The 144,179-nt window shown below is 38.2% G+C and overlaps 3 protein-coding genes across 4 annotated transcripts; 1 reads left to right on the top strand and 2 right to left on the bottom strand.

Moving 5' to 3' along the window:
- Positions 1-18,957: 18,957 nt before the first annotated feature.
- Positions 18,958-27,642, bottom strand: LOC127431876 (zinc-binding protein A33-like). Its single transcript, XM_051682497.1, has 6 exons — positions 25,190-27,642; positions 23,885-23,952; positions 23,311-23,572; positions 22,909-23,056; positions 22,142-22,168; positions 18,958-19,529 (listed from the first exon to the last, which is right to left on the bottom strand). Exons 1-6 carry the CDS (start codon positions 25,787-25,789, stop codon positions 18,958-18,960), a joined length of 1,677 nt encoding a protein of 558 aa, XP_051538457.1. The 5' UTR covers positions 25,790-27,642.
- Positions 27,643-79,639: 51,997 nt separating this feature from the next.
- Positions 79,640-128,326, bottom strand: LOC127431850 (amyloid beta A4 precursor protein-binding family B member 1-interacting protein-like). Of its 2 annotated transcripts, none has more exons than XM_051682459.1 (14): positions 128,167-128,326; positions 109,062-109,121; positions 108,104-108,197; positions 106,542-106,792; positions 104,602-104,679; positions 102,781-102,940; positions 100,394-100,515; positions 99,874-99,948; positions 99,488-99,631; positions 91,780-91,890; positions 87,520-87,618; positions 87,131-87,263; positions 86,964-87,010; positions 79,640-80,813 (listed from the first exon to the last, which is right to left on the bottom strand). In XM_051682459.1, exons 2-14 carry the CDS (start codon positions 109,119-109,121, stop codon positions 80,259-80,261), a joined length of 1,929 nt encoding a protein of 642 aa, XP_051538419.1. In that variant the 5' UTR covers positions 128,167-128,326; the 3' UTR covers positions 79,640-80,258. The 2 variants fall into 2 exon arrangements, with proteins under 2 accessions (XP_051538419.1, XP_051538420.1); XM_051682460.1 differs by lacking the exon at positions 128,167-128,326 and adding an exon at positions 109,226-111,737.
- Positions 128,327-134,275: 5,949 nt separating this feature from the next.
- On the top strand, positions 134,276-143,976 carry LOC127431846 (uncharacterized). The gene is made up of 5 exons (XM_051682449.1): positions 134,276-134,348; positions 134,614-135,212; positions 140,113-140,660; positions 141,148-141,214; positions 141,307-143,976. Exons 2-5 carry the CDS (start codon positions 134,633-134,635, stop codon positions 142,827-142,829), a joined length of 2,718 nt encoding a protein of 905 aa, XP_051538409.1. The 5' UTR covers positions 134,276-134,348; positions 134,614-134,632; the 3' UTR covers positions 142,830-143,976.
- The last annotated feature ends 203 nt before the right edge of the window (positions 143,977-144,179 follow it).

Raw genomic sequence — 144,179 nt, 5'->3', positions numbered from 1 at the left:
TTTGTTTTTCTGTTTCAAAAGTTTCTTTTTCTTTGCAATTCTTCCCATAAAGCCTGCACCCCTGAGTCTTCTGTTTACTGTTGTACATTGTGCCATGGGAGCGTGGTCATGTGTCGGTCGTAATTGTCTCTAATTATAGTGATGGTGGAGGGAGTCCTGAAAAGGCACACCAGAGCATCAGTGGGAGAGAGAGACCAGAGCCTGTTCCTGTAGTTGTGTTTGTTACTATTGACCTGTTTGTGTGTTTGGCCACCAAGAGCCCTTTTTGTTTTAGTTTCTGTGTGACACTGAAAGAGAGAATAAATATTCACCCCAACTATTTGCTGTCTCCTGACTCCTCCATCGCCCACGAACTCAATCTTATCACATACATGAAACTGGTGTTGAGCGGGTAGAATTCAATGAAGCTGTCAGCTAAGGACATGTGAGGTGTCTATTTCTCAAACTAGAGACTCTGATGTACTTATCCTCTTGTTTAGTTGTACATCTGGTCTTCCACATCTCTTTCTGTCCTTGTTAGAACCAGTTGTCCTTTGTCTTTGAAGACTGTAGTGTACACCTTTGTATGAAATCTTCAGTTTTTTGGCAATTTCAGCCTTCATTCCTCAAAACAATGATTGACTGATGAGTTTCTAGAGAAAGCCGTTTCTTTTTTGCCATTTTTGACCTAATATTGACCTTAAGACATGCCAGTCTATTGTGTACTGTGGCAACTCAAAAACACACACAACGACAATGTTAAGCTTCATTTAATGAACCAAATAGCTTTCAACTGTGTTTGATATAATGGCAAGTGATTTTCTAGTATTTAAATCATCCACAGAATTATCATTTCCACTGTGTGCAGTCTCCTGAGTTAAAATAATATCACCTCAGTGAATTTAGTAAATAAAGAATTATTCAGCTTAATGGCAAAATTCTGTATAAATATAGAGTACATTATAAAATATATCAGTATGTTTTGGCTCACTATATGTTATTTTGTTATTTTAATCAAGTAATGATTTGTCAAAAAGTAATGTAATACATTCAGCATAAAAAAAATAAAAAAAAAAAAAAAAAGAGTGAAGGAAGCAGTAAACTCCCAGCTCATACGTCTTCCCCGCAGTGGATTATGGGCAATTAACCATCGTTGAGTATACATCAAATGTACACTCTAAATTAGAGTGCATTGTGGGTAAGAATGAGTGAACAAAAGTAGGGAATGAGTGGCTCACTCAGAATTTAGACACTCTTACAAAATGGCGTACACCTGAAACAGTGGACTATATAGTGGATAGAGGGTGGTTTCAGACACAGCGAGGGTTCCGTGACAGGGGTTGAAATGTTTCCAAACCTCTCTTCTTATTGACAAATTCATCCAGATCTGACAAGAGCCCTTAAAAGGGTAGTTCACCCCAAAATGCAAATTCTCTCATCATTTACTCACCCTTGTGCCAGATGTGTGACTTTCTTTCATCTGCTGAACTCAAATGAAGATTTATAGAAGAATTTCTCAGCTCTTTTGGGCCATACAATGCAAGTGAATGGGTGCCAACATTACATAAATCAGCATAAAATTAATCCATAAGACTCCAGTGGTTAAATCTATATCTTCAGAAGTGATATGATATGTGTGGATGAGAAACGGATCACTTTCACATTCTTCTTCTTGTGTTTTTGGTGATTCACAAAAAACATTCTCTGCATATCGGCCCCTGCTGGGCAGGGCGAAGAATGTCTAGCAAAAAATGACAAATATTGATCTGTTTTTCACCCACACCTATCAAATCACTTCTGAAGATATGGATTTAACTACTGGAGTCTTATGGATTACTTTGATGATTCCTTTATGCTTTTTGGAGCATCACAATTTTGGCACCCATTCACTTGCATTGTACTGACCAAAATTGCTGAGAAATTCTTCTAAAAATCATAATTTGTGTTCTGCAGAAGAAGTCATACATATCTGGGATGGCATGAGGGTGAGTAAATTATGAGAATTTTCATCTTTGGTTGAACTATCCCTTTAAGGGCTCTTGTCAGATCTTGATGAATTTGTCAATAAGAAGAGAGGTTTTGAAACCTTTCTAGGAATTATTACAGTGAAAATGTGAACAGTGTCCCATAGGGACATTATATAATGCTGAAATATAAACCAAAGCAAGATCATGTATTATTAATTCCTACTTTCGCTATTTCATAGCTTTTTTTTGTTAGTTGTTAGTTCAGTGTAGTATACATTTTCAGTGTTGAAAGAATTTAGATAATTAGTTCTGTACACAGTACCGTCGCTCCCTAAATGCAGAGTATGCAGCTTGCGTAGGGCACCACACGCAGAAATACTGTCTGTTCGCGTTCCAGTTGTCAATTACACATTTAGTAGAGCAAAAGGCATTTACATGGATGTTTACATGGATTTATTCAGTTAATCAGCCCGAAGTAGCTGTGATAGTTTCCAGTACACCTGCGAGGGTGCAAGGTAAATGCATAAATACTGCTCATGACATGCGGGATGCGGGACAAAGCGCACTGATATATTGCAGCACTGATTTAAAAATGTACACTTTAAAACTGATGTCATAAGAGCCCATATTTACAGAATCACCCTGAAATTGACCATCACCATGACACAGAAAAGCCCACGTTATCATTAGAGCCATAACTTACCTCAGACTCAGTGCTGCCTTAAGCTGGAGCTGCAGTTTTAATCTTGAAATATCCTCTTGTCTTGGTGTTAGTGAAGGCATTATATGACAATACTATTCTTTATTTTACTGTGCGGAGCGAAGAAAGTGTTTCACTTTGAAGTGCATGATGCTGCAGCAGTGACGGACTCGGCTTGAGTGACAGTCTGTGACAGTGCGCGCAGCTGTGTGAACTTCCGCTGTCGTAAAAGTCCCATTCAGTAATCTTGCAATAAATTATGCATTAATTAAAATTAAACCCAGTAATGTAACGACAGGACACCGCCCATTGTAACGAAATAAAAGTACATTTTTTTCATTAGAAATTTACTTAAGTGAGAGTAAAAAGTACCCAGTTTTAAACCAACTCTAAAAGTAATTTTTTTTTCCAAAAAGTTACTCAAGTAAATGTAACGTAGTAAATGTAGCACGTTACTACCCACCGCTGTTGATAGCGCAAGAGGGTTTGAGTTAGAGACTCCAAATTTGCCACGAGAAATAGTCAGACTGTCCTCTGTCAGTGTGCCAAATTTCACAACTTTTCACCACACGGATCTAAAGACTTCAATTGATATAAAGGCACTAAAAAATAAATAAATAAAAAATAAAAAATGCATGTTGTCACATGATATGGGGCAAGTTTTCACATTGGAAACCTGCTGTTTATAAATAGAGATTCCAGAGGTACTGTATATATAGCTTTTTTGAAAAATATAATTACTAAAGTAAAAAAATATTGTTATAAAATATTCCAAAGCAAATTTTGATTTAAAGTATTTAATGCGTACTACTGTGTAATAATACAGTAAAGTTAAAGTTGAAAGTTTATTTAAAGATAAAGGTTATTTAATGACTTATCAGCATAATTTAAACAGCAGTCCAAAATTATTACAGTATGAATCTCAACACAATTCATGAAACAGCAAAAATGGTCGAGTTGACAGGCAAAAATATTAACCCATTGTTTTGCTTGATGTAAAAAAATGTAATAATGAATTGTATAAAATTACACAAATTTGCACATATTGCTACCTTCATTATATAGTTGACTCTCGCCCGAATATATGCCAGTGTGGTTTTGCTGTGTTCACGCGTTTACCCAAGAGCTATAAAAAAAATATGATGATATTGTAATTTTAGTTTGGAGGACAGAATCCACAAAAATGATTTTATCTTAAGAAAGTTTTGTGCTAGGTGTTTGATATCAAAACCCACAGAAACACACATATGTGTAATTGGACTTTTTAAAACCTTATAGTTCTTGTGACAACTTCCCCATGTGACAAGCCCTAGTCTCCAACTTATAGTATAAATGCTGTAATACTTGCTCCTCTAACCTTGTAAATTGCTGATTTGAAGGTTTCTGCTCTTCAACAATTTGTCTTTCTCACCAGTCCTCCATCAGATTTATCTGTAACTGTCTTCATCTTGTTCTGTAAAAGAAAGTGGGAGTAGCAGTTGTTTTGGTGCATGAAAGACTACCAGTCATTTTAAACGTAATGTAGTAGTTTTAATATACCACCTTCTTTTTTAGTGTTTGTCCCTGGAGGTCAGCATTAAGGCGATGCTGTAGTAACAATTAGTCTCTAGTTTGAGTCCTAGAACAGTCTCTGCATATGAGGCCTGAACAGCAGTCAAGTCCCGAGATGTGTCTTCTAACTTTCCATCAGTGTTCAAGAAGCGCATCACTTCTTGAGTCTCACGTTGCATTCTGAAGGCCTAAGAGAACAGGAATGGAGGGAGAAACAAAAAGATTGAATGGCAAAATGTAATTTAAATAATTGTTTGCTTGTCTCAGTATCTAAAAACTAAATTACTAAACATTCAGTCATCATTTATTTACTCAACCTCATGTCATTCCAAAACCTTATACTTAATTTTCTTCCATTAAACACAAAAGGAGAAATTTTGATGAATGTTCACGTAGCTCTTTTCCATAGTTTACCAAGACAATAGCTGTCAGTGGACAGCTTGTTGTGTGGGCTATTCATACGATAGTTTTGTGTGAGGAACAGACCCAAATTTAAGTCATCATCCACTGATAATCTTCCCATCTGCTGTAGCTCTCAAATCTCATTCCAGTTTGCATATTTAAAAATTGCACAATGATACTTAAGGCCAGGTTTGATTGATGGCAAACAGCATCTTATGTGTGCCATAACCAAATGTAAATATGTCAACTGGAGAATGAGATTTGTGGGCTACAGCGAAGAGGACGATTTTAAATTAATAAAGATTAGGGATGGGATGATCAAAATGAAATATGTTGCAAACCAAAAAAAATGGCAAACCATATCGTGGCATAACTCTATATTTTTACATTTGCAACATTTTCTGTCTATGGGATCACAAATGAAATGACCTGTCAAACATCATAATCTCTCTATCACTTGATTTTTACCACTACTGTGCTTTTTTCTACACTGTTTACAGGGTTCACACAAGGTCCTTAAAGTGCTTGAATTTAGCTTTTAGAAATGTTAATATTTGAATACCTGGAAAATCTCCTTGTTTTGATGAAAAGTGCTTGAAATTAAAAACTAATCGTTTCCTCTATGTAATGTGTGTCCATCAAAGATGAGGCGACTCCACTTTCATTGAATAATGTGTCTTAATATCCTTTCTGTTCTCTACAGTCAGATAAAAATAGTAAAAATATAAATTTCTCTCACACAGCATGGATGCGCTAAAGAAACGGAGAGATTCTCGTTGATTTTTGCTGAACTGGAACATTGTGACGCTCTTTTTGAATCCTTAAAGTGACAGTAACCTTTTTAGCATTTCTTATACAAATAAATGTAAACTCATTACTTGTAAATTGCATACATTATTTCAAACAGTGATAGCTCATATCATTATACTGTACAGGTGCATCTCAAATTAGAATGTCGTGGAAAAGTTCATTTCAGTAATTCAACTCAAATTGTGAAACTCGTGTATTAAATAAATTCAATGCACACAGACTGAAGTAGTTTAAGTCTTTGGTTCTTTTAATTGTGATGATTTTGGCTCACATTTAACAAAAACCCACCAATTCACTATCTCAAAAAATTAGAATACATCATAAGACCAATAAAAAAAAAACATTTTTAGTGAATTGTTGGCCTTCTGGAAAGTATGTTCATTTACTGTATATGTACTCAATACTTGGTAGGGGCTCCTTTTGCTTTAATTACTGCCTCAATTCGGCATGGAGGTGATCAGTTTGTGGCACTGCTGAGGTGGTATGGAAGCCCAGGTTTCTTTGACAGTGGCCTTCAGCTCATCTGCATTTTTTGGTCTCTTGTTTCTCATTTTCCTCTTGACAATACCCCATAGATTCTCTATGGGGTTCAGGTCTGGTGAGTTTGCTGGCCAGTCAAGCACACCAACACCATGGTCATTTAACCAACTTTTGGTGCTTTTGGCAGTGTGGGCAGGTGCCAAATCCTGCTGGAAAATGAAATCAGCATCTTTAAAAAGCTGGTCAGCAGAAGGAAGCATGAAGTGCTCCAAAATTTCTTGGTAAACGGGTGCAGTGACTTTGGTTTTCAAAAAACACAATGGACCAACACCAGCAGATGACATTGCACCCCAAATCATCACAGACTGTGGAAACTTAACACTGGACTTCAAGCAACTTGGGCTATGAGCTTCTCCACCCTTCCTCCAGACTCTAGGACCTTGGTTTCCATATGAAATACAAATCTTGCTCTCATCTGAAAAGAGGACTTTGAACCACTGGGCAACAGTCCAGTTCTTCTCCTTAGCCCAGGTAAGACGCCTCTGACATTGTCTGTGGTTCAGGAGTGGCTTAACAAGAGGAATACGACAACTGTAGCCAAATTCCTTGACATGTCTGTGTGTGGTGGCTCTTGATGCCTTGACCCCAGCCTCAGTCCATTCCTTGTGAAGTTCACCCAAATTCTTGAATCGATTTTGCTTGACAATCCTCATAAGGCTGCGGTTCTCTCGGTTGGTTGTGCATCTTTTTCTTCCACACTTTTTCCTTCACTCAACTTTGTTAACATGCTTGGATACAGCACTCTGTGAACAGCCAGCTTCTTTGGCAATGAATGTTTGTGGCTTACATAATTGTCTTCTGGACAACTGTCAGATCAGCAGTCTTCCCCATGATTGTGTAGCCTAGTGAACCAAACTGAGAGACCATTTTGAAGGCTCAGGAAACCTTTGCAGGTGTTTTGAGTTGATTAGCTGATTGGCATGTCACCATATTCTAATTTGAGATAGTGAATTGGTGGGTTTTTGTTAAATGTGAGCCAAAATCATCACAATTAAAAGAACCAAAGACTTAAACTACTTCAGTCTGTGTGCATTGAATTTATTTAATACACGAGTTTCACAATTTGAGTTGAATTACTGAAATAAATGAACTTTTCCACGACATTCTAATTTATTGAGATGCACCTGTATATACAATTTCATGATATGATAATGTAGATTTTTTTTTTTTTACAAAGTTACATTTTGATTATAATAATCATACACTTTCACATACTTTTTCAGAACAGGTTCTGTTCGTTTCTATTCCTTGTTCTGCACCTGATCAGCCTGAACGTACCCCACTATTTTTGAAAGCTTGTGATCTTTTGTTATAGAGAAAGGTATATGAGCAACTCTCATTAAACTTTGAGCATTTATATAGTGTATTAAAGAACTATATTTTGATGAGAAATGAGCATTTTGCTCATTTCAGAAAATAATTTGTAATATTTTGTCATTTAAGTGTTAATTTGAAATTGGATTAAAATCGTGAACCTCATATTGTATTGTTACATCCCACATGAGTCGAAAGGTAAAAGCAGATGCAACACAGATAAAAAGAGCATTAGTCTGAGCCCTGCCACAGCACCACAAGCAAGCAGATTACTGTCAAGGTCATTATTTATAGCTCATGAAACAAAGACAAGGTATTGTAAATAAACAAAGACTAAAAAGGGAAGCAATGGCTTCAGGAGAGAGCAAAGCCAAAATAACAAACAAAAAGCAAACTAAAGTAAACCTCTTACTAAACTACCAAAGAAAAGAAAAACACAATTATACCCTAGCTCTCTTCCTGGCCCCAAAACAGGAGAAAACAGAGTTCAACAAAAATGGCACCCACCTCCCTACAGCTTCCAAATAAACATCAAATAAGCAACCAATAAAAGGTAACTTATAAACTTGATTTTAACAATAACAGCAATAACACGAAGACAAACTTACAAATATATAATGATAACCTCCACACAAATTGCAAGGGTAAATGTTGGAGATACAAAAATCAAATAGGGATAATAATACAATACCACAGAGTAGAAAGTTAAGCAGTCATCACATTCAACAACAAGATTATAAACTACTACTGCTGCTGCAACAAACTGGGCAGGCCAAAGACACTGGGCAGGCCAAAGCTCTTGTGGGACTGTTTCCGCATGTCTCTGCTTTTATGCTGCCTCACGCTGGACTGGTAAGCAGGCACAGCTGAAGGCAATCAGCTACCTGCTAGATAGATTGAGGAGGAGCCAAAGGGAAAACAGAGGAAGAAACACAGAAAAAAAACACATTAAAGAAAGCACAGTTCTTATGATGGACCAACCATAAAGAATACGTCTCTGGACGTAACACCCCCACCCGTAGTTACAAACTATGAACTTGCCAAAAAATCCTAGTTTGTAAAAAAAAAAAAAAAAAAAAAAACATTTTTACACAAGTGGGTTAGAGTCATCACTATGGGCTCTTGACAAAGCATCTGCTACTACACTGTCCACTCCTTTTTTATACCTTATATCAAGAACAAACTCTTACAGAATCAGTGACCATCTCATTTGTCTCTGGTTTGAGTTTGCCATACAGGACAGGAAGTCTTGAGGGTTGTGGTCAATTGTATACAATAATAGGAGCCATATTATCGTTACACAGGTAGACCTCAATTTTGCAGTGCCAACAACAAGGCTAGGGCTTCTTTTTCGATGGTACTATAATTTATTTGACACCTGGTGAACTTCTTTGAAAAGTAGCATACTGGGCGTCAAAGGAACTTGCCAGTATCTTTTTAATAGATCTAACTTGGTAACAAAACTAGCTGATCCCACCCAGTCAACACAGTCCTCAATTCGGGGAAGAGGAAAGGAATCAGGCTTAGTTATAGCATTCACCTTACGGAAATCAGTACAAAATCGCCACGAGCCATCAAGTTTAGGTACAAGCAAGCACGGTGAGCTCCACGGACTCTGACTTGACACTGCAAAGCCGTGACTCAACAAGTACTCTGCCATGATTTTCGTAACCTGACGCTTATGGGGATTTACATGGTATGGATGCTATTTGATAGGCTTGCATTCACCAGCATCAATGTCATGAGTGACCACAGTAGTTTGTGATGGTACATCATTAAACAGCATACAATATTCTTCAATTAATTTGACCACACAATCACACTGGACTGCAGGCAAATAAGATAGATGTGACTCTAAGATTAGACAAGGTGGCAGAGTTGGACAGCGTACCACATGAAGCAATGGCATCCTTACTCCAAAGACCATCTAACTCAGGAGAGTACACAGAAGACAAGGTAACAGCATTGTTAGCAGCAATAGGAAGAGGGTCAACAGGATCAAGTTGAGACTTAACACTGTCTCTACTAATGTAAGCCTTAAGCATGTTGATGTGACACACACACGAGACTTATGCTTACGATCAGGAGTAGAAACTGCATAATTAGTATCGTTCAGCTTTTTCTTGATCTCATAAGTTCCAGAAAAGCTTGCCTGCATGGGTGAACCAGAGACAGAAAGTAGTACCAAGACCTTATCACCAAACTGGAAATTACGCTGAAGACTACCCTTGTCATAGCGAAGCTTCATTTTGGATTGGGCTTAAACAAGATGAACTCGAGCTAACTCCCACGCTTTGTGAAGATGCCCTTGCACAGTACTCACATAGTCTAACACAGATTTACGAGGGGGTTCCTTAGGTAGGAACTGCTCACTTAGGAGTTTTAGCGGGCCGCGAACCGAATGACCAAAAACCAGCTCAGCAGGGCTAAATCCTAGAGATTTTTGCACGGTTCCTCTCACTGCAAACATCAGAAATGGCAAACCTTCCACCCAGTCTTTACCAGTCTCAGAAATTAGACCCCTGGTCACTTTGAATGACTCTCGGTAAGCCAAAAACTGAACAGAACTTAATAAGTTCACGGGCTATCGTTTTAGCTTGAATAGATCGTAAAGGAACAGCTTCAGGGTACCGACTACTAGCACACATAATCTTTCAAATGTATTGGTGCCCAGTTTTAGCTTTAGGCAATGGGCCTACACAGTCAATAATGAGCCTCTCAAATGGTTCTCCAAAAACTGGAATGGGCTGTAGTGGGGCAAGTGGAATTATTTGATTGGGCTTTCCACCTAACTGACAGAAGTGACATGAACGTACAAACCTAGACACAGCGGTTTTCATTCCCGGCCAAAAGAAGTGTCTGGCAATTCGATGATACGTCTTGTACACCCAAATGTCCTGAACACACATGTCCGTGAGCCAATTTCATAATCTGATTACGGTAAGCATCAGGTAATACAAATTGAAACACAGTTAAAAATTCTGCATCTGCGGCACGTGGTCTCCACCAACGCAGGAGAACATCATCATCCCAAAAATATCCCACCATCATTTGAGGGATTAGAGACTTGTCTACAGTACCACCAATACATGTAGCAAGGGACAAATTGGAATGTTGTGCAGCAGCTAACTGTATTCTATTGACTTTTAAAGAGAGTTTACCTTTACTGCTCGTGCCATTTGATTCTGACAATACAGGACTGATGTAAAGTTCACTCTCTACAGTCTGTGGGGAAAACAGAAAGGAATCAGAAAGATCAATCACATTTTCAAATTTCTGTGATTGAGCACGAGTTACAGCACACGCTGGGAAAGTAGCAGAAAACTGCATGACGAAATCATTTTGAGCAGACCAATCAGGTTCTTCAGACACAATTGGAGAAGGAAAGACTTTGCCACCCGCTAAATCATTTCTTAAAATCATGCTTACCCCTTCAACAGGCAGTTGCGAACACACGCCAATGTTCGAGACCCGAAACAAGATCAGACTTTAGATGAATTCTATGCAGCGGAATTGAGACACTGCCCAATTCGATCCCGCGGACTGGTGTGTTAGAACCAGTGTACGAGTCAGCAGAGAACGGAAGCGCGCTGTCCAAAATTAGAGACTGCGCTGCTCCAGTATCTCTAAGCATTAGGATTGACTTAAAGTCAGAGTCCTTGGAGAGAGCTACCGAGCTTCTCATTACAAACGGACTGAAAGTACTCGGACCAGATTTTAAACTTACGGCATTACTCTCAGGAACAGCATTAACAAACGATTAGACTTAACAGCAGAGTTTTTCTGTTTCCAAACTTTACAATTTGAAATGAAATGCCCTGGATCAAGACAATAAAAACATACCCACTTATCCTCGTTTTTCTTTGATCCTTGTTAGCCATTGACAAATTCTTAGCTGTTTTCTCTTCTGATGAGGAAGATTTAACAGAACACACAGAAGGGAAGCCAGTTCTGTGTGTAAGCACATACTCGTCTGCCAAAACTGCTGCCTCAGCAAGTTTACTTTTTGTTTATTTAAATGAACTATGACACCTTCAGGAATACAACTTTTTAAATCCTCCAGCAACAAAAGTTCCTGAAGTTCTTCAAAAGCTGTAACCCTGCTTGCGAAGCACCACTTCTCAAACAGTACCTGCTTTATTCTCGCGAACTCTGTGTAAGTTTGGCTAGATAACTTCGAACATAACCTAAACTTTTGCCTATACGCTTCAGGGACCAATTCGTATGCATGGAGCACCGCAGACTTAACAGTGTCATAATCTAACGAGCTCTCAACTGACAACACCGCACACGCCTCTTGAGCTTTGCCAGTAATATTGCTCTGCACCAAAAGAGCCCACAAATCCCTTGGCTAGTTTAATCTTTTGGCAATATGCTCAAATGCAATAAAGTACGCGTCCACTTCACCTTCACGAAAGGGGACCAATTTTACATACTTCCCCACATCAAAAACTGTCTCTACCGTTGCAAGAACACTGGAAGAGGGAGGACGAGACCTAAGCAATGGAACCGGCCTACTATTAAATGTCTGGACTTCGAGGTCCAGCTTTCAGAGCTTAATATCTCGATCCGCCTCAATTTCCAGAGCTCTCAATTTTAACAGCTGAGTTTCATGCTTCTGTTTCTTAAGTTCGAGATCTAATTCTTTTAGATGAAGTGCAGTCAAAGGATCATAAATCAAATCACCTATTTTATTAGAAACAGAAATTGATTCTTCCGACGCAACTTCCCCACCCATGTTAGAATCTGCTGGCAAAAAACCTGCTTCAACAAGCTTCTGGTACAACTCATCTTTGATACATTGTTACGTATTGAATATGCCTCTGGACGTAACAGTATATCGAACCGAATCATAAGATAACCATATCGTCCCATCTCTAATAAATATGTGTAATTTTTGGAACACTGAACTGTCGTCATAAGGAAAAAAGCTGTGTAAAGACTTTGCAAAAATTATAATTTTATGTTCTATGGATAATTGAAATATACATAAAACATACTTAATTTAATTGTGGTCATTGGTTCAATACAATGAAAATGTATTTCCTTGATATGAAATTAAAATGTATGCTTTCCTGAAATACTTAGTGTAGGGAAAGCCTAAATTAATTGAGTTAACTGCACTGAAATTTGATTCTTTCCATAAAACTCAATTGAATCTAGCAGTTCCACAATCGGCCATTATACTGATAATCCCTCAGTATTTACTTTATGAGAAAAACAATACATACTGATTTTTCAGTTGTAATGAACCCAACCTCCAACCTAACCATGAACTCCACTCTTCTCCACAATGGTAACCTCCAAAAAAATTTAACATGACTGAAACTCATCTAAATTTCAACATAAAAAGAACATTAAAGAGCCCATATTATGACAATTTACAGGTTCATGATTTTATTTTGGGGGTCTACTAGAATAGGTTTACATGCTTTAATGTTCAAAAAACAAATTTTTCTCATACTGTACATTTCTGCTAAACCTATTTTCATCCTGTGGCTCAAACGCTCTGATTTAGGTCCTGTCTCTTTAAAGCCCCCTTTACCCGAAAAGCCCAGTCTGCTCTGATTGGTCAGCTGGCCTTGTCTGTTGTGATTGGTCAACCACCTAGAGCTTGTCGGAAATGTAACACCTCTTACCATAACCCAGTTGCAGGCTTCCTTAAAGGAATAGTTCGCCTAAAAATGAAAATTTGCTGATAATTGACTTACCCTCAGGCCATCCAAAATGTATCTGAGTTTCTTTTTTCATCAAAACAGAATTTAAGATTTTTAGGATCTCATTTCAGGCTTCCTCCTTTAAAGTGCACCTATTATGGTTTTTAAACGTGCCTAATTTTGTTTTAAAGGTCTCCTACAATACACATGCATCCAAGGTAAAAAAAAAAAAAAAAAAAAACACTTTAATTTGCTCATAATTTAAATTGCAGCATTATCTTTTTTCCCAGTGTCAAAAATGACTTCTTCAATGATCCGTTCTAAAGGATTCATTCTAAACTCCTCCTTTCAGAGAGGCTACTCTGCTCTGATTGGTCAGATGTCCCAGTCTGTTGTGATTAGTCTACCGCTTACAGCGCGTGTCGGAAAGGAAACGGCCACTACCATATCCGAGTTTCAGCTCCATCTGAAAAAAATTCTGTTTTGTCTTAACAATTTGAGCACAAGTATGATAGTGATACATTGGAAGATCAACCCGAACCACCATCGCAAGCATGACAAGAACAGGACATTTCTCAGTGGTAAGTTTAGATGTAGTTTGACAATAATGTGAGTTAGCCAGTTAGCAGAGGCTAACAGGCTAACAGCATGTATTGGCTGTACCCGTAAACAGACCAGAGGCTTTTTGTTACCAAATTATGTAGGTTAGTACAGGAAGTAAGTTTGGAATTACTAATGACTTGTTTCAGGTGTTCAGAATCAGTTCTTAATAACAAATGGAGTAAATAACTCCATTTGTCGTGCACTTTGATTTTTGAAACTTTGCAGACTTTTTTAGTCGCAAACAACTATATAACACACTACATGAAAGGTAATATTTGAAAAACCATAATATGTGCTCTTTAAACAATGCAAGTGAATGTACTTCATTTTTTTGACATTCCAAAATGCATATTTAGGGTGCATCAAAATAATCCACATTACTCCAGTTGACAAATAAAGTTCTTCTGAACCCAAACGATTGATTATTTTTAGAAGCAAAACAATACTTATATACTTTTTAACTACAAATGTTCGCTTCCGTACATCTCTGTGACGTGCACTCATGACAGGGATGATGTAAGCTCGTTGATAAGGTCACGCGTCACATGGAGGAGGCGGCAGTAAGCGCGTCATTGTTTACAAGAGAAGGAGCACTGTACAAAAGATTAATTGTCTTTGCTGTAGATTTGTATTTGTGTAAGTGTATTGTTCAGAATGGTTGTTTGGTGTGTGTATCCTGGATGCTTCAACCTTCAGAAACCCCAAAGAAAATGCCGTGTGGATAATTTTGATGCACCATAAATATGTATTTTGGACTGTCAAAAAATGGAGTACATTCACTTGCATTGTTTAGAGGAGGAGGCCTGAAATGAAATCCTAAAAATCTGAAATTCTGTTTTGATGAAGAAAGAAACTCAGATACATATCGGATGGCCTGAGGTGAGTAAATTATCAGCAAATTTAAATTTTTTGGGTGAACTATTCCTTTAATGTGTTGCTTAAAGTGCAAGTAAAAATAAGACATTTCTTGTCGTGTGGCTCCCTCTGGTGGACAAACAGTAAAACAGCCTGTTTTTCTCTATATTTCTAACTGCTTAAAAATCCAGTTGTAAACATGGCTATTTCTTCTGTAATAGCTCTGCCAAATTGATGTCATTTTGCAAGTGACCTCAGAATGTTCTTTTTTGCGGCTTTGAGTTGAACCCTGCTAGTGTATTGTAATTTCCATAATCCTCTGCTATTCCCAATATGAGTTATAAGGTGCTGAAAACTGATTGGCCTTTGGCGGCCATTTTTGTTAATTTGTCAAATTGATTTTTTAAGAATATTTTACCATTTGAACCAAAGAAGATGCTTATTTAATTTGAACTTTGTCGCTCAAAATGCTGCAAAGTTATGACAGTTTTTTAGTTGTAGCGCCCCCTAACTTCAACAACGTCGATCATTGGGTGTTGTATGCACTCATATGATATGATTCTGAGGTTAACCTGTGTAATGTAACTGGTTGTAGTTATAGTAGGGTGACCATATTCTGGTTTTCCAAAAAGAGGACATCTCTATTTTTTTTTTTTTTTGTTGGGGTGGGGTGGAATAATAGGGTTCAAAACAGTGTTACTATGAATGCAAACTTTAATACAGTGAACACTCTATTAGCATAACATATATATATATATATATATAAATAAATAAACTTTTCCAACATTCTTTTGAATGTCCATGTATTAAAATAAAATATTTGTTGCCATGAGTGTACCTTCATTTACTATTACTATTATTTTGAATGGCCATGGAAAATGAAGCAATGTGATAACAATTTTACCTGGTCGCAAAAAGTAATCCATTAATTTACCTAATGAACTTTCACCTTTTGCTGACCCTTTATGCTTCCAGAGCTAATGTGTGCTTCTAAATCACTTGCACCTTTATTAGCAACTGACACATAAGTGCCAGATTTACATGTCATACATTCTCCTTCCCACGGATCTCGACCTGGACAAAAGCATGGGAATTTTTTGTGTAAATGTTCTGTAAATTTGCACTTTCGTTTGGGCATTGTTTCCACTCAGCTGTCATTTGCTGCTACTGTCAAGCAACTGTTTGATGCTGAACACAACAGGGCTTCGCGCGTTCGCGGAGAGATTGACAGGCAGGAATTTAGCCAATAGTTGCTGCAATCCTCTTATAATCGACCAATTGGTGTGCGAGAATGCGGGACTTACAAAGAGGGGTTAAAGTAATGCAAATATGCGCGCACACACATTTAAGTATTAGACCAGATGCACATCAAAATGCAACTAAAGCCGAATCCTGGACATTTTCGCAAATTTAGAAATCCCGGCCCGACGCTTTTTTAAGGTCCGAAAAAGAGGACATGTCCAGGAAAAAGAGGACGTACACTACCTTTCAAAAGTTTGGGGTCACTTGACTGAAATGTTTCTCATGATCTTAAAAATCTTTTGGTCTGAAGGCGTATGCTTAAATGTTTGAAATTAGTTTTGTAGACAAAAATATAATTGTGCCAACATATTTCATTACAAAACTAAAATTTTATTAAAAAAAATAAATAAAAAACAGTTTTTGAAATTGATGACTTGGACTAAATAATAAAGAAAAGCAGCCAATAAGTGCCCAACATAGATGGGAACTCCTTCAATACTGTTTAAAAAGCATCCCAGGGTGATACCTCAAGAAGTTGGTTGAGAAAATGTCAAGAGTACATGTCTGCAAATTCTAGGCAAAGGGTGACTACTTTGAAGATGCTCAAATATAACACAGTTTTGATTTATTTTGGATTTGTTTAGTCACAACATAATTCCTATATTTCCATATCTATTATTCCATAGTTTTGATGACTTTACTATTATTCTAAAATGTGAAAAAATAAATAAATAATGAGTAAGTGACCCTAAACTTTTGAATGGTAGTGTATGGTCACCCTAAGTTATAGTAACCTATCTCATAGTCTGATTTGATTGTCATTGTAGTAAAGAAAGAAAAAAAAGGAAAAAACAGGAGGACTGTGGAGTAAATCAGATTACGAGACTGGGATGAAAGGAAGATTTAAATGAAAATTTTATGCATTTTGGCTGTTCGTTTACACGACAACACCGTTTTGGGGCCTGAAAACGCAAACTTTTGAAAACGGGTTTCAAAGTGCAAGTTTTTAAAAACGATGCCATTATAGTCTCCATGTAAACATACAAAAACGTGAATTTGTGAAAACTATGACGTCATGCGCACGCGTATTACGTGTTCAGTCTATAGGCATGCACGCGAGTACTTCAAAACAACGCACGAGACATTCAAAATTACAATGGCGGACTACAGGACTGTGTTTGTGCTGCTCAAGACTGAGTTTATTGACACTTCTCCAGCAAAGTGTAGATTTACTGCATCACTACTACGACCAGCGATCGCCACCTGCATTGTTTGTATTCACCAATCTGTGGAAGAATGCTTAAGTGCGCAGGCGCGTAGTGTTTCTTTACAAAGTGACATCGCCATCTACTGGCCTGGCATGCATAATACAGCCTTTTTAGTCGTTTTCGCGGATCCGTGTGAACGGGGATCGTTTTAACAACGTTGTCGTCTGTACGCAAAACTTTTCAAAAACGCAAAGGGAAAACTTTTCCATATTTAGTACATCGTTGTCATGTAAACGTACCCTTAGTGTGTGTGTGTGTGGGTGGTGGGGGTGCCATTCAATAAATAAAGTAAATAATCAATCAATCAATCAGTTCCATATAAAGTTTTTAATATTCTGCAAAAAGTTTAAAAGTGTATGAATAACACAAGTACAATTGTGTGTGTGGCACTAGCAGTAAAAATTAAAATTTTATTAAAAAGTATCTATCTATGAAAAATCTGGGATAATGTACGCTGTGTTTTTTATATATAGTATTATTAAGACACTGGTGTTACACTTCCATTTTATCAATCAACAATTAAGAAGCATATTTTCTCTAATTAACACTTCATTACTCTGTTGTTTCTTTCATTTGACATGATTTGAAATTGTTTTTCCAGTGTTGGTAAAGCTACTTTAAAACTGTAGCTTCTCAAGCTACAAGCTACCCATAAATTAGAGTAGTTCAACTAATTTTTAAGAAGTAGTTAGCTACACTACAAACTACTAACAAAAAGCAGCTCACTACTTTGAAGCTATTTGAAGAAGAAAATATTTTAAATATGCAACAACTGGATGATATTAATTCTACAATCAGGAGTTCTAATGGCAAAATTCAGTAATATCACCTGGTAGATATACTTTGAATTAGGGTGACATTCCCTTCCATAGGGAGGCCAGCAGGGGGTCCTAATGCCCCAGTATAGTGACAGGGACACTATACTGTAAAAAGGCACTGTCCTTCGGATGAGACCTTAAACCGTGGTCCTGACTCTCTGTGGTCATTAAAAATCCTAGAGCACTTCTCAAAAAGAGTAGGGGTGTAACCCCGGTGTCCTGGCTAAATTCCCCCCATTGGCCCATCTCAGTCATGGCCTCCTAATAATCCCCATCCACTAATTGGCTCTATAACTCTACTCTCTCCTCTCCACTAATAGCTGGTGTGTGGTGAGTGTACTGATGCACTATGGCTGCCATCGCATCATCCAGGTGGATGCTGCACACTGCTGATGGTTGAGGAGATTCCCCTGTTCACTGTGTAAAGCGCTTTGAGTATAGTGTCAGAAAAGTGCTATATAAATGTAATGTTCATTCATTCATTCATTCATTCATAAATTAAACATGGTTTTCTTAAAGAATCCATAACCATGGTATTTGTAGTAAAACCACAGTTACCACAAAATTAACCATGGTTATGGTAACTACAATATTTTGTTTTTAAATTAAATCTATGGTTAATTTTCACAAGGGTCAAACAAATAGGGTGGCTAACCCTAACCCTATCTAAATATATACGAATAAAAATAGAAAACACCTTGTTTCATATAACTGTATCGAAATATAGGAATAAACAGCAGCAATTAACTAAATATTTCCCTTCGATAAATAAATAGGCAAAGTCCCTTTAAGGCTGTGTGGTGCTCAGGTAAATCATTTATGTGAACTAGTTCATGTACATGAACCGTCCAGAAGAACCAACTCGCTAAAATGAACCAGTGTTCCCAACGCTAAATATAAGGGAATCATTTATTTTAACCAGTTCATTACTTGAACTGTCTGAAAGAACCGATTCAATTAAATGATTCAGTTTTCCCAGTGCTACATGAGTAGAGAGAGAGAGAGAGAGAGAGAGGACGGTTCAGGTAAGTGTGTTTTATTACTCCCTCGGCTCCATTGCTGCATTCACAATACATTTTGTGATGCTACAGCGCTACTCGTTGAAAAATGTAGCTCATTACTGGAAATACTTCACTATAGTGAAAATAGCTCAGCTACTGACACACTACTGAAAAGTGTAGTTAAGTGTAGCGTTGCTACTTTTAGTTAACTACTCCCCAACACTGCTGTTTTATCATTCCTTTGCCTTCTTCATATTGTGACAGTATCATTAGTTGCCCCATTGGCTAGATAAACAGGTTGTATAACCAATGGGGCTTTGTTATTTCCTGCATCATTCATGTCTGGGTTGAGGTAGGCCAGTAAGTTCTCTTTAAAGCTGTGTCCAGTGAAGGAACAGATATAAGCACAAGCACTGGGATCATAAAACGACACCCATCCTTCTTCATAATCCACATATATCCCTATTCTCTGTGGCTGTGTTTGCAGTGGCAGAAAAACTGACTGGTCACAGGCCCTGTACTCACTGCCTCCTCTCAGACACACCACCCAGTACCCGTCCTCTGGGCTCAGAGTCACCAAACCCTTACGGTTCACTGACTGTTTGGCCACACCCAGATCCCATGCTGTTTTACTGGCCACGCCCACTTCCCAATAGCTCCTTTCTCTTGAGACAGGCTCTCTAGACAGGACGCAGGGTGCCGTGTCGAAACGTTGAATGTTGTTTGGGATGTTACGCTCCACGTTGCCATCGCTCACACACTTCCTGTCTGCAGACACCACCAGCCAGGGGTTTGCCGTGTCAGGGTCAAGGGTCATATCCACTGTAAGAAAGCATATAAAGTCCATCAAGTCCAAGATAATTGTGAGAGAATGCAAAGCTATTGCAAGGGAACGCAAAACTATTTCATAAAACAAATTCCTTCCCTGTCCTATTAGTGTACCACTGTTCTGTTAGCTGCCCTTTTTTCTTTTCCTTGTTTGTTTTTCAGCTGGGACTTGAAAGATTCAAGTAAAGATTCAAGATTGTTCAAAGTAAATATTGAAGATCAATCAAAAATTTAAATGAAGATTTCACTGGTTCTAGAGATAAGGGACAACAGATTTTTTATTTTTTTATAATAAATGTATTTGAAATGGATATATTTGTAGACTAAGTTCTCAGCTAACGAACCATGTTGGGGAACAGGTTTTTATAACAATGCTTGTTTTTCTGAAAATTGACATTTATTCACATTTGTACACTGGATCCATTTAGTTTTTTTCCTCAGTTGAAGCTGTCTCTATTATTCCACAAGCCTAACCCTAACAGAAATGATCACAATGGGGTGAAGGTGTTGACATGTTGAAGCTGTGACCTTATTTAAAGACTTAAATATTGTTTGTTTGAAATGTATAAAAATATATAGTAAAATATCCAGACCATGTGTCTTACCGTTGCATCTACCATCAGCAGGAAGTGGGAAAGGGATAGTTAAAGTTATAGCTGACCATGGCATTGTCTGATTTATTCAGGATTATAAAAATCCTTAGATCCCTACCTTTCATTTGAAATTTATATTTACGAATTTGTTTGCAGTTTTAAACACTTTGTTTGGCAGTTTAATATTGTGACCTCCAGAGGCGAACCTAGAGGATGTGGGGGCGCCTGGTAAAATAATGCATGGGGCCTTACTGACAGATTTTTAAGTTGCTATTATGCCTTCATGTACATAGTATATATGATCAAATACAGATACAGTATATGATTTTCAATCTTTTACAAACCTATTTATCAAAATTAAAATATGCCTCTAATTTTGATCAACTAAAGGATAGCCATTACATTATATTATATTATATAATATGATATTAGGCTAAGTTATATTTCGCAATAGTAAAATATTTCTTACCTAAATTATTTACTTTCACACTTTATTTTAAGGCTCTCCCATTAAACTCACGAGCCCTTGTTTCTCATTAAGGAAGAGATTGTGTTGAAAATATATTTCTTCATTCTTTCGTCTTCATGAAAATAGAGTGAGCAGGTTTCTCCTCTGTGTCACTGTGTGTCATCAATGCTGCGTGTATGAACCCGCGACGACCAAATTACACTATAATTACAACAACATTTGCGATTACATGATCGTTCAATTAAAGTGAAACCGGAGTGCTTTTCGTTCACTATCAAAATCCACATTTATATTTTCACGGGAGTTTGGTGCGAACCTCCGCAGACATTGGTGTATCAGAGCGGATAAGAAGCGTTTAATCTTCACACGCTCGTCTTGTAGTGTTCACATGCAATAACATTGGAAAATGAGACATACAAACGAGTCGTTTATGGTATATGGCTTAAAATTACCGTATTTGGACAGTAAAATTAGACCAAATAACTGCAATCAGATGATTATTTAATAATCGTGACAGACCTGTTATCATTAAAAATTTTTTAGTACATATTGAAATGAACATTAACCAATGTTAATAAATGCTGTAAAAGTATATTGTCATTGTTAGTTAATGTTAACTAAATTAGTATTTCGCAGAAGGCAGCGCAAGACACAGTACAGGAACTTGCTAAGCATAGGTGGCGGTGTTGTGCCCATCATTCCCGGTACCACCTGTTGTGTTTCAGCCCACGTTGAAAACTGCTTTACACTCCTCAAAAAGCTAACCCCGTCCCTAGCTTACAAATGTCTTGCAAATAATGAAGTGAAATAAAACTGAAATTGGACAAGAAGTCGTGAGTTTGTCTTTAACCATCCTTAATTAATTCATCATTATCTCCATCACTTACCACTGTCCTGTTTCCTCTTTTCCTCATCTTCTTGTTTTTTCTTGCACTTCTGGCTGTGAGACAGATATGTCCTCTTCATTTTCAGGATTTTTGTAATGCATGTTTGTCAGGATAGCATGAGAGCGCCGGCGTAACTTACCTGTAAATTTTGAGTCACGCAAATTCAAACGAGATGGGGCCCTGCAGTTGCTGAGCTGTTGCTGCGCATTATTATGAGATGATAATTCCTGGTGATTTACGTGATCAGCCCTCAGGGGCCCCCTCAAAATGCGGGGCCCCAGGAAATTGCTTGCCTTGCTGTCCTTTAGGTTACTAAGTTACATGTGCTTCCAAGTATAAAGCATGCTTTGAAAAAAATTATCTAATACAATTTCTATAAAAATATAAATAATAAATGCCCTGAGTATACACATTGTCTTTAGATTTAACTTTTACAATATTTTTATTATTATTAATTTCTTGATTTTTAACATAAAGAGGACTTTTGTATGTAGGACATGTTTTGTCCCTTTTCTCAAGAATCAGTGATTTACAGATTTTCACATAAGAACAACAAAATTAAAATGTGTTGAATTAAATGTTCAATAAATACAGTATATTTTATAGTCAGAGTCTATGGAAAGACTACACATTTCACAGAATTGTAGGTAACAAAACCTGCATATTGGGATACTGCATCAAGTTCTGTGAGAAAAGAAAGAAAAGTTGTCTTTGTAATCAGAATATGAACATTTAAGTTTTATTAATATCAAGAATTAATTAATATCAAGCATCATTAAACAAAAGCATTATTTTAATAATAACGTGAAGAATTAATTTAATTGAATTGTCATTCTCATAGAATCACGTTACTATACCTACATTTGTCCTAAATTATTTTTATGTGGCTTGTTGTACGTATCGTGGCAGCTTCCTGGTGAAATGAACACTAGAAGTGCTAGAGAAACAATTACTTTTATTCACTTTCACACAAATCCAGAATAAAACAGCAGATTACCAATTCATAAACACTTTTCACCCTGTTCCTCACACCTTATTCATTGCTTGTTCATTTTGTTATCAAATTGTGCAGTAGCTCAACTGATAGAGCGTTGTAAAGGACCGGGGTATGAGTCCTGAAGAGTATGCGAGTCAACATATGAGCTGTAAGTGTCATAGAAGCACCACAAAATGACGTAGTTGCGTTTTTCGTCTCACATTTGCTTTTATGAAACTTTATGTTAGCATTAGGTTTAAGGTTTAGGGTAGGGAGGTAGGTTTTGTTGATATAAAAATTGTTAAAATTAAAAAAAAAAAAAAAAATCGCTTTTAGCGCCACACAGTGGACATTTCACATCGGAACTGCCACAATACGTGTAAGGAACCAAGTACTATCATTTTGAAAAAAAATTTCATATAAAAAAAGATGACAAAGCAGCAGTAACCTCTCTGTGTGGCAGTGTATATTTGAGTCCTCAGTAGTTGTTCTGTAGCCATCAATGTTTCTCTCAGTAACTCCAGACCCTGAGCAGTATGCACACTGACCTGAGACCAGCTCTTACACTGAGGCACCACATATGAGTTAGGGTAGACCTGGCGAGAGTCATATACAAATTGTAGGCTACAATAATAGTTATTAACATTGAGTAACAGCCTTCAGTATTTCAATCTATTTCACTAAACATGTAAACAGAATATCTTCTTAATTTATTTGAATCATGAAATATGCATAGTGAAATCGATACAGTACATTTATCTTTGTTGTGATTGCATGCTAACAAGAATAAAAGTATAAGCAACCTGCACATAATGAGCTTGAAAAAAATGTTTAAGCACAGGAGAGTCACCTGTATGAGGTTGAAGTGATCTTCAGAGTGTGAAAGCTTTTCCAGCTCCAAGTTTTTAGCATTTAGTTTCATGATCTCCACCTCCAGTTCTTTAATGAGTGTCTCCACGTGTCTCTCTGCAGTTTTCTGCTTGTGTTTCATGTTTCTGAGCCGTTCAGACTGGCTCCTCTCTATAAACTGCTGCAGTGCAGTGAAGACCTCCACACTGTGTGCCATCTCTCTGTCAGAGTTCTCCTTACACACAGATAACACATGATGGTGAAAGTTATGAAGAACTGCATTTCTCTACAAACACTAAACTGTAGGTGGCATTTTGGACCATTTTAACATCATATTTCACCTTCAATAGACATACTTTGGGCTGTGCAAAAAGGTGACTGAAATATTTCTAAATTAATTTATAATAGATACTAGTAATTGAACCATATTTCCTCTGCAGTTGTGAATAGCTTCATGTGTAAGTTGCTTTGGATCAGTAAGTATCTGCTCAATAATAATAATAATAATAATAATAAGTAAATGTAAAATACAGTTTGCAGGCTCTTACTTTGCTTAGTTTTATACAGCGTTTGGCTCCTCAACTTTATTCCATCTCTCCTTAATCATCCGCTTCAAATCAGACTGTGTCTTCAATAACTGAGTCTATGAAACAAACAGAGGAAAAATGAGGAGGAGAGAGAAAAGGTAAAAAGGGCAGTTAACAGAACAAAGAGGACAGTGAAGGAATGTATTTTCTGAAATAGTTTTGCATCTCTCACAATTATACATTTTTTTGTTCCCTCACAATATTTTTTATCTATCCCTTACAAAAAAGTAACCAAGGTTTTACTACAGAAACCAAAGCTGAACTATAATATTTGCAGTAAAACCATAGTAACCACAAAATTTACCATAGTTTCACTACAGTAACCATATTTTAAACATGATATTTAAAAAATCATGGTTAACCCTTATGAAAATTAAATATGGTTTTACTACGGTAACCATAGATTAACCATGGTATTTTCAATAAAACTACAGTAATCATAAATTTCACCATAGTTTTACTGTAATAATCATATTTTAACCATGATATTCATAGTGAAATACAGGAAAATGAAAACTACGGTACTGAAATTAATATTTTGTTGTTAGTATGATTTTACTACAAAAAACATAGTTCAGCTATGGTTCCTGTAGTAAAACCATGGTTAATCGTTATGAAAATAAACACTATTTTACTAAAGTAACCATAGTTAATCATGGTATTTGCAGTAAAACTGTAGTAACCACAAGATTAACCATGGTTACTACAGACATGGTTAGTACAATATTATTAATGTAAAACCATAGTTCATTTATTGGAACCTGAATTAATTGTGAGGAAATGCAAAACTTTTTTTGTAAGGTTATGCAAAACTAATTAAGAAAATAAAGTCCCTCCCTTTCCTCTACAGGGCTCTGTATATTGACATTTGTTTATGCTGTTTTTAAAATAGTTTTTCTATGTAAACATATGCTAGATAGACATCTTTGAACATTGTGCCTGGATGTGGTTGCTTCAACAGTTGCGTTTTATGACACTATCGGTGAGGTTTAATGTTTAGGGTAGGGAGGTGGTTTTCTTCATTTAAAACTCAATAGAGCATTAAACTTAAAAATCTGTTTGGGAGAACATTTAACTTACCTTTAATGCCACACAGTGGACATTTCACCTCAGAGTGCCGCAATACGTGTAATGAACAACATAATACCATTTAGCAAAAATATTGCCACATTCAGCTGTAAATTTTGGTCTGTTCCTAACACAAATCTGTGTTCATTTTTGTGTGTACCTGCATATTTTGAAATTCATGCTTTAATTAACAGTTTTGACATTTCATAACAGCTTTGGGCAAACCTTTCTCTCTGCCCATTCTCTCTCCACAGGTATAGTGTGGTGTGTGTGGTGTTCTGCATTCGTGCACAGCACACACACACATGTTTGTTCGTATCTGCAGTAAAGCTCCAACGGTCTTTCATGTTTACTGCAAATTCTCTCGTCCATTCTGTGCTGTGGCTGCACCAGTGCATGTGTGGAGAACCTGGGGGTGTGCAAATTCACATGTTCCTCACAGTACGATGCTACACACGCCAGGCATGATTTTACTGCAGGTGAGGCTTTCTTTAATGGACACATATCACATAAAATGTTGCCCGAGGTCACCGGGCGATGCTCCGATACCCTCTGACCCCTCTGCCTGCGGATCTGCTCTGTCATCTCACAGGCAAAATTATTTTCACACAGCTCCGGAGATTCCTGGAAAACTGTTGAGCATTTTGGGCAGTGCGAGGAGCCAGATGCTGTCCACTGAGCAAGAATACATGACAGACAAAACGTATGACCACACGGGAGGGAAACAGGATGGGTGAACACATCCAGACACACTGAACACTGGAACAACTCAGACAGGAGGGGAGTGGAGGATGACATCACTGAGGAAAAACACAGTGACATCATGAATTAATAGATGACATCATGGCAACCAGGACTAATAAAAGAAAAGAGAAATGCATACATGCATGAGGTGGAAAATGTTAAATAAAACTGCCGATATAACACCTAACAGTAATTCTTCACATTAACGTCCTGTTTGTTAGAGGTTTATACAGGGATTCAATAATGACTTTGAGTCATTTACAAATGCATTATAAATCACTGACATGCGGTTACAGCAACATAATTAAAAAGAGTCTTGCGAAATAGTGAGCATTTTAACTTGCATTAATAAATACATTTAGATTAATCAAATACATAAAATGGCATAATTAATGATTTATGTCACAATGCAGCAAAAAACACTATTATAGTGAGATGAAAAAGAGGGATTGTCTTTTTTTTTTTTTTTTTTAAATGCATCACTGTAATGTCTTGACTCACTTGTGTTGTCACATTCCTTGTCAAATTGATGTCAAAAGAATGGTGCTTCTTACCTAGTCCTAGTTACCTAAAGTCCTCTTCAAAAAACACGTTAAAGCTCTTCATGCTCATTTACAGCATATATCATAAAATATGCCTGATGACCATTAAACCGTTCTGGAGTTATTATACATAGGTTTCTAATGTTGACAACTCCTTAATAAATGCTTCATAGCTGTCCATGTACATCCATGGTACATTTTCATAAGTTACTAATGTTGAATAAGTGTTATTAAGCATCTATATTGTGAGGTAAAATGGCTTACTATTTGGAGTTGAAATGAAACTCTTCATTTTTATTCATGTTGTTATAACTGCGTATCAAAGCAATTTATAATGCATTTGTAAATGGCTTATTAGTCATCAATGAACCTCTTTATAAACCCTAAACAAACCCTAAAAAAAAAGTGTTATCCTCCTAATTAGCAAGGACTACACCTAATAGCATTGGTTCAGAATTCAGTTTCTGAGCCTTAATCAAACAAACAAACAAACAAAAAAACAATAATTTAATTTTAACAAGATCTTTCACAATTTCAGTCTAAACAGTTTGAGCTGCATATTTCAATGTTTAGACTAACATTATTACTGACCTCCAGAAAGAACATAACATTCTAAAAGAAATTACCCCTAAATTACCCTTTTAAAAGGGGTATTTTTGTATATTTTTTGTTTACTCATTTTCCAGTTGCATACAAAAAAAAAAACAAAAACAAAGTACACATACAAAGAATTGTCTGCATGAATACACAAAACAAACCGCATAAAAAGCCTTTGAGTCTGGTTCATGATTTGGGTGTGTGTGTGCTGTCTTTTTTCATTGTTTATATCATAATGTACTTATAATGGAAAAAGTATTTTAAAATGTCTAAAGTTTCCAGTTGCTGTCATTATTGTGTCATGTTCACAGTTTGGTCTTGTTGCCTTATCACTAAACATTCACCTAGAGTTCAAAGTCTAGTAGTCAGGTGTGCTATTCTCAGCTTGTGTAGTGAACCAAGAAAGTACAAAAGTACTGCAGAGGAAGTCCCCACACACACAATATTTATAACATGATCAATGGAAACATGTAAATTCTTCACACTGATTCTTGGTGAAAATACTTTCTGTGCTCTCACACGTAATCCATTTTGATCTACCCTTCTCAGTAGCTTCAATGGAAACCACAGGTTAAGAGACAAAACAGCGCTGAAATGGGGAGGGGCTGAATCAGGTCTATGCATTCAATTTTCAGAGAGTGTAGTCCATTCAATGAGCAAAATGATGCAAGCAGAGGTCAGTGTGTAGCTCTCTGGTTTACTGATGGTCAACTCTTTTACTGATGATACACAAATCCTTTATTATTCACAGATCACTGTTTTCAAATCACTGTTCGTGTATCTCCGTAAGAGCTGTATGACACACACACACACACACACACACACACACACAAAAACATACAATAAAGAATTCAATAAAGCACAATAAGTACAAATTAATGTATGTATATATATATATATATATATATATATATATATATATATATATATATATATATATATACAGGTGCATCTCAATAAATTAGAATGTCGTGGAAAAGTTCATTTATTTCAGTAATTCAACTCAAATTGTGAAACTCGTGTATTAAATAAATTCAATGCACACAGACTGAAGTAGTTTAAGTCTTTGGTTCTTTTAACTGTGATGATTTTGGCTCACATTTAACAAAAACCCACCAATTCACTATCTCAAAAAATTAGAATACATCATAAGACCAATAAAAAAAACATTTTTAGTGAATTGTTGGCCTTCTGGAAAGTATGTTCATTTACTGTATATGTACTCAATACTTGGTAGGGGCTACTTTTTTCTTTAATTACTGCCTCAATTCGGCGTGGCATGGAGGTGATCAGTTTGTGGCACTGCTGAGGTGGTATGAAAGCCCAGGTTTCTTTGACAGTGGCCTTCAGCTCATCTGCATTTTTTGGTCTCTTGTTTCTCATTTTCCTCTTGACAATACCCCATAGATTCTCTATGGGGTTCAGGTCTGGTGAGTTTGCTGGCCAGTCAAGCACACCAACACCATGGTCATTTAACCAACTTTTGGTGCTTTTGGCAGTGTGGGCAGGTGCCAAATCCTGCTGGAAAATGAAATCAGCATCTTTAAAAAGCTGGTCAGCAGAAGGAAGCATGAAGTGCTCCAAAATTTCTTGGTAAAAGGGTGCAGTGACTTTGGTTTTCAAAAAACACAATGGACCAACACCAGCAGATGACATTGCACCCCAAATCATCACAGACTGTGGAAAATTAACACTGGACTTCAAGCAACTTGGGCTATGAGCTTCTCCACCCTTCCTCCAGACTCTAGGACCTTGGTTTCCAAATGAAATACAAAACTTGCTCTCATCTGAAAAGAGGACTTTGGACCACTGGGCAACAGTCCAGTTCTTCTTCTCCTTAGCCCAGGTAAGACGCCTCTGACGTTGTCTGTGGTTCAGGAGTGGCTTAACAAGAGGAATACGACAACTGTAGCCAAATTCCTTGACATGCCTTGACCCCAGCCACAGTCCATTCCTTGTGAAGTTCACCCAAATTCTTGAATCGATTTTGCTTGACAATCCTCATAAGGCTGCGGTTCTCTTGGTTGGTTGTGCATCTTTTTCTTCAACACTTTTTCCTTCCACTCAACTTTGTTAACATGCTTGGATACAGCACTCTGTGAACAGCCAGCTTCTTTGGCAATGAATGTTTGTGGCTTACCCTCCTTGTGAAGGGTGTCAATGATTGTCTTCTGGACAACTGTCAGATCAGCAGTCTTCCCCATGATTGTGTAGCCTAGTGAACCAAACTGAGAGACCATTTTGAAGGCTCAGGAAACCTTTGCAGTTGTTTTGAGTTGATTAGCTGATTGGCATGTCAAAATATTCTAATTTTTTGAGATAGTTATTGGTGGGTTTTTGTTAAATGTGAGCCAAAATCATCACAATTAAAAGAACCAAAGACTTAAACTACTTCAGTCTGTGTGCATTGAATTTATTTAATACACGAGTTTCACAATTTGAGTTGAACTACTGAAATAAATGAACTTTTCCACGACATTCTAATTTATTGAGATGCACCTGTATATATATATATTTAAAAAAAAACAGAATTACATTTAGCACAAAACAATTTCACTGTTGTAAAATGAAATGTCTATTGAATACTTTTTTCCACAAGGTGGCTAGTTTTAACACTTTTAACGACATTAACCGGTGAGATTCGATACACTCTGTTCCATAACTGTTCTAGGAGGACAGTATGTCAAAGAATTCAAAATGCTCGGGCTCTGGAGTCATTAAAAGACACTTACGTGCTCAAGCTGACGTCCCTGAGCAGGTCGTGAGCCTGGGAGTCGATTTAGTCGGGGAAGTGCAAGAAATGAACATGAACATGTTGGCAATGCTGACAAAGGTCATTGCTGACTTGGAGGATCTTGCTGTTATACGTCGATCGATAACTGCCATGGAGGCGACGTTCACTGAGGTGGTTACAAGAGTTGGGGATGTCGAGAAACGGATCGATTATCTGGAGTCATCGGAGAGGGAATTATCTACTAACAACCAAGGTGGATTTGGAGCATGTCTGGGAGAAGTTGGAGGACATGGAGAACCATAGCCAGTGGAATAATGTCCGTATCGTCGGAATTCCAGAGGGCGAAGAGGGACAGGATATGGTGAAATTCCTGGATTGGCTCCTTCCGAATCTGCTCGACATAGCAGGCCATAAGCTGAAAATTGAGTGAGCTCACAGGGTTCCTGTTTGGCGATCTGTGGAGGGAGGCAGGCCCCGATCAATTCTGGCCAAATTTCTGAGATCATCCGATAAACATCTTATGTTACGTGAGGCGAGGAGTAAAGGAAGGCTTTATTGGAAAAACCACAGCATTTTCTTATTCCCAAACTTTGCAAATTCAACGAGAGAAACGTTATCGATTCAAGGAATTCAAGAAACTTTTATATCAACGGAAGGTCGCTTTTGCACTTATATTCCTCTGGCCAAATTGAGAATAGATGCTAAGGATGGCCGTAAAACATTCACACGCCCACATCAAGTGATGTCCTTCATAAAGTGTTTGAAAAAATGTTGCAGTCGAGTGGACTGGTTCACTGAACATTCACTTGACTATTTTGAGAAACTTAGTGTTTTTTTGTTGTTGTGCTGGTTCCTCCTAGTGGCTGGAGTTTATTTTGTAGGGTAACACATTTTCAGGACAGTTCTATAGATGAATCTACACACTCTTTGTACTTATTCCTCCTTTTGGCTGGAGTTTGTTTTGTGGAGTATTTCTTGCAAAGACATTGGAGTGATTAAGTCATTTGTTTGCACTCACATTGCAGCCGAGTGGACCGGCTCACTGAACAATCGTTTGACTGTTTGACGAATCTGCACGCTTTTTTTGTGCTGGTTCCACCTAGTGGCTGGAGTTTATTTTGTAGAGTAACACAACTTCAGGACAGTTTTATGGATGAATCTACACGCTCTTTGTGCTGGAGTTTGTTTTATAGATTATCTTTTGCCTTGTAATTCCGTCTCACAAAATTTGTACAGAAACACCGGACTTGAGTAATCCGATGGCAAAGTTGTCGCGGGGGTTCTCGTAGGCATGTATGGACTGTTTGAGTTCGGAGGGAAGGATGCCAGTTGATACTGTCATGCATGGGGTTAATGTGCACATTTGTCTTTTTTCTGTTTGTTTGGTTCTGGGGTATGTTCGGGTTCTAATGGTTGCACTAATGTTAGAATGTGGTCTTTATAATCTTGTTTTTGACACACAACCTATTTTTTCTTATATGTCAAAATGTCAAATGTTAATATAAGTGGATTGCCTCTCTCCACGTGGAATGTTAATGGGTTGGGGCACCCCATAAAAAGAAGGAAGGTTCTCTTCTTAAGCGTAAGAAATATGATATAGTGTTTCTTCAAGAAACGCACCTTTCTTAAAGTTATGAAGTTAAACTCGTCAGGTTCTCTTCTTAAGCGTAAGAAATATGATATAGTGTTTCTTCAAGAAACGCACCTTTCTTAAAGTTATAGGGTGGGCATGTTTTTTATAGTGCTGGCTCGAGTAAGAGCAAGGGAGTCATTAAACTGATAAGTAAACATCTACAATTCAAATGTCTCAAACAGAGTAAAGATAAATTAGGAAGAGTCATTATGGTTTTAGCTGAAATTCAGGGACAAAGTCTTATTCTGGCTAATATTTATGCACCTATTGTTGATGATATGGGCTTATTTATAGATCTTGAAGGGATGTTGCTAGCCCCTCATGATATAATATTGGGTGGAGACTTTAATCTTTTGATGGACTCAGTCCTTGATCATAGTGAAGCAAAAGTGTGCAAGCCCCCTAGAGCAACATTGATGCTTCACAGGATGTGTAAAAATCTTAGTCTTACATATATTTGGAGACTTTTGAACCCATCTGGTGGGGACTGTACATTTTTTTCATCAGTCCATAAGATTTACTCTAGAATAGTCCCTCATTTAATCTGTTGTTGATTGCTCAATTGGAAACATTTTAGTCTCCGATCATGCCCTGGTGTGTTTAGAGGATGTGAGACAACTCAACAGCAGGAAGGAAGTAGACACAGGGAAGCAGGGTTTCTTCTGGCACAGGTAAGATTTTTATTCGGCCACTTCAAGGTTTTTCAAGTTCACAAACTCGTCAGATTCACAGCAGGTAGTCAAACAAACACATCAGCTTCACAGGAACATAATAACCTCAACACATCAGCTTCACACACATAACAGATTAAACTGCTTCAGCTTCGGGCACACCATGGCCTTTCTTGTGCCAGACACTCTCACTCTGCTGCTGGTGGCGTGGCTGGTTATATGCCGTTCTCCTCATGCTCATTGGAATTAGAGACAGGTGTTAAACATAATTTAGCTCAGGTGCAAGCACACTTACCACTTTCTCTCTCTCTGGACGGACGCTTGACCATTCCCCCACTGCCACAGAGGTGTTGCCACATATGGAGAAAAAGAAGTCATATAGTTGCCGCTTTAATGTATCCCTTTTGCAAAATCCTGAATTCCAACAAATGCTAAAGGCTGAAATCAATGTCTATATTGAGAGCAACTGGTCCTCATTATACTCTGTGGGTGTGGCTTGGGAGGCACTTAAGGCAGTTCTTAGAGGCCGGATCATACAGTATGCTGCATTCACCAAAAAATCCAAAGCACAAGAACTTGTGGAAATGGAAGGGAATATTAAAAGTGCCAAGGCAGAGCTGAAGCACCGAATGTCGTCTAATGGCCTCAGAGAATTGACCCAATTGAGACACAGATGTAATACTATTTTGTCACGGAAGGTGGAGTTTTGGCTATTCAGGGAAAGACACTCATACTTTGAGTCGGGGGAAAAGGCAGGAAAACTTCTGGCTAGATATATAAAACAGAGAGAGTCTTTTTCTACCATTCCCTCAGTGAAATCTGCTGGTGGTGAAATATTTACCTCGGCCATTGATATTAACAATGCTTTTAAAGAATACTATCTTGATCTTTATAGTTCCACATCTTTGTCTACTGAAGAGGATATTAGAAACTTTGTGGAACCATTAGAACTTCCTAAACTGACGGCTGAGCAACAAAATTTTCTTGTTTCTGAGATAAACTTGGAGGAGCATGGCGAGGTAATTAAGGCCTTGCCTACAGGCAAGACTCCAGGGCCAGACGGCTTTGCCGCTGAATTTTTTAGATCTTATGCTACAGAACTGGCTCCACTTTTGCTAGAAGTTTATACAGAATCATTAAAGAATGGAAAGCTTTTGCCAACCATGACACAAGTCTGGATCAGTCTGATTCTTAAAAAGCACAAAGATCCAAGCGCGAGTCTAAAATACTGTCAAAATTTTTGACTAACCGATAAAGTTATGACATCTCTTATACATATAGATCAGGTGGGGTTTATTTGGGGCCGTAACTCTTCTGATAACATTAATGTCATGTGGTCAGTGGTGAATGATCAGCCTCCGGTCGCTGCCATCTCGCTTGATGCCGAAAAGGCATTTGATATGGTAGAATGGGATTATCTTTATAGGATTTTGGAAATGTATGGGTTCGGGAATACTTTTATTGGGTGGATTAAGTTACTTTATAGACACCTGGTAGTGGCGGTTCAAATTAATAGATTAATTTCAGATTACTTTACTCTGGTTAGGGGCACCCGGCAGGGTTGCCCTCTTTCCCCTTATTGTTCTGTCTTGCCCTGGAACCATTAGCAGCCATGATAAGAAAGGAGGATGATTTTCCAGGGGTGGTGGCAAGAGTTGTGGCACATAAGCTTTTGCTTTACACAGATTATATTTTATTATTTGTCTCTGACCCTACTAGATATATGCCTTGCCTCTACAGAATTATTCATTCCTTTTCTAAGTTCTCAGAATACAAAGTGAATTGGTCTAAATCTGAAGCTTTGGCTCTGACAGCATACTGCCCAGTAACGGCTTTTCAAATGGGCCTTCCAGTGGCCCAAACACAGCATTAAGTATTTGGGTATTTTATTCCCAGCAAATTTGTATGATTTAGTTAGAGTTAATTTTGACCCTTTAATAAAAAGGTTTTCGAGAGATGTGAGCAGGTGGGCTTCATTACATTTATCTATGACTGGGAAGGTTAATGTTATTAAAATGAATTGTATTCCAAAATTCAACTCCCTGCTACAATCTCTCCCTATAGATGTCCCCCTCTCTTATTTCAAGCAATTTGTAAGCAAAACGAAGTCTTTCATTTGGAATGGTAAATGTCCCAGATTACACTTCAATAAGTTACATAAGCCGATTGACAAAGGTGGGCTAGCCCTACCCAAGATTTTGTTTATTATTATGCATTCGGTCTCAGATATTTGGTTCATTGGTCACATCCACCTGAGAGAGCCCCTGCCTGGTTTTGTATTGAACAGGAAGTTCTTGCCCCTATTTTGCCATCGCAAAGCCGTTCTATCAAACTAACCGGAGAAGTTAAGTTGCACCCCATTATCTTGCTTTTGCACGCGATATGGACAAAAGTGTCCAGAGTGTTTAATTCAGACATTTATTTAAATGTAGCTTCAAGCATATGGCTGAACCTAAAATTACGCATTAATAAGTCCCCTTTCTATTAGTCAGAGTGGATTGTGAGGGGGTTAATACACTCGGTGACCTATATGAGAGTGGAGTGTTGAGATTTTTTGAAAATATGGTTCAAAATTTTGGGATTCCCAGGTCTCAATTCTTCAGGTACTTACAGCTGCGTCACCTGCTTTGTACTATTTTTGGGAGTAGTATACACCCCCCAGAGTGGCAGATACTCTGGGAGTGGTGATTACCGCTTTTGGAAAAGGTCATGAGGCATCAGTGTATTACTCCCTGCTAATTCAGAGTCTGGGGGATGGAGCATCAACTTCTCTCAAGAGATTATGGGAGAAAGATTTAAACTTGGTATTGGAGGAGGGAGTGTGTTCTAAAAAAATATCAAGTCTACATCTAGAGATGCAAGGGTGCGCCTTATGCAATTTAAGATTTTACATTGATTTTATTGGACCCCCTCTAGATTCTATAGGCTTGGTCTTACAGACAGACCCACCTGCTGGTGATGCTGATCAGAAGATGGGGACACAACCCATGTTTTTTGGTGTGTTAAGATCCAAGAATTTTGGTTGAGGGTTCAGAGTTTTATATGTGACGTATTGGGCACTCAAATTTCATTTTGCCCCAGACTCTGTATTTTAGGCGATAGGGTGGTCATTAATATAGGGGATAAATCGGGGAGGATCAGTGGAGAGAGAAGTGCAATTTTAAATGTGTGTGATTATTTTATATATGTATATATATATATATATATATATATATATATATATATACACACACACATTTAAAATTGCACTTCTCTCTCCACTGATCCTCCCCGATTTATCCCCTATATTAATGACTGCCCCATCGCCTAAATATATATATATATATATATATATATATATATATATATATATATATATATATATATATATATATATATATATATATATATATATATATATATATATATAATATATCATTTTATTTTTTTTGTCTGTAACTAAAGTTGTGACCACAGGAATATTTGTTGAGGGTCAGGGTGGGACTGGGATGGGGGAAAGGAAATAACGGGGGTTATAGTTGATTCTATGAATATATGTTTTGCTTTTCTGTTTCAAATGTGTGAATTAATAAAAAGTGTCAATCGGAAAAAAAGAACATGCAAAATCGCTCAAAATAAAAATATACAACAACAAAGAAGAACGAAATTACCAAGAATAATTACTAGGTCATTTACACTCCCACCAAATCATGATTGCATTTCAACCATATACTTTGGCACAAATGATTTCCTTTATAGAAATTACCTTGACCATGAAAAGAAACATTAAAGAACAAGATAACATTCAATTTCTGAAATCATGACCCTGTATTCACTCTGTTGTATCATGAGAAGAAGAGAAAGATACAAGGACATCCTAACTGGTCTCCATCAGCAAGTCTAACTTTTGAACTGGACGTTCAATCACAGAGGGCTTATTAAGACGCTCACCCTTTACATTAAGCTTCGACTCTCCTTACAAGACTATCCTTACTAGCAGTTGTATCCATCACTCTACCAAGTCTCCATTCATTTCTTGGTCATCATCCTTTATCATTACTCTGTCACCCACTTGTAGGTTTCTCTTTGTGATATGCCATTTTTTTCTTGCAGCTACATTAGCTAAATATTCTTTGCACCTGCAACTCCAGAATTGCTTCGCCAGGTACTGCACATGTTGCCATCATTTTCTTGCATATACATCCTCTTTGACAAAGTTCCCTGGTGGAGGCAAAGCCACAGTGGACTTCAACATCAGCAAATGATTTGGGGTAAGTGGCTCTAATCTCTTGGGATCAGTTAATGTGTCAACTGTAAGTGGTCTACTATTCACTATTGCCATTGCTTCATACTATAGGAAAGTCCGTAGGGAATAGTCAACCAATCTCCCTGGATGAAGTGCAAAAGTGTAGAGTTTAAAACAGCCCTTACTGTTCTGATCTGATGTTCCCACACTCCACCAGCATGACTTGTATGTGGTGCATTCATGATGAAGTCACACTGCTTCTTTGACAAGAAGGTAGTCACTCTTTCTGTTTCATTTTCCTTGAGTGCTTCTTTCAAATTGTTTTTTGCTCCTACAAAATTGCTTCCTTGATCAGATTTAATCTGACACACAGTACCTCATATAGCAATAAAACATTTATGAAGGAGTTTATAGACATGTCAGTGAGCAGCTCAATGTGGATTGCCCAAGAACAAAAGCAAGTGAAAAGAAGGCCGTTTTCACTTGCAAGAAGACTCATCCACGTGAAACTGATGATACATTTTTTCCACATCATACATAAGCGCAATGGGGTGTTGTTGGAATTGAATTAAGATACCATTTAGATTGTTTATCAAGTCAGGGCCTTGAAGTAGATGATCATTTAATGAGTAACCTTCATACCTTGCAGAGCAATCAAAGACAACCATGGCAAGTACCATGTTTCTCATTTTTTCCATCGCCATGGACTTCACTCATGAACTCATTATAATGCTTCCTGTACATCTCATCCTTTGACATCTTTCTTTTGAGATGGTTGAGTCTAGCCATGGCACGTTGTATGTTGTTTGGTAGAGTTGGTCTCTACTTAAAAGGTAATGGCATTCGATAGTGACCATGAATGTTTTTCTTTATACCTTCCTTTACCCTTTTGAGAAAGAGAATGTCATCCTGGGAAACCTTTATGCTGTCTTCTTTAGTATCTTTGAAATCATTCTCAAGAACACAAATCACATCTGATAAAGTGACAGAAGGAAGCTCCTTGACTGCAAGGTGGTGACACAGACTGCTGACTTTAGGTACATCATAACGTGGTGAAGAACGACCTACTATACTCCATCCCAAATCCATCCGAATGGCGTAAGGTTCATCATCTCTTCCAACAATTACATCTCTTGGAGCCATTGTCCTTGAACAGTTGTAACCTATCAACAGGCTGACATCACAATCCTGTATTGGAGGTACCTTGTCTGCAATGACTGCAAGATGGCTCCAGTTCTTAGCAATTTCACTGGTAGGGATGTGGCTATGATTTACTGGTATGTAGTCTTTGGTATAAGCAGGGGGAAGGTCAATATAACTGTCAGTTTCAAATGCTCTCACTTGAAGACCTGATAACTTTTACTTTGTAGGACTGTGTCTTTTCCAAGCATAGTAGTCAGTTTCAGTCTCACTGGACATGCTTCTGCCTTAAGAGCATCACTCAATCCTTGATCAACAAACGTAGTATCACTCTGAGAATCCAACAGAGCATAAATAAGTTTCTCACAGCTTGGGTTTTGCTTTGCTGATATCCACACAGGTACAATCATTGAAGTGTTTGTAGTCTGTCCTTTAGCACCCACACTCAGAGCCACTGTGTTTGTTGTGTCATTAGTAATGTTTTGTGGTTGAACTGTAGAAGATGAAGACTTCAACACTCTTACATAGTTATTGTCATGAAGACCAGTGGGGTACTTCCCTTTGCAAGTATTGCAGGTGAGCTGATATTGGCAGTCCTTAGCATTATGCCCAGACTTCAAACATCCATAGCAAAGCTTTTTCTCTTGAACAAATTTTTGACATTCCTCTAATGTCTTGATATGGAAATTGGAGCAGTTATGAAGTTGATGGTTGCCAACCTGACAGAAAAACATGGAGTTCTGGTCACTGACTTTGCTGACTTTTGATTCTCACAGTTTGCTTGAGGATTAAAAACTGTAACTCTGTTTCTCTAAGTCTCTTTCTGGGTTGGTTTCTCAGTAGCAGATTTTGAGGTGTGAAGAGCATGAAAAGAGGTAACTGGATTACAGGCAATTTCTGCTTCAGCCGACATTTTGAAGGTTGGGAACTCATGTTTTCACGGAGAGCTTGTGTGACTTGCGATTCCATCTGCTAGCTACCTAGTGTGGTAATTTCTGCACAAGTTTCTGGTTCTCTTGATAATCATTCAAGATCTGGAGACCTTTGACATGAGGTATTGCATCCTGGCATGCACTCAGAAAATCAGAGAAATTTTAAAGTCCTATGGCATCTTTTGAATGTATTTTTGGCCAATTTGCCAGTCTTTTTCTAAATGCCTTTTGTATTATAAAATTTTGATCGTAACGACTATTAAATTTACGCCATGCATCCTAATAGGCCTCATCGTCTGTTCTAAAGAAAGTTTCTTCCAACATCTTCCTAGCAGGACCACTCACATACTTCTTAAGATAGAACAGCTTATCACCAGAAGAAACACCCTTTCTCTGAGTAAGTGCCATGAAAGAAGATTCCCCCTCAACAAACTGAATGGGATCACCACTGAAAATAGGATGCTCTCCTACTGGTAGTCTACTCATAGCAAGGCCATCTTGAAAGACTTAAGCCAGGAGGGTTATGTCCTTAATTGATGCTGTAGCTGTCTCACATGTGCTTTCATGAAATTTATTTTGAAAAATGTCTTGCTCTTTTTTGATGTTAGTTTGAGAGACGTCTTGTTCCTATTTTACACAACTACAGTCTTTGGAAGCTTCTTGATTGTAAACCTCCAGCTTAGATTGACCTGCTTTTAGGTCCTTTTGTGCCTGTATTCGCTTTAGTTCATTTAGCTCAGCTCCAAGAGCCCTTTTGTGCTGTTCTTCTAACTGCTGTATCTTTTCTTTTTGCTTTGTTTTTTTTTTTTTAACAGGGCATTGCATGTGTTTTGCTTGGCTGCCACATCTGCTGCAGCATCTACTCGCTTGACTGCTAGACATGACGCATCAGAGTGATGGCTAGAATGAATGCTAGTCTCATGGCTAACTCGTGAGACAGTAGATCCATAAATTGAGTGTGCATATTGACAATCAAGCAAGGTACGAAGGCAGCCTTTCTCCCTATCAGCATCAAACTCTCCATTGACACCTGCTATCCTTTCAAGGATGATTTTGATAATGTCAGTTGTGACTGCTTTACATGCATCAACTTTCCTCCTAATTTCAGTAGTGGGTGAGACACAATGACTAAGATCATCATAGGCACTCAAGACACTGTTTTTTGCTGCCACCAAAGTATCAATTAGAATGGCCAACTGGGTGTCTGAGATGTCTGTCTTAAGACGCTTGTGTGCAGAGCATGCCTCAACTTTCCACTGGTTATAAGAGACAATCTTTCTGTCTCTTTTTTCTGTTTCTTCATTTTGAAACATTTGCATCTTTCCAGTAGGAACGTGTGCATCGAGAACGATGTAGACCTTCGCTTTCCTGACCTTGAAGACTGCTTGTTATTTGATGCTCAGACTGCATCTCACTTTCTAGACACTGTCTTTTTGAAGAATCAATATCATCCACTGCTTCAAGGTTTTCAGTTTCTACATGAAGACTTTCTATCTGCCTCTCTGACTCCCTTACATTTGTATTTGGCTTTGACATTTTCCTATATATATGCAACTAAACACGTGAAGACACTGCATATCAATGTTCACCATTTAACAATACAAAAAAGAGGAAGTTCACCAACTGAAACACAAACTTTAAGTTCAACACAGAAATACAAGGTTCACTGAAACAAAATGAAATGAGAAATGTTCACTAAAGGTGAGATTTGTTGCTCAGATAGATTTAGTCAATTATCAAAAGATGTTCCTTGGCTACAATGTCTGTTATATATATCAAACTTGAAACAGACACAACAATGTTCTTTGTAGATGTAAAAATGTTCCTTTCAAAAAACAATAATCTTTACTGATTGTTTCTACATTTGTAGGACTCACTGTGTTCACTTAAAACTGTGTGTAATTATACCCTTTTTTATTACCATTCCATCAAGTCTATCCAGCTCCTGCCTTTAGATTCACACGACCATGCTATGGATATCTTCCTTTAACCTTGATCCACAAAGGAGATGACTGCACTGTCGCTTTATTCCCGCTCAGCGCGCATTGCCTCTCTCCCCGCTATAGACATGAGTCACCGCATGAAGCCAAATTTACTGTACATATGAGATGCAGATGTGGTTATTTTAACATCAGAAACATTAACGCCTTTAGACTATAACGTTTTTTTCCCTGTCTAACTTTAGCTTTATTAATCAGCATGTTACGAGCCTTTCATAATAAACAAACAGATTTTTGATTCATCATGGCAAGGAAAGCCTATTTATACTTATTATGAAAAAAGTATTTTAATGCTTCACTGTTGTTATGTAAATTGTTTATTTGTTGTTAATAGATTCTCACTTTAAGGAAAATATAAAAATGGTCCATTCAGACTTTTACATTTTTATAAATGTTCTCTTAGGGGATATCCCTGAACCCCCATACAGTGTATTTATCTGTCAAAAGGCCTCCTGTGTCCCATACATATATATAAATATTTAAACACAAAAACTGCACTGCTGTCATTCAGCTTCAAAATGAACTGTTGATCGGAACTTTTAATATTCATGTCCAAGTGCCCTCGACTGATGAAGTCTTGATGAAATAGTTTTATCTTTTGGTAGAAAAGATCTCTCAGACCCCACTTCTTTAGCTGTCTCTGGGCCCCCAATGTCCTCATCCCTGCCCAGTTCTGAAGAGACTATTTCGACTGTTTAGGAAAGGAATCAAAAGTAACAGTCAGTATCTGGTGTGGCCACCAGCTGCATTAAGTACTGCAGTATATCTCCTCTTCATGGACTGCACCAAATTTGCCAGTTCTTGCTGTGAGATGTTACCCCACTCTTCCACCAAGGCACTTGCAAGTTCCCAGACATTTCTGGGGGGAATGGCCCTAGCCCTCACCCTCCAATCCAACAGGTCCCAGACATGCTCAGTGGGATTGAGATACAGGCTCTTTGCTGGCCATGGCAGAACACTGACATTCCTGTCTTGCAGGAAATCATGCACAAAATGAGCAGTATGGCTGGTGGCATTGTCATGCTGGAGGGTCATATCAGGATGAGCCTGCAGGAAGAGTACCACATGAGGGAGGAGGATGTCTTCCCTGTAATGCACAGCATTGAGATCGCCTGCAATGTCAACAAGCTCAGTCTGATGATGCTGTGATACACCGCCCCAGACCATGACGGACCCTCCACCTCCAAATCGATCCCGCTCCAGAGTACAGGCCCTGGTGTAACGCTCATTCCTTCGACGATTCCGATCGTCACCCCTGGTGAGACAAAACTGCGACTCGTCAGTGAAGATCACTTTTTTCCAGTTCTGTCTGGAAGGCGACGTTGTTGCCGGTGGTCTGGTAAGGACCTGCCTTACAAAATTATATTTAAAATTTACATATTATTATCCGGACCTTTGCTGGAACTTTAATTGAGTACCCCTGAACTAAAATATTCCTTTGTGGAAAACCTACTTATGTAGCAAATATTTTGAGTAATATTTGCAGAGTGTGTTCACGGTGCCCTTTCCTTCACTTCCCTTCCGTGCAATGACTTTACAGGCTCAGATGTCTGATTCAGTAGGTCACATGCCTTTCAAAATAAAAGTCCTTACACTACTTCCTTCTCTTTCTCAACACAGAACAGGCAAAGAACATGCAAAATCACTCAAAAAAACAACAAAAAAAAACATATATATATATATATATATATATATATATATATATATATATATATATATATATACAACAACAAAGAAAGAAATGACGAAGAATAATTACTGGGTAATTTACACAGTGAGATGTGCCTCGCAGTCTGGCTGGAAGCTTGTAACAGTTCATTTCCGATGGAGTTCATCCTAAGTCTGAGTTGCAGGCAGTGGCCAGTGAAGTACCCCTTGATGTACGTTAGGAGATGGCAGCAGTTCATCCTCTGTGTAGTCCATCGTAATAGATTGAAGAGATGCAGATAGTGATCTTCGAAGCACCCCTCGCGACACATAGCGATGGGCAGGGTTGGGAGGGTTACTTTTCAAATGTATTCCACTACAGATTACAGAATACATGTTGTAAAATTTAATTTGTAATGTATTCCGTTAGATTACTCAAGGTCAGTAATGTAATCTAAATCCTAGATTTTTTCACTTGTTTTGACGAGAAAATCTGCCAGTACATTAAGACAAAATGCACGTTTAAAATACATTCTCTGAAAAACCTAAATATCTTATGCAGTTTCTTATAAAAGCAAACTGATCTTGTTTGAAGGATTTTTTTTATATTTTTACAGAAAAGCCATACAAAAATTCTCATCAAGAATAAGATTTTTGCACTAATGTCATTACTAAAGAAAACAAAATTACAATCTAACATGGATATTCTTGTTAAAAAATATGATTGTGCCAGTTAACAAGTGCATGTAAAATGACTAGGAATAGCATTTTAGCTTAGCAAAAAACTAAATGTTTACATGACAATTTACACAAGGTTTATTTCTATTTCTGCTGCACCAAACTTAATTTATACTTATTTCTCTGTCTGCTCGTATGAATGTAACATATCATAAGAAAGTGTTTCACCGCTGTTCAAATGCACTTTGGATCGCATCATTTATATGTATAAATGTTTTCCATCTGAAAGGACTAAATATTAAATGAAACAAATGACAATAAAATGTAAAGTAATCTCTTCAGTAATCAAAATACTTTTTGAATGTAACTGTATTCTGATTACCAACGATTTAAACTGTAACTGAAATGGAATACAATTACTAATATTTTGTATTTTAAATACGTAATCCCGTTACATGTATTGCGTTACTCCCCAACCCTGGCAATGGGAGTGGGACATCTGGCTGGACCGGAGCTAGATGAGACAGGGAAACACATAGAATAATATTAACATAGATGCCATTTACTTTAACCCTTTCACACGTGCGATCAAACTGGTGTGATTACACTAGGCTGGGCTCAGGTGCGTAAAATCAAACTGGTGTGGTCTGCATTCATGCTCCTGATTACCAGCAAAAGAGGGACTGAAGTGGTTGTCATAATGAACCAGCTGCTAAAACATCACAATATATTTATTTTTATATGTTACAGACATTCAAACAATCACTAAATAAAAGTTTGAAGCTGTTACCATTGGAGTGCACTATTTTTATGCAGCAATGCGGCCATGTTTTTTGACATCAAACAAAGAATATACAAACTAGTCAGTACACTTGAGCCTTCTCCCATTCTGTCCGTCACTCATTCTAACCACTTCCGGTGCTGGGAAAGTGGAAGGGCTAGGTTTCTACAGTATGTTTCTATCACAAACTCAGAATCCCATGTTGCATTGCATGTAGACAATATGGTGGCATGTATAGCCAGCAACTACATTCACAATCGCATCTTATCTATCATAATCAATCATTTTAATAATCTAAAAGCCACATTATATGTTTGATAATATATAATCTGACCTTTAGAGCACCTGCTGTGATATACATTATTCTGTCCTTCAGTGCACCTGCTGTGAAGTGTAAGGTAAGATTTATTTATTTTTTAAATTACAGCGCGTATTAAAGAACTCATGCTGGGGGGTCCGTCAGTACAGGAGAAACTCACATGTGAAAAGGTTAAAGCAGTTATAGAGTATGAGAAGTTTTTACGGTTCCGGCTGACCTAACTAATGCAGCATAACAATGAGTTGATGGTTAAATTAGGTGTATGCCTGGCTGAATAGATGAGTCTTTAGACTAGACTTAAACTGAGAGAGTGTGTCTGAGTCCTGAACAATATTAGAAAGGCTATTCCATAGCTTAGGAGACAAATAGTGAAAGGAGGATCTACCTCCTTTTGTTGATTTTGATATTCTAGGTACTATCAACAGGCCAAATTTTATATGCGATCATAGTGAATATGATGGATTATAGCGCTATAGAATGTCACTTAAGTACTGAGGAGCTAGGCAATTCAAAGATTTGTTTGTAATTAGCACATTTGTTTGAATTGATACAAAACTTAATAGGTAAAAATGGGCTGTTATGATCACATTTCTTGGTTCTAGTCAGCGCTCTAGCTGCTGCATTTTGAACTAACTGAAGCTTAATTACTGAACTTGCAGGACATCTACCCAGTAATACATTCCAATAATCTAGTCTTGAGGTCATGAACAGAAACATTAGCTTTTTGACATCAGAAACAGAATGCATGTGTTGTAACTTAGCAATATTTCTGAGGTGGAAGAATGCTGTTCTAAAAATATTTAAAAATGTGATATCCAAAATAAAGATTGCTATCAAACATAACACCCAAGTTCTTAACTGTAGAAGATGACGTAACAGTACAGTAAATTATATTCTGACATCTTATTTTTAGAGGTTTTTGGTCCAATAATTAACACTTCTCTTTTGTCAGAACTGTTTGAAGCACATGGCCAGCCGAATACTACTAGCTTAATCTTAGTAACCGCCCAGTTATTGGACACTTTCACTCATTAAATAATCTTGGCTGACTGTGAATAGTGAATTTTTACATTGGCATCTGTAACTGAAAAAAAAATTGCATTTCTATGATTTATCCATGCCCCTAGGTGTCAGTGTAAGTCCAAGTTGACATATTAAAAAAATTACTGAGTGCTTCTTTAAGTGATGACAATCCTGGGCACCTGAAACATTTACGAATAAAGCAATATGGGGGGCATTTTTACCATTCAAAATTAAATATATTGTACAATAATATAATATTTTAAATAGGATTTTATTCATTTAACTGGCTATTTTACTTTATTTTAATGTATCAATTTTTATTTCATTATGTGCAGGGTTGGAAGGGTTACTTTTAAAATGTAATCCGTAACAAATACAGATTACTTAGTAAAAATGTATTCAGTAACTTCATCCAGTTACCTCAATAAGAAAGTAATGTAATCAGATTACTTTGTTACATTTTTGATTACCTCAAGATCGCATATGTGAATAAAGTCAAGAGAAAAGTAATATTTTGTCAAAGACTTTTAATCATGCCTTCTGATTGCAAAGAAACTGATTTGAATATTGTTATGAGTGATCAGAGGTGGAAAGAGTTCAAAACTATTCCACTTAAGTAAAAGTACTATTACTTTGATGAACTTTTACTTAAGTACATGTAAAATTACCGGTGTAAAAATCTACTCAAGTAAAAGTAAAAAGTAGCTCATTTAAAAATTACTCAGAGTAAAAGTTACTTAGTTACTTTTTTAAATTTCAGGGGTTCAGTTTCAGATGGACTTAGCCTGTATGACATAAAGCAAATGTATACAACTTTTAGCAAATTTCCTGCAGGAATAGGTGTGAAATGTGTAGCCAAGTATGGAAATGTTTTTTTTTTTTTTTTGACAATTTTATAGAAGTATGGAAAAACAAAGAAATAAGCAAGGTAGCTGTTTTTCAATTGTGTCATTCACATTTCATACTTAAGAAATGAGAATTAAAACTCACATTTTCACTTTGAATTCTTCACAGACATTCCTGATAGCATCCTCCCCCTTCTCTTGTATGATCCGTATGATTCTCTCCACAGCTATGTATGTCGAGTTCCACTGAGTTTTATTTGGCCGGATGAGCTGGAACTTGCATTTATCTTCCACAGTTTCTGCTGCCATGTATGACCGACCTGACTTGTTCCAGATTGCTTGGCATTTCCCAACGGCTGCACGTGATAGCCATTTGTATGTGTCATTCTTCTCTTCTGCCATGGCAGCATCTGTTGTGGCGACTAAGTTTAACAGGTGGCATGCACACCTTTGATGTGGAGGAAGCTGGTACTCAAGACCGCTATCTTGTTCCAGGATGCCAAATGTGTCCAAGTCTTGGTCTGACTCTGACTCTGCTTCCTCAGGCTGGCTTTGCTCACCAAACACACTGAATGCTTTAATGAAGTTTGAGCCGCTGTCTGGTTCTTACCACTTTCCCCCTTATTCTGTATTGACAATGAATGTCATCAAGAGCACCTGCTAGGACATCAAAGGTGTGGGCCCTTTCAACCTCTGGCAAGCAAGTGCAGCAGATCTCCTCTGCAAGGTTTCCTATTCTATCCAATGAGTTGTGACCCCTATGTAACTTCGCTGGTGGGCTGCCCAGCAATTCATAGTGGTGGCAACATAGCTGACTTTACTGAGGTGCGACATCAAAGTCTTATTAAACTGATTGGCAGCTCCTTCTATTCTGGTCCGGAGAGTGGGTCTGGAAATGACCTTGCACTGAGGATTCAGTGTCAGTAAAAGTTCTTTAAAAGCAGGTTGTTCAACCACAGAAAATGGATGAAGACCCTCACAAATGAAGTTAATCATGAGCTTGTCAACCTTCGCCTGTGGCACACGTCTGTTTGCACCCACTGCCATCATGCCACTTATATTTGCTTGCTTGCTTAGGATTTCTGGTGGTTCAAGGGTTCACTTCCGTGTTGCCACAAAGTTAATGAAGGCCTTCAGCTTTGATGGATGTTTCCTCTGTGAACAAAATGTTTTCATCAGTATGTAAATCAATGTCGTGTTCATTAAACACACTGAATTTTAAATATTTACATTCATATATAAAAGTTTTTCTACACACATCACATTTTGTCTTTTACATTTCATAATGCACAATTCTTGCTCACAGAGATGCCTGAAGATATGAACATGACTATGAAAAATAGTGGAAGGTATGCCTATATTATAGTCAATGTCATATTCCTATTAAAGGGATAGTTCAGTTGTTTTGAAGTGGGGTTGTATGAGGTACTTATGCAGTAGACAGCACTCAGCACTCTCCCTGTTTGGAGGAGCAGAGAGATACACTGCTGAGCATGGGGACAGCAACACAGCAACAAAAAACATATTTTATCCTCCTAAAAAAACTTATTTATACTTATTAAATATCTTATTTATACTTATTTTACTTATTTAATTAAATCACAGTCTTTTGCGATTTGATAAGGGCACAAAGCCATGCTGAAAGTGTAATCCATGATCAAACAGATTAAGCGGAAATGCTATTTTCATCCACAACGCGTCCCAGATGGGAACAATGATGTCGAGCATGAGGTTTTATGTGGATTAGTTTAAGGGCAGTTGATGCTGTGCAGTCCGCATATAAATAAGAGCTCTCGCAGGAAATGAGCACAAGATAAACGCGTATTCATCATTGGCGAAAAAACAAAACAAAAACAGAAAAACAGATGATAGTTATGTTGCTTAAAATAAAGCCAAACAGAAATCTGGTTTATGACTGTTGAATTTCTGAAGAAACATTGTACAATTGCAGCAACAGATGTGATGGGGAGGGGGAGAGATTAGTCGTGCTTTAATGATTTGAAAGCACTTGAGCTTAAAGCTGATGGGGAGGGGGTTTAAATACATCAGCAATTGTGACATTATGAGGATACAGATGACTAAACCTAATACAAAACGTTTTGTGAAAGAATGTGAGGTGATGTGAATTAGGGTGACCAGACGTCCCTGTTTTCCAGGGACAGTTCTGGTTTTTGGTGGTCTGTCCCCGCCTGGAGCTGTCCCCATTTTTCTTGAGCGTTCAAAACAGCCTGCATAGTGAATTATATTACATGGCAAGAAACTTACCCCAAGCAGCAAAGCCTTTTTTGACCAACAGAGGGGGCTGCTCGCTGTAGCAGCTTCACTTCATTCATCTTCATTCACTGATTATTTGGGTGGGCCAGTTTTACCATTAAGAACTGGACCAGGGAATTGAAGAGAATTATCATCATTGTTATAAACGTCAAGGTAAGGCAGATACTAGCTATTTATGTTATAAAGTTATATTGTTATGAATTTTATAACAGGTTCTGAATTTGGCTCGGGATTGTATTGAAAGACTGGCCTTCATAATGCTGGAATTCCTGCACAAACTATAACATGCTGGTTAAAAGTAGTCAATAAATCCCTGCAGATGAACAAATAAAATTGATAATTTTATCTTTAATCAGTGTGTGTTGTGTATATCAGCGCTATCGGCCCACCACCCCCTCTCCCTCCCTCCCGCACTAGTAATATCACAGACAAAAGAAAGCACCTTCTCACATATTTACTCATTTGTTGTTTTAACATATACCCAAAATAAATTTCAAAGAAGATTAATAACATGGATAAATAAATAAAAATGTATAATAAAATATCTGCAAAGAAATGTACAGTTAGTCAGTACATCACAGCATAGATTTGCACCTTGCAGGGAAACAAGTGACTGAAAAGGAGCACCATAATACATAAGACATGATCAAAATAAAAGGTGGCAATTAAGAAAAACAAGTCCATATGAAATAGTAATATAATAATAATAATTTTTATTATTAGACCACTAAAATGATCAACTTTACCTCCGTGTTTGAATTTCATTAAGACAAAGGCTACATTATTCAATAGAGCATGATACACCGCGCCTTCAAAATTATTTCCATGATTTGTTAACTTTATATTTGTTGCCAAATCAACTTCGATAACATAAGAATTTGTATTTTTATTGAGAAAACTATTAGCACAATGGCAATGCACTGATATAATGTAAAAACAGAAATAATTTATAATTCCACTAATTGTTATTTACTATACATTTTTATTCACATTATTATTTATTTTATTTTATTATCAAATTTTATTTTAAATAAACTCCAAGGCAACCAGGTTAGTTATTTTTTTTTAAGTTAAACCAAACTCATTTCTTACAATGAATAGTTACATTAATCATCACCTTACCACATTCATCATGGTCAAAACACATAAAATCCAGTTTGTCCCCTTTTTTAATAAGTAACATGAAATTTCAATGACCTGTTGACCACTGAACTTGAAATGTCCCCATTTTTCATTTCAGAAATATGGTCACCTTAATGTGAATATAAATCTGTGCATCACCATCGTAATCTGTTGCTGAAGATCAGCGCAAATGATGCGCGCATTCCAACGCATGGCGTGTGAGCGCATGAGACATGCTCACCTTTACTAACGTAGTAATAATTAGCTTTATTTTAATACTTGTATTAATAATAACATACTTATATTTATTATAGTGTATTTGTATTTTATGTGTTTTATATTAATATATTTATATAAATAATAATATAAAATATTCACAGAACACTCTTTAGTGACTCTGTACACATACATAGCATACACACATACACATAGGTATTGAATTCATGCTTATATAAAATTCTTGCACTTACATTGGCGAAAACACCTGCCATATCACATTTACATACACTTATAAATACTTGCAAATCGGCCCTGCACATATGCATTCCCATTAATTTCTAACAATCATTTATATTTGTTTACATTTCATGAACTCTGTCACATTCACTTTCATTACTTATCTTTTTTCCACACAATGAAAGTGAATAGTCTGCCTAGCATCTTTTGTTACCATAGAAGAAAGAAATGCAAATAGGTTTGGAATAACATGAGGGCAAGTAAATGACAAAATACAGTTTCATTATTGGGTGATTATGTGTTTTATTGAGTAAATAACTGCATGTACATTCTCTACGGTATATACACAGACATATTAACTGTTAATGAACATTATTGCTAAAAGAGGTCCCCTGTTTATCTGAGATTTAGTTCTGGTCTTTTACATTTATTTAGTCCATAATCTTGTTACACATGAGAGAGAGAGAGAGAGAGAGAGCGAGCAGAAGACAGAGAGGGGGTTGATGGTGGATGAATGGTACAGTATTGCAGAGGAGGTTAAATACATCACGGATTACATTCAGCCATGTTTGTCATCTGGCTTTGGGGTACGCACACACACACACACTTCTATTGACATACAGTTTTGTGCAAACTATAGCTTTGTACATGTTCACTCTCACATAAACATTATTTGTAAATGTACGCACAATGCAGCACATACGTTCTCCATTCCCGTATATCTCTGAAGTTATGATGTCTGGAGGCATTAGATAAATATTCAAAGTGTAAAACAAATATGAGTGCTCAGCTTTGACTAATGAATTTGTGAACAGAGACTGTATTCAGTGTATAGTATGAATTATTAGACATATGTGTGTACTGTAAGACCATTTGTGCTTATGGTTTTAGCTTGACTTTGAACTCTTGTTCTGACATGTTTGTCTTTGCCAAGTGAAAATGAAGAGTACATGTGTAATACACTCGAATAATGACAAGGACTTCTGAGTCTGATGAAGATCAAGGTTCTTTACTGAGACTCAAACTGAAACACGCAGACATATGGTCTCATACTGAGTGAAACAAGCATTTAACAGCGATTCAAGATAACATTCCACTCTATTTGTGGTTAACTCCAAAAGCATTCAAAAATACAGATTGCACTCTAACACACCTCCGTTTGACCTAAAGCAAAGACATAAACTCATATTACAGACACATTTGTGCATACGCTTAAACATCGCACGATTCATTTGATTGTGATCCTTATACTCAGTGATTCACAGCTCGTAACTGAATGTATTTGACTCCTATATAACTTATACAACAGTTCTTGTATGTATTTGAAATTATCACAATTATCGCTTATGCATTTACCTACTCATTGTCCCACATATGTAATAGTTGTTGTATCCTTTCAGAGCTGTGGTGCAGTGAGTAGTGGCACATATTATGCTTTCATAAAGACCTGTTGTGCCCACAGGCATGTAGGTTTGAATCCAGTCTGTCTCATCTTCAGACCACATGATATTTCAAATCACAATTTTTATCTTAATGAGTACGAGGAATGTTTTGTTTTGTGATTCTTTATAATTTTTTCATTTAAAAAAATAAAATAAAAAGTAGAATCTCAATTTGAGCTCTCTGTAAGAAATGTCTTTGTCTCATTGTTTTTATTGCCTCATTAAGATTTGTATACTTCAAAATTTCTAATTTTGTGTAAATATTACCAATATGAGAAGCTATGTAAGGGATAATGTACAGTTAGCTGATCGTTATCACAAAATAAACCCTGACAGGGAGCATCACCCTGAAGGGGTTTATTTTGCGATAATAACCAGGGCTGCATCCCAAAAGCATCATAAGCCAGTGGTTTCTATGATCTACTTAGGTTTATGATGCTTTTGGAAAACACTGTCCTGGTTGAGTTTACACTATACCACTTATTACATGGCTACCAAATAAATGAATACATAATAACTGAATTTATTTATCACACATATACAGTGAAACTCTTTTTTTTTCACATATCCCAGCCAAGCTGGGATCAGAGCACAGGTTCAGCCATGATATGGCACCCCTGGAGCAGATAGGGTCAAGGGCCTTGCTCAAGGACCCAACAATGGCATCTTGACAGTGCTGGGGTTTGAACCCCTAACCTTCTGATCAGTAACCCAAAGCCTTAACTGCTGAGCCACCACTGCCCCAAGTACATTGTACATGAACTATTGATCTGAGCTGAAATTATTGTATTAGCTAACTTGAGATCACTGCAGGACAGAACATGAGCAGTGTATGAAACATAGATTGCCTGGATGAGTGGTCATATATGGTGTAATACGGTGTTACCATGGACAACATTCTTTATTCAGAAATACATATTTAACCCGCTGCATGCTGCTATTGCTATAAAGTATTTCAGAGAGCCAAGCAATAAATTACAAAATGAATTATTTGTTAACATGACATCTTATGTATGATAGTTCATGATAGTGTGATTCTTGACAGGCAGCTGGCATGAGGTTTGTACATACTGGTGTCCGTGTTCGGCGGACTGCTGAACCAGCAGAACCAGAGCCAAAAACAGAACATGAGAAAAATCTTGCCCCCCAACACATCACAACTATGAAAAAATGAAGAACAAGTTCATGAATGAGCTGGAACATCTTCCACGTGAGTACCTACCCTTACTCCTAGCATTAAATAATGAGAAATAAAAAATCTAAAGGTTGAAGTCAAAGGCGAGTTTACTTTGTAGGATCATAATTATTTGTGGCATTAAACTGTGATTTTTATGAAACACTCTTACAGAATTGTTTGGTCTGGTGCAATTTGATTGGACAAGCGGCATTCAAAGAGTGCTGATATTTTCAGTGAGGTTTATAATATTTGTTGAGAGCTATCCATTTGCATTCCCATTCATCTCAATGGCAGTTGGTCAGCTGGCACATGAACCACTGGAAGTACATGATCTGCTTGCTGCCAACTTTGTTCATGTGCACTCAGTTCTGGACCAGACCAGCGCTGGTCCTTGCCTTATGGGGGCCCTAAGCAAAACTTTGAGTTCACAGTACCAGGATTTATACTTGGGTACCGGCAGGTCTCATAAACTGTCAGTACTCATTCATTCTCTGCTTGATAAGACAATCTGCCCATTCCCTCTCTAATGACAAAGACTGTTAAGCCCTAAGTATAGTTCGTTTTGACGTGAACGCTAGGTGTCTGCGTTCAGGAAAATTTTGTGATCAGCAGAGTGTTCAAGCACTGTATGCGTGCGGCCCAATTTTTCTAACTGCGCACACTCTGAACGTGCAGTATGCGCATATGCCTGGAAATATTTGCAGTAATTAGTGGGTCCACAAGAGGGCAACAATCACAGTTGAGCCATTTCTGTCAGGAAGAAGTGCTAGAAGAAGATGTAATCACCATTAAACAACAGGAGATTAAGGTAGAAACAACAACAATGGCAAGAGCGCATGTGCGAGGAGGTCAGGAGACACCTGCTTTTGTATAACTTGAGTCTGAAGGAATATTAAGACATTTCATGGGTCTAAACTCCTGAAGAGAAGTAGTCCAGTATCTCATTGCAGTCGTAGTGCACATGCGCCAACCACCTGTGTGTGCACGTTTGGCTGTATGCAGACGCTAAGCATTCATGTCAAAACTGAAGTACACTTTGGGCTTCAGTCTCACAAGCCAAAGTTTTGATTATCAGCATGAAATATGGTGCATACTGTAGCTTAGTCTTGCCAAGGACTGTCTATTAATAATTGACATGACGATACCATTTTTTTCCAATTTGAGCACTGGTTCTCATATAAAGAGTGGATGTCCATTTGTATCATTAAAGCTGTATTGAGAACATGTACAGTACACTGTACTGAACAATAGAGTAAAACTTAATGTTTGCGCAGACAAATTATGAAGATGTGACTGTTTCACCTTTTGTCCAGGAGAAGTGAGAAAGATGGTGAGAAGAATAATTTGAATTGTGAATAAAACTACACAATGAAGGAGAGTTTGATAAATACAAGATGGTGCATGTTTTTTTTTCCTTGTTTTTTTTTCTATTCAGTTCCACATCTAACAGCACACAGTATCATTAAAACATAGGATGTGCTGATTTTGTTTGTGATAGTGTTTTCATTCATGTTTTTCATTTATTCCCTGTACCATTACCTGTATTTATTAAGAAGTGAAATTACATCAATGGGGCACTTTGCTTTGTATTTTATCATCTTTACAGGTAATCATTGAAAAAAAATTTAGCACATTGAGTTAATCTGATAAGACAACTCAAAAAGCGAACATTGCCTTTGTGATGTCCTGTACCTGTTTCCATGGAGAATGACCAGCTGTTTGCTCTCTATAGTGCCGATGTGGGCTGTGGGAGCCATAGTGCTGGTGGTTCTCACTCTGGTGGCATGTTTTACATACTGTATGTTCAAGAAATGCTTCGGCAAGAAGAAGAAATCCAAGAAAACTCATGAGAGGAAGACAGCGGGACGGAGACGAACAGAAGGGGCCGTAGGAGAGGGGGAAGGAGAACAAAAGGTGAAAAACAAACAAAAAAGTTGATTAAACATTCTGAGTTGTAATTTTGCCAACACTAAGGGGCAGATAAACAGTTGCGCCATGGTGGTATTTCAGCGCAAATACCTGCATCTTATTCACTTACCACCTGCAATCATGTTTAGCGGGCGCAATCAGCGCTAAAATTGCGGTGCATCTTCAATATTTAAATGAAGTCAATGTCATTCCCTTCCACGCAAATACACCTCCTTTCTATGTAGATTAGGTTTATTAAAAATTGCGCTTCATTCACAAAACTCCGTGCAATTTGCACTGCACAATTTACATCATATCCAGATGCATGGTGTCATCAAGCGCACATTCTGCATGTTTAAGAGATGATCCAGGTGTCTGTAACAAAGTGATGCTGTTCAATCCCGGCGGGGTGGGTCAAATATGGTGGTCTGCGGAATCCTCACTATACTGCACTTAGAATTGGACCGCAAGATCAGAATTGCGTGTGCAAATTGTGTTCAGCAGCTATTTTGTGGCCGTGTCTGACTGGAGACAACACTTATTATAATTCACAATAAAAGAAGAAAACGGCACACTACATTTAATAAGTTTCGACCTCTTAGGTCTTTTTTTCAGGCATTAAGAACTATATTGTTGAAGAACTATAGTACTATACAGTATATACTGTAGAACTATAACTACTAAATGATGCAAATTCAGTGTCTCCCTTTAATTTCAAAAGACTACACACCAACACAAAGACTACACACAATGGCAAAGACTATGATTTTGACCACAAACTACTTACCCTTCTAAAGATTTCTCCTTTTTTGTTTGTTTGATTATTTCCTTTATTGCAGTCTTTTCAGATCTGAGGCCTTAGACCCACAGTCCTTTGTACCTAGCAAATGGGGAAGCAGAATCACCTGTAGGTTGGGCTGCCTTAGAAATTGAATTACATGGGAATTTTGTCAACTCACCTGTGGCTGTGCTTCCATCCAAAGCTCTTGCATATGAAATTGCCCTGTGGCTTGACTTTGTTTTCTGCAGCCAACAGCAAATGATTTTAACAGACCAGGTATATGGGTTCAAATAGAGGTGCATCTCAATAAATTAGAATGTCGTGGAAAAGTTCATTTATTTCAGTAATTCAACTCAAATTGTGAAACTCGTGTATTAAATAAATTCAGTGCACACAGACTGAAGTAGTTTAAGTCTTTGGTTCTTTTAATTGTGATGATTTTGGCTCACATTTAACAAAAACCCACCAATTCACTATCTCAAAAAATTAGAATATGGTGACATGCCAATCAGCTAATCAACTCAAAACACCTGCAAAGGTTTCCTGAGCCTTCAAAATGGTCTCTCAGTTTGGTTCACTAGGCTACACAATCATGGGGAAGACTGCTGATCTGACAGTTGTCCAGAAGAAAATCACTGACACCCTTCACAAGGAGGGTAAGCCACAAACATTCATTGCCAAAGAAGCTGGCTGTTCACAGAGTGCTGTATCCAAGCATGTTAACAGAAAGTTGAGTGGAAGGAAAAAGTGTGGAAGAAAAAGATGCACAACCAACCGAGAGAACCGCAGCCTTATGAGGATTGTCAAGCAAAATCGATTCAAGAATTTGGGTGAACTTCACAAGGAATGGACTGAGGCTGGGGTCAAGGCATCAAGAGCCACCACACACAGACATGTCAAGGAATTTGGCTACAGTTGTCGTATTTCTCTTGTTAAGCCACTCCTGAACCACAGACAACGTCAGAGGCGTCTTACCTGGGCTAAGGAGAAGAAGAACTGGACTGTTGCCCAGTGTTCCAAAGTCCTCTTTTCAGATGAGAGCAAGTTTTGTATTTCATTTGGAAACCAAGGTCCTAGAGTCTGGAGGAAGGGTGGAGAAGCTTATAGCCCAAGTTGCTTGAAGTCCAGTGTTAAGTTTCCACAGTCTGTGATGATTTGGGGTGCAATGTCATCTGCTGGTGTTGGTCCATTGTGTTTTTTGAAAACCAAAGTCACTGCACCCGTTTACCAAGAAATTTTGGAGAACTTCAGGCTTCCTTCTGCTGACCAGCTTTTTAAAGATGCTGATTTCATTTTCCAGCAGGATTTGGCACCTGCCCACACTGCCAAAAGCACCAAAAGTTGGTTAAATGACCATGGTGTTGGTGTGCTTGACTGGCCAGCAAACTCACCAGACCTGAACCCCATAGAGAATCTATGGGGTATTGTCAAGAGGAAAATGAGAAACAAGAGACCAAAAAATGCAGATGAGCTGAAGGCCACTGTCAAAGAAACCTGGGCTTCCATACCACCTCAGCAGTGCCACAAACTGATCACCTCCATGCCTTGCCGAATTGAGGCAGTAATTAAAGCAAAAGGAGCCCCTACCAAGTATTGAGTACATGTACAGTAAATGAACATACTTTCCAGAAGGCCAACAATTCACTAAAAATGTTTTTTTTATTGGTCTTATGATGTATTCTAATTTTTTGAGATAGTGAATTGGTGGGTTTTTGTTAAATGTGAGCCAAAATCATCACAATTAAAAGAACCAAAGACTTAAACTACTTCAGTCTGTGTGCACTGAATTTATTTAATACACGAGTTTCACAATTTGAGTTGAATTACTGAAATAAATGAACTTTTCCACGACATTTTAATTTATTGAGATGCACCTGTATATGCCTCCTGTTGTCTATCCTTTTCAACTTGACAGTGCTCTTGTGTCTGGATGGAAAGGACATGAAAAAAAAAAAAAAAAAAAAAACAGCACTTGTTTTGGGTTATGACCCAAAACATGTTTTCTCTGGAGATGGTTCAATTGATAGTCCAAGATTACATAAATCCTCAGGTATGCACACATCAAACTAGGAGAACCAATGTATTACAGCATTACTTATAAAAAATAAATCAATGTTCCTATAAAACAACACAATACTGTATGGCCACAGTAAAAGAACAACTCGAGGAGATTCTGTTGCTGGTATTATCAAACCATTGCAATGACAGGCCTTTAATTGTGGTGTTGGTTGCTAAAAAAGATGGTGGACATAGTGTGGATTATAGAAAACTCAATTCACTTACCGAAAATGATGCCTAACCTCTTCCGTCCATTTCAGAGATTCTAGGGTCCTTCACTGGTTTAGACATTTTTCCCACTATTGATTTAAACAACAGGTACTGGCCAGTAGCAATAGCTCCAGAGGAAACTACAGTAGATACTCAACCAGAATAGGCTTAGTACCATCGTAATCACTGCATGGATTAGTCATTAGCAGCTCGAAACCACTAAGGGGATGCTATAACCATAGAATTTCAACAGGCCAGAGCTGAATGCCTCAAAGCTCTTAATAGCAACATCACAATCATTTAGCTGAAGGTGGTAAGGCACGTTAAGCTTGTTTTGCCAACCGCCATAAAAGAGAAGAAGAAGAACAACAACAAACTCAAGAAACAAACGCAAGAACAACACCACAACATTGATTTTCTGGTTGGATATTGCAATGGAGATACGTGTTAAACACTTTCCTGCAACATTCAGCATTCACGAGGATGCCCACGCATCAGAGGCTTATTTGTTTCCTTTTATTTATTCACATTTCATTAGAGAGAACTATCATTTGTGAGTATTTTTAGTACATATGCACAGATGTTATGAGCGAGCATCATTAGGCAGCATATTCAAACAATTGTAACTTCCAAAAACTGTCAAGACTCTAAACCCGAGATTTCTTTAAATGTGCCGATAGGCTAGCCCATATTTTCAAAACATTTTTTTTTTCCTGATTAACATTTTTTATTGATTTATACAGATAACAAAGAAAAGCAAAGCATATATACACAGAATCAACATTTAACCCCCACTATTACCCCTCCCCCTCCACAATCCCCAACCCCACCCTGACCCTCAACAAACATCCCTGTGGTCACATATAAGTATACACACACAACCCCCCACTGTATATATATATATATATATATATATATATATATATATATATATATATATGTATAATCCTTATTAACTTTCATGATATAATATATAATTCGTGAGAGCGCTAATTCTAAGTGCAATTTTCGTGCCAGCACAAAGCGTAAATGGGCATGGATGGGAGTGTTTGTGCTACTGTGGGTGTAGGTGTACAAGCTGTGTGTGTATTGTATGTAAATGAAGTGGCGCTAAGTGTAATTTGCTAGTTTCCTAAGAATTTGGTCATTGTGCTAAGACGTTTCAATACCACCTCTTAACTCAGTGCAAAGTCCAAATACAGTTCCTGAATTTTCAGTTTGGAGATTTCACCAGCAGGTGGTAATAAAGTTAATGTCCAAATTCTGAAAGTACAGAACACAAAATAATGTTCTTGACAATTGCTGTTGAAGCCATTTGATGAATTAAAAAATATGAGATTTGTGTTACATTTTATTTTATTTTTAGGTGCCAAGCACTGAAGGTGAAGCCCCTATTGTATCCATTAGTATTATTAGGGAACAAGCATCTAAGGTGTGTAGCCACTATTGTATCTGTTAGTATTATTAGGGGCCAAACACCGAAGGTGCATAGCCCTTATTGTATCCATTAGTATTACTGCTGTGGCACCTATTGTTTTCGTTAGTATTATTATTATTAGGAGCCAGGCACCGAAGGTGCTGTGGCACCTATTGTTTTCATTAGTATAATTATTATTAGGGGCCAAGCACCGAAGATGCATAGGCAACTATTGTATCCATTAGTATTATTAGGGCCCAAGCACTGAAAGTACGGAGCCCCTATTGTTCCTGTAAGGATTATTATTAGGCCCAAGCAATGAAAGTGAGGAGGCCCTATTGTTCTTCTAAGGATTATTAGGGCCCAAGCACTGAAAGTGCAGAGGTCCTATTGTTCTTCTAAGGATTCTTCTCATCAAGAGAAGATCTCAACAAGCAGGACAACTTTCGCGCCGACAGTCATAAGCTCCGCCCAAAAGGAAGTTGGCCATTTTGGATTGAATGTGCATTTTTTGAAAATTGCAGGCCCTGAACTTTTGAATACTCCATCTAGGGGATTCATGTGATTGTCACCAAATATAGGCAATATTATGCCAAGACACTGAAGATGCTAAATTGCAAACAGATTTTTGATATATCGAATGGTGTTGCCATGGCGATGCAATAAATTAATGTCAAAAAATGGGACACAGGTAGTGTCTCATATATTCTGCGTGCATCGTTTACATCATAATTGAGCCGTATGCTTGGCCTTGCAGGCTGATCACATTGATGTGGCTATTATGGGTCACGATCATAGCGCCACCAACTGGCAACAGGAAGTAAGGCAATTTTAACAGACTTTGAAATAGCCCTCTTATGTTTACATGAATTGCTCCAAAATTCTTTAGAATAATGTCAAGACACTGCTGATGTAAACTTGTAAAGGGATATTTGATATCTTAAATACTGTTGCCATGGCAGTGCAAGTGAATTTGTGCAAGTGAAAGCAGTTTTAAAAGTGAAATAAAAAAAGCTTTAGAAGTTTAAGTTTATTGAAATGAAAATCTACTGCACAAGCTTTTTAATTTTTATATAAATAAAATACAATAAAAATATAAACTGAAATGTAAAAATACTAGAAAATCAAAACCATATGTCTAACCCAGTTCTGTTCCAAATTTTAGGTCGATATATAAAAAAATTACCTTTAGGTGGCAATTTGTTCAGACGCAGTACCAGAAATGTCCAATAGACGACAGCCTAGCTCCATTGGTGAATGATTCCTAAAAGACCACATCTGCATAATTATCTGAGTAAACTCAGCAGGAATTGGCATAAAACCACAAAGGAACCAAAGCCACTTTTTTTCATTTTTTTTTTTCATAAAAAGCCATAAAGGTGGGACAGTAAGATATAAAGTAGGGGTGGGCGATATACCAGTAGACATGATAAACCAGTAGACATTTGCCAACCGGTATACATTTTGGATTGTCTTCTTTATTGCAGTAACACAAAATTGCCACACGAGAAATGTGTATAGCACATAACATGTATGCACTCTGTCGGATAAATGGAGCGAGGCAGTGAGATTGCTTATTCCTCAAATTCATTTGAATGAGAAGATGGGAGGAGATTATGAAGGAAAAAGTGCGTCTTCTGTGGTGTGGAATTGGTTTGGCTTTAGAAAATGCTATACCGAGCAGAAAACAGCGATTTGCAAGATTTATACATTGTGTATGTCGACATACAGTATGTAAATAACCATTTGCATGTGTTTATCAGTGGTCAGGGCTTAACGTGAGACTGAGAGAAACTATGAAACATATGGGTTTTCACAGACAGCTGCACGTGTCATTAGATGAAAAGCATGTCTAGAACGCAAGAAAATGTCACTGAATCTGCTTCTGAGGCCCGAAATTTCACTTGAGCAATCAGCAAGGCAAATTCAACAAGGTTCATCCCACGCTCCAAACATGCCTCCCATCCAAACATGCGCAGCTGTATTCTGTGCGAGTGTTGCATGGACCCACAATCTGAAACACGCAAGTGTGTGCGAGTATTGAAATCTTCCCAGTCCTGATTGCTAAAAAAACTAAGAGCATATTTAAGTGTTTATTTATGGATAATTTTTATTTATATGTTATTTTCTTTGTTGCATTGCTTTGAGAAGAAGTTTCTTGAGGAAAGTTAATAAAAATAATTAATAATAATAATAATAATAATAATAATAATAATAATTATAATAATAAAAATAAAAAGAAGAAGATTAGTGCACATCATCAGACTGAAATGTGGCCTTTTTTTAACTTTAACTATGTTTTTCAACTTGCAAATAAAGAGAAAATTATATAAGAAGTAGTTTTCATTTATAAAGTATTTAATTCACTGACTGGAATACTTGACATTACACATTGCTACATAATATGTAATTACAGCTTAATATCTAATACAATTTTATTGATTTTTCAGAAAAAAACATGTAAGTATATCGTGATATATATCGCTATCGTGATATAAAATTACTCATATTGTGATAAGATTTTGTTAATTTCGCCCACACCTAATATAAACTTTGGGATCTAAACAATCTAAGGTTAGAAACACCTCTCAAACCACATGTGAGTGACAACATTTTATTTATTGCACAACATTATATATGATTTATAAGATTAGAAATATTATAATAACTTCTAAAATAACTGGTTACAATGTAAGTGCTGTTATCAGTTGGAGCCAGCAACTATTTCATTTTCAACACATATTGTTTCTGCTATAAATTAAACAAGAGTTGGTTTATGCTACTAGATGATGCAATAAAGTAATAAAATGCTCAGGTGTGCTTTTGCATGAACATTAGATGAACGCTGGTGTGTAATAGCCTTTAGCCCGTTAGCTGCTCTGAGCGCCCGGGCAGATCATGTGCTCTCGCCCATACATCGCATATTCCTCATCAAAATTGTATGTAACTTCTACCAAATACATTAATTTATCCAAAGCATTGTATGTTTGCATAGATCCATCCAAAAAGGAGTGAGAACATTTTATTTCGGGTCCGATCAGTCATGCACACACAGCAGCAGTGTGAGACGTTATGCCTCCAGGCAGCATGGTTGTCAGAGCCCCTCCGCTGGATCGCTCCAAATGATCACGTGGTTGATGTAACCATGGAAACCTCACACTATTGCCTACATGACCTGCCAGTCAAACCATTACTAGAGATCTATTGGCCTGATTGATCCAGGAAAATAACCAATGCGCATTTGGTAATACCACGGTGTGTCTGATATGTGTTGAATGAGAGCTCTGGCTGTGAACACAGATCAAGGTGTGGGTGGTCTCAAAATACGCGGAATAGTCCACAGAATACGGGAGACATTGATTTTGATAGCATAAAAATTAATTAGTATCAATATTTTATTGAAATTAGACATTTTTGATTACATGATAACATAAAAATAGAGTATCAATCTGTTTTTTTCCCCATTTTATCCCCTATTTTCAATGTTTTGTATAAATGGTTGAGTCCATATTCATCAGTGGACCCTCACAATGAAATGCTTGCTGTTTTTTCTTCATTCAATGGATCGGATCATAAGCAGAGAACATGAAACATAAGAACTGTCGCTCACATGTCGCATGTTTTAAAAATGCACTGTTATGGGAATTTATGCTCATTCCACATATGTCTTACAATTTTACAGTTTATTCTTCTGTGTTACTCGTTGCTTTTATAGTCAAGTCATTTTTATTTGTAAAGCGATTTATATTCACAACACATCTTTCAAAGCAGCATTAACAGAAAATGAAACTGTAATATCTATAATTTCTTAGTCGTCATTGTGTAGTTTGATAAAATATGATTGTGAATTGTGTTTAAAAATAAGTAATTAAATAATAATTGTATTTATGACCCCAGTGGTCAAGCCGAAGGCGACTGTGGAAAGGAACACAAAACTCCACAAGATGTTGGTTAATGGAGAAAAATAACTTGGAAGAAAACAGGCTCACTGTGGGGGCCAGTTCCCCTCTTGCTAACATCATGAATATAATGGCAATATTACTTATGTATAGTGCAAGTCATGGTTTAAAATTATTAAACTAAGTAAGTGTTAAGGGTCAGTGTTTAAACAAAGATTTTATATGAACTGTAAGATTAATGATAAATGTCTTTGAAGTCCATCCTGGATTAACTGCAGAAGTTCACATAGATGCAATTATCCTTGTTAGTTGGCTGATGAAGGGTTTTGTTGGCAAATAATTGATAGTCTATGTATTCCATTTCAAGAGTGTAGTCCATCATTAGACCGAGGTGATGTAGGCAGAGATCAGTTGGGTGCATCGCAGTTCAACCTGGCTGGTAATTTCGGTGAGGTCTATCCTAATTCCAAGGTTCAGGCAATGGCATATGAACTATCCCATGTCTTATGGTTCGAGTTGGCATCAGTTCATCCTCTGAAGTCACAAACACTGAAATATACATTTTATGTGTTCAATAAAACTCACACTATTTAATTTGAACATTAGAATTACACACGAATTACACAGCAAAACATACAAAATCAAACTTTCAAACTGTCTACAGTAAATACATTTTTAATAAAGAGTGCAGGAACAGAATATATATATACTCAACAACTGCAATACCTGTGGAGAGAAGAGAGGGAGAAAAGAGGGGAGGGGGAGGACAACACCAGTAAACACAGCCCAACCTAGGCCTCTTCGTGAAACTGGTCACACTCAGCTAAGTGCCAAGACTGAAAACAGTTCCTATCGCGAACCAAGCAAAGTCTTTTGCCATTACATTCTGGCATGCAACAAGCGACTTTAGTTTTATTTTCAGTCCTACTTTTCCGATAGCATAGCCAATATCTCTTATAGGACTCTTCAAATTTAGGGACATGGGCTGTGTGGAGTGATGACGAAGGAGGGACTACAGGCTTTAGTGTATGCAAAGGGAAACTTGCATGAATATTGATACCTCCCAGCTGACAAGCCAGGTTTTCTCTGAAATCTATCTGGGTTAAGTTCACCAGTCTACGCTCATCCCCTGGTGCCACATGAATGTGTTGCCATTCCTTAAACAATATATAATTCGGTTGAGCCATTCAGTGTGGAAATTGGAGAGGCATGTAACTGCACATGTGTCCTTCCACTGAATTACAAGTATATTCCCCTCCATCCTACACCACCTCATATCCCCACGAGCTGTCTTGTGTTCTCATCTTTTGATGTCTTTAAATTCTGCAGGAACCGTTTACGATTCACCCTGCATGTCCCACAGGCATTAGTTCCCATTTCTAACAACTTAACCATAAGAGCTGGGGATGTGTAAAAGTTGTCAAACCAAACATTGTGGCCCTGGTCTTTGAATGGCTGCAATAATGATTCAACTACTTTGGTGGCCAAGTCAGTGACACACCCATCATGACTACCTGTGTAAACATTAAAGTCGAGAGTATACCCCGAGTCTGATGTTGCAATTACCCATCATTTAAAACCCCACAGAGTGGGCTTGCCCTTCATGTATTGTTTAAATCCTGACCGAGCTTTAGACTTGACCATATGTTCATCTATTGTGAGATTTTGGTTAGGCTGAAAGAGCTGCTGGCATTTTTGTTTCAGGTGGTCCATAAGATAACGCAACTTCCTAAGGCGATTCTGATTATCCTCTGTGGTAGGGTCTACAACATGTAGAACTTCTAAAAGAGCCTTGTAGCAGTCACGCGACATAAATCCCCTCGCCCACGAGCCCTGAAGTGACTTGGTTCCCCAATGACGATGGGAATCAGGGAAAATTGAAAACCCCATGTAAATGAGCAACCCAAGAAATTTGTAAAATTAATCGGGGGTCACCTCCATCCAAACTCCTTAGTAGCTGGAATATGATGTACAGTTTAGGACGAGCTCCCACCCCTGACGGTTTGTAAAGCTGCATATCTCAGCAACTACAGCCTGAGTAAAAAACAGACAGCCCTCTCACATTTTCCTTGTGAACAGGAAGCTACACACAATCTAAAATCATGTCTGTGTGATGGATTGGTAAGGCTATCTGCTAAATTATAGAAAGATATCTACCATATTTTTTATTACATGGGGAAATCAATAAGCTAGATAACTTATCTAACTAGCAGGCAAGTTTCCAGGCAGGTCTGAACAGCATCAAAAAAAAAAAGAAGGTCTGAACAGTGTCTGCTCTCTGCCTCACATTACTTCTGGTGGATTTTTCACAAGCGACAAAACTGGCAAAAAAAGTTATTGATATTTAGTTAAAAATGTACATAGTATTGCTAGTTAATGTTTATTTAGCAAGTTTCACAGAAACTGCCAAAAAAAACTTTTATATAAAAAGAAGAGGCTCGCCAATGAAGGTCACATTTTTTTCCAGAAAAAATGGGAATTAAATTTAGCGTATGATTATGGCGATGAGTTGGTCCTGTTACATTTTGACTCCAAGAGAGTTGAGAATATCGATAAATGCTATTCCCAATGTGTCATTTTCATTATCTATGTGAATGCTGAAGTCACCAACAATTAAAGCTCTGTCTACAGTAACTACAAGTTCTGATTAAAAATGTGCAAATTCACCAAGGAAATCAGAATAAGGCCCGGGTGATCTATATAATGTAGCTAGGGTAAAAGACGACTTATTTATATCTGACAGTGTCACATTAAGCATTATTAGTTCAAAAGACTTAAATTTATATCCTTTCCTCTGAGTAACACCAAAAACTTCACTGTAAATTGTAGCAACACCTCCTCCTCGACCCTTCAGATGAGGCTCATGTTTATAACAATAACATGGGGGAGTAGATTCATTTAAACTATTATATTCATCCGGTTTAAGCCAGGTTTCAGTCAAACAGAGCACATCCAAACTATGATCTGAAATAATTGAATTTACAATTAGTGCTTTGGTAGAAAGAGATCTAATGTTTAGTAGCCCCACCTTCATATGATGTTTATCTTTAATTTTTTTGTTTTGTTCAAGTTTGACCTTAATACATTTTTTTCTAAATGATTTAGTGAGAGTTTTGTGTTTGGTAGTTCGAGGAACAGACACAGTCTCTATGTGATATCTAGGTGATACAGTCTCTATGTGTTGTAGTTTATGAGACCTGTGTGACGTCTCAAGGCAGCTTGCAGATGTTTGGATTAACCAGTTTGTCTGCTTCCTGACCTGTGGCCAGGTTAGTCAAATATTATCATTAATAAGACTATGAGCCAAATTACTAGAGAGGAGAGTGGCCCCTTCCCTGGAGGGATGGAGTCCGTCTCTCTTTAGCAGGTCAGATCTACCCCAAAAACTCTTCCAATTTTTTATAAATCCTATTCTATTCTCCAGACACCACTCAGACATCCAGCCATTCAGTGACACTAATCTACTATAAACCTCGTCACCATGACAAGCAGGGAGGGGGCCAGAGCATATTACAGTGTCTGACAAATTCACACACCTCTTTACCATCATCTCTAGTGATTTCCGACTGGTGAAGCTGGACATCATTAGTGCCGACATGAATAACAATTTTAGAAAATCTACGTTAGCATTAGCCAGCACTTGTAAGTTTGATCTGATGTCAGATGCTATGGCACCCAAAATGCATTTAACAATAGTGGCTGGAGTCTCTATTTCCACATTCCTTACAATAGAATCACCAATAACAAGGGCTCTTTCAACATGATTCTCAGTGGGCGCATCACTGAGTGGGGAGAATTGATTGGAAACCCTAACAGGAACAGGAGAGTGGTATCACTTTGCTGAGCGAGTATGCCACCGAGATGTCACCCAAACGCCCTGCTGCGGGGGCTCTACATACGGAAGATAAGTGTGTGTGTTGCTCTCTGTACTGCCCGAATCTGAAACAGTATCTACCAGCTTCTCTTTCTCACTGACCTCCACTAGCATTCGGATGCGTGTCTCTAACTCATTAACCTTCTCCGTGTAGCCTGACTAATTCCTTACATTTATCACATGTGAATCCCTCACTGTTGACAGAAGAAGCTCTTGTAAACGTGTGACATGCAATGCAGGAAGAAATAACATGAACGTATGCCATGACTTACCGCAATTGATTGTTGTTGTTGTTGTAGTTTGTTGTTGCTCAGCAGTGAGGGTTTGAGATCAATGAGAATCCCTCACACAATTGTTTGTTGTTATGGTTGTTCTTGATAAGTGGTGCTTTGAGATCGATGCAATAATCCGTGTAACACAGAGGAGAAAAACAGGTGCATGCTGTAAAATGCACGCAGTTTAATCGCAATAAAAATAGAAAGCGGATGCATGTGGAAAATGCACGCAGTTGAATCGTGATAAGAGAATAATGCAGGGGAAAACCTGATGCTTGCTGAAAAATGGCAGATGTTAAGGATTAAAAGCTGAAAACAGATAGATAAGCAATGCTAAAAAGCTAACAGGCTACAAACACAGACTCAAGCTAGGCGCCAGCAGCAACGGGTAAAATACACACAGATGAAACAGTAGAAAAGCGGAAAAACCCGAAACATAATGACAAAGGATAAAATGACGAACATATGAGAATAAGAATAAGCAATGCTAAACAGGCTAGCAGGCTACAAACACTCGTGCAGTGTGCCGTCAGCAACAGGAACCAGAAGAGGAAGTCCAGTCAGTTAACAATAGCCACAATAGAATTCATTCCATTATACTGTCCTCTGTTTAACCATGCTGTCCTCTATTTGAACTAATGTTCTGTGTATTGAAGATGTTTATTTTTACTCTTGTGTGGGTGTTAAGATAACAGCAATGTTATCAACTTGAGACAATTAACAGCCGTAACTCTCAGAGATGAAAGCAGGAGCAGCTGTGTTGTGGAGTTTGCGAAGGTGGAGGCTGCACTCCACAGATACTGATAAATAACCAATCAACAGAAGGTTCTGGGTTCATTCATCAAGAGGAAGCTTTGGTATTCCAAATGGTGACTGTGAAACATTTCTTGCAAGAAATTAAACTTACAGAAAGACAGTCCTTTGCTTCTGAGTCTATTATTTCAGAATTTCCACGACAGCACTCTTTACATTTTAAAATATGTTTTTCACTGTAATGTTCTAATTGCAAAATAGACTGCAGAAGATGAAAGTTGAGCTTTTAAGCATTAATTTGATACCAAGTTTGTGAACTTTTATGAAGTTTTTGAAATAAAACAAAAGCATTTATTTTATGGCCACACTAAAATGGCCCACCTGTTGGCCAGTGACAGTTAACAGGTTTAAAATGGGCATGTAAGCCTCTGTAGCACCCCCATTTTCACCTACAGTCACCAAAATGTGTACATATCTCATCAAGCCGGACAACTTTCATAATTAATTATTAACTCTGCCCAAAAGGCAGAGTTAATGAATATTGCAGTCTCTGAACTTTTAAATACTCCTCCTAGGGGATTCATGAGACTTTCACCACATTATGCCAATATATTGAAGATGCTAAATTGTGAACAGATTTTTGATATATCGAACGGTGTTACCATGGCAAGGCATTAAATTAATGGTGAAAATTAGGAAACAGGAAATGTATTATATCTTCTGTGTGCTATGTGTGATTTAGATCAAAATTGAGATGTATGTTTAATCTTGGGGGCTAATCACATGGATGTAGCTATTTTGGGTCACGGTCATAGCACCACCACCTGGCAGCAGGAAGTGTGGCTCTTACAAAAGACTTTAAAATAGTCCTCTTATATTTACCCAAATTGCTTCAAAATTGTTTAGAATATTGTCAAATTCCAAATGCATGTGTCCACCTTGCATTGTTTTCCGAAAGCCACCGGGTGGAAATGGACCAGCTGTGCTTGGGCCATCATCACTGCTTGCAGCTATATTTATTATTAGTATTATTATTGTTCTGGCTGGGAGTCTATGGCAGCCCTATGAACCGTACATAGGACAATGATGAAAATTGGCACACTGATAGTGGTGTTCTTCAACAGCCCCCGTATCAAATTTGGGTTCACTCAGACATACTCTAGCACCACCTCCATGTCAAAATTTCACTTTTCATTGTGCTTATCTTTTGAACCATTTGCTCAATAAACAAAATTATTTTTGCATCTGATTACTCTCTTCCTGATGATTTGAATGTACCCTACACATTAAAACTCCTCTCATTACAGTAGCTGCCATCTTGGATTATGATGTTTATTGTTTTTTCACTACTATTCCTTCAAACATTACCCAACTCTGCCAAGCAAGGTCTCAAAAAGATTCCCAGACTGAGCCACACATATTGAATATGTAAACATTCAGATTTTTGCCTTTTTTAAGTTACACTATTGCAAAATGAATGAGATAGATGAAAAATTGGATATGAGGCAATATCTCGGCAATGGTTTGTCGTATCGAATCCAAACTTGGTATGCTTCATGAGGACCATGATCTGAGGCACATGCAAAGTTAAGAGACAGCACCACCTATGGTTCAAAATTCTTTTTGCTATTTTTGCCTGTAACTTTTGAACCGTATGTCCTAAAATCATGGGGTTGGTGTCTTTTGATTCTTTAGGTCATGCTTATTTCAACGCTACCATTTTTCTCATGTCAGCCATATGGTCCCTCTGCCACATTGAATTTTATTAAAAAATTATAAATCATTAAAAAATTATAAATCTTTTAAAAGTATTGTCAGATTCAAAAGAAAATTTGTATGCATCATAAACATCATGCTCTGTGGTGCAGTGGACTGTGCAGTAACCCATTGAACTGAAAGTTGTAGGTTCAAATCCATCCTGAGGCAATGTGTAATGTTGTGTGTGTTTGTGCTTTATGTCATATTTGATCTTTGGGTTGTGGTTAGTGCTGTATAATGCTTTCTCCTGCGAGGCAGACCGGCATCCTGGAAAATCATTGTATTGTTAACTGAGAAATGGCATAATCAGTAGAGCCAGTAGAGTTGGTCAGTGGTGTTGGTTCTGCTTGTGATGCAAGTTTGATTTAATCTTTTCCCAAACCCCCTTTTCTTTCCATCTCATGTCAGAAGCAAAGACAGACATCTTTTAATAAACATTAGCATAAAATTAATTTGGCAGACGCTTTTATTCAAAGCAACCTACAAAAGAGGATTAATACAAAATAAGCAATTCATCTTAAGGAGACAGTAGTATGAAAATTGGTTCATTACAATGTTTCAATTGCATCAGTATAATACTATACAAGACGGATTAGAGTGCAACAAGAATAATATCTATATAATTTTTTTATGAGTGTATGGTCAAGTGCTCAAGGAAAAGATGTTTATAGCTGTTTTTTGAAGAGAGTGAGTTTGTTTCACGGATGGAGTTGGAAAGCTTGTTCCACCAACGAGGTACAGTTAAGCCGAAAGTCAGAGAAAGTGATTTGGTGCCTCTTTGTGTTGGTACAACAAGGCACCACTCATTAGCCAACCAGAGGCTTCTGGTGGGAACGTAGCTCTGCAGGAATGATTTTAGGTAAGCTGGAGCAGATCCAGTGACTGTTCTGTATGCCAGCATCAGAGCCTTGAACTTGATTCGTGCAGCAATGACGTTGTGCTCAACAGCAGGGTTGGCTGGAAAGCCGAGGAGCTCAGTTTTCACTAGGTTGAGTTGCAGGTGGTGATACTTCTTCCTGGCCGAGATGTCTGCCAAACAGGCCAAGATTCGAGCCATCACCGTGGGGTCACTGGGCTGGAAAGACAAGTAGAGATGTGTATCATCGGCATAGCAGTGGTAAGAGAACCCATGTGCTTGAATGTTGGGTCCCAGTGATGTTGTGTATATAGAGAAGAGAAGTGGTCCAAGCACTGAGCCCTGAGGTACCCTAGTAAGTAGCTGATGTGATTTGGACACCCCACCTCTCCAGGATACCTTGAAAAACCTACCTGAGAAATAGGTCTGGAACCAGCCAAGCACAGTTTCTGTGATGCCCAGAGTAGAGAGGGTGGACAGGAGGATCTGATGGTTGACTGTGTCAAATGCTGCAGATAGGTCCAGTAGAATAAGGACGGATGATCTGGATCCAGCTCTCACCTGTCTCAGTGACTCAGTGACAAACAGCAGGGCAGTCTCGGTGGAATGTCCACTTCTGAAGCCTAACTAATTGTCATCTAGCAGCTTGTTCTATGAGAGATAGGTAGAGATCTGATTGAAAACTACTCTTTCAAGTGTTCACCTAGAATGGGAATTTTCTACTTGTGTGGGGACAGGTTTCTAAAGCAGAGGAGTTACTTGAGCCTGCTTAAATGTATTAGGAAAAGTGCCTGTTAGTAGAGATGTGTTAATTATGTTGAGTGTGTGAGTGCAGTTAATATGGACAGAGATATGGCTTGGAGAAGGTGGAAAGGAATAGGGTCAAGGGGGCAGGTATTGGGGTGGTTGGAGAGGAGGAGTTTAGAGTCCTCAGTGTCAGTCAGAGGAGAGAACATAGAGATAGAAGAGCTGCATACAGGAGATGGGTGTTTGAGAGGGTGTGGTGCTGAGAATGTACTGCTGATGGCTGTAACCTTATCAGTAAAAAAAAGTGGTGAAGACATCTGCTGTCAGTGAGGTGTCAGGTAGTGGAGGGGGAGGACAGAGCCTGGGGCTTTATCTAGGTAGACACGTGTGAAACATAAAAGTATAAGACCAAATACCATGTAAGTGTAATACCAAATATTACAGGACATGGTCATGGCGCAAACTGGATTTTTTCAAAAGATATGCAAATAAAAACATTCCAATGCTGAACAAATATGTTTTAGCATTTGTTTTGAATGTTTGAATTGACTTTTAAGTCATCTATATCAAATAAATTAATGTGTATATATGCAATAAAGGCATGTCGCACATCTGTTGGGTACATTTTACTTTTTGATATGTATAAAAACAAAAACAAAAAAATCACGGATAACAAATGCCTTGTAATAATCCCGGATGACTGTTTTCTAGTGGGCCAATGTGCAACAACGCCTCGTAGGCCAATCCCTTTTTATTTGGACCACCATCTAGAGATTTTGAGGTCCTGGGATCAGTCATTCTCGGCTAGGATTACCAATCATGCGGCCTCTGATTTTGATAATGTGTGTCGAGTGGCAGAGCACAGAAATACTTTGGAATGGAGATTTTGGCAGCCAATCTCTCATTTATCATTCTGTTTGAACTTGCTTTGGCACCATGCATGTTCACCAAATACATGGATGTGGCTCTGGGTCCTCTGAGCCTCGAATCTTGAAGATTTGTTGGAGAGTTTGGCTGCTCAACACTGAGATGTCGTTTTCAGCTATTTGGAGAGTTTAGGGCTGAGTGTCAATCTGGACAAGAGCGTTCTGTTGCAAAACCAACAGACTCTGTTTCTAGGTGTTGAACTGGACTCACTGGCGATGCAGGCATGCGTGTCTGCAACTCGCATCCACTCACTATGCCAGTGTCTCCCTGCAATGTTCTCCCTGCGAGAATGTTTCACAGGCTGTTGGGGCTTATGATCGCAGCATCCACTATCATTCCTCTGGGCATGTTTCATGCAAGACCATTCCAGTGTTAGATTAAATCCACAAAGGGACTTCAATCACTGAAGCATGTGCATCATCCGTTCAAATTGACAGCTACCAAGTTCCGTTGCCCACTTTCTGATATCAGGCATTCTTTTGGGATAGCTGTATCACCGCAAGGTGGTGACAACAGATGCCTCCTCTGTAGGATGGGGCGCTGTGTACTAGGGAGGGAGGGATGCACTCTCGTAGTAGAGTTTGGTATGTCTTCTTCTACATGTCCCAGGATGCCTGAATTTGGGGCCGGACCTCTTGTCTAGGCAGGATCCAAATCTTGGAGAATGAACATTACATCCTCAGACTGTGAAGCAAATCTAGAGGAGGTTTGGCAGACCAGACATGGACCTGTTTGCTTCGCGTGAGATATAATACTGTCCCCTGATCCCCGGCTCCGCTAGCTGACAGCTGACAGCACGTCTGTATGTGTTTCTGCCTATCAATCTACTGCATGTAGTTCTGCAGAGGGTTTGGGGGATCAAGTTCAGCTCCTGTTATTAGCACCGAATTGGCTCTCTTACACTTGGTTCTCGACTCTGTTCTCCCTCCTGGAAGAGGCTCCTTGAGAGATTCCCATCAGAGCAGATCTGTTGTCTTAGGTGTGGGGTAGCATTTGGCACCCTCTGCCTGACTTATGGAATTGTCAGGGCATCCTTTTGCATGATGGTTTATCCCCTGCTGTGGTTGATAACATTTTGAATGCTAGAGCCCCATTGATGAGAAGGCTATATTTTTAAGTGGTGCACTTTTGCCTCCTGTGGTTTGCCGCAAAATGAGGACCCAGATCACTGCCCTAAATGCTCAGTACTGGAGTTCTTACAAGAGCACTAGCCAGTGGCATAAGTCAGAACAGCTGTTTGTATGCTTTGGTGCCCACAATAGGGTTTTTTTAGTCTCTAAGCAGAATCTGTCTCATTGGCTTGTTGATGCAATTTTGAGTGTTTATGAGGCACGCGGTTTGCCTTCAACTTTTGGCATTCAGGCCCATTCTACGTGGAGCGTGGCATCTTCGTGGGCTTTGGCTAGAGATGTGTCCTTGGAGGACATTTGTATGGTGGCAGGCTTGTCACCTTAGCATACTTTTGCAAGATTTTATAATCTGGACGAACATTTAACCCCTGCTTCCCTTGTTCTCTGTTGGAACAGAGAGTAGAGGGGGCTCTGGCCTGAGTGATCATGCTTACCACCGCTGGTGGAAGACCCGCTAGGACTTCCGTGTCCTGTCCAGGAGCCAGATGTGGAGATTCCAGAGGTCCGGCCATGGGTGCTGGAGCATGCCCTGCCCCTGAGTGAGAAGGTCCTGTCTCAGGGGAATGCGTCAGGGAGGTGCTACTACCTGGAGCATCAGATTCGAGAACCAAGTCCAGTTGGGCAAGTAGGGTGCAATGAACAGGAATTTCTGCATGTACAGGCAGAAAAAGGTGCCTTCCACGACTTTGTTAGCTCCTCGTGCACTTCCGGGAAGAAAGGCACCAGGGCCCAGAAACCAATCATCCAGCTGCGAACGCTCAGGGCAGGGTGGAGGGTTCCACTTCAGCCCGATGTTCACAGCCGCCCGGGCAAGCATGGCTGCCATCTCAGCATCTGCCTCATCCTGTGCTCTACCACCCGTGGGTGGGCGCTCAGAAGATTCTTCCACTTCCGACAGCAGAAGCCCACCCTCCGATGCTGCGAACAAAAGCTCATCCTTGTCGTGAGCCACGAACGACACATTAAATCTGCCCTGAGGTGGACCGCCTGTATCGCTCGACAGCTCTTCCGGACAGAATGAGCGTGCTGGGGGATGGGAGGTCCATGGGGGTTGAGCTGGCGAAAACGCTCACATAACCACATCCAGATTGCCTGCGGTGCTTGCCGACCTGGCCAGCTGAGCATCAGCCCAGGACAGAGCGGGTTGGGGAGCAGCCGCGGTGGCTCCTTGCTTCATGAATAAGGAAGTGAGCCGCGACCACAACATTCTGATGGGCATGTTCTCGCAATGAGAACATAACCCTTCCACGAAAGCTACCTCGGCGTGCTGGCGCCCCAAGCACTCGAGACAGATTTCATGGCTGTCCAGAGGGGAGAGATAACGGCCACATCCAGTAGCGCAAAAGCGGAAGGACATCTTTAAAAAGACGGCAAGCGTTTGCGCGAGCTCTTTTAGAAGGAAATATACTCTTTTGAATATGCTCTTTTAGCACCTGTGGACTCAACCGCTGAAGCGCCCAGGGGAAGCACAACACTCGATCGTGTGAGGGTGACTGCTGATATGTGGCTTAAAATCCAGCAGCGTAAGCGAAATGTGAGAGGATGAACACAAGCATGCATTCGGCTCCGAAGAAAAAATCTGAATGAGTGGTGCACGCCATCTCCTTTTATACCCGTATGTCCGGGGGCGGAGAGTGGCATGCAAATTCCACTCGTCAATTCTCATTGGCCTTTTCTATTTTAAGCTAAGGTGATTGGGGCTCTCAAGATCGAACCCCTAGTGTCACTACATCAACACAACGTCGAGTGAGTGACAGACAGGGCATGCCATATGCATGAATTTCTGAAAATGGATCTTTGAATCATGCTGACAAATGGTAGCCAGGCAAGTTTATTTTTCCACACTCCCGGCAATAAAGACAACATGCACAGATACAAGAAGAAATAGAGTTGCAAAGTGAGCATCTCAGTTGTTTCCAAGTATTCACTAAATTAGTAGATTTTGAACAGTAGACCTGTAATTGAAATTATCCGTACAGTTTATTTTTATTTAGACATCAAGGCAAAGTCATATTTACTTTCGCACGGAAAATTCCACAGGTGAAATACAGTCAATTCAATGACAATCGGGAATTTTGCATGATGGACTGCTAGAGGATTGCCAGTTGTGAAGAATTTCCTCTCGCAAATTTTGTGTGGAGTTCAGGTTTGATGAACTTTGACAAGCGAATTCGCCACATTGACCAATAGGAAGTTGCTTGGTTTGGCAGTGACCTTTTTGTGGCCGTTTCTTCATACACAACTACACTGAATATTCACAATGGGCAAGGATATAATTTTAGCAGCGAGATTATTTTTATCATAACTCTCCCAGAGTATAAAGTGCAGCATTAAAACAAGGCTGTTTGGTAATTTGTTTTTGCTGGTTTCACACGCTTGTAACTTCTGCCCATGCCTTCTTCACCCACGGAATTTCGCCATGCAAAGGTAAAAGTATCTTTTACCTTTTCTGTCAATGTTTGCTTCAGCCCCAGCCCTTTTAAGAGATCTGAGCTGCGACCAAAACCGTGCACTGCCATGGTATATACTGTATTTGATGAAGTATGCACTTATCTGCTGGCAAATCAGTATATTCTTTTAGGTATGCATGCAAGTAGTATGAATAGATTTTGGACAAACTATATCCGGGGACGTGGGCATTGTCTCGTGACATGGATATATGATTAAGAACAACATCTGCTGAAACTATCAAAACTATTTGATCTGGTTTTGTTGAACAAGAACCATTTAAGCACAAGGAACAATTGTCTTGGTATATATAGCACTTACAGTTGAGAAGAGCCGCCCGACTCGCAGTTCACTGTCATTCCTTTATACACAGTGTTTTGAACATGACGTCATCTCAGCTCCCTAGGGATTATGGGATCATAAAGTGTCCAGTCAATCCGCACTTCAAAATCTTGCCGGAAACAGTAGGTCATACGGATATTTCTGCTTATGACTTCTGTCTTCAATTTTATGGCACTCCACAACATTCAGATCTTTTGGATTTATGAATAAAGCACTCCTGTTTCAAAAGTTTCACCCTCTTCTCCCAGCTGTCATGGCATCCAATAAAAGAACACATTAATATTAGATAGCCTCCAAGAACCTAAAACCAAATCAATATTAACTTGAATAAATTTAAAAGTGCAATAGAATAAAATATACTTACATAAAGTAACATCAAAGATCAATGTAATAATGATTGCTTTATGGACTTTTTATTTTCTTTTATCATGGACTGTAAAATTTCTTAAAAGACTTTAAACCTTTTCTTTCATTGTACTTGCCCTTGTCAAAGTTTACCATAGTTCTTGGTTTAACAGTGGGATTTAATAAGCCTAACCCTAACCTATTGTCATTACTATGGTTAGACCAGCTGGTCATTCTAAAAAATAAAAGTTATATTTTTTTATGAGAAAACTATGAGTCTAAATCAGTTTAAACCGCTGTTTACTATGGTGGCCGTGAAGTGCATGTTATCATCCACAGTTTATCATATTATTTGTAATAGCTATTGTATATTAAAATCAGACACAATAAAACCACACTGGCACACATCCACGTAAGGTTCAAATTAATTATGTTTGATTACCTTCACCTAAAATGGCTGGTGGGAAGTGGTTGCGTTTCCTCACAAAGCCACATGAGGGCAGCAGACATCTTTTGAAATCTGTCCTCTTTATAATGCAACAGACTTTTCCATAAAAAATAATTAATATTATTATTATTATTATTTTATTTTTTAAGAAATAGTGTCCAAAAGCAATACACATTGGCTTTATGTAAGACTAGGAGTGCCACTTAAAAATAAAATGAAAGAATCAATTATACATATTAATAATAATACATTAATTCAAAAATAAAAATGCACTTTTAAATGTCACTTTAAAAAAATTATGACAATGAATTATGGTTAAAACTAAATGATACTGACTAAATTGTAAGATTAACGATTAAGTGTCTTTGAAGCAGGACCAGATGTCTTAGGAAATTAGCCAAAACCATCTGTCATAGGACAGATTAAAAGGGACTGGATTTTTGTCATAAATAAATGTTGCGTTTTGCCTTTGCAGGGTGTATAATAGTTAATTACATTTCCATTTAAACAGTTAACCAGAAAAGTGAAAGAGAAAGAATCATCATCATCATTTAATAATATATAATTACTTCTTTAAGAAGTTCCCATCTTTGTTCAAATTTTAGGTTCTTAATCTTTTGTTATTGATCTCCCCATCTAACATATTTCCTTCCACTCCATCCTCGTATTCATCCTTGATATTATTTCTCTCCACTCCATCCTTGCATTCGTGGGGACTCTGATTTGTCTTTTGCTTTAAAGGTGCAATATGTAAAAAAAATTATGTAATATTTGCCTTTTTTTGCCAGTGTGTGAACAGCTTGTAACGCAACTTAAAAAATGAGCCCTTCCCAGACTTCCTAGGTGGCCTATTAAAGCCTGTAGGCTGATTTTCATGCGAAGGGAGCGGGTCACTTTTGCCTGGAAAATCCAAAGGATGTGACGTTTATGCGCGCTCCCGAGAGCTTCAGACAGTAATCGCTTCTCTTCCGCTATTCAACAAACTGCAACACTAGGTAACGTTATCTTAGAGATGGAATCCAGCAAATGTCCGACTCCCAGCACAACACTGACTCCTACACAAACTCAAGAGTAAGCAAAAAAAAAAAAAAAAAAAAAAACATTTATCTACTGCATCCCATCTGGCTAAGCGGAAACGTGACCGTGGTCGAGCGAAAACTAGAGTGAACATCGGCAGGGCATTTGATTCCTGGAGGGAAATTCATTTGGTTTTGGGGATCAAAAACCGACTCTGAATTGGCGTTCTTCTTATTGGACAGGTAAGCTTACATAACTGCAAAGCATGTGAAATATAGTGCCATAAGGATTGATCTGTGTAATTTTAGCTAACTTGATCTTGCCTGCTAACGCTGACGAATTGCAAGCTACCTTGCTTCATAACTTTCAAATAATTGCAACTATCTTCTCTTTATACTAAAAGTCAGGTATGCTGATCACAGTAACTAACATAATGTTAATCTGTAATTATTCAGCAAGGTAAACTACAATAACACATGAAATGAATGCTAGACAATGTTCAAGATAATGCAAAAAGCTCCATTCATTAGTGTAACATAACTTGGTTATACAGAAAATATATACAATGTATAATTATAAAACAATAGCGCATCGATATATCAAAATGTCAGTTGTGATTGAATCACATCAATACTGAATTGTGTCAACATATTTATAATGTACAGTCTATTTTATAAACAGCTACTGTCATCATCCACCAAATTTAGCTAACAGCTATTGATAAAGCTGGCTAGCTAGCTAATGTCATCATAGGCTATCGTATAAATGCAGTCAATGTATCATGCAAAGAAAAGTGATACTTCAATCTACAGTCTCGTATAGTCAGACCTATATCCACACTTTGTTTAGCCCTGTTCCAGCACTGGAGAGTCAAATTAAATATACAGTCTCAAAGTTTGTAGTAAAACAATTATAACTGTGTAATTTTAGTTATGCTACCTCATCTGTCATCATGATGCCGGTGAATCACGTTCAGTCTCTTTGTACTTTACGTCATTGTTTTGGTCAATGCTCTCTCGCTCGCGTCCCTATGGAGTGTGTGCATGAGCACGAGCACGAGCAACAGGTAGCTGGCTGCAGTTCACTTAACGGCCACAGGTGTCATTAACAGGGTTGGGGAGTAACGGAATACATGTAACGGGATTATGTATTTAAAATATAAGTAACTGTATACCACTACAGTTACAATTTAAATCATTGGTAATTAGAATACAGTTACATTCAAATAGTATTTTGATTACATGTTTCCAGGCACAATTATTTTTTTTATCAAGAAAATTCATGACTAAAGAACTGTGGAGCTCCACACCAAGGCACTGGAAGCTCCTGTCACCAAGACAAATTCCTTGTATGTGTTAGCATACTTGGCAATAAAGCTGATTCAGATTCTGATTCTGATTCCGGTTAGATCATAATTTCTTTTTTTCTAGTAAGTCCTTTGATATTAGAGCAAAAATCGTATTCTTGATAAAAAAAAAATGTTTTATTGTTTTCCTGTAAACATATCTAAAAATCCTTAAAACAAACTCAGTTAGATTGATCTTGTTTTAGAATCAACACTGCATAAGATATTTAGGTTTTCAGAGAATGTATTTTTAACACGTGTATTTGTCTAACTGTCCTGGCAGAGTTTTTATGGTCAAAACAAGTAAAAAAATCTACCAGTGCTGCAGAAGTAATCCAAAGTATTTAGAATACGTTACTGACCTTGAGTAATCTAACGGAATACATTACAAATTACATTTTACAGCATGTATTCTGTAATCTGTAGTAGAATACATTTCAAAAGTAACCCTCCCAACCCTGGTCATTAATAACAAAGGTTTCAAAATCTTACATACTGCACCTTTAAGGCTGTAATTCTAGTAACTCTGAAAGTGTATTGCTGTATTATATTTCTTAGTAATGGAGGTAGTATAGCCTACCAAGAATATGGTTGTCAGGGCCCAGTTCAAACTTATGATTATATGCAATATCTTTCTGTTGATATATTTCAATATATATTTAACGTGGGGAAATATTATGCAAAATATAGGTATAATAGTCCTTGTGATCTTAACAATTACCCAATATTACACCAATTACAGACATGAAAATAATTACTTTAATATATATATATATATATATATATATATATATATATATATATATATATATATATATATATAACGGTTGACAAATGTTTTATATAGTAATTGCTGATCTTTATCCTCATGCAGTTGTCAAAGAGGCTCTGGTTGGTAGAGTGACATTTCAAGTTTTGCTACAGTTGCCAGGGTGTCTAGGTCTTAGCACAGTTTATTTATTTTTTATGTTGAGATTTTGCTTTGAGTTAGATGAGGAAGCTAACATACTGTCTTACTGGTATCGCGCATTATATCGATATTTGACTGCCTCAAAATGCATGAGGTTCTGCTTAACTTGTATTGAGCACAAGATATTCCTATTCTGTCTATCCAACTGTAAAAAAGGGGAACAGAAAAGCAAGCAGAAATCTGTATCAAACAATTAATTATTTTATTTTCATGACATTTCATTACCAGTGCTAAAAAATGTTGATGATACAGCGTAGCCAGGCTCGACACGATAAAGTGACAAACGATAAAAGCTTTCTCTTTATAAAAGCTGTTAATCTGAGTTTTTGTCCTAAACAGACATGGCCGCAACAAACGACAGCTGCGAATAGTTCGTTGATCGCTTGGTTCCTATTTCTGCAGCTTTGCGCTAAGGTAGCCCCATCCACTCTGAAATCTCATTGGTACAAAATTCTGCATCACATAAATGCATATTACACATGATTTACAGTATGTTCTGACTGGCTGGGGCTGTGCCGCATCATGCATCATACTTGCTTTTTTTGTGGACAGACAAAAAAATCCCTTGCGGTAAACTTGTTGTGTAGCGCCTGGTTAGGAAATGGTGTTATATTTTTAGTATATAACCTAACTGGACATGTAAGAAAAAACATATTTACACATATTTAGTTTAGAGGTGTAATACAAACATCTTGAACAACAGTAAAAGTATGTCACATCCAGAACTTTTCACACCAAAAAACTTTGGTTATTTATTATTGGAATGAGGCTGCCAAAGTTAATTAGCTATATCTCTTTTCAAGTTCATGGTTGACTGCGCTTTTTCTGCATGGCTGACATCAGTTCTGACATTAAGTCGCCACCAGAGGGCGTTGATAGTTGTGCTGTACTTCTCCTTGGTGGAGGTGGAGCCACTTTCCTGATGGAGCCAGGGGGATGGTTGGCAGCAGGTGATGCAGGAGCCGGTGGTGGAGGTGGAGGTGGAGGTGGAGGTCCTCCTCCCACTGATGCAAAGTTTTGGAGGGGTGGAGGTGGGGGTGCAAGGTAGGACAAAGGGTCTGGAGGAGGTGGAGGGAGAGATCCTCCACCACAAGATACAAAACTAGGTGGTGGAGGAGGCAGAAAGTTAGGGGGGAGCTCAACGTCTTCTGGAGGAGGTGGTGGAGGGGGCAAGTCATCCATGGGTGGAGGAGGGAAGGAGGACTGTGGAAACTGAGGTGGAGGAGGGAACTTGTTACCTTTGGTTGTGGTGGGAAGAGTAGGAGGGGGTGGAGGAAGAAACACAGGGTCTGGGGGCGGAGGCGGCAGGTTTTCCATTGAAGCTGGAGGTGGTGGAAACAATGTTTGGTTGCCTGAACCCTTCAAAAACAAATCAAGGGTGTCATTCTAACATGCTCCAAATAAATGATGATTTTAGAAGTAATTGAAAACAACTTTCTGAATTGTTCCACAATTCAGTACAGCAGCTCCAAAAGTATTTGAAGACTTAAAAATATATTTAGTAAATGATGACTCATTTTTATTTTTGGGTGATCTTTTCCTTTAAGCTATGCTTGTCTAAATGCCATTGCATTAGAAAACCAAATATAAAAGCATGCATCATTTATTAGAAAGAAATGTAGCACAAGCACACATTCAAACAAATAATGTAAGGAAGTTTGTTTGGCTGGAATTTATAAAATGTCTTGGTTACTTTTGTAACCTCTGTTCCCTGATGGAGGGAACAAGATGTTGTGTCGATGTAGTGACGCTAGGGGTCACTCTTGGGAGCCCCAAACACCTCTGATCTTTGAGAAAAGGCCAATGGGAATTGGCGAGTGAAATTTGCATACCACTCCCCCGGACATACGGGTATAAAAGGAGCTGGATCGCAACCTCTCATTCAGGTTTTTTTGCTGAGGAGCCGAGACAAGGTCCTGGCTATGTCAGTGGGTAGTTCAGTGTTGTGGCAAGAGGGACACAACGTCTCATTCCCTCCATCAGGGAACGGAGGTTACGAAAGTAACCAAGATGTTCCCTATCTGTCACTCACTTGACATTGTGTCGATGTAGTGACACTAGGGGTCCCTATACGAAACTCCACAAGGACTGAACTATGTTACATTCACTGGCAGTGCGAGATGGGCAGACCGCTGTGTGCCTCGTAGCCAGCACACCAGGCCATCACGTAACCTCCCCCATTGCTCCTACGAGCATCGAACTGTCCCCTGTACCTCGGAAACAAGTCGACTGCCCAAAAAATGGGGACAGTCTAGCCCAGCCGTGGCCTCTTCTCCTTTTTCTCCCCAAAAAGAGTGGAAATCATTAACCGACTGGGGGCCATAAGTGTCAGTGTCGGGGGGTGTCACTCCCAAGGGGAAGACACTGCAGAGACCACACCCCGCCCGAAGGGGGGGGGGGGGGTAATTTGAGATGAAATACGTCACATGGTCTTACCGAGTTTTGTCGGAAGTATGTCATGTGGAGAAATCCCGTGGTAGGTCCTACCAGGAGGAGCTCTACAGACACGGTGACCAGGTGACAAGGAAGACACAGTTTACCAACAGGGAAACCATTTAGCGGAAGATACATCACACGGGGTTACCTACGGGGAACCAGTGCATGTGGAGCACCTACCCCAGTACAGGGTCTAGTTAGCACACGTACTGTGCTGGCAGCGAGTTTCTCCACAAACCCACCTGCCACAGGAATAAGGAGGAAGTCATCCAGGGTCCACAACTTTGTGAATACGACTGGGAGTTAAAGCGCACGTCTTCACCTCGGGGAGGGGAAAGGCACTATGCGCAAGCGGTACACCCGGCCAGCTGTCCTGGAACTTACCTGCTCGTACCTGACAACACACGGGACAAGACTGCCTCAACCCGGAGATTGTAAAACCTTGCAAAGGTGTTGCCCAGCCTGCTGCTCTGCAGATGTCTGCTAAAGAGGCGTCATTGGTCAGGGCCCAGGAGGCCGCCACACTCCTAGTAGAGTGGGCTCGCAGCCCCAAGGGGGAAGGCACGTCCTGGGCGTGATATGCCATTGCGATGGCGTCAATGACCCAGTGGGCAATCCTCTGTTTGGAGACAGCGCTCCCTTTCCGTTGTCCGCCAAAGCAGACAAAGAGCTGCTCGGAGCTTCTAAAGCTCTGCGTGCGATCCAAATAGATGTGCAAAGCATGCACCAGACACAGCAATGCCAAGGCTGGGTCTGCCTCCTCCTGGGGCAGCGCTTGCAGGTTCACCACCTGATCCCTAAATGGGGTTGTGGGAACCTTGGGCACATAGCCCGGTCGGGGTCTCAGGATCACGTGAAAGTAGCTCGGACCGAATTCCAGGCATGTTTCACTGACAGAGAAGGCCTACAGGTCCCCTACCCTCTTGATGAATGTGAGCACAGTCAGGAGGGCAGTCTTCAAGGAGAGTGCTTTTAGTTCAACTGACTCCAGGGGCCCACGAGGGGATGAGGCACGGCCTGGGGGGATTCAACCTCTTAGCACCTCTCAGGAACCTTATGATCAAGTTGTGCTTCCCCAAATACTTACCGTCTACTGCATCATGATGTGCCAATATAGCGGCTACATACACCTTCAAGGTGGAGGGGGACAGCCGCCCCTCTAGCCTCTCCTGCAGGAAGGAAAGCACCAATCCAACTGCGCATCTCTGGGGGTCCTCACGTCGGTAAGAACACCACTTAGCGAACAGATGCCACTTCAAGGCATACAGGTGCCTCGTAGAGAGGGCCCTAGCCTGAGTAATTGTGTCTACCACTGCGGGTGGTAGGCCACTTAGGTTTTCCACGTCCCATCCAGGGGCCATACGTGGAGATTCCAGAGGTCTGGTCACTGGTGCTAGATGGTGCCCTGTCCCTGAGAAAGAAGGTCCTTCCTCAGGGGAATTCCCCTGGGGGGGGGGGCTGTCGCGAGGAGCGTGAGGTCCGAGAACCAAGTATAGGTGGGCCAGTAGGATTCTACTAGGACGACCTGCTCCTCATCCTTCCCCTCACTGGGGGAAACGCATACTTGCGTAGTCCCAGGGGCCAGCTGTGTGCCAGCGCATCTGTACTGAGGGGGGCCTCAGTCAGGGCTTACCATAGCGGGCAGTGGGAGGATTCCTGGGAAGTGATCAGGTCTACCTGCGCTTGAACGAATCAGCTCCAAATCAGCTGGACCACCTGGGAGATGGGGGCGTCAAGGAACCGTGCCTTGTCAGCCTCCCTCATCTCGACCAGGTTGAGCCAAAGGTGGTGCTCCTGGACCACCAGGGTGGACATCGCCTGCCCGAGAGACCGTGCCGGGACCTTCGTCGCCCGGAGAGCGAGGTCGGTTGCCGAGTGCAGCTCCTGCATCAATCCCGGGTCAGAACTACCCTCGTGCAGTTCTTTTAGCGCCTTGGCTTGGTGTACTTGCAGGATAGCCATGGCGTGTAGGGTGGAGGCGGCGCTCTGCAGGCACAGGTGCACCGCAATCGCCTTATCCACCTGGGGAATCACCGAATACCCCCTGGCAGCCCCACTATCGAGAGTAGTGAGAGCGGGGGAGCTGAAAGACTGGGATCGGGCAGTGAAAGGTGCCCTCCATGACCTCGTCAGCTCCTCATGCACCTCCAGGAAGAAAGGGACCGGGGCGAGGCGTGGCCGTGAGCGGCGCTCTGGGCCCAGGAACCAATCATCGAGCCACAAGGGTTCAGGGGAGAGTGGAGGATTCCGCTCCAGCCCGACGCTAGCAGCTGCCTGGGCAAGCTTGTCCATCAGCTCCGCGTCGGCCTGCAACTGGGCAACCATACCTGAAGGTGGAAGATCAGCTGAAGCCTCAGCGTTGGACTGGACATCGCTCTCCGATGCTGCGATCGACAGCTCATCCTCTTCACGAGCTCCGAATGAGAGCGCAAACTCTCCCTGAGATGAGCCGGCAGTCTCATCCCAGAACCTGACTGGGGTAGAGCGTGCTGGGGAATAGGATGTCCGTGGGGGGTTTCCCGGCGGAGGTGCTCCCATTGAGGTCCCCAAATCACCCCCAGTGCTAGCTGATGCGGACTCATACCCGTAGGTAGAAGGACCGAAGCGGGGAGCCGCTGGGGTGGCTTTCCCTCTTACGAAAGAAAGCCACGACGGCAACGTTGCCATAGTCATGTTCTTGCGTTTTTGGCAGCGCCCAAACACGTCAGGCAGCGATCGTGGCCGTCAGAAGCGGAGAGGTAACGACCACAACCAGGAATTATACATAAACGGAAAGGCATCTTTAAAAAGATGCTCCTGTAAGTGCCACTCTTTTAGTAGAAGAAAATGAGGTGAATGAAGTGGTTGTGGAAGATGAGTGGTTGCGAGCCAGGTCCTTTTATACCCGTATGTCCAGGGGAGTGGCATGCAAATTCCACTCTCCAATTCCCATTGGTCTTTTCTCAAAGATCAGAGGTGTGTGGGGCTCCCAAGAGTGACCCCTAGTGTCACTACATTGACACAACGTTGAGTGAGTGACAGATAGGGAACTATAGATTTAGCCTAATGTTTGAAAATAAGACAAAAGATTTTGGACACTTTCTGATTGTTGAATGTTAGTGGAACATGCCCATAGTTAATGCAATGAACCTGTGAACTGACTTCATACAGCCATTAAACATCACCTTGACACCGGCTGGTTAAAAGTCATTGCATAAAATGGCTCAGAAATGTGAAGTTAGTTTTGATAAAAGCTCTAGCAGCATTTCATGCCACTTGCTTTGATATTTTGTTATGCAATAAATTACTTTCCTACATTTTTTTAGTGTGACTTAACCACTTCAACTCTGGAGCATTTTTGGGCTGCCGCCAGCAATTTTTCAAACTCAAATTTAAAAGCTCACCATTTACACATAATGTGGACTAATTGGTCTTTTTTTTTTTTTTTTTTTTTGAATAATAAAAAAAAAATGTGTTGTCCTAATTTTGTAAGCATGAACATAGACATTCAGTCTAATTTTCAGTTCACGCACTACCCCATTTATTCTGAGTAGACAAGAAGCTCAATCTAGGTGTCATTAGAAAGCTGAGATTCTCCCCTTTGCGATTATGTACAACATTTAATCATTAATAGTCGTTAATTTATATTTCTGATTATTTGTTTAGCATGCTTTTCCAGCAGGACTTACAAATATCATATTTCACTTTGTGATTCTTTTGAAAATGTTTTTAGCTGTGTATTACAGCAACAAAAATAAACTGTACAGTCATGTTCCACCAAAACACGCAGAAATAATTTAAAGGTTCACTCAGTAACTTTTGTCTTTATGTCATCTTTTACTTACACTGACACCTAGTGGCTTGGATGCAGCATCATTTAAAATCAATAGTTTTCAGTTTCAGATTCCATTACTAAATTTCTACATTCACAGTCAGCCATGATTACTTTAATCAATGAGTGAAAGTATCAAATAACAGGATGGTTAATGAGATTAAGCGTGTAGTATTCTGCTGGTCATGTGATTCTAACATAGCAGCCTCCATGTGCGGACCCTCTCCATGTAGAATAAAAGAGCTTTTATAAGGTTACTGAAATGACTGGTGTCTTCATTTGAATGTGTGTTCATGATTTCCTACATATATTGCAAAATTACAATTCATGTCTTTAGGAGTTAAGCTTTTTTAATAAGGAAAAAAATACTAAGTTTAAAGACCTAAAATTTTGGAAGCAAATGAAAACAACTCTAGAAATACATAAAGCTAGAGTTTAGGTATTTGCCTATGCAAAAGTTGCATGAGTGGTTTTTATCACGTTGTGATACGGTTGCTAAGGTGTTCTGGGTGCTTGTTAGGGTGTTGCTAGGTGGTTGCTAAGGTGTTTTGGATGTATTTAAGTGTGTTGCTTTGCGGTTGCTGTGGTATTCTGAGTAGTTGCTAGGTGGTTGCTTAATGGCCCCAGATTGTGTTCTGTGTGAGGTGATAATTTAAGGTGGTTTTCATACTGGATGTGTTTGCTGCAGTCTGAATTGAAGTGTGACAACCGGTATCATCACAAACGCACATTATTTCCAATGATGGATAACAAAACATTGCTGTATTTGTGTGTTTTTTTATTAATTTTATGCCATTATGCACACCAGAGTAAACAACACTCATGTGCATGTCCAGGAGAAGGTAACAACTGTAAATCTGCTGTTCACAAACACTCTTTTTTTGTGGAGAAAGCTGGTTGCGAGCAATGTAATAGCAGCCCTGCTTACGTTTCCCTGTTACTCATGGTGCACGTTTGCCTGTATGTGTTTTTGTGCAGATAATGATGCCGTTATTCTAAAATCGGCAAAACTGCATGCGCAACTTCCTGAACAAGCGCAAACCCAAGTATAGGTTGTGCTACCACTCATGCGAACCGTGCCACAGTTCCATTACAACCAAACTCAGACCACCTTCTACAGGTAGTTTGGTACCATGGTCTGCTCCCCGGTCCGCAAAACAGCTTTCATATTACACATTTTTCATGCAAACCATACTCTGATTGTACTAAACTGCCAGTGTGAAAGGCCTCTAAGACAGCTGATAGATTCAGAGGTTTTGTACCTTGGTCTCCATTGGGGGCTGAGAAACGTGTCCATTTGCAGCTTTAGCTGTAAAATAAACACAACCTTTTCTAAATTTCCTCAAATTTATCTACTATGTTGTTATAACAAAGATGCAAGTTACAACTTTATGATATACTAATATTTATCGATCTCCATTGACTTTACCTTTAGGTGTGGGGGATGGTGTTGATGCATTGGATATGGATGGACTTCCCTGGATGGTGCGATTAGTCCAGGTTGCAGAACCCGCGGCTTTCCTCACAGCGGCCTTGTAGTTATCATATAACTGCTTACCATACTAAATAAGCAATAATTTTTTTTTTTTTTATTAAAACAAAACAAACAAAAGAGTAAAGAGCTCATAACAGAATCCAACACAACACAGCTCAAATTAACCACAGTAAATTACAAATTTTGGTGCATAATTTTGCTTCTTCAGACTTTGTAATGTGCTATCAGTGTTTTTATTATAGAATCAACATCTACTTCATAAATATCACCCATATTTTGCAAAAGAAGTAGGGTTTGTAAATTATTGCTTGGTTTTGGCTCACCTTTGCGACACGTATCCCAGTTACCCAAAGGGTCATGGACCACTCGTCATCACAACACAGATACTTGATGTATTGTGATTCTTTTTGGATTTGAGGATGCTGAAAACATATCACAATAAGCATAAAGCAACTTGTGTAAACCTTTACTGCTATAAATGTATTAACAGATGAGAAAGCCAATACACCTAGAACAGTAAAAATTCAGTATTTTTCATTATTTAATCGCTAAGTATTGTTCTATAGTTTTATGCATATCACCATGACACTGTTTTGTTGACTTAAGTTTAAGAGACATGTAGAGACAAGCTTTTTACTGATGTTGTTTAACTGCATAAACAACAACATTTAACATAGTAGAGACAGAAGATGGCACACAAAAATCACAAATTTGTCTTCAAACTCACTTCTATTGGCATTTATTTTATTTATTTTTTCTTTCAAACTGAATATTGCACTTGAATATGATAGACGAAAAAATATGGCATATTGCAATATTTTCAATTTATGCAATATACACTTATTGCCATAATCATACATTGGATCTGATTGTGTATAAGGGGGTTGATATTAGTAATATAGCTATAATAAAACTGATAGTTCAGACTCTAAATTCTGACTGGATGAGCTGCGTATGAAAATAATTATAAGAGCACACCTGTGACTGCACATTCTATGTAATGTGCCAAGTTTCTGTGTTGGTGGAAACTGCAAACAGACTAGAGTTGAACAATACTACTTGGCAGAAGAATTGTTTATTTTTATTATATTTATTACATGGAACATGGTCCACTAATCTGATTGGACAATTTGCGTCCAAGAGTGCTAATATTATTAAAACAGTAATGAGATGTTTCACTGTTTATATCACTTAACATGTCTGTGTTCCCTTGAAGGTCATGCTCTAAAAAGACCAAAAACATAAAAGTACGTAATTGGTACCATAAAAAGTACCATTGTGTTCGATTGTGAAGCACCATGGAATGTTCTATGGAAGAAAAAATAAATAAAAAATCATATGGGTTTCAAATGACATAAGGCTGAGTAAAGAATGACAGAGTTTTCACTTTTCCATAAACTAATTCTTTAACTGAACTAATATAATTAAATAGAAGTGTACACTGAAAATATGAAAGTTTGAGGTATTTCAAATTCTGTGGAAATACTTTAATTCTAGACAGGTTCTAACAACTGCATAGTCTGCACATTTTAAAAGACTTGAAAACAACCAGAATAATCCCTGGGTTTTGTTTAGTACAGTGACTTGTCTGACCAGGAACAATGCATTGGCACAAATACAAATTCCATTAAAGTATATTAGTTATGACTTAAGTGAAAAAAATTGAGATCACTAGAAATAAAATGTGTTAAAAACAAAAAGTTCCAGACTTTCTATGATTGTTGTACTAGACCTTAGCACTGTGTTAAACACTATAGATTGTAAAATAACTTTAAGAAAGGCTTGAATAACATGTTAGCATTTTTAGACTGGCTCTAGCCTGGTTTAGTTATCTTTGCCAGACTGCTAGCACCTTATGTTTAAAAAGGAACTGACCTAATACAGATAAAGTGGCAGTGGAGTGCCACAAGGCTCACTCTTAGGTCCTCTGTCAATCTCCTTTATGTGCCCATACTAGGTAGAATATTTAAGTAGCATGCAATTCACTTTCATTGTTATGCTAAAGACACACAGCTTTATATTTCCAGATGGATATTAAGGATATGACTGGATGACATGTAATGTTCTTGTGCTTAGCTGTTACAAACAAACAAATGTCTTTGTCATGGCTAGCTATAAGTAAGCTGCTTGAATACAGTGTTTGTCTAGATGGCTATGTTACATTACACACTACAGTTAAGAACCTGGGTTTAAAACCTCATGATTGACAGTCATATTTCCAGCCAAGTTACAAATTTAATTTATGAGAAAATATGAATATCACAGTTTGTGAATAAAACAATATTTCCTCCCCACTTTCCTGTGTTTACTTCTGGGGAAATTGCAGAAGCCACTATGGCTCTTTTATTAAATGTAATGAATTACTTATGGTATAGAGTGCGCAGACAAAACATTCTGATGAACTTCATGTTTATTAGCATTCAGTGGTAAATGCCTTTAAGTATACAGTACTGCGCAAATAGTTTTGCCACTTGTGAAAAATTTTGCATAGTGAGGATATCTTCAAAGATAATGCCATAAATAGTTTTCATTTATCAATTAATGTCATACTAAGTCAAGTAAACATAAAAAAGCTAAATTAATATTTGCTGTGACCACCTTTAACTTCAAAACAGCACCAATTCCCCTAGGTACACCTGGACACAGTTTTTCTTGGTTGTTGGCAGATAGGATGTTCCAAGCTTCTTGGAGAATTCACCACAGTTTTTCTATCTATTTAGGCTGTCTCAGTTGATTCTGTCTCTTCATGTAATCCCACACTGACTCGATGTTCAGTTGAGGGCTCCGTTGGGGTCATGCCATCTGCTGCAGGGCTCCCTGTTCGTCTATTCTATTCTATTCTATTTGCAAAAGGAATGTTTGGGAGTCTAAAATGTATATTTCCTATTGACACACTAAAGCTGAAGATATAAATAACCATCTTAAGACAAAAGGATTTGAGAAACATCTTAAGTGCCTAAAACTTTTGCATAGTCCTGCATCTGGGAGCGAAAGCATGTCAGACAGTTCTGGGAGGTAATAGTAGCCAATCATTTTGATGACAGACTTTGTGTCCAGCATTTCAGAATAACCAGAGCAATCTTTCAGATGCTGTGCAGTGATACTGATTATATTCTCTGAGCAAATTATGTATACAAATGGCAAAGTCACATTTCTTTTTTGATATGCATCTACAGTATATATAAATCCTATAGGAATATATTTGGTATATGTGTTTTCATCAAAGTTTATGCACATTTCTTCCTACTGAATAAAAAAATATCCACCTCAAGCGAGTGTATAAGTGTATTATGCACATTTTTGAGATTTTAGTCACATCTTGGTGTTTCCATACAGCATTTTTAATGTGATATCCCAAAACATTAAACATTCACATTAAAATGCATGGATGGAAACCCTGTTAATGACTTGGCATTTGATGACATAGCAATGTTTCCTAAATAGATTTTTTTGCCCCTTAATAATATTGCAAGTTAAGACACATGTTAATCCTCTCCACTCATGAGCATGAATTCATGCAGGTCATGCATTCAACATTTCAATAATAAATAAATTAACGCCATTGTGTTATTTGGCTGAATCCTCTGCTGTCTCCATAGACAAGCTTTACTTCACTTTGTCTGAAATTAAGCAGCCAGAGTCCTGTAGCAGAATTTGAGCAAGTTTATAAACTCTTCACATGCTACCTGTTCTGAACCGGTGTTGCTAACATATGAATCTCTCTAAACAATGTAGCCCATTGCTACCCAAGAAATCTTCACCTTCTATGTCGACCCTCATCTCTGCAAGCTAAACAGGAAAAGCTTTCCCATCCACTTCCTGCATTCTGGAAGTTCAAATGCTTTTATATTTGAGGGTAGTCATTTGGGTAATTATGATATATTAACATGACAGGCATAGAGGAGGCTCACACCTTGAAATAATCATTGTACAATTTGTTTAACAACCAAGGATTTAGGGGTTACACCTACCAGCTTGAGTAATGGTCTTTGAGTGGACACATATGAAAGGGAACAGAGTAGATTTATGGTACATTGATATCAGATAAATGCCCTACTGCCTACAGTCCTTAAAGATCCCTTGTTATTATGCTAAATTACTTGAAAAGCTAAGATTTCCCCATAACGCTGGTCTGAGACTAGTCTTGCCATTTTTGCTACAATAGTAATTAAATAGGAGTTTAGTTTGGGGGTGTAGTCTTGGACCAATGGAACATATTGAAGGGTTGAAGAAACGTCATCTCCAGGCCTCTGGCCCGGTCACAACACTGCCCCACCCCTACTTGCTATCTCAAGGGAAAATGTAGCTTTTGGTGCTCTAAGCTTCATGTCCATTATGTCTGCTTTCAAGTCTATGACTACTCCTAATAGAAGAACATTTTTCTGCTAATGGTATTTGCATTACCTGCTATAGTAATGATGTGATTTACTTAACCCCAGATTGCGTTTATATACAGTTCAATGTCAAAGACAAAACCAAAAGTTTCAGAATAGCAGAAAGTGGTGGTCAAAGTCATTTTGTTTCATGTTTTGTTTGGATGGTATATGAGAATGAGAGTGGTTTACCATAATGAAAAACTATACCTTGAGAATAAAGCAGTGGTCTGTCGGTGCTTTGTATTTAATTTTATATTCTTTGCAGTAGTACACGTTCACATTGTCAAACTGCACCAAGCACACAAGGTCCCGTGATGCCTGAGAGAGAGAGAGAGAAAACCACAAGTGACTCAAATTCAGTATGTTAATTCATACAATGAAACACTAATATGCAAATACTTCAAATAAAATGAATGATATATTACTTTGACCATACAGTACTGCCTAGTGATGGCTAAATGGAGCAGAGATTAAATGTAGAGATAAGGGTAAATCACAAAAATCTAACACTTTTGTACTATTTGGGTTTACTCTTGAAATTTGGTTCAATAGGTGTCTATGACAGATACCTGTACCATTCAAATCAATGGTACAAAAGATCAATGTTGATTGGACAAAAGACTCCAAACACGTCATTTTAGGTCCTTGCCCGGATGCCGTGCATCTCTGGAAGTTTATAGGAGCTTCATGAGTGCTATTTGCATTGGAAAAATTGTCTAATTGTTTATTGGACATTGAACTTTCAATGTTTTTTTTTTTCCCACCTGGAAGACAGGCTTCTCTATATGATGATTGGGCGAGCTATCAAATGGATGAGACTTCACAGCAAACAACCAATAATTGAAACGGTGATGTACGTGATTAATAACATTTGAAATGTTAAGGCTCTGGGCTGTTGAACACAGAGTGCTCACCTCGGTCGGTTGGAGAATCAGATCCTGGAGCAGTTATTTGCAATCTGTTGTAACACATTCATTTTAGCTTTCATAACTCTATCTTTTGGCTATTGACATTTTTTCAGCCTGACCTCATGAAATGTACGTAAGAATGGGAAAATTTTTGCAAACCAAATTTACGTGCTTCATTACACGTTTAGCTGCATTTTCCCAGTGAAATGTCTGCAGGGGCACCAAAAGCAAGTGAAATTATGGTTTAATCAGATAAGGTTTTTAATGTAAATATTAAATGGCAGTTTTAATGAGTAAAATGTCCCTACCTAACCTAAAACTCTAGCCTAAACCTAACCAATATTGTCCTTAAAGTTAAATGAGAAATGAACAAAACAGACATCCTTACCCTTAACCAACGCCTAAACCAAACTGATAGTGTTTTAAAAGCAAATTCGACATGAAAGGCACATTTACTGAAGCAACCATGTCAATTCGTGTCACTTTTATGGCACTTTTGCTTTACTTTCACTCCAAACATCCTGGGCCTTGCTCGGTCTCTGAGTCCAAACTCCAACACTCTATCAGGTGAGCTACAGAGGAAGTTCATTACACCGTAATAAGTGTGTAAATATAAGTGTGTCTGTAATACAAGCATTACAATTTATAGTTATGTGTTATAGTAAAAGTGTTTCGATATTATAACATAGCAAGGTGTAAGAAAAATGAGTGTGTATAAACTTATAAACATCCATAGTACTTCTGATTTGTGTGAAAGTGAATAAAACACAGTTGTTGTAGTGCCTTGTTGTATTGTTAATTTCACCAGGAAACTAAAGAAAAACGGCACGTTACACTCTAGTAACGTTTAGTTACTGTATAGTAACATTCATTCTATGTGACTGGGTTGACTTTTTTAATTATTGCAAAAACAGCTCAGAAGTTGGACAATTATTTTTGTTAGGAATTTTTAGTTTGAGTAATAGTTTGAGAAACAGTCTTTGGGAGCAATATTGCAGGCACCAAAACAACAATGATAATAAATATATCTGAAAGCAGCAATTACAGGGCCAAGCACACCAATGGCAAACATTTAGATTGAATATAGAATTTCGGTGATCATTTAAAGCAGAGTGGTGAAAAAAGACATGGCGCTGTCACCAAATTGATGTGGTATTGTAAGGTCTTGGTCACAATGCCATATATGAATTTTCATGTCAGTACACCAAAGCATTCAAGAGATACAGCCTCATTTTTGCATGCTCGCAGTCAAGTGTCTCTAGATGATATATGCCAAATGTTGTGCGAATCGAAATTACGGTCTAGGAGTAGTTAGAAAAAGTAGGTTTTCAATGTAATTAAATGGCGAATAGGAAGTATGGCCGACCATGGAAAATTTGGTATCAACGTACTCGGCAAGACCCAAGCAAGCTAACAACACAAGTCTCATGATAATAGGCTAAATTAATCAAAAGTTATAAGCATATCATTGTATCTTTGGCCACTAGGTGGCACTGTCCCAAAATGTTTTGAGTACCTTCAGGACATGGCACCAATGACACATATCAAATTTTGTAATGATACGCCAATGCATTTACAATACACAGCAATTTAAGACAAAATTCAAAATGGCCGACGCCCAATATTTCTATGTCAAAGTAAAATTGCGTTTTTTTCGACTTAGTTTAACCCAAGGAATCTAAAGAGACCAGTCTCATGATTTTAGGCCAAACTATTCAGAATTTATAAGCACAAATAGCCATTTTTAATTTTTCTTGTGCTTGTGATGACATTTACCATGTTTTGTGTCAATACACTAAAGTGTTGTGAACAGAGATGTTCATGAGTCTTTCATTTGTAGTCCAAGTCAAGTCTGGAGTCTTTAACCTGGGGTCCGAGTCAAGTCTTGAGTCTTTTGTCACGAGTCCGAGTCGAGTCTCAAGTCACTAAATGTTTCATTTTTTAAAAATATATGTAAAAATGCTCTACTTAAAAGTTATAAATGTAAAATCTTTGAAAAATCTGGGATAGTAATAGGATTCTACCTGAACTTGTCTACCTGACTTAATTAACTTATCCTGTGTTTTTATTTATTTATTTTTTGTAATAAAGGTGCTGCAGTTTTTCTCACAGTCAGTTCAACAAGGCTCAGAATGCGCACACAAGCAATGCAATATGACATATGCAATGCAATGGAATGCGATATCATTAGGTAGGGCTGGGCGATTTGGCAAAAAACAAAAAAAAACAAAAAAAAAAAAAATTATCACAATATTTTTTTCATATCGTCTGATATCAGTATTTATCACGATACTGTACATTTCATAATAATGGGGGCAGAACTGCATTCCACATGTTTGTTAGACCTCAAGAATGAATTAAACATAACTTGTTTGTTTACAAGTAAATTATCATACCACAGGGTAAGCTATCTTTAAAGTACACTCAATTTAGGATTTAATCCTACATAAGGTGTGTGACCTCTTTTTGATGAAATTTAGCCAATTTCATCATATTCAGCTGATGTTTGACTCCACTGAAAGACTTTCGTTTGACGTTTCACTGTCCAGCTCAGTAGGTGGCGATAATGCACCATAAACTGGATTGTCAACCGGCAATAAACATCACCAGAAGAAAACTTTCTTAACTGTGACAGAGCTAAGGATCATGAAAAAAAAAAAAAAGGTTTAACTAATAGTACATAAATAAACTGCAATGGTGATGTCGGAGTTGTTGTGTTCAGTCGACAGCTGTTGTATTGCATTGTCAGTGCTGTCTTGTTCGGTACAAAATTATATTAAATTAGCCGGAAAGCTAGCTAATGGCTAATGGCTACTGGGCCTGATTGGTTTCCATGACATCAGGCAGCTATACTCCCTAACAGGCTGATTTCATGTCTGTGATTCAGTTAACTAGTTGTGTGTATTACTTTGCCAAACTGCGTGTATTTTTAGCGACACGTACCTGTTTCGATCAGCTATTCTAGATGTAGAACATAGGCTAAATATAGAAAATTACTCAAAAGTTTATCATCGATATCAATTTTTTAAAAATGTTTTTATAAATATAAATATCATTTTATCGCCCAGCCATATCATTAGGTATAATTTTGACAAAAACTTGCCAGCTGTTTTAAGTCCACAAAAAACTGTATGTGCTGCTGATTGCAAGATGCTAGAATACGGGACAAATCTCTCTCTCTCTCTCTCTCACACACACACACACACACACATACAGAGAGAAGGGGGGGGGGGGGGGGGGGGGGGGGGGTTGAGCGGCATATATAATACAAAAACATTAATAAAAGCATCGGCGATCGTAATGAGCTATGTAGCTACACTGCCCAATGTTTGCAACAGTAAAATATTAGCTAGCTTTGTGTGTTAATTAATGTGACTAACCTTTGAGAATGTGTTCTTCCTGAAGTTTCTGCTTCTGAGGGCACAACCAAATGTGAGCACAAATGGCACGGCGGGTGCCATCACATTTAATGGGACTCTTATCACATTTTGGTATTTACGCAGAAATATATAAACAAATTCTACCATCGATCATGACACACGGGGAAATGTGAAGCAGATGTAATAAAACCATACAAATAAAACACAAATTCTTCCTTTAAGATATTAATAGTTAAAAGACTCAAGTCGTTTTTGAAACATTCATGAGTCCTTTGTGTTGACCCGAGTCAAGTCTGAAGTCATTTTAGGTTGATTCTGGAGTCGAGTCTGAAATCTATTAAAATGCGACTCGAGTGCGAATCGAGTCCGAGTCTCTATCTCGAGTCCCCATCTCTGGTTGCAAAGATACAGCCTCACATCCATTTTGGCATGCTCGCCACTGAATGCATTGATGTGGTATACGAGAACTGTTTGGTTTATCATCATGAATTCATCATGATCTTTTTGTCATTAGGGTCTCTAGAAGATACGTGCATAATTTGAGTAAATTGGACATACAGCCTAGCAGGAGTCTGAAAAAGTTATTTCTTCAGAAAATTCTAAATGACTACTAATCAAATGGGCAGAGCTGAAAAAACTATAACATTTCCATGTGAGGCATGGCCTAAGGAACCAGAGGAAAAAAATACATTTGTTTCTAGGACTTTCATTTTTAAAGTTATAGGCCGAAATGTAAGTGAAACTTTGAAGTGTTGGTGGCACTAGAGGGTTTGAGTGAGAGACGCCAAATATGGGTCAGTTACATTTGAGAGTGTCCTGTATCAATGTGCTAAATTTCATATGTTTCCTATATACAATTCAGTGGGCTGCAAGAGACTTTCGGCAGAATAATAATAAGAAGAAGAACACTAACAAATACAACAGGGGCTTCAAACCTTCAGTGCTTGGCCCCTAATAAGAACACTAATGATTACAATAGGTGCCTACACACCTTTATAATAATAATAATAAACATTATTTTATATAGCACCTTTAAAGAGGCCTCTCAAGGTGCTTTACATAGAAAGGAAAAATAAAAATAAAATCTCAAAACAACTATTGATAAAACACAGTAAATAAAGTTATAGTATTAAATTAATTGAATACAATAGTATCAATTAAAAGCCTCCCGGAAAAAATAAGTTTTAAGATATGATTTAAATTCACTAAAAGACTGAACTTCTCTAAGTTCTGAGGGTAGAGAGTTCCATAGTTTCGGAGCATAAGAAGAGAATGCCCTGTCACCCACAGAGTGTAAACAAGTCTGAGGAACAGTTAAAAAAACAGATTTAGAGGAGCGGAGATTGCGCTTTGGGGTGTACGGGGTTAAAAGCTCAGACAAATATTGGGGAATCAAACCATGCAAGGCTTTGTAGGTAAGCACAAGAATTTTAAAATCAACACGAAACCTGACCCAAGCCAGTGCAAGGATTTCAAGATAGGAGTGATGTGATCACTTGCCCTGGCCTTAGTCAGGATTCTGGCAGCCGAGTTTTGCACGTATCGCAATTTATTTAATGTAGATTTTGAGACTCCAGCAAGGAGAGCATTGCAATAATCAATGTGAGACAAAACTAAAGTACTGATCAGCTTTTCAGCCACAGAGAATGATAACATAGGGCGCAGCCTTGCAATGTTTCTGAGATGATAAAATTATGTTTTAACAGTATTTTGTACATGTTGATCAAATGACAAATTTGCGTCAAATATAACACCCAGATTTTCATTTTTGTTTGAAGCTCCAAAACTGAGCCCTCAATGGACAGAGTTATGGAGCCAGCCTTCTGAAGCTGGTAAGGAGATCCAATATGCATAACCTCTGTCTTATTACTGTTAAGACAAATTTTTTTTGAGCCATCCAAGTTTTTATCTCAGAAATGCAGTTTGAAAAAAAAGGCACCTGCCAGATTTTCACCAGGTTTACAATGAATGTATTTCTGTGTGTCATCTGCCTAGAAATGATAATTAAGACCCAGTGATCTTAAAAGCTGACCAAGAAGAAAAATATAAGTACTAAAAAGTAAAGGGCCCAAAATTGAACCCTTTGGAACACCAGAGTGGACTGAACCAATCTCAGACCAGTAACCACCTAGAGAGGCAAACTGTCTATGATCAGAGAGAAAGGACCTGAACCAGTTTAATGCAGTACTGGAGACACCAAAGACAGATTCAAGACGTGTGAGTAAAACAGTGTGATCAACAGTGTCGAAAGCAGCACTGAGATCAAGAAGGATGAGAATAGAAAAAGAGCCTGAGTCTGAAGCCATTAACAAGTCATTAGTGACCTTGACTAGAGCGTTTCTGTACTATGAAATTTCCGAAAACCAGACTGAAATGGCTCAAAGAGATCATTGACAGTGAGGTGATTGTGTAATTTAGAGGAAACAGCTCACTCTAAGATTTTTGCAAGGTAGGGAAGATATGAAATGGGATGGAAGTTGCTCAAATTGTCCAAATCCATATTAGACTTTTTTGAAACTGGAGTTACAGCAGCCATTTTAAATGCTGCAGGCACAACACCAGTACACAAGGAGTCATTTATTATGTCCAAAACAATGGGACACAGAGAGGCAAAACAGGATTTGAATAGACTATTCGGTAGAGAATCAACTATGCTAGTGGTAGCTTTCATACATGATACCTCATTACTTAGAGTAAAATGGTCGAGTTGAGAGAAATTTGAGAGAAGTGTGCTGGAGAAACAAGACAGGCTGAGAAATGAAACCGAAAAAAACAGATGTGGTAGCAAGAATATTTTTCCAAACAGTGTCTATCTTAGTGCTAAAAAAGTCTAAAAACATGTTACACAGTGGAGGTGATGCAGGCAAGGTGGTAGTACAATTACATTTGAGCAATCTATTAATAATATTGAATAGATTTCTCAGATTATTTTGATTATTTAAAATTATTTCAGAAAAATAACAGGTTCTGACTGATCTGATTTCTTCTTTATAATCATGTACGTTGTCTTTCCAAGCCTGGTAATATACATTCAGACCAGAAAGTCTCCACATTCGCTCCATTTAATGACAAGCAACCTTCATTGAGCGCAGATTGTCATTATACCAGTGAGCAGAATGCAAAGAAGAGATAGTCCGTGATTTCAGTGGAGCAAAACCATCTAAGCCAGATGAGAGAACAGTGTTTAACAGAGAAATCGAAAAACAAATAAAGAAGAAACAACAGAGTTAGTAAAAGCTGACAAATCAATAGATTTCCATGTACAATATTTTACAGTGTGAGAAGAATTAATGTTTGGTAGTTCCATGTTAAAAAAGATGGCTAAATGGTAGAAAGACCTAGATCAACAGAGGAAAACTCAGACATAAATATGTCACTAAATGTTTGGTCCATTTTCCCGGAAGAGAAAGACTGAACATTTTTAATTATGGAAGTGAATAAAATGTGTATCTGTTCATTTTGTCAGGTTTAGGATTACACTAGCATGTTGATGTCCTCAAAGCTAACATCGACTAAATTACCTATTTTCATTTCATAGTCTCTTTAATGCTTGAGTACCGGTATTTGTCTGTATCTGGTAAAACTAAATGCAGTGTATGTTGTAATGTCTGGGCTGCCTATGCTGACCTTGGTCTTGCCTTTGGGAGAGTAATACAATCCAGAGGCCCGCAGCAGGAAGTAACGCTGTTTCCAGGATTTCTTCCCGTCCTCCTTCAGATGCAGAACCCCCTCCAGGTCAGGCACAATGACGGAGGGTCCACAGAAGTTCTCCTACACCCATGAATGAAGACTTAAGACGTTTCATATTTTGGAACCAGGTGATCTACACTGAAATGTTAAATTTCTCATAATTGTTTAGGCCTCTGCATCTGCTTGATCAAGAATCTTAAAATCCAGATGATTTTACATCTGGCATTAGATTATATATATATTTTGATACATCCTGAAAAATGTCTTCATCTCTAACAATCCATGACTCCTCTTGATCATATCAAAGTCAAAGCCAGACCCACCTCCAGCAGTTGCTCTTTATCTTTTTCTTTCATGTCCTTAAGAGATTTCTTATCCTTTTTCCATAAATAAAAAACCTGTAAAAGAAAGGAAATTGAGTGCATCAGCATACAACAGCATTTCTTGATCAGACTGTTCATCAAAACTATCTTTGGAAGCTTGCTTCAACTTTGTTAACAATTAAAACATAATTTTCAACATCGTCATCATAATCATAAGGCCACAGATTGGGATGATTCAATGTCAGCACTTATTATTATAAACAGAACTCTCTAAATCAGCAAACAAACCCTTCTACCATTTTAGAATAAAGTGCTGAGTTCTACTTTTTTCTTTGATTTCTGTTCCATTTTCGGTGAGCTTACAGACTGTATACAAGAAAACAGAAGTTCTCATTATATATATCTGGAATTGACAGGAACCACATAGTGCAATTTACTGTATTTTATGTTGTCATAAGCAGTAATTAAATTTGTATTGGTAAAAAAGAGCACAGATATTGTAGCTGTCCAAAGCACTTGCCTGAGGGTTTTTGAAGACTTCATACTTGTCATTTTTCTCCTGAAAAAGCAGTTTGTTTTCACTGTCTCTCTGCCATGTAGACAGAGGTTCCACCAGGTTTTCATGGTCCTCAAAACCTCGTTCTATGGAAAGTTCAAATTCACATTCTCAATCGCAATAAGACTGTTTTTGATTGTTCTGGTGGCCCTAAAAAAATCCTTACTAAATACTGACAATCAATATCAGACCACAGATTGTGGGAAGACTGATATCTTTCTTTATAAAAACAATGTTTAACTTTAATTGCAAATAAACAATATAAACAGATATTTTTATATTGCTGATTGATAATACAATTGTTTGAAAAAATGTGAAATATAACAATGTATCCCTCATATATGAAAAAAGGACCCTCAGTAAAACTGTAGTCATATATACAGCTTTTAGAAAAATAAAAATCACTTGAAAAATACTTGCAAGGAAACAAGTTTATTTTCATTTTATTAATTTTATTTATCCCCTTTTCTCCACAATTTGGAATGCCCAATTCCCACTGCTTACTAGGTCCTCGTGGTGGCGTGGTTACTCACCTCAATCCGGATGGCGGAGAACAAGTCTCAGTTGCCTCCGCTTCTGAGCCCGTCAATCCGCGCATCTTATCACGTGACTCGCTGTGCATGACACCGTGGAGACTCACAGCATGTGGAGGCTCATGCTACTCTCCGCGATCCATGCACAACTTACCATGCGCCCCATTGAGAGCGAGAACCACTAATTGAGACCACAATGAGGTTACCCCATGTGACTGTACCCTCCCTAGCAACCGGGCCAATTTGGTTGCTTAGGAGACCTGGCTGGAGTCACTCAGCACACCCTGGATTTTAACTCGCGACTCCAGGGGTGGTAGTCAGCATCAATACTCGCTGAGCTACCCAGGCCCCAAGGCAACAAGTTTTTAAAATATTTCACTACAACTGCAAGCTTACAGTAGAAGTCAGTTTTATTATGTTGTTATCAGTGTTATCAGTGTTACCTGTAATGTAGATTACGTAATCAGATCTTTAGGACTTTAAACAAGATTGCATTTTAAAATGTGCATAATCAGATTAAAGTTACTTTTAATGGCTGATTTGTTTTTGTTTTTTTAATCAGCCAACCAATGGCAATAACTAATGCATAATTTATTATATTCCTACATTTTTAAAAAGCGGTCTAAGTAAGAGGCTGATATACATGTGATAGGCCAATGAGCATTGAAAATAATGCGGCCCGATTCCTCATTTGCAATCAGTTCTCCAATAATTAGATTCGAATACAAATTTTTTTTAGTCATGTCATTGTAAATAATTATTGGATTCCATTTAATAAGTAATCTCCCCTACACTGGTTGTTGTTATGTCTACTAAAACTTGTTAGTCTTTTAATGTCTGAACTTCCCATTGTGCTAGTGCCCACCCAGAGACTGTGGTTGAGAGTCTCTTCTATGTACTATGTTGGCTGCCATATCTCAGGTTCTCAATTAAAGACCACATATACTAATTAAATACTGGAATGAAAAAAGATGATGGGTGGTCGTCATTTTATTTGGTTACAGGCATAGTGTGAGTCTGCCTTTGAGACAGAAAATGGAAACTATTTTCACTATAAGCATATGCAAGATTTACTGTGTCCCTCAACTCATGTGAGCAGATGGTGGTGATGAACTATTTATCCGTACAGGAGGAAACAACGCATGAGCATGTGAGCAGACAGTATTTGTTTCTTTGTCAGGACTATGAAGATCATACTTCATCAGCCTTTTTCTCATGATTATAAGTCACTCACAGTAGGAAACATCATAATGTGAGTAAGATTTTGTATAATCTTAGCAGGAAACTCACCATGCTTCTCTTAAATTAACTTGGGTGTAACAAATTTCCAAAGCTTTATCAGTAACTCTGTTCCAAACACTATTAAGCTAATTTAAGTAGTTTAATTCTTATTTCATTATTCTTTGTTCTTATTTTATTATTCTTTAAGCAAGGTTACAGTCTTTCTCCTTGCAATCCCTAAGTAACAAATGGAAAAACACAAGATAAAACCAGTCTCTTTGAGCCTATTATTCTAAAATGTGGCAGCCATAAAGCAAACAGATGGAACTGGCTGAAGAAGAAGTCTCAGAACAGATGGAGAAAGTGAAATGGGGGATTTAGATCATAAGGACTGCATTTCTGTAATGAATGGGGCAGTAAATTAAACCTGCCTGTCATTTGGTGTGTGAGACTGAATATATATGGAATGTGGTACATCAGCGCTGTACTGTAAGCTCACTGATGCTTGGCTGTCATCACGCCAATAAAAGCACACTTCATCATCTGTGAGAAATCCAGTCCTATAAACCTGATGAAAACTAAATGGATGATACACACCGGTCTGTAAGTCAGGGTTGGTTTCACACACACTCCAGTCCACTTTGCAGTCACAGTGTGTCTTCTCAAACAGGTTGTCAATCACATCTCTGACTGTTTGTCTCTCATCCACCATCAGAGTTTTTGAGCTTCCATCTGTAATCTCCACCTTCACAACCAACTGTCACAAATGATAAATAGGTATAATTAGGATAGCCACACATTTTTGGTGTTTTGCTTCTGAGAGAAATGGATCTATGGGAATTGTGTTGTGATTAAAAGAAATGCATAAAAAATCAAAACTGTGTTATATTTAAGCATCTTCAAAGTAGCCACCCTATGCCTGGAATTTGCAGAAATATACTCTTGGCATTTTCTCAACCAACTTCTTGAGGTATCACCCTGGGATGATTTTTAAACCATATTGAAGGAGTTCCCATCTGTGCTGGGCACTTATTGGATGCTTTTCTTTATTATTCGGTTTTAAATAAAATTTTAGCTTTGTAATGAAATAATTTTATTTTTGTCAACAAAACTTTTATGCATACGCCTTCAGATCAAAAGGTTTTTAAGATCATGAGAAACACTTTAGTCAAGTGACCCCAAACTTTTGAATGGCAGTTCCTGAGGTGCAACTGGCTGTCAAACACATATTGAGCTATGCATAACACATAAACTACACATTAGACACACATAGGTATTTTCTAAATAGACGTACAACTTACAGAATTTCAGTAGTACACACAAATGGCATTAGGCAAACTGTATTATACTGTTCAAGTGATGTACTTGCTATAGTTTACTTTAAAGTTGCTTCTTCGACAAATGAAAATGTAAAATATAAGTAAATCCCTGAAACAACAGCGCCAACTTGAGTAACACATAACATGTGTAATATGTAAGTGTACACGCAAACTTTATGGGATACTGATCATTTATCTTGTCGGGCAGAAAAGCGACACACTACAGTAATTATTTGTATTAATAAAGTACTCATGTTTTGTAATAAAGTAATAGATATCCTGTGATAATAAACTTAATACATATATAATACAGATATGAAATAATCATAAGAATATGATTTATGGAAGTACAAAGATACATTTGCAGCACTATTACTTGTCTTGTGTCACTAACGACTCTATGCACTTTTGGTAATTAAACAATAAGAGAAATATATATATATATATATTTGCAAACATTTGGTATATATCAGACAGTTTTTGACTTACTGTAAAATTTAGAGTAAAGAGTGGTTAAATTTATATATAGCATAGCTCAAATAAAATGGTCATTAATTAAACATTTAAGAGTTCATTTTGAAATATCTCACTTTTGATTCCAGGCTTTGGTATCTTGGCAAATTTGGTATCTTAGTTTGAGACATTTTTTAGATATTTTCTGAAACTCTTTTTATCAGGAGGGACATCTGAAAAGTAGACTTAAGAACAAGTCTTGATTTTCTCTCCATGTAATCATCTCAGAGATATACTGTAGAAGAGATATTAGAGAAAAATTAAAGAGATCTTTGTTTCCTATAGAATGTTCTACAGAAGGCCTCTTTTGGCTTCCACAAAGTTGTGCATAAACACATTTCTTACTCTGCAGAAGGGTGCAGGTATGCTTATGAAGGACAAGAAACGGTGTTATGAAAAATGCCTTTTATTCAATGATTCACAATTTTTGATAAATCAAGTTTAGGAAAGCACTTAAGCTGCAGATTCAGGGGCAGCCAAAGCTAGCATGAATTATTTCGAGGAATTTCTGAGCCCAGTGAATAATATTCATTAAAATCATATAAAATCATTGACAATATTTTATTCAATTGACTGCATCACTCACCTTTTTTACTTTGGCTTCCTTCAGCTTCTCCAAGGCGAGTTTGATTTTATCTGCTTTGATCTGTTCCTCTAGTTCTTCCTGAGGGCATGAACAATTGCTGTTTTATTGTATTTGAACAGACTTAATGAAGTCTTCATTGAGTCAACTCTTCATACAACACTTTTAACATCAAGTGCACAGCAGACAAGACTCACATTTGATTCCAAAAGAGTTAGACTTTACTGCGTTGCTAAGCTAACAATGTGATACTCTATAAGCACAAAACAAATATAAAGCCCAATCAAATATTGGGTAAAACAGTCGGTCCCACTTTATATAAGGTGTCTTTAACTACTATGTACTAACATTAAAACACATACAATACAGTGTACTTTTGTGTAACTACATGTTGTTCTGCAAAATACCTACAAGATTCACATTTGCTGCTACTGAGGTTAAGGTACGGGTAGGTTTAGGGTTTAGATTAGGGTGTAGTATAAGGGTTGGGATAGGGTTAGGTTTAGGTTTAGGATTAAGGTTAACAGCGTAACTACAGGTGTAATTAAATGCAGGTACATTAAATGTAAGTACAATGCAACAACACGTATGTATAGAATACATACATCGTATCAAATGCTTAAGTACATAGTAGTTAAAGACACCTAATATAAAGTGGGTCCTAACAGTCATTTTTTTATTAGACTGAACAATTTTTTATAAATATTTTTCAGTATTTAATGAAATTTCATTAATATTATAAGTATATTAGTAATTACTATTACCATTTATCTCTCACCTAATCCACAATATTTTTTTGAACTGAGCTCATCACCATGCATTCTCCACAAAATATACATAAGATGCTGCTTTAGAATAATTTCATGAATTATTCCAATGAACAAAACTTGTTTCATTGGCATCTCTCTATGGGGGTAAATTAAAACATAATTTTCTCACATTTTCTTCAATGCTAATCTCTAACATCCTTTACTGTAGGGATGTTTCTAAAATAAAGAAATAGACAAGATAGGCTACCTTATTTTCTAGCTGTCAAAAGACAGATGGCGTTTTGAATTATTTGTCAATGTTTTTGGAATTCTGTAAATGACAAAAACATTCGGTTCCGATGGAAAAAATAAATATAAATATGCTACAAAAAGTTCCAACTAGAATGGACTATCAAGTACTTGTTCACACAAGGGACAACAACTAGTTCTTAACCAATATATATATTTTTTTTTTATGTTACTGTTATCTGTATATAGTATCTTGGTTCCGGCCTGTATGCTGCTTCCATTTGGCCACTTGCTGAAGAAGCTGAATAGCTCTGTGCTAGACAGACCTCTTGAAACCTCTTTTGGTATGTTACACAACACACTGGGCCAGACATAAGACAATAAATGAATATCCAGCTGAGCTAAAGATTAAACTCAAAATGATTTGTTGGTGAAACGGACATCAGTATCGCTGATTTGCATGCTGTTTATACTGTATTTGCAGCTGTGTTATTTTTTGTGGTGTGTTACGAATTAATGAACATGTTTGGAAAAAAGTATTGGAGTAAAAGCGTTAATTTTCTCTTCAAAATTCAGTGAATTAAAAGTGAAAGTCATCTTAAATGTTTATAATCGAGTAAAGTACAAAAATGTAATAAATTTACTTGAAGTACTTGTATTTTGTTACAATAGTACATTTCTGGAGCTAACATTGCAATCATGAGGATAATTACATTTTATTGTCAGGCATTTCTACATGCCAAGCAGATTAGAAATGAATATTAGACATTCATCAGGCTATTTAATTTATTTTATAATGTTGCCTGCACTAAAATTGCATTATGTTCATTAAACATCCGTTGTTCGACCTGGTTTGAGTTCATTAGAATTCTGTAACACTTCAGAGGATGAGGTGTTAACCACAAGAGGCCTGTGGGTGTGTGGACCACTCAAAATGATTCTTACTTTTGATGGTTTGGCAGTGGGTGGTGGAGGTGGAGCTGAAATGGAGGTGGAGGAAGTTGCAGGTCTGGGAGCATCAGTGGATGCAGGGAGGAAAATGTTACTCTGAGGCTGTACGGGTGGTGGGGCAAAATCAGTAGGCCCCTTTGAGCTTTCTTTTTCTGTGGCAAACTTTTCCTCTGTGGCACTTATATCTGCCACCAGGTCAGCCATCAGGGCATCTAAATCATTGTCCTCCAGATCATTCAGGGACTCTTTAGGGGAATATAGAGTCAAAATATGTAAATAACATACATATTTGGTAATACAGAGGAAATGAAGAGCAGGGGTTTTCAATATATATAGTATATACTGTATATACACTACCGGTCAAAAGTTTTGAAACACTTACTCATTCTTTATTATAATTTTTTCTCTTCACATTTTAGAATAATAGTAAAGTCATCAAAACTATTGAATAACATAAATGGAACTATGGGAATTATGTTGTGACTATAAAAATCCAAAATAAATCAAAACTGTGTTATATTTTAGCATCTTCAAAGTAGTCACCCTTTGCCTAGAATTTGCAGACATGTACTCTTGACATTTTCTCAACCAACTTCTTGAGGTATCACCCTGGGATGCTTTTTAAACAGTATTGAAGGAGTTCCCATCTATGTTGGGCACTTATTGGTCATCCAAGTCATCAATTTCAAAAATGTTTTTTTTTTTTTTTTTTTTTCATAATGAAATAAATTAATATGGTAGCACAATTATATTTTTGTTTACAAAACTAATTTCAAACATTTAAGCATACGCCTTCAGATCAAAAGATTTTTAAGATCATGAGAAACATTCAGTCAAGTGTTTCAAAACGTTTCTGCATTAAAATAACACACTTCAAAATGTTCTCAAACAGTTTAAACTGGTCTTTATACATAAATATACAGTATGTAAATATAATATATAATGACTATTATATATTTTAGAAGGGGGATCATCATATTTAAGGGTCCTTGGAAGTTTGAAAACCTTTGGTGTATAACTCCTCCAAAATAACTCCTGAGTCATTCTTAAGAAATGGTGCCATTTCTGCTATGCAAATTGATACTACTACTAATACTATTATAAAATATAACAATATAATATATAATATATAACATCTAACAATAACAATTATATTTTATTTATTATATTATTTATATTATATTATATTTGAACAAATATAACATTATACAAACAGATTTTTAATTATAAAATTATTATTATTATTATGATTATATCAATTCACTTGAACTGAACTTTTTAAGAAATCATATTTTCCCACCATTGGGCCCAGTGTACCAGGGCTGGAATTGCCATAGACATTGGGGGACCATCATAGATGGATCCGTTGGGCCGTTTGGTCTGGCCTTAGTCATAATTTCAAGCAATTTTATGGCTAATTAAAAACACATTTTCTCCAAAAGGCAACATACATGATGAATAGGACCTCTCAGCAGAGATGAAATACCTTAGAAGAATAACATCATATGAAATAGCAGACATTGGTGAAAAAATCATAGGTTTAAAGTATTATTTACCATTAAAATCTGCAAAACCAATGGAGAAGTTCATTTCCTGAGTTACAGGAATGGAGGGAGGTTTAGGCAAAGTCTCTGACTCTTCCCCCAAACTCTGCAAAAAAATAAATGAAGAACAAGCCGATTAAATGATAACGTATCTAGAAGCTATATATAAGAAGAAATACAGAATTAACATTAACAGTGAAGAAACTACAAATATTTAACTGCATTTAATATACAGATACGATATGTATTACTATTTGCTTTCTGTTTATATGAAATATTGTGCTCATATAGCTGCCAGCTCAACTAGAACTTGAGTAACATACAAAATTGGACCATTACCAACTAACATTACTAATTGAGTGTGCACAAAAAAAAAAAAAAAACAACAACAACAACAACACCACACATTTAGAACCAACAGAGACAATCCCTGTATGACATCTATATCTCATTACTTGGATCAAATGAAATTTGACTTTGTGTTTGTTTGATTGTAAGATAACAGTTCTGTTCTTCTGTTAAAGTAGCATGTAACTTCATAGCAGATCTTTCAGTCTACAAAACCATTTATTTAGGCTTTTATGTAGAGTCTTGCAGCATGTGTGGTTGATGGCTATATACTCTGTCCACTACCAAGGACACAACAAAGATTAGAAAAGAAAGGCACATCGCTATTGTATTTATACAGTGGATTACTCAAAAGTGAATCACTTCTTAGTAAAAACATTGATAAGCTGGGAAGCACAACTTAACCCTGACCATGTTTTATATATTTAATATTCATTTTTTTTATAAAGGGACATGTTAAAATAACAGTAATTCTTAAAATTTTGTATATAAAATAAAAGCATTTACTTTCTCAGATGTTGTCAACCCTAATTTAAAGCAGTTATTAAAGTTGTTAAAGACTGTCTGGTTTTTTTTTTTTTTTTTTTTTTTTTTTTTTTACAAGACAAAGTATAAAACATACCTGTGTCAGGAGATCCATCTCCTGTAGCATATCGCTGAACATGGCATCAATGTCATCCATCTACAACAGGAAAAGACAACCCTTTATGACAAATTAACTTTGTGACATGCAGCACAGAAACTAAACCCCAGGTGTGGACACAGCCCTTATTTAAGCAAACATACCTTTCAATTTATTTTCATTTATCCTCTTTCAGGCAATATGCATGAAGCTGCTTAATAAAGTGCTGGTTACTTGGGTGCCGTAATATTTTCTTCCTGTCATTTTGGTTGGTACAGCTTCATTCAAGTGATTTTGATTGGTAATATAACATAGAAACAGAGCAGCGTGTGCAATGTGAAAATAATAATAGTAATAATAATAATAAAAACATAACCCAGGGCTAGGAATTGCACAATATCCATCCAGAGGCTAGAGATAAAAGCATGGTTTGCATAACTCTCACACAGTCATTCTTTGCCAAGACATGCAGAATCCTGCAGATGCTTAGAACAGACTGAGTGTAGGGTATTAAAGAAGGCATGAGTTAAATGCAAAATCACTTAGCAAAGAGATAATTCTGAAATGTACCTCATTCTATTGTAACCAGTATAACATCATAAGTCAATTAATATTTTTGACTAAACTATGCACAGCAGTGGTTCTTAAATGGTGGGTCATGACCCACTACTGGGTTGCAGGCCTGTTCTGATAGGGTCTCGCACAGGGGCGTAGATTCCAGGGGGGATGGGGGGAGGTAACCCCATATATACATATACTAAATGCAGCTAACCATACAATCATGCTTAAAAAGTACAGCAAAATAAACAGTAGAGTTGGGGTACTCAAGTTTGTACTTGGACTCGAGTCCGAGTCATGAGTCCAATTTTAACGGACTTGGACTTGTCACGGACTCGGATGCATTTTTCCTCGGACTTGACTCGGACTCGAGCCTTTGGGACTCAGGATTTTTTTCCGAGTCCAGCCGAGTCCATGACATTTAATTTGTGATGCAATGAACAACATAAATAAATAAAAATAATGAAACAGAAATAAATAGACACTCTGTCTGCAATCAGTTGTAGCACCCCCTGATGTCGTGGCACACTCAGTCAACCAATAAGCTTGAATGTTACTACAGAGACTGCTACAGTATATAACAGTGATTACTGAGGTGGCTGGCACGACGAACACATAAAGACGGGTATGTAGTCGATGTAATAGAAACTAAACAAGGCAGTTTCACACGACACGGTACCTGACAACTGGAAAAATCGCACGCAGCATTTGTGCCGCCAAGACGGTGCTCACATCGGTTGCACATTGGTTTCGTCATGGTTAAGAACTTCATTAAGTCAAGTCACCCACATCATGTCTCTCACAGTTTATTAAAACAACATATAAAAATTCTGAAAAATATGATTAATATTGGGCTATTAAGTCTTTTTAGGCGTATCAACACATGTAGGCATCTGTAGTCTCTTGTGGTCCACGCAGTGTTGTCAACTTAAACTGGTCCTTGATGAATTAACTGTAACTTTTTAAACAGTCGGGGAAAATGTTTTATTGCTAAAGCAGACTGCAACTTTAAACAGATAAACAGCTGCTATTTATTGTTTTTCTATATTAAAACATTGACGAGCTGCTTAAAATAGGTTCTTTTACAGTTTTTTCCACAATAAAATGCACAAAGAAACATGAAGTTATTTTGGGCAGCGAAATGTTTTGTTTATAATTTAATTATAGATTGGGTGACCAGATGTCCTGGTTTATTACACAGGATAATCCCGGTTTTTGGTAGGTTCACTGATTTTTTTCTTCTTAAATTAAATCTCATTCTCCGTCTCGCTATTGTCTCTGGTATTGTTTGCAGAGAAGAAAATTAATTTTGTTGTGTCACACGTTGATTTGACGATAAATTCATTCTAGTCATCAGCAAATCAGCTGAACTGTGTCTGGTTGCCATGGCAATGACGTCATGTGCTTAGCGCTCAAACTCTATGTCATCCTGTCAGTCAGCGCAAATGCCCAAAATAATGCAAAAATGCATTTTCAACAACGAGCTGAAAGAAGCCGATCCATTTGCGCAACATGTGAAAATGTAATCGGGGTGTTTTCTGAAAGTTCAATTTCCCCACGAGCACGGAGGCAAATCAGACAAGTGTCACATTCAGACAGACACACTGCACTTTTTACATAGTACAAGTACTTAAAGGAATATTCTGGGTTCAATACAAGTTAAGCTCAATCGACAGCATTTGTGGCATAATGTTGATTACTACAAAAGTACATTTGGACTCGTCACTCCTTTTCTTTAAAAAAAAGCAAAAATCGAATGGAAGTGAATAGGGCCAATTTTTTTGTTAAAATACTCACTGTTTCAAAAGTATAACCACAAGTCATAAAGAATATGCATGTTAACATGATTTTAGTGTGATAAAATCACTTACTAACCGCATCTGTGTAAAGTTATAGCAATGTTACAACTTTGCCATGACAATGTAATGTCAACAAACCCTAAAACCCTAAAATCACTGTAAAAATAACTATTTAAACAACTTTAAAGCTCAAATAATACATGAGTTTTAACAGAAGAATTAATGCAAGTGCTTTTATCAAATTATAAGCTTCACATTTCTTTGTTTAAATCCTCCAAAAATTGTCCACATTCACTTCCATTTCCCCCATTCACTTCCATTGTAAGCCTCACTGTAACTGCCTTTTTTTAAGAAAAGGAGAGATGTTGAAATTATTTTTTGTGATAATCAATATTATGCCACAAATGATGTTGATTGAGCTTAACTTGTATTGAACCCGGAATATTCCTTTAATTGTTGAGATGTGGGGATTGTATTTTGAATTTTAGGTTCCAGTGTTGTGAATTTTGTGTTAAAATGTGTACCTGACATGACAGGTCTACTCATAATTACACATGCAATATGAAATTATATTGATAGAATAGGCTGCGTGGAATTAGTAAAAAGAGCTCAAATGTGGTTAAATAGTGAAAAACAAAATATAAAATAAAATATACATTTTCATAAACTATATATTTCAGAAGTTTTTTTTTTTTTTTTTTTTAGGCCTATAAGTTTTCACACCCCTTTCAGAATGTATGCAAATATAAGATATACAAGATTAGATATTTTATGTAGTACTTCCCTTCAAAAGCTACATTACACAAAATGTACTGTAATTTACACAAATCATCCTGTTCAAAAGTTTGCATCCCCTTGGCTCTTGAGCATCAGTGAATGTTTGCACCTTTTGTAATAGCTGTGTATGTGTCCATCAGTTGTCCTAAGTGTCAAATGCTGGATGTCTATATCATTTAGCCACTGTTGGGAAGAACTTAAATGTGCAGAAGATGCTGGGAAACCAAAGAATGTACAGTATTTTTCTTAAGAAAAGTGGGCAGCTTCACAGCTCAGGAGAAAGCAGGGACTCATGAACAATTATTACACAAACAGTCATTAATCATAAAGAAAGCAACACACCATATTAAAGGGTTTGCTCTCGTGTCAGCAGCTCTAAAGCTCACGTGAAGTCTGTCTCATGAACGTGCACAGGAGCTCAATGGTCAGTGAAGAGTTTCATTTAATCATTCTCACCAAACCTTATCGTATTCCTTCAGAACAAGACACGAGTCACATACAATAATTTATTAAACTTCTGAATTACACTTTTGCATTCTTTTGCAGCTTGAAGAGGTGGTCACTATAAACTGCCATTGTGTGACCACTGAGCACAATTTTTTTTTTTTTCAACAATTTCTCCCTTTGTGTTAAGAAAAAATCATATGGAGTTATAACAACACAGGGGTGAGTAAACTTTTGGGTGAACTAATCCTGTTAGAACCAAGGGGAAGTAAACTTTTGAACTGGATCATTTGTTTAAATTCAGTTTGTAATGTTGTCTTGTGGGATATATGTGAATATCTGTTGTCAGATAGCTTCTTCAAGGTAGTACTAAATACATTTTTATGATCCCTCTTATTTTTTTTAAAGCGATAACACACGGACGCATCAGGGTTTTAGGTGCACAAGCAATGTGTAGAACTGCCCCAAGTTTTCCACGAATTAACAATCATGTCCATGTTAAATGGCACTAATATTAGCAGTGGGCTTTATCAGTGTTTTCAGATGTAGCATTTGCAGTCAAGTCGTGAGATGTAACTTCTCAGAGAGTGCTAATTGCTGCTGTGTTGAATCATTATTTTCCCAAAACCAGTCGGCAGATAGAGACAAAAAAAAAAAAAGAAATCTCAGTATATATTATTTCTTTAGATAGGGATCATTTTAGATAAAAATAAACTAATTTGAAAGGACGAACTGAAAACTAAAATTCGAAACAATAATAACGTCATGGTTACTTGTGTAACCTCCGTTCCCTGATGGAGGGAACGAGATGTTGTGTCGATGTAGTGACACTAGGGGTCACTCTTGGGAGCCCGAGACACCTCTGGTCTTTGATAAAAGGCCAATGAAAATTGGCGAGTGGTATTTGCATGCCACTCCCCCGGACATACAGGTATAAAAAGAGCTGGTATGCATTCAGGTTTTATGCTGAGGAGCCGATATAAGGTCTGGCCATTTCAGCGGGTAGTTCAGCATTGTGGCAGGAGGGACAAGTAACCATGACGTTCCCTATCTGTCACTCACTCAACGTTGTGTCGATGTAGTGACACTAGGGGTCCCTATACGAAACGGCACAATTGGCTGAACTGTGTTACGTGAACTGGCGGTGTGTGGTAGGCAGACTACTGTGTGCCTCGTAACCAGCACACCAGGTCGACACGTAACCTCCCCCAACATAGTTATGAGTGTCGAACGGCCCTTTGGGTACAAGTCGACTACCCAAGAGATAGAGACAGGCTTAACCCAGTCGTGGCCTCTTTTCCCCTCCTCTTTTTTCCACTCCCTAAAAAAGAAGGGGGATTATCCGACTGGGCCGCCAGGTCTAGTCGGGGGGTGTCCCTCCCAAGGGGAAGACACCGTGGAGACCACACCTCACCCAAAGAGAGGGGGGGATATTTAAGTGGAAGAATATGTCACATGGTCTTTCCAACCATGTGGAGAGTCTTCAAGGTAGATCCTGCCCAATGGGGGAGGAGTTACTACAAACATGGAGACTGGGGCAGAGGGGCTCTGCCCAAGGAAGACGCAGTTTGCCAACAGGGAAATGAATTAGCAGAAGATATATATCGCATGGGGTTAGCCTTACAGGGAACCGCCACATGCGGAGCACCTACCCCAGAACAGGACTCTTAGTTAGCACGTGTACTGGGCCAGCAGCGAGTCTCTCCGAAAGCTCGACTGCCACAGGGCTCGGAGGAAGTCAACCAGGGAACAAAACTTGTGAACACTACTGGGAATTAATGGTGCACGTCTTCAGCCCAAAAGGAGGTGGAAGGCGCTATGTGCAAGCGATACACCCGGCCGGCTATCCCGGGCTTATCCGCTTGTGTTGCATGCCACTACCTGGGAAGAAACCGTTTCCACCCGGAGGTTGTAGAACCTTGCAAAGGTGTTGGGTGTTGCCCAGCCTGCTGCTCTGCAAATGTCTGTTAGAGAGGCACCCCTGGCCAGGGCCCAGGAAGCCGCTACACCCCTGGTAGAATGGGCTCGTAGCCCTACCGGGGGCGGCATGTCCTGGGTGTGATATGCCATAGTTATGGCGTCATTGAGCCAGTGGGCGATCCTCTGCTTGGAGACAGCGCTTCCTTTCCGCTGTGCACCAAAGCAGACAAAGAGCTGCTCAGAGATTCTAAAGATCTGCATGCGATCCAAATAGATGCGTAAAGCACGCACCGGACACAGCAATGACAGGACTGGGTCTGCCTCCTCCCGAGGCAGCACTTGCAGGTTCACCACCTGGTCCCTAAAAGGGGTGGTGAGAACCTTGGGCACATAGCCCGGTCTGGGTCTCAGGATCACGTGAGAGTAACCCGGACTGAACTCCAGGCACGTTTCGCTGAAAGAGAACACTTGCAGGTCTCCTACCAGAACACAGTAAGAAGTGTGTTGAAGGACAGTTTTGTCTTCATACACCTAAAGCATATGCTTTCATTCTGAAAACACTTTGAAGTTTGTTCAGCAGGAAACTAATCATAAAATATAGAGGTGTTTTTGTTACATTTATATTGGCAATTGTGTTTTCTTAGTTGTGAAAGTTAAAATAAGCTTAAAATATTGATGTTGAGTTTACGGTTACAGTTTTAATTCAGATTCATGAACAGATTCATTCAGACTCGACTCAGACTCGGCCTGTTATGGACTCGGTCTTGAGTCCGACTCACCCCCTTTTGGACTTGGACTCGACTCGGTTGTTTAAGGACTCAGACTTGACTCGGACTCGACTAAGGTGGACTCGAACCCAACACTAATAATTTGTCTAATCAACTTTTAAAAGGGAGGAGAAAACGATTTCCAAATCTTTTATTGTTGACATTTAAAATGCTTTGCGTCCAGTCAAACTCTGGTATTTTGGCACAAATTCATCTGTCACTTTGTAGAAGCTAGCCAAATTTTTCAGATGTCATCATGAACAGGTTGCGCGACTCTCATCCAGGGAAACCGTGAACTATAATATGCAAGGTAAAAGAAAATATGAGTCAGACTTCATTAAAATGGGTTGACATGCAGCATGGATAAACATAGTTTGTTCTGACCACAGTGTGTTTTGTTTTGGTGAATTATGGCTGCCAAGAGCATGGAACTGACATTCAGAAAACTATATATATATATATATATATATATATATATATATATATATATATATATATATATATTTATATGTCTTGTTAATAATTTTTCATATTATTGGGCATATGCAGTTCATGTTAATAATAATACACTTCAATGTTTGATTTTAAGGACATTTTTATTTACAGATATGATTAACAATCGTTTTACTTGTCTGGTTGCTACTTGATGTCCAATGTAAAATCTGGGACCTGAAGCAAAGCCAGTTGTTCTGTTCATCAGAACCACTGATTAATAGTACTTTAATCTTACCAGTATGAACTAATTTGTCCTTTACCTTGCTCATATTATATAATACATATTATTCTTGGATTCATATACTTCACCATTTCCTACTTCACCAAAAGAGTCATTCCTGTCATCCAGTACATTTAGAGCTCCGTAACTTAAAAAATAATATAATAATAATAATAATAATAATAATAATAATAATATGCTTGTGTTGTAATTTAAGGGTTTTTATAAAAGGATACATTCATAAATATGACCTGGTCAAACTCACTTAAACTTTATTAATTATAACTTGATTGTGAACAGAAGAAAATTAACAATGAAATGACAACCACAAAAACATGATAGAAATTGATAAACATCGAATGCTAGTCCTTACTTATGTTTTTTTTTTTTTTTTTTTTTTCAAGAATGTCAATAGATAAAAAGACAATGAGTCAATAAAAAGACCTGCTCATATTTGTGCTTTTTTTCCCTACCAAACGTAGTGTCACTTCCTGGAGGATGGAATATTTCACCCAAGAATGAAAATTCTCTCATATTTTACTCACCCTTATGCCATCCCAGATGCAGGGCTCCAGACTAAAAAATTACTTAAGAGACACTGGCTCCTAAACTGAAACATTAAGGAGCCAAATGGCTGTTTTTAGTTGCCAAATCACAGATTTTCTCAATTTAGATTGCTGTTCAGAAGCAAGAAACAAAGCTGCAGAAAAGGAAGTCAGCTGATAACTCATTCATCAAAGGTTTAATAAACAGTATATATAGTTGAGAAAATACATTTGCATTCCCTTTTGTCTCATAAATGTTCACACCCCTTTCATAATTTATACAAATATAAGAGATAAACGATTTGTATTTATTTAGTACTGCTCTTCAGAAACTACATTACATATATTTACATAAAGTATAGTATGTATATAGTAGGGTGTTCTTGAGCATCAGTGAATGTTTGCACCTTGTGTAATAGTTGTGTATGAGTCCCTCAATTGTCCTAAGTGTCAAAAGCTTGATTATATATGTATACTGTATATAAGTGCCAACATTTTGAAGGTCCAAAAAGCACATAAAGGCAGCATAAAAGTAATCCATAAGATTCCAGTTGTTAAATCAATGTCTTCAGAAGTGAAATGATAGGTGTGGGTGAGAAACAGATCAATATTTAAGTCCTTTTTTGCAAGAAATTCCTCTCCCTGCCCAGTAGGGGGCATATGAATGAAGAGTGTGAATCACCAAAATCAAAAGAAGAAGAATGTGAAAGTGGAGTTTGACTGAGCATGGATGAGAATTTATAGTAAAAATTTACTTAAATATTGATTTGTTTCTCACCCACATTTATCATATCGCTTCTGAAGACATGGATTTAACCACTGGAGTCATATGGATTACTTTTATGCAGGCATATGTGATTTTTGGAGCTTAAACATTTTGGCACTCATTCACATGCATTGCATGTACCAAAAGAGCTGAGAAATTCTTCTAAAAATCTTCACATTATACACATCTGGGATGGCATAAGGGTGAATAAATGAGATAATTTTCATTTTTGGGTGAACTATCCCTTTAAGGAACTGGCTTTTGTTATTTAAAGGGATCTAAAAAAAAGACTAACATGATGGAGAGTGATGTTGGGAACACAACAATTAAATAAACCAATTAAACAATATTCCCAAGAAAACATGTTTTGTTAGAAAAAGGTAAAAAATGAAGAAACACCTGGGATATTTCTCAATAAAATGCCAGTTTTTCATATTGGATGTTAATGAAATGTTAGTGAGCAAAAATTACATTATCTGTTCAAAACAATAGTAAAAATATTCCTAATCATATTCAGTGAATCATATTCACTGAATTATGATAAAAGAATACTTACTAATGTGAGTTTTTTATTTTATTTTATCCCATATATTAAAACAGGATTAGGGTTTGGGTTACAGTATATGTACACATATGATGTGGACATGAAAATGTACTCCATAACAGGAATGATCCATATAACATCTCACACAATATCTCTAAATCTGGCCCAAAAAACCCCAACTCACCAACTTCCCACTTTAGTCTCTCGCATTCAGCAAATCTTTTGTGCAACAGATTTGAATTTATGCACATGTTGTCACTTTTTCTGTTTGTTTAAAGTGAACTGAACTTTATGCAGCAGGGTTTTCTAATCCGTCCTGTATGTGTCTTGGCAGCAGTGAAGTGCCACCCCTCACCTGTCAGTCAAGTGCTGCGCTAAAACAAGAGTTTAAATTTAGCTGTTTACGAGCTGATTTAAAAGGAAATAACTGTCTGATCGGACAATTTAAAAAAAGCAGAAACATACACAATCACAAGAGCTTCACCGATCTTCTTTAGTGTGTCTGATATCAACACAGATGACAAGCACGAACACCTGAAGCTCCTTTAATACAGGTAATCCATGAAAATATTGGACAATTCTGCTTGACATGTTGCATTTGTACTTACATTAAATTTCAACCTCATCTGGGAGAAACAGTGCACCATTATTTTTCGCGCTTTCTTTGTCTTTTCTTACTTTGTTGTAACACACTGGCATAGTGATTGATGTATGTAGTCATGAAACAAAAACCGTCCCCTCCAAATCCGAACACAAGTGGTCACAGGAGATGCTTTTAAGTGACCAGGTGTAAACAGCCATGTGTCTCACCTGACCACATATGATCAGATCACCCGAAACGCATCTTAATACCAGGTGGAAATGGAGCCTTAGCATAGCAACATGCTAAAACCAGACACCTTTGCAACACCTTTACAATCTCATAGCAATGCCCTGGCAACCACCCAACGACAAAGCAAAATGCTAAAATCATTCAAACTTCTTAGCAACCACCAAGCAACGCCCTGGTAACTACCCACAAAATCCTATAACTGTATAACAACAGGCTAAAATCATTAAAACACCTTAGCTGCATAGCAATGCACTGACAACCACCCACAGCTAAAGGTAAACCGATATATCAGTTTTACCTGATAATCAGCGCTGATAGTCGCTCGTCTATCGGAAAAAAATCAATGGCAATAGTTTTGGATAGTTTTATTTTTTTAAAGTTATAATTGTTTATGCCTCCGTGGCCGGTGCTGGAGGGTTCTACAGTTGGAACTCCTTGGTTTTACAGTATAACATCGCCCTCTAAAGGTTAATTAAAAACATTTACTGACTCAGCGTGGAGTTTGCTGTGCCACCTGACTAGGCTATGCAGAGTGACGGACACTTCAGAACAAATTTAAAACATCAACAGAGAAAAGCCAATGTATGTATACAGTACAAGTTATTATTACATATAGTCATGGTACAATATATAATTAAAGAAAACAAAATGTGGTTTGAGAATTAATAGAATTTATAGCTAATTGCTGCACTGATTGCAGACAAGGTGGATAGGATGCTAACATTAGCTTTTTAAAATCTAATGGTTAGAACAATGTTACAAAATCAAGGATGGAATCTGCTTACCTTTTGTCTTAATTCACCGTTTTGAAAAGAAACAAAAAAATGTCACAGGTGGCAGATCCGATGATTTGTTATAGTCAGATTGTAAACATGAGCAGTTTTGTTGCTGAGTAGATTAATAAGTTAATCATCAGTAGTAAATCAATTTCATGTTAGTGCCAAAACCTTATGTAAAAATGCTGCCTGATTTTTGCTTTTGCTCGGCCGACACCTTAGCAACCGCAGAGCAAAGCACTGACAACCACCCACAACACCATATATACACATGGCAACACGCCAAAATCATTCAAACACCGTAGCAACCGCAAAGCAATGAATGCCCTAGCAAACACCCGGAACACCCTGTAACCACATAGCAACATTCTTCAAACACCTTAGCAACACCCTACCAACGGCAATGCAACATGCTAAAACTAGTCAAACACCTAAGCAACCTCATAGCAATGCCCTGGCAAGAATCACAACACCTTAGCAACTGCATAGCAAGGCCTTTGTAACCACCCACAACACCTTAGCAACTGCATATAGCAACATGCTAAAACCATTCAAATACCTTAACAACTGCATAGCAATGCCCTGACAACCACCCACAACACATTGTGACAAGCATTGTAACAGTGAGTTGTGCATGGGCAAGCACACTAATGTTTTCTTCAGAAATCTGTTTTTAGTATCTATCCATCTCTTCGTCCTCAACTTGTCATTATGTGTTTGCAGCATTATGTAAAATCATTTTTTTTTAACTCTCTAAATTATAAATTAGCATGTGGACTTTAAATCAAAGAAAATTTCAACAAGCATTTCTTCACAAACAGACAATAACACGAGCATTGCAGCAATACTACAACAAAAATAAACTAAAGTTATCTTTTGATACTATGTCAAGTCAAACTGTCTGGGTCTCCACCAGCAGCACCTGTGAGTACAAACAATACTGCGTCCTCTTGTTTAAATTAAGCACTACTGTACAGCCAATCAGAAGGCTGTGTGTGTGCGCTACACATGGAGAAGTGGTTGCAGCAACTTCCTCTCACTCGATGTTGAAGTTTCCAACAGGAAACAGATGACATACTATCTCTCTGCAGCTATCACAACACTTTTTTCTTAAATGTCTTTTTTTTCACACCAACCGACAACTATATGTATCAAGCTCATTAATAAATGTAAACACCATACAGAAATCTGATATATGGCAATATATGTTAAACACATATATTAAATATGCGTTCATAAACGGTTTTCTTTTATATGAAAAGTCACATACTTGAATATATACACCGATGAACAAAAACATTATGAACACTCAAAGGTAAAGTGAATAACGTTGATCATTTCCTAACAAGGCCACATGTCAAGGTTTGGGTAGATTAGATGGTTAGTGAACAATCAGTTCTCACTGTCAACATTTTGAATGCGGGATAAATGGGCAGGAGTAAAGACCTGAACAACTTTGACAAGGGCCAAATTGTTATGCACAGACAACTGGGTCAGAGCATCTCTGAAACAGCAAGTCTTGTGACAGGGTGTTGGGCGCATAAGGCTCATTGATGCGCGAGGGCAACGAAGGCTATCCCATCTGGTCTGAACCGACAGAACATCTACTTTGGCACAAGTCAAAAATTTTTATGATTTAAAATTTGTATGATGGTTACAGGAGGAATGTGTCACAACACACAATGCATCGCACCCTGGTACATATGGGGCTGAGTAGCTGCAGACCGGTCAGTGTGCCCATGATGACTCCTGTCCACCGTCGAAAGCGCCTACAATTGGTACGCGAGCATCAGAACTGGACCTTGGAGCAGTAGAAGAAGGTCGCCTGGTCTGATGAGTCCCGTTTTCTTTTACATCACGTGGACGGCTGTGTACGTGTGCGCCGTTTACCTGGGGAAGTGATGGCACACATGCAGTGTGGGAAGATGACAGAGGGAGCTGTGTCAGCCAAGGGAATGTGATGCTCTGTGAAATGCTACACTAGAAAACCCTGGGTCCGACCATTCATGTGGATGTCAATTTGACACTTGCCACCTACCGAAACATTGTTGCAAACCAGGTACACCCCTTAATGGCAATGGCATTCCCTGATGGCAGTGGCCTCTTTCAGCATGATAATGTGTCCTGTCACACCATACACATTGTTCGGGAATGGTTTGAGGAACGTGATGAAGAGTTCAAGGTGTTGCCCTGGCCTCCAAATTCCCCAGATCTCAATCCGATTGAGCATTTGTTGGGATGTGCTGAACCAACAAGTCTGATCCATGGCGGCTCCACCTCACAACTTGCTGCTAATGTCTTGGTGTCAGATACCACAGGACACCTTCAAGGCTCCTGTAGAGTCCATGCCTCGGTGGGTCGGCACAGTTTTGGTGGCACGCAGAGGACAAACAGCATATTAGGCAGGTGGTCATATTGTTTATCTTATCATCAGTATATATGGAACATATATTTCAAAATACTACAAGAATGCATTTTGTATATTCATTCATGCATTCATTCATTCTTTACATTTATATACAGTAGTGCTCTTCGAGCCACTCAAAGCACTTAACATAGTGATGGGGGAGTCTAATCAACCACCACTAGTGTGCACCAGCTATCTGGATGATGCGACCAGATGCAACCATAGTGCGCCAGGACACCCACCACACACCAGCTATTGGTGGAGTGTAGATTACATGTAAGTGTTACAGTCAAGTCAAGTCATTTTTATTTGTATAGCGGTATATGCTACTGTATATGTAACGTGTTTTCCCAAATACTAGTGGAATTTGAATATGTACAAATATGCTCAAATGTATGAACTACAGTTTTATATATAATATATAAACAGTGTATGTTCATTTTTGTGTGCTTTATCAAAAATAAATAAATAAAAAATAGTGTAGTGCTAGATGTATGCTGCATAGATGTATCACCAAAGAAATGTATAAGTGGGTTTCATGTTGACACCTTGTATCAGAGCAACTCTTTGAATATCTGACACATTTTAGGTGATAAGGTCAGAGACACAGACAAAGGAAAACATACTCTGTCTGTAGTCTGCAATATTCTTCTATTTCCTTCTTCAAGAATGATTTATTTTTTGTTTTGGTAAGTTTTATGTCAACTACAATTTTCTATATTAAGGGCATTTCTGAGGGATTTTATGTCTGGAAAAGAGATTAGTTCAATGTTTCCATTTGGTTCACAATATGCACGTGTTCTGAATTAAATATTGAGGAAGTAATTTAGTCACACTGTAACAAGGCCAGTTTTCTTGAATGTTTGAGCTAACTCTAACATTGTGACTCTGAAAGTTCTGAATTGTCTTAATGAAAGCATTTATTTTCATAAAAGTTTTCTCTTACATATGAAAGCCGACAAGAATTAGAGTCAAATAAGACTCTTGGCCATTCTTAATTATACTCAATTTAAACAGACTAAATATGTGTCATTGTAAATGACTTTTTGGCTTTTAAATGTCATTTGTAATGGTACAGACGCTAGTATTGACCACAGGACTGAACACAATGGCATTTCAACAACTTTAACAAATGTGGGTCAAAACAGAAGAAAAAACTAAATTGCAAACAAATCTCTCTGGATTTCGCAGCATTCCAAGACCCAGGAATATTTAAGTAGAAAATAGTTCTTTGCATTTCTAAAAAAAAAATGTGAAGTGGTTCTTGCCCGTCCAAAGCTCTCTGCCATTCTAGTGTATCCTGGATATTTGCCAAAACGTTGCTATGTGGTCGCTAAGGTGCACTGAATTTTTTTATTTTTTTTTATTGGTTTTACATAAATCAATTATGGACATCTGTTCCACATAATGAAAATGAGTTTCCATAATATGAAATGAAAATGTAGGCTCTACTTAAATGTTTTGTGTTGCATAAACCCAAAGGAAGTTAATCTCACTTAAATTAGATCTGTCCAAATTACTCCACTTAATTTAACAGCTTGCTGCTAGCTAGCATCAATATACATTAGCATATTATATATTTTTGTTTACTGTGACAAGAATGGTACTATTTATGGTCTACGAAGCCTCAGTCAGTCTGTATGCTGATGATCCTTCAGTCTTTGCTTCATGTCAAAAGCAATTTATGCATATTGTTCAGCAAGTACAGTGTTGTTAATCACACATCCTCGACCTAACCATTAGCTTTACTCTTCTCCACAATGGTAACCTCTGAAAAATATCCACCATGACAGAGACTTCTCTAAATCCCAGCATAACAGAACATTAAACACTAACAAGTTTCCTCCTCCCAATCCAGTCTCATGCAAAGCATGCTGGGAAATGTAAATCCCTTGTCCCGTTTCAGATATAGTTTGATGCAACAAATCTTTTTCACATAGTCCCAACACAATTTCATTAAGTAAACATAGTTGGATTGTACACAATAAAATTAAGTTGAGACCAAATACTAAAGAATTGTGTTGGATTAACTCAATTTAATTAAGTAAATTGCGAAAGCATTAAAAATCATGTTGAGTGAAAACTATCCGTTAGAAGTCTGAATCAATTTGATCATTTCATATCAATGTAATCCTATCACTTTTTTATGACTTTGTTAGTATATTCAATAGAGCTGCTTTCCATTTTTTCAGTGTGTTTTAAGTTTTTAGTGTGTTGCTATGCAGTTGCTAGTGCATTGCTAAGTGGTTGCTAGGGTGTTCTGGCTGTTTGGTATGTGGTTGCTAGAATGTTGTGGGTGGTTGCAAGGGCATTGATAGGTGGTTGCTTGCTGGCCCAAGTCTAAAGAGCCCACTTACAAGTTTCTATGATACTGTGGTCCCCTAGACATGGTTCGGGTCCCTCCTTCAATTTAATCTACAGTTGTGCTCAAAAGTTTGCATATCCTGGCAGAAATTGTGAAATTTTGGCATTGATTTTGGAAGTATGACTGATCATGCAAAAAAAATATTAATTATTTTATTTAAGGATAGTGATCATATTAAGCCATTTATTATCACATAGTTGTTTGGCTCCTTTTTAAATCATAATGATAACAGAAATCACCCAAATGGCCCTGATCAAAAGTTGACATACCCTTGAATGTTTGGCCTTGTTACAGACACACAAGGTGACACACACAGGTTTAAATGGCAATTAAAGGTTAATTTCCCACACCTGTGGCTTTTTAAATTCCAATTAGTGTCTGTGTATAAATAGTCAATGAGTTTGTTAGCTCTCACGTGGATGCACTGAGCAGGCTAGATACTGAGCCATGGGGAGCAGAAAAGAACTGTCAAAAGACCTGCGTAACAAGGTAATGGAACTTTATAAAGATGGAAAAGGATATGAAAAGATATCCAAAGCCTTGAAAATGCCAGTCAGTACTGTTCAATCACTTATTAAGAAGTGGAAAATTCAGGGATCTCTTGATACCAAGCCAAGGTCAGGTAGACCAAGAAAGATTTCAGCCACATCTGCCAGAAGAATTGTTCGGGATACAAAGAAAAACCTACAGGTAACCTCAGGAGAAATACAGGCTGCTCTGGAAAAAGACGGTGTGGTTGTTTCAAGGAGCACAATACGGTGATACTTGAACAAAAATGAGCTGCATGGTCGAGTTGCCAGAAAGAAGCCTTTACTGCGCCAATGCCACAAAAAAGCCCGGTTACAGTATGCCCGACAACACCTTGACATGCCTCACAGCTTCTGGCACACTGTAATTTGGAGTGACGACACCAAAATAGAGCTTTATGGTCACAACCATAAGCGCTATATTTGAAGAGGGGTCAACAAGGCCTATAGTGAAAAGAATACCATCCCCACTATGAAGCATGGTGGTGGCTCACTGATGTTTTGGGGGTGTGTGAGCTCTAAAGGCACAGGGAATCTTGTGAAAATTGATGGCAAGATGAATGCAGCATGTTATCAGAAAATACTGGCAGACAGTTTGCATTCTTCTGCACGAAAGCTGCGCATGGGATGCTCTTGGACTTTCCAGCACGACAATGACACTAAGCACAAGGCCAAGTTGACCCTCCAGTGGTTATAGCAGAAAAAGGTGAAGGTTCCGGAGTGGCCATCACAGTCTCCTGACCTTAATATCATCGAGCCACTCTGGGGAGATCTCAAACATGCGGTTCATGCAAGATGACCAAAGACTTTGCATGACCTGGAGGCATTTTGCCAAGACAAATGGGCAGCTATACCACCTGCAAGAATTTGGGGTCTCATAGACAACTATTACAAAAGACTGCACGCTGTCATTGATGCTAAAGGGGGCAATACACAGTATTAAGAACTAAGGGTATGCAGACATTTGAACAGGGGTCATTTCATTTTTTTCTTTGTTGCCATGTTTTGTTTTATGATTGTGCCATTCTGTTATAACCTACAGTTGAATATGAATCCCATAAGAAATAAAAAAATTTTGTTTTGCCTGCTCACTCATGTTTTCTTTAAAAATGGTACATATATTACCAATTCTCCAAGGGTATGCAAACTTTTGAGCACAACTGTATATTTTTATAGATTAAAGCACTGAGCAACCAACGCTCATGATGTTCTGCCAAGCCCATGCCAAGACAACCAGTGACCACTACACAAATTATTCTTATTTGTTATGTAAAGTATAACATAAAGTCATACGGTTGTTATTGTGAAATGGAGGGGTCTTGTATCCCCTGAACGGTTATTTTGTTATAATGACAGGTTAACTGTACATTAACCCACTTATTACATTGCTATTGCAAATAAATAAATGAATGGACATGAAATATTGATCTGAGTTTAAATAATTTCATTATGAAAGATGCAAAGCGGAGACTGATACATGAGACACGAAACTAGCACAGCAACATAAGAAAACAGTTGCCTGGGAGAATGGTCATTTATACAGTGTAGAGGTCATTATACAGAAATATTTGACAAGAAAATGCAACAACTGACCAATCAGAATCAAGTATTTCAGACAGCCATGTAATACGTTGTTTTTGTTTTTGTGTGCTTGTGTAAAAAAGTGTTCTGTGTAGTACATGGTTGATTTTTAATTCTCACAAAACCTGTCAAGAAAATGTCCTGGGACTATTTTACTCTCAAATCAAAAGAAAGAAATAAAAAGATCTTCCTATTTTTATCACCATTAAGAATGTTTTTTAAATTGTGACATTATTTTCAGGACATATATGTACATTTTACTCCCCAATTCTCATTATCATAATTTATTTTTATATTATTTAAACTGTAAAGTATTTTTTACATCACAGAAGTACTCACTTAATACTGCCTTTCATTTATGCTGAATTAAAAAAAAAAAATTACAATTACAATTACAACAGCATATTTCAACTGTAATACAGGAAAAAATGTCTGACACACTTCATATTAGGTGTCTTTAATTACTATGTATTTAAGCATTTAATACAATGTACTTATTATGTACATACATGTTGTTGCATTGTATGTACATTTAAAGTACCTGCATTTAATTACATTTGTAGTAACACTGTTGACCTTACCCCTAAACCTAAACATAACCCTACCCCAATCCTCACACTAAACTTAACCTGTAGCCCTAATCTAATCGCTAACACTAACCCTTAAACTTCCCGTACCTCTACCTCATTTGCTGCAAATGTGAATCTTGTGAGAATTTTTCAGAACAACATGTAGTTACACAATAAATACATTGTATTGTATGCATTTTAATAAGTATTTTAATTGTTAGTACATAGTAGTTAAAGACACCTAATATAAAGTGGGATCAATATGACTGTGTTGCAGTAATGTGCGTCACCATTTAAAATAATGGGAATAGATTTCAAAAATATGGTTTCATATTTTTGGCGTTAAATTTTACCAAGACATTTCCTTGACAGGTTTTGTGAGAATCACCCACATGTGTCTTTACCAAATGAGCCATAATTACCTACTTTCCTGTCAACACTCTACTCTCCTATAAATATAGGCAAAAGTCCACAAAATACAATTCAAAACTAATAAACAAATAAGCATATAAATAAAAAATTACTGTTAGAGAAAATGGACAGTTGATGTACAGTAGCCTAATAATTGCTTTTTTGACAAAACAACCTGAACATAAAATGTATTATTTGTTGTTAATCATAACTTTTAAGTATAACAATACTATTGTCAGCTTTCAAACTGGCCAACTAAGAGAGTCTAATTTAGTCTGTGTTAATATCGTGCTGATATGAGCTGGGTGTGGTGTCATATGTTGTGTTTGCTGTGCTTGCTTAATGATAGTGTATAGACACCATGATATCCGGCCAAGCAACACATTCAATCAACATTTCAGCATTTATGTAGTATGAAGGCAAAGGTTATTCATAATGCATTACAAATCAGTATTGATCTCCATTAAGACAACATCCACCACTAAATCTGTTCATCGCATATTCATGCCTCTTCATTTAAAAAAAAAAAAAAAACAATATACTGACACTGACATATCAGTACAGATGAAAACAACATCCTGACATGGTGTGTACATCTGTTTCTCATCAATCAATCAATAAAGTCATTCAAATGATGAATTAATGAAACTATTCAGTAGAATGCTGGATGTAGATCTCTTAGGCACAATGATATCAATAACTACTTATTTTCAAGACATATTTGAGCAAAATCAACAACACAGACTTAGTCCTAACAAAAGTTTTTAATCGCACTGTTTGTTTGAGGAAAAATATCACTTACCTTGTTATATCTGGCAGGTTTAATTACTAGGTGATCGGGTCATAAATAGGTTTATTAAAACCTCTTTCCTGTGTAACGGTGGACACCACTCAGCCCACATGTAACAGGGTGCTGCGCTGTAATGCTGTGTGTTAGTCACTGACTGTTCGCTTACTTCCTGCCAGATGCGGAAATTCAGGTCTCAACCTGTTTTGTGCATTCCAGCTGACACTGAAAACATGCAGCACTCAAGTGCACAACTGAGATTGAACGCAATATGAGATATGACACACAAACCCACACTAGTTTATTATTTCTCCTTTGAATAGATATTGGTCAATGATTAATACTCTCTGTCAATGTATAATCTATGGTACACATTTTAACTCAAAATGAAAGTAAAAGGTTAAAAGCATTTTATAAAGCTGGACTATTTTTAGGGCAGATTTTTGTGAAACTAATTATGAAAATCATTAATGCTGAAGTAACTTTGCATTGACAGATAGAGATGGGGAATAGAGAGTTTAATTTTTTTTTTTTTTTAATGTAGTATTCAGTAATCAGTCACTAATTTATTCATAACTCAAACATTTGAATGTGATTTATTGCAGTTTGGAGACAAACAGACACACGTCAAATGGACTCTTCTAGTTTGGTTTTTGGTTTACATTAAGAATGAATGAACCAAATAAAGAAGGTTATAACATTGGCTGATCCTTCAGCCCTCAGCAAGGCATCTATTCCAAAATACATTTTCCCCCCAAGCTACAACCCTAAAAAATGACTGAGGCTTTCAAACTTCATCATGTCTGGACAGTGAATAATTGATGAGTCTTTCTATTCATGTAGTAGCTATATAAACATGCTCGGGTCCATGCTATTGCTCATTTCAGTGCACTGGAAGGCAAATAGTGAAGCAGAGGGGGTTATTTTGTGATAATTACAGCCTAACTGTATATTATGCTGCTTTTTACATTGCAGTGTGAAACGTTTACCCATGTTTCCATTGATCAACCCCCCATCCCCCTGGAATCTATGCCCCTGAAACAGTTATTTTGTAATATTTTATTCACTAACCACCAGCAATCAGTTTTGCACGAAATTGTGCTGCATCTTAAGCATTCAAATGAAGTCATTGTCATTCCTTTCAAAAAATGCAAACTATTCTATTAATATACTAAAATATATTAATATACTAAACTTTTATATTTAAATTAGTCTTATTATAGACTGAGCTTCATTCACAAAAAATGCCTGCCACAATTTAGATCGCGCTATTACCTCCAGATGAAAGCAGGAGGTACAATAATTTGTATTTAAAAGAGATGTTAGTTTACATTTTCTGTCAATCATATCAGCAGTAATTTGTCAAATAATGATCAAATGATGGAAAAGAATGTTATAACCTGGCATATATCCAGATGCATGGTGTAGTCAAGCACACATTTTCGGCATGTTAAAAAGATGATTCAGGTGTATAGATCACAGTAGTCAGATAACGGTTTGCTGTAGAAATTGCTTTGGATAAAAGCGTCTCCAACAAAAAATGACTAGGTGCACCTTTAAAGTTAACATGGAATGATATTTGCAACCCATTTCACTTCCATCATGTTATGTATTTCTGAATGAAACAGGATATTCAAAGAAAAAAAGTAGGATGGGACTTGATTTTATCCAGAATTGATTGTATCATGAAAAGTGTGCATTCCATACCAGAATGTGAGAGATTGCAGTGGATTGTGAGGACTACTCCACAAGTTATTACAATTTGCTGAAAGATTACAAAAACAAACATTTGTTTTCTTTGGAATACTGTGCCACATGAGCCATTCACAATAACACCAGGAACGAGCACTATGAAAGTAAAGGGGTCAATTTAAATTTCACATTGACTTTAAAAAAAACAAACACTCTGATGGCAGTTCCAGTCGATGATCTAATATGGTGATCCAATGCAATTCAGCAAGTACTTTTATCTACATCTGATTTCTGTTCATTTCTGTAACATGTGGAATTGGTGGAGACATCTGTCAGCCACAGGCATGAACATTTTCAGCTGTCGAGCTCTGGCTTAAATCTCTGTTATTTCCTTTAGAATAAACTGTTTAATATCAGTGTGTTCTTATTGATTGTGTGACTCCAATCACGAAGGCACAAATGTTCATCTAACTGACAATATCCTCTCTACTACAATCATTAGATATGTTTATAAGCAGACTTTTACTAAAACAGCTTTAGAGGTGAGCACATTTGGCACAAAGTGATGGCTTAGCTCAAAACAGGGTCACAACCTAGTCTGATGATGAACAGGCATTCAGCTCTTTTCAAAGAAAGTACACTTTGTCTCTAATGACTCAGAAGCCCATGTGGTGAGGTGTGAGGGGATATGGTCTTTAAAAACCATTAGTGCACAGGTGACGCATTATTCTGGTGTTACAGGGGTCTGAACTACACAAGACTGTCAAACACTTTGGCCTTTCATGGCAGCCATTATAATGGGAAAGAAATAAACAGTTTTTCACAACTTAATCCATCATTTTAGCTTAATTAAATGTCTCAGCAAATCAAACTTGTTTAAAATCTGTTTACTGTGTGTGTGTGTGTGTGTGTGTGTGTGTGTGTGGGCGGGTTTAAGTGGTTTATGAGGACTTTTTTTTAGGTTACAAACTGGTAATTACAAGGGTATTATGCTATAAATGTGGTTTATGAGGACATTTCTAGTGTTCCCATAATTCAAATCACTTAAAAAAAACATACTAAATTATGTTTTATTGAAAATGTAAAAATGCAGAAAGTGTTTTGTGAGAATTAGGTTGAGGGTAGGTTAGGGTTAGGGGATAGAAACTATAGTTCATACAGTATAAAGAATCATTATGTCTGTGGAGATTGCTCATAAGGATAGCCGCACCAAAATATAAACTATATATAAGATAAACATATTATGCACTGTAAACCCTAATGCTCATAATAATTAATTGTTTTGAGTAGGGAAAAATTAAATCATACAAATTAGTTCAAATAAATGAACATTGATGTGTATTTAGAACTTTCTTTTGAGTTCACAAAACTTTTACACTTTTAACACCTTTTAAGTAACCTGAATTGGTTAATGTTTGTTTAATGAACTTGTCTCTTTGAATTTACAGGAACTTAAATTTAACTGAAACTGGGAAGGGGATTTATATTTCCACGCGTGCTTTACATGGCACTCGACAGGGAGAGTAAATGTTAAAATTAAGTGTTATATAGTGTGTCTTGTGCAAGATTAATGTAAAGGGAGATACTTGTTAGAGTTTAAGGTTTTGCTGTGTTATTTAGAAGAATTTCTGTCAAGTTAAAGCTTTTGGGGGTTACCATTATGGTGAATAGTGGAGCTTGAGATTAGCTTGAGGACAGGTACAATATTAGACTGTTCTACGGCATATTGATATACTTGTTGAGCAATTGCTATGCTAATCAAAGCATGGTTTATACATGCTAACGTTCACTGTACTAGTTTGTTCTAGCTAGCTAGGTTCCCTCTACTTGACATATTTAAGTTGAGCCTACATTGTTATTTTAAGTTCAGCCAAAGAATTAAATTTAAAGTACCATTAAAATGCATGAGTTAGCTTACTCAGTATTTCAAGTTAAGAAAAAGATCAACACACATGAGTAGTGCAAAATCTGACAGTTCTGCTTACTTAAACTTACATTTTACTTTTATGCATTTGGCAGACACTTTTATCCAAAGCAGCTTACAGTGCACTTATTACAGGGACAATCCCCCTGGAGCTAAGTGCCTTACTCAAGGACACAATGGTGATGGCTGTGGGGATTGAACCAGCAACCTTCTGATTACCAGTTATGTGCTTTAGCCCACTACGCAACCACCACTCCCTAAAACCTCAAAAAAACTTGTAATTTATTAACTTAAAAAATGTGATGTAACTGATTTGTGCTGACTTATTCAGGTTTACAGTGTGTGCTTGAAAAGACTCTTTGAGTAGCTGTTTGTTTGATGAATGACAACCGCTACTAATGTAAACAAATGGCAGCACACATCGGAGAAAGATCGCATTTGATGTATTGCCTGTGCGTATAAGAGCAGTAAACTTTTTATCATGGTACTTTGGTGACGAATTGGATGTATGTATATAAAATAAACTTATTCTGTGGTTAAAAGACTGTATGAGTAACTGTTTGAACAAATATAAATTACAGATGCTTGACCAGTGCAGCCTGTGTCGGCTCGAAAGCTGATTTGAATCTGGCAGCTTGTAACATAACTGGCTGTCGCAGAAACACATATGTGTGACGCTACTCTGCGGGGCCCAGTTATTAACCATCAGGTGTGACGGTATGTATGAAAGGGTTAAAGTACAAATTTTAGGTTTTATTATAAGTTAATACAGTATTATGAGTCTAAATAACAGATTGTCTAAATTGCTTGATGGATATGTATCACACATCATTATAATCAAGAAAAAATAAATAAAAAATACTCAGCTTTTCTTTAAAAATTTACGTTGATAAGCAAACAACCCACTGAGGATTGTAAAGCCATGCATCATGGTCATATAAAAGCTCCTCGATTACCAAACAAACTCTGGATTCCTCTCTTCAGAGGTCTCTGGATCAAATGTGCTTCTAGAATGGCCGAATTAACTCTAACAAATAAACTTTGACCCTTCAAGATTTTTTCTTCTGCGTGACAGCTTCTGAATGAGAGACAACAGCTGTTTAAATAATCAAAAGTCTGTCTGATTGTAGACAGAAACATTGCCAGAAACAATGGTGACACTGCTCAAAACAACCTTCCAACACCCATAAAGATGCCTCTATCAAAGAATTTCACTGCAACCACTGAAGTTTGTCTGTGTCCAAATCCTTATATTGGAGGATACCTTTGAATTCCCAGACGAGAAATCCCAGACATTTTTTTCTTTCTTTTAATTTTTAAAAAAAACTGCTCTTTTTAGTAATAGCTCCTTATGCGTTACTCAGTATGTTGGACAATTCTGGAAATACGCAAAATAAAAATGTCTGGCTCAACATTGCGCATTAAAAGGAAGAGGGGGAAATAAACATCAGAGGATGAACAACAGAGGAGAGGGGGGAAGTAAGGGGTTAAATCTCATGGAATGCCACATTCTGGCAGTGTCTCAAAACTTAATTAGTTCACTACCTAGTCCAGCATTTTTGGGCATCACAAGTGCTTGCAGATTTCTTTCTTTTTTTGGGGCATTATAGGCGCACAAGCAACCGTTTTGGTCATCGGGTGCAGCATTTCTGGCCATAAAAATTGTGCATCATTTGTGGGCTTCAATTGCATGATCAGCATTTTTGGGCATCATAGGTGCACATTTAACAGTTTTGGTCATCATAGGAATGCGTGTCGCATTTTTGGGCATCACAGGTGCACATGCAATTGTTTTGGGCATTATAGGTGAGTGCAGCAAATTTGTAGGCATCATAGGCATGCATGCAGCATTTTTGTGCATCATAGGTGTGTGTGAAACTTTTCTGGGCATCATAGGCCAACATGCAGCATTTTTTGGCATCATAGGCATCCATGCAGCATTTTGAGGCATTATAGGTGTGTAAGCAATCTTTTTGGGTATCAATTGTACGTTCAGCATTTTGAGCATCATAGGTGCACATACAACAGTTTTGGGCATCATAGGCATGCATTCAATATTTTTGTGCATCATAGGTGTGTATGTGCAACATTTTTGGGCATCACAGGCACACATGCAACAGTTCTTAGCATCATAGGTAAGTGCAGCGTTTTTAGTCATCGTAGACATGCATGCAACATTTTTGAGGCATTATAAGCATGTAAGAAACATTTTTGGGCATCAGTGGCTCGTTCAGCATTTTTGGGCATCATAGGTGTACTTGTGGGCATGATGTGCAGCATTTTTTGGGCATTAAAAGGATGCACAGCCTTTTTGGGCATCACAGGTGCATAAAGTATTTTTGGCATCATAAGCACATGCAGCATAAGTGCACATACAACATATTTGGGCATTATATCTGCAAGTGTCTGTGAAGCCCAAGAATATGTAGGCGGCTCACAAGGTTTTGAAACACCGCCCATGACATTCTCCTTCAGAAGTGTTCAGAGTTGCTCACACACATACACACACTCCTGGTGAGTAGAGATGCTCACCTCCTGCTGCTTTTATTTTCACTGACATTCCAACAGAAGAGAACTGCAGGTAAAATACTCACCATTTCAAGTATTTATCAGCGGATTTAAACAGAACAAGATCAAAGCATCTTCATATTCTGGATTTGGACTGATTGATGACGGACTTTCTTTTCAATCAATCAAATGGTTGGCAGGACCTTTAAACTGGTTGTCCGTGCAGTTGAGAGTATATAACTTACAGTAAATCACTTTAATCACATAGAGACTTGCGGCAATTTAATTTTGTGTTATCTTTTTGCATGTGTCGTAATTGGTTTTCTTTCATTATTTAGGTGGATAAATTATTAAACAATGCCTTCATCCATAAGGACGCTATTGTTGCTGATTTATGTTTTATGTGCGTTCATCTCCGCGTGCTCTGGCGACACTGGAGACGCCAGACCCTGCTCTGGATCACACTGCCCGGGGAGCAGAACTTCAAGGCCACCTCGGCAATACAACCCGACAACACAGAGCAGATCGATAAATCAGCATGCTCACTCCCGCTTTCATTCTGAACATCACGCAGCGCTTCCATCATCGCACCGCGGGCGGTCTGGAGACCAGGCGAGAGAAACGCTGCAGACGCGCGTCGCTGAAGTCTTTGGCTCTGTCTGCGCCGATTGCGTTACGCCTAAAAGAGCGGCTGAAGTTGTTAATGACACCAGAGAATGTAAAGGAATTGAGTGTCGTCTGCCTCTTAGGATACGACCGAAGCCCCGGCCGAGACCCTGTGCGGGAGACGGGTGTGTGCCCGGGACCAGCCAGCCTCCCCTCATGCATGTGGCAGACAGAGCCGCTCAGTTTCTGGGGGAATTTCCGGACATTGGATATCCTGCATCGGAGCTCGGGGCTCCTTTGGGAGTACAGCTCACATGTGACCTTAAACCAGGTGAATTGAAACAGTGTTTCCAGCTGTTCTGCACTTGAATGGGAGTATATTCTTTCAAAACGGGTGTAACTCTTCAGCAAACAGTGTACAGAGTAGGTTATATGACCAGAGTAAATTTTAAAAACAAATTATTTTATGACTTATTCCAATTATACAAAGTATTATGGTATTTTGGACATGGTACCATGCAATATCATGTTTTTTTAAATATACATGATGGTAATTGTATTTGTTGAAGTATGGTAAATTAAAGTAATCAGGAACATTGGGTAATGTGGGACACCTAAACTCTAATTTGTTACTCTAATATCTTGTTCCATCACACGCAAGTCTATGTTATTCCATATTCTTGCTTGATTGTCATGTGATAAAGTGTCATTTGTTGGTCTGAAGTGTTTAAAGAAGAGATGCCCAAACTAGGGCCTGCGGGCCAACTCAACTTTGATTTGGCCCGCCTTGAACTATATGACAAGAGTGAAAAAAAAAAAAAAAAAAAAAAAAACATGCTATTGACCCAGCTTTCATTGCATTCATTTAGCAGATTACAGAGTAATGTTTATTTTATTTTTATTTATTTATTTATTTATTTATTTTTGTATAATGAAATCATAAAGGAGGGGAACCAAGGCAACTTTAATATTTTAATATAATACAGGTTGCAGAGCCTGAAATTCAGCATGGGATTGCGGGTATTGCGCACAATTTTAATAATTCCCCTAATTTCCATGTTCATAATGTGGGAAATTCCCGCACTCTTTTATTCACTTTACAGTGCAGCTGCAAATTAGTAAACCAATAGATACAGATGAACAAATCAAATCAATACACTTGATTTTGTATCAAACTGTAATTCCAGAAGCTGCCCGAGTAAGAATCAGGATCAGAATCAGAATGAGCTTTATTGCCAAGTATGCTTACACATACAAGGAATTTGTCTTGGTGACAGAAGCTTCCAGTGCACAAACAATACATGACAAGAATAAAAAGTGAATAGAAAATATAAGTATATATAAAAATACACAATAAGACCACACACATACACACACACACACACACACACACACACACACACACACACACACACATATATATATATATATATATATATATATATATATATATATATATATATATATATATACAAATACAAATCTGCAAGGGAATGTATTGCAGAAGAGGTAGGATATGTTAGATGAATATAAATAGACTAAGCTGTGTATTGCACGTAATTATTGCTCAATGGGGAGGTTTTAACTGTTCATGAGATGGATAGCCTGAGGGAAAAAACTGTTTCTGTGCCTGACAGTTCTGGTGCTCAGTGCTCTGTAGTGCCATCCAGAAGGCAACAGTTCAAAAAGGAAGTGGGCTGGGTGAGTGGGGTCTAGAGTGATTATTTCCTGCCCTTTTCCTCACTCTGGAAGTGTACAGTTCTTGAAGGGAGGGCAGGGGGCAACCAATAATCCTCTCAGTAGTCTGAACTGTCCTTTGTAGTCTTCTGATGTCCGATTTCCTAGCTGAACCAAACCAGACAGTTATTGAAGTGCAGAGGACAGACTCAGTGACTGCTGAGTAGAACTGTGTCAGCAGCGCCTGTGGCAGGTTGAACTTCCTCAGCTTGCGAAGGAAGCACAACCTCTGCTGGGCCTTTTTCACAATGGTGTCAATGTGGGTGTCCTACTTCAGGTCCTGTCAGATGGTAGTGCCCAGGAACCTGAATGACTCCACTGCTGCCACAGTGCTGTTTAGAATGGTAAACAGGGTCAGTGCTGGGGTGTTCCTCCTAAAGTCCACTATCATCTCCACTGTTTTGAGCGTGTTCAGCTCCAGATTGTTTTGACTGCACCAGTGAGCCAGCCGTTCAACCTACCTTCTGTATACAGACTCATCGTCATCTTGGATGAGGCCGATGACAGTAATGTCAGGAGCTTGACAGAGGGGTCCTTGGTGATGCAGTTATTTGTGTACAGGGAGAAGAGTAGTGGGGAGAGCACACATCTCTGGGGGGCACTAGTGCTGATTGTACAGGTGCTGGAAGCTGGAAGTGAATTCCCCCAGTCTTACTAACTGCTGCCTGTCTGTCAGAAAGTTGGTGATCCACTGACAGATAGACGTGGGAACAGAGAGTTGGTGTAATTTAGTCTGGAGAATTGCTGGGATGATGGTGTTGAAAGCCGAACTGAAGTCCACAAAAAGGATCCTTTCATATGTCCCTCGTTTGTCCAGATGTTGCAGGATATGATGCAATCCCATGTTGACTGCATCATCCACAGACATGTTAGCTCGATAGGCAAATTGAAGGGGATCTAGAAAGGGTCTAATGATGTCCTTCACGTGGGCCAACAGACATCAGAGTGATGGATCTGTAGTCATTGTGTCCTGTGATTTGGGGTTTCTTTGGGACAGGAATGATGGTGGAGCATTTGAAACAGCAGGGAACTTCACACACTGCTCCAGTGATCTATTGAAGATCTGTATGAAGATGGGGGCCAGCTGGTCAGCAAAGGATTTTAGACAAGTGGGTGAAAAACCGTCTGATCCCTGTATTTCCTTGTCTTTTGTTTCCGGAAGACACGGCACACCTCCTCTTCTCAGATCTTAAGTGCAGGTTGAGTAGCAGGAGGGGGGAGGAGGGGGGTTGCAGGAGGTGTTGATGTTTGTGTGAAGTGAAGGTCTTTTTACAGTCTTTACTACAGGTTTAGCTGATTTTAGTTTATGCCTGTAGGTTGGAAGAAGATGAACCAGACAGTGATTAGAAAGTCCCAAAGCTGCTCTAGGGACAGAGCAATATGCATCCTTTATTGTTGTGTAGCAATGATCCAGTGTATTCCTGTCTCTGGTGGGGCATGTAATGTGCTGTCTGCATTTTGGCGGTTCACGGGTGAGGTTAGCTTCATTAAAATCTCCCAGAATAATAATAACTGAGTCCAGGTATTGTTGTTCCGTGTCTGTGATGTTATTAGCCAGCTGGTGCAGTGCTGTGTTCATGCACGCTTGTGGAGGAATATAAACACTCACCAGAATAAACAAGGAAAACTTCTGTGGCGAGTAGAAAGGCTTACAGTTGATGAAGAGTGCTTCCAAATTAGGACAGCACATCTTCTTTAACGCTGTTACATCTGTACACCAACTTCCATGGATGTAAAAGAATGTTCCACCGCCTCTCATTTTTCCCTGTTAACTCCGCAGTGCGATCCACTCTGAACAGCTGAAAGCCCGGCAGATGTAACGTGCTGTCCGGAATAGCTTCACTCAGCCAGGTTTCTGTGAAGCACAAGGCAGCGGAGATTGAAAAGTCCTTCTTTGTATGGGTGAGGAGATGTAGTTCATCCATTTTGTTAGGAAGAGAGCGTGTTTAAACAACACAGCTGCGCCTCTGACTAAAATGTCCAGCAAAACATCCGAATAGTCAAAAACCGGGAAAAGCTTTTCTGGTATGTGCTGCCAAATGTTCAGCAGTTCGTCCCTGGCAAAACTGATTGGAAAAAAATTACTAAACACAGGACAAACAAACAAAAACAACAAAAGAATTGGAGAGCTCCACACCGAGGCAGCCATCTGCAGTGCCATCTTGATCATAATCTGCTGTCTTTCTCTTTCTCTCTCGTGCAGCTGTCAGAAGTGTAATCGCGCTCAGTGAGAAAGTGCTTTGTCACGTAGTTACTGAACTTAAGATGTTACAGATGTATAAACCTTTCTAAATCTGTTAATTCGACATGCAAATGGCATTATACCACGTCTCCATAAGCAAGCGACACAATAATACTATATAGTTCCTGTTTAGAATCAACAAAGCTCATGCGCTTTTCATATCTTGGTGCTCCCTTATTATTCATAACTCAGCACATTTGCAAGAAAGGCAGAAATAGCCAAATCTCTAGTTCCATCCAGGGCAATTAATGGGGGCTCTGGGCAAAAAAAACAAAAAAAAAATCCCTTGCAATCTGATATTGTTCCAAATATATCCATTGCAATCTTCATTTGAATTTTTGCTGAACATTATTTATTTCGTGCCATCTGTTGTGCAGATGTTGCAGAGTCAGTGGTGGATGCTCGCGCTATAAACACGCACAGACGGTCACTCCACTTCTCACGCTGCGCACCAGTTCAGTGTCGTGCTCGCGCTAAAATTATCAAATGCTACAATGTAGTTAATAAGAATATAAACAAAGATAATATCTGGATGTGTTAAATTGCCTTGATGTTGAATAAAATTTTATTAATTATACAATAATCATTTTACAGATCATTAACCACGTTTGGTGTATGAATCATATCTCTGACTAATGTTCATTGTTTTATTAAACTGGCTTGGAGTTACTAAGGTGTTGCTAAGTTTTTTTTTTTTTTATAAGCTCTTCATTCCAAATCTGGAGAAATGCTGTCATCTACCCCTCTGTGTCAGTGCATTAGTTTTGTATGTTAATTTAATAGCCAAAATATTTGGAAATATGTGAATGAGAAGAAAACATTCCCTCCCTTGGGAAAAATTGGTCGCTGCTCAACCACATTATGCAATGTAGAGATCATGCAATTTTGTAATTATTGAAACATGCCATTTTAAAATTGAATTAATTGTTTAAATTAAAGTATTTGACATGAAAGGATGATCAAGTCAAAAGGCTAGAAAAAAATAACCTTTGTAAAGGTAAAAAAACAAAATAAAAATATTGGGGGTATTGGCAAATCAAAGCACAGTTTGGGACATTGTTGAGATCTCTTCAGAAACTCCAGAGCTGACAAACAAGTGTGATTCGTTTTCATTGAAAAACATCTGAGAATCAGGAGTCTTCATTTCTCATTTCTCCATTCTTAATTTCTAATTCATCTCATTTCTGTCTAAGGAAAGCAATTTAGATATTAAATAGATCACATTTTTCTATTGGTATGGGTCTTTTCACAGGAGAGAATGAGGTCCCTGCAGAGGATGCACTTATTCTACACCTACAGCTGACAAAGGGTCAAGAAATGCTGGTGGAGACTTTGAGAGCTCAACAGGTGGTGATCCGTGATCTGCAGCAGAGACTGGTGGAACAGCATGGTGCGCTCCTGTCCCAGCAGCGTGAGATACTCGATCAGCAGCGCCGCATGTATGAGCAGATGGATGTGGTGAAGGCTCAGTATGGTCTGCTTTCCGAGACCGTCAAGCAGGTGTCCTTCCAAGGCCTGCAGGGAGAGCTGCAGAGCTATTTTGAAAGCCATCTTGCTGGACTTCAAAACCAGGCACGTAGCCACCTGCAAAAGTCTTACGCTGTGCATAAGGTGGATGCCAAATTGATGGATGTAGTTGGTGATGCTGGGCACCCATTGCTAGGATGCCAGATTGCTTGTGGACCTGAACAATACTGTGACTTCCAGAAGGATCCACCACAGTGTGAGAGGTGCACCATGTGTCCCCCTGGATTCTTTCTTGTGTCACAGTGCTCCCCCACTGCTGATAGGATTTGCCAGGTGACAGTGTTGCATTTGCTCAGAATAACTGTTAAACTGAAGATAAAATATGTCACAACATGTACATTATACAATTCATGTGCAATGCTAGATATAACATCTGTAGTTTGTAATTTTAGTTTATTAAAATACATTCTCCTGTCCCAGTTTCATATGCAGATTCAACTGTCTGTATAAGTAAGCCATTTGTAGGTTGATTTCCCTGAAAAGCATGTAAACACTGTGGCTCTGTGGGCTATCAACACATTGCTCTATTTGTTTGAGTGTCCTGATCAGCCAGACCAATGGTGTGAGTTGTGCCGTGGCTATCTGTTTTTCCAACCAATTGAAGGCAAAGGGAATGTATTGGAAAAAGTCTTTGGCATCACTAAACAGAAATGCAAAACGTTCTCAATGGCAGAGCAAAAATTACACTCTTCACCTTTAACAAAGAGTAGACAAATTTATATTTCCCAGTGTTTAACATGCCACTGATATCTGTCAACAGGACAGGGATGAATGCCTGGAATTACCAAGCCTGTGTGGAGAGCGAGTAAAATGTCTCAATACCCCAGGTAAGCAAAATTCAAAAAGAAACTGAACACCTCTTAAAAATGTGGCCTCCAGACTCTGGATTCACCAAGCTTCTTTTTCTTTTATTAATCAGGAGGGTTTCGTTGTCTGGGTGTGACTGAGAGGAAGATTTCCACAGGGCTGTGTGGTCTTGAGTACTTTTACAATCAGGAACTTCAGGAGTGCCAGGCTTGTTCAGACTGTGATGGCGAACCTGTTGCCATTCCGTGCACTGCCGCCAGTGATGCTGTATGTGGAACTCTGTCTGATAATATGCTCTCGCAGTCTTGGGCTGCTTCGATTGCTGTTCCGCCAACAAAATCAAAGAGTACGTCCATCTACCCAGGTATACAGCTCAATATCCTTGGCAAAGAAGGGAGCAGCTTGCTGACCAACCATGATGGTTACCTCAACTTCCAACAACATGGGTTGCTCATGATAGACCTCAACTTTGCTCTGAAGCACAGCTGCAGGAACTTTCTCCAGGTTGAAATGCGGCTCAATGGCAGTGAAGAGGAGGGTCGTGACCTGAGCGGTGTTCGAATAGAGCAACCTGAGAGGAAGTTCTTTCAGGGTGTGACTGTTAGTGCTGCATTTGAGGTGGAGCCCAATCATACTCTGGCAATTGCTCTGAAGAGTCCCAACCAACACTGCAACCAGAGTAAAGATCTACAAGTATATGATTTTGGAGGGTCTTCCTTCAGCTTGCTCTGGCTGTCCCATGACACCGGTGCTGTGGCCATGACAGCTCAGATGTCCACAGTAGCCCACTACCAAAGTAACTATCGCCCGACCTTCCGTTTGGCCACTGTCTCTGACCCCTACATAGTGGCACTGACCCATGACAGCCGTGGGGTGCGTTTCATGGAGAACGGTGTGGTGAAGTTTGTGCTCCAGCAGGCCATCTATTCCATGGGCCACATCTGCGTTCGAGAGGGTTTCTCTCTGATTGCCTACATCAACCGAAACGGCACCAACCAAGAGGTGATGCGTTCCTTCAAGTCTGGTGTTAACTACAGGGACACTTCCATCACCCTTTCTGGGTCCACAAGTGTAGACAATGGAGACTGGCTCAATTTTGAGATTGTCGCCCCATCTCAGTGTAATGTCCGCTACTTTGGCGATAGTTCTGGGATTAGTATGCTGAGTTTGATTTGGATCCCTACCACTGTCTCCTCTACTCTCATGGCCACTGTTTCCAGGACAGGTCTACCCTCTGGGGCTGTAAAGAATAAACCCTTGCTCTTCAGGCAGATGAGTCCAAATGCAGACCAGATGCGGCTTGCTGGTTTAAGTGAGCCACATGCCCAGAGGAACTTTGTGTTTTCTGAGGCTGGGATGGCTAGTGTGGCCCTCAACCTAAAGCTGATACACTCCTGTAATGTGGTGAAGTTGACCCTTTACCGACAAGGTAAGGAGGGAGGTCATACTCTTGCCCAACAGGTGAGTGGACATATGCCTGAAGGAAGTGAGTGGGCTAGCGTGGGGCTGAGAACATCCTTTGGTGTCCAGAATGGCACTGCTATCTATGTTTCTCTGGACTGCATTCGTGGGCGAATCAATCAGATCACCCATGAGGGCGGCACCAACATCTCCATTCTCTGGGTGGCTTTATGATCCCAAATATATAGGGGCAATCTAACGTATAAGGTTTTGTAATGAACAGATACAGACTGCTTTAGAAGAATTAGTGCTTCCACAAGGTTCAGTCACACAAAGGAGAATACATTTTCCAGGCTTAGTACTGATCAACTTGGTTTCTTTTATAATGGCTGAAATTCACAAGTGCTATTAATAATCTTCTGGTGCTCAGATTCTGTGTTTATGGAATTATATGAAGGGGTGGGGGCTGTCGTATATCGTGTTGTAACAATCTAGTTATAGAAACAGAAATACATGTAATTTTTCTTGGCTGTAACAATGAACTGATATTTAAAAAGTACTTTTTAAGGACTTTGGCTGGTTGAGCAGCGACCAATTTTTCCCAAGGGAGGGAATGTTTTCTATATCTCTATACTTTGGAAACAATTCAAATGTGTGTAAACAGTATTTACATATGTGTGTGTGTGTGTGTGTGTGTATGTGTGTGTGTGTGCGTGTGTGCGCGCACGCATGTGAGTGTGTGTGTTTTTTAGAGTGAAAGATTGAGTGAGTATATTAGTTTTTCTCTGTGTATTGGCGTGCTGATGTAGTTTTTTCCCCCTGCACTTTATCACACTGAAGTGCAGAACATTGTACAGTGAATAATTAAGTTCATCTTATTAAAACAACTGGGATGAAAGATAGAAGGTACATGATTGAATTGCAATTTTGTTTAATACTTTATTATAGCAATCAAATAATTAAATCCTTATGCAGCTTTCAGGTTATAAATATTTATATTTAGTACCATTATGAATGAATACTGCTGACCATAATGTACTCTCAATTAAATGTTTATGGAAAAATGCATAGACCACATAAGACATGACATTTATCCATTTGTGGTAAGCTGTCTTAATGCAGCTTAATGTCTATGAAGTGTGGCATATGTCTTTTATTACTCTGAATACTGTTGCCATGTGAAAATGCTGCCTTTGCATACCATGTTTAATTGATTCTGTATGTGCTTGAACTACAAATTACAAACAGTGAAGAGAACAAACATATGGCAGCATTAATGTCATTCACAATCCTCTGCTATGTACTTTTGATACAATAAATGGTCATTCACTTACCCAAGTACTGTTGAAATAATACAGTGTAATATTTTATTAAATCATAAATAAAAGTCATACCTATTTTGCAAAATTGTTTTTAACAGTTTCAAAATAGCAACCTCTGAGACCAGGAAGTTATTCAGAGGTTGCATTTTAGGTTTAGGGTTGGGGTTTGGGTTAGGGGATAAAGTTAATAAAATATGCATTCCTGTTAAATGTGTTTCTTCATATACAACTAAAAATACAACTCTGTGGACATTTCACCTGG

Source organism: Myxocyprinus asiaticus, chromosome 41, assembly GCF_019703515.2.
Source record: "Myxocyprinus asiaticus isolate MX2 ecotype Aquarium Trade chromosome 41, UBuf_Myxa_2, whole genome shotgun sequence".
Taxonomy (NCBI): domain Eukaryota; kingdom Metazoa; phylum Chordata; class Actinopteri; order Cypriniformes; family Catostomidae; genus Myxocyprinus; species Myxocyprinus asiaticus.
Note: the sequence above shows the minus strand (reverse complement) of the source record. Positions and strands in the feature narration are given on the sequence as shown.

What these genes read in the sequence shown, in the direction of transcription:
- LOC127431846 (XM_051682449.1), top strand. Translation starts at nt 134,633, where the DNA reads ATGCCTTCATCCATAAGGACGCTATTGTTGCTGATTTATGTTTTATGT. An exon ending in CACATGTGACCTTAAACCAG is followed by an intron (nt 135,213 to 140,112) that starts GTGAATTGAAAC and finishes GTCTTTTCACAG; the next exon opens with GAGAGAATGAGGTCCCTGCA. An exon ending in CTGCTGATAGGATTTGCCAG is followed by an intron (nt 140,661 to 141,147) that starts GTGACAGTGTTG and finishes ATCTGTCAACAG; the next exon opens with GACAGGGATGAATGCCTGGA.
- LOC127431876 (XM_051682497.1), bottom strand. Translation starts at nt 25,789, where the DNA reads ATGATGTCACTGTGTTTTTCCTCAGTGATGTCATCCTCCACTCCCCTC. An exon ending in GAGAATGGGCAGAGAGAAAG is followed by an intron (nt 23,953 to 25,189) that starts GTTTGCCCAAAG and finishes TTTGTTTCATAG; the next exon opens with ACTCAGTTATTGAAGACACA. An exon ending in ATACACTGCCACACAGAGAG is followed by an intron (nt 22,169 to 22,908) that starts GTTACTGCTGCT and finishes CTTTTCTCACAG; the next exon opens with AACTTGATGCAGTATCCCAA.
- LOC127431850 (XM_051682459.1), bottom strand. Translation starts at nt 109,121, where the DNA reads ATGGATGACATTGATGCCATGTTCAGCGATATGCTACAGGAGATGGAT. An exon ending in ACCACTGCTTTATTCTCAAG is followed by an intron (nt 87,619 to 91,779) that starts GTATAGTTTTTC and finishes ATATGTTTTCAG; the next exon opens with CATCCTCAAATCCAAAAAGA. An exon ending in CTGGGATACGTGTCGCAAAG is followed by an intron (nt 87,264 to 87,519) that starts GTGAGCCAAAAC and finishes TTGCTTATTTAG; the next exon opens with TATGGTAAGCAGTTATATGA.